Genomic DNA, 121896 nt, shown 5'->3' on the forward strand with positions numbered 1-121896 from the left:
GCCCGTCTTGGCCTAGGTCAAACGGAGAAGACCCCGCTGTGACATAGTTTTCTTGTAGGGATTTCTACACGCCACGTCTTGCGCTGCCTTAATCCAGCGGCTATACCTGCGATTTGCTTAATGGCGTTCGTCCACCTCGTGGGGGGTCTTCCAATGCTGCACTTTCCGATGCGAGTTCACCTTTCTAGCACCTTGGGACCTTAATGAAATTTTAGGTAGGTATCCCAAAGAACTTTAGGTTCATTTTACTCTGACCTTGTTTCGAAGCTCGAATTCTATCAACGTTGACGAGATGTTAAATCTCTTACTAACCACCTACTATGAATAACTAGATATATAATATTATGTCACTATAATATAAGTATTGTATAATATATCACTATCACGTTACATTCGCTAGCACTATCACTGACACTAAACATCATGCAGCATAGCACCTGGACTAGTGTCAGCACATTCTTAACACCTTAGCATCACCTTGGATACAAGTTTTTGATGTTTCAATCACTGATTGTATACGTCGCCCATGTGCTCGCCCGTGGCACCGACGTGCGCGTTCCCCCGCGTCCACGAAATATTTTCATGGAATAGGTACTGTGTATTCCTGGAGCTTCATTCCGAATCGCAACTGTGTCTGCGGTGCGACCGCGCTGGTTTTATTTTTGGGCACGAGCATTTTCTTTCTAACGTTTGCGTAAAATATATGAGCATCGGGCATTGTAATATTCTTATACAGCACATGTATTTGTGTTAGGAAAACTATAAATCAAATAATCCACACAAATATCACATTTACAAAAATTAAAACTAAAACTCGTCGAGCTAATTTCCATGTCCTACCCAAAACAAGAACAAATTACGGCAGAAAAACCCAAATCTATGAAGGAGCTAAACTATATAACAAAATACCTGCACACAAAAAAAAATGTACCTACTCATTCGATGCATTCAAAACCGAATTAGCTGCTCACATTATGAGCAATACGAATCACTTCGACCAATGCATTGAATGAGTACTTAATTAAATGGCGAAGATTGTAAATAATTTCATTGTTAAAATTAAATTCTCATGTGAGTGTTTTTTTTCTTTTATGAGAAATGAAAAAAAAAATGTCTTTAAACCTAAATTGATACCCAACTGAAACTACAGCTACATGTGAATATTTTTTGTTGCGGTTTGTAAACAAAAGTGAAGTACGGAACCCTCGGTGTATGAGTCTGACTCGCACTTGGCTGTTTTTTTTACTTTACGAGGTATTTAACACATGTCGGGTACAGCTAGTAAAATATAAAAAGGAAAACTGACTGACTGACTGACTGAATAACTGACTGAAATCTTTCATAGACAATAAAAGTAAACAAATTGTCTTTGATCAGTAGGTAGGCATAACAATAAAACAGTGGTGTCATTCTACAGTATTTTACCTTATATTAGGGCAAAATTAATCTATCAGGGTAAATTTAGTGTGATTCACTTAAAATTATGCAGTAATTTTTTTTAAATAATTTATTTATTTTATGAAGATTTGGTGTAAAATAAAGCGATTTCTTAAAAAGGTTTAAAACTTACTGCCACAAATAAAAAGATTACTTAAAAACACAAAGAAGACTATTATGATTACACATATTTAAAAAAAACCTACACTTTTATTGTAAAAGTAGCTTATGCCCGCGACTTCGTTCGCGTGGACTACACAATTTTCAAACCCCTATTTTACCCCCTTAGGGATTTAATTTTCAAAAATCCTTCCTTAGCGGATGTCTACGTCATAATAGCCATCTGCATGCCAAATTTCAGCGCGATCCGTCAAGTCGTTTGGGCTGTACGTTGATAGATCAGTCAGTCATTCAATCAGTCAGTCAGTCAGTCAGGTTTTCCTTATATGTACACGCTGAAATTGTAATAGTTGTTTTCCCGAAGCGAACAATTTCGTTCGCTACGCTCAGGATTCTATTTTTAGAACACTCGCTTCGCTCGTGGGCGAATCCTTAGAATCCTTTGCTGGATCGGAAATCAATACAAACTATCGCGACAAAATAACAACTTTGCAGCCTTGCATGACAAATAACTATTTCGTAATATGTATTACAATCGATTTATATATATAAAAAAAATATTAGAGTCAAAAATGACAAATTTACAATCGATAAAAACAAAAATCAAATGATATCTCGAACCAATAGTACTACCGTGTCCGTGCAGGCTAGTTTATGCCGTAGCACTACGCGCGAGAGCTTATTTTGCTGTAAACTTTTTCACTTTAATAGCAGCGCGGTTCGAGTGGATGTACCTACCATATGTACCTACGTACTATTCACGTTACTTTTAGTGAGTTACTATTGTTTCTCACACTTTTGAATTGTTGTTTTTAGGGTTCCGTACCTCAAAAGGAAAAACGGAACCCTTATAGGATCACATTGTTGTCTGTCTGTCTGTCTGTCGGTCTGTCAAGAAACCTACAGGGTACTTCCCGTTGACCTAGAATCATGAAATTTGGACGGTAGGTAGGTCTTATAGTAGACATTCAGGGAAAAATCTGAAAACCGTGAATTTGTGGTTACATCACACAAAAAAATTTAAATTGTCGTCATGAACTAATAATTAGCATTTTCAATTTTCGAAGTAAGATAACCATATCAAGTGGGGTATCATATGAAAGGTCTTCACCTGTGCATTCTAAAACAGATTTTTATTTATTTTTATGTATCATAGTTTTTGAATTATCGTGCAAAATGTCGAAAAAATACGACTGTAGTACGGAACCCTCGTTGCGCGAGCCTGACTCGTACTTGGCCGGTTTTTTTTTAATTATTTCAAAATAAACATTTTTACTTTTTAGGTTTAACTCAAAATTTTGATAGTACCTACTACTGAAGGAAAATCGTTTTGTCGCGGTAAGACTACCATTAAAATTTCAGCGTGTATAAATAGGTATCTTCTTCTTCGCTGTATGTGTTGCTGATCGCAAATCTCGAGACCAGCTGAACCGATTTCGCTAATTCTTTTTTTACAATATTCCTTGAAGTACGGGGATGGTTCTTACGGAGAGAAAAATTTTAAGTATTAAAAAAAATTAAAGAATCAACTGTTAGGCGGTACGAAGTTCGCCGGGCAGCTAGTATATAGATAGATATATTGTAATGCAAAAGTCAATAATAATAATTCATAAATTGTAAAAATATTAGGGAATTATTTTGAAACCAAGCAAGGGGTAAAGTGAAATGAAGACCTGGTAACACTGCAATGGAAACATCTCGAAAACGTGAAAAGTTGTAAGCTTAGCCGCGTGAGACGCGTGTTCTTTTATTTCGCGTTTTTAGCTGTGGTTGAAGTTAAAACCGTGTTATTTAATTTAAAATACTACTGTTGTATAAGTGAACCATGGCTGCACACAAAACAACTCAATTAGCCACCAAGCTGGGACTTGGTGAAGAAATATTGGTTATAAAGTAAGTTTGATTTGCCTATTAGTGCTTCAAATTCTAGTCTTCGTGATAAGTTAAATATAAAAAACTGTAGTGGATATTGTGATTTTTGTGTAACTAACGCTTGATTACACATAAAGTCATGCATTGCAATCAATCTGCTTGTTTGCGACCACTGCTGATTGGAACAAGGGCCATTTTCATTTTAAGAAACACGTGTTTTCAATTTGATCGAATTTAAAAAATCGTTATTACTGTCGCCAAAACTGTATAAATGGATTTTAAATTCAATTAATTTTATGTTTTTTATAAAAGTTTACCGAATGAATGGATTTTTTCTCTTAAAAATTGATATTTTTGTGGGTAGGGTAGGTACAAAAATTATTCGTTTTGTAACTTCTAATATTAATTATAATTTTAATATTAATTAATCATCAACATCCATTAAGACGGCGAAGCCGTGTTAGCCTAATGGTTACGACATCCGCCTCTTTTTTGCGAGGCCGGGGGTGCGATCCCGGGCACCTCTAAGTTTTCGGAATTATGTGAGTTTTAAGAAATTAAACATCACGCGCTCTAACGATGAAGGAAAACATCGTGAGGAAACCTGCATGCCTGAGAGTTCTTCATAATGTTCTCAAAGGTTTGTGAAGTCCGTCAATCCGCACTTGGCCAGCGTGGTGGACTATAGCCAAACCATTCCCATACTGAGAGGAGACCCGTGATGATGATGATGATTTTTTAACTCATTTTTAATTGTAATCATTATTTACTTTTAATTCTGATATTCATTTATTAAAAAAAAGTATTTAATATTAATTTATTTTTAATTTTAATAATTCGTGTTATTGATTTTAATTTGTGGCAGTTTCTGAACTGCCTAAACATCACAAAGTTGTGCCCAAAAAGGGAAGCTCTTTAAAGACCATCTTTAATTTTCTGATGCATTTTGAGGGTTCCGTAGTAAACAAGGAACCCTTATAGTTTCGCCATGCCGTCTGTCTGTCCGTCCGTCCGTCTTCGGTTAATCTCAGAGACTATTAGTGCTAGAAATCTGTAATTTGGCATGGGTATAAATATTAATCACGCCGACAAAGTGGTGAAATAAAATTTTGATAAATATTTTTTTTAGGGTAGTAGTTGAATTTTTTTTTCTCGTCTACCCCATGGTGTGAGGTATCGTTGAATAGGTCTTTTAAAAATACTGTGGGTGTGGGAACATCATTTTTAGATTTCTAGATCCGTTTGTAAAATATGATGTTTTAAAGTGCTAATTTTTATTAGAGTCAAGTGTCGTCGTCGTCGTCGTCGTCGCCGCCCCCCCCCCCCCCTCTATCAGTCAAATGGTAGTATATAGGAACGTGAAAAAATTCATAGCAGTAGTATATAATATAATCAATTTTAAAGGAAAACTATCACGGCTTAGTAGGGTTCACAGGTTAAGGAGTTATATCTGTTTTTCGAGGATTGTGACTACGGAACCCTACACTGCGCGTGGCCCGCCACGCACTTGGCCGGTTTTTCTCATGTTAACAAGCTGGCAGGTGTTGAGATGCCCCCATGAACATTGAAGCACCAGAAAAACCAATTTGCTGCCGGTTTTTGACACATTTTTGTGTTGTTTTCATTGTAGACAGCGTATCTATGAAAATATAGTACATATTATGTTTAAAATGGAGGAAAACAATCTGAACTACAGTTATGTTTGCAATAAAAAAAAGATTTTGTCATAGAATAATTTATTTTAGGAGGTTTAAACTATAGTATAAGTACTTAAATATGCTTTATTATAGGTAATCTAAATATTTGTTTTTACAGTAAAGCAGCAGAATATGGGCGTTTATTTCAGGCAAACTCCATTTTTCACGGTAAAATAACAGAGACCTGCAAAACTGTCATATGTTTAGATCTTGCTGCATCTACTTTTGGTGCTCATTTGGATGATGTAAGTTTCCCTACTTTATATTTATGATAGCCTACTTTAGCCTTCTATTTGGCGTAAAAAAAAATTCACGATTTTTGATGGCCCCATGCATTATAATATGCATTATGCAATGCCTGTTTAAAAATCTACTGATTACTAAGCTATTACACTGATCGCGAGCAATTTACTCTTATCCGCTGAGGAGTTCCATTATCTATCTTCGAAGATATTCATCAGATCTTCACTAAATTTATATGGGACCACCTTGGAAGTTTAACCTTTCAAACAAAAAAAGAATTTTCAAAATCAGTCCATGCGTCTTCGAGTAATCGGGGAATATACATAGAAAACAGAAAAATAGAGATTCCGACGAATTGGGTACCTATTTGACTCTAATTTTTTTATTACTGTATTATAAACTAGGATAAAAATGATGACGTAAACTGAAAAAACTAATTAAATCGATCAAATAACAAAAAGTTATAAGCATTTAAATATTTCTGATTAGACAGAGATAGCGATATAGCATTTTAATGTCACACCTTACTAATGCCATAGTAGCTTCGTGCGGTTTCATACAAATTTTCGCTTTACGAGAAAGAAGGATAGAAGACCCTCCCACTCCAAAATTAAAATGCCTGCAACTTTTTATAAATCTTTGTTGGATTTCAATATTTTTTTCAGCGTACGTCATTATTTTTATCCTACATTATAATAAAGTAATAAATATTTATCAAATTTAAAAGTAGGAAAATACCCAATTGTGAACCTCCTTCTTTTTGAAGTCTGTTAAAAATAATGGCTGACAAATAAGTGTAATAAAGTGTGTACTTGACTATTTATTTATACAGCAGTGTATATAGTATTCTACCAAAAAATTGTAATCAAAATTACGCCATTACTTCTAATTCTATTTCAGAAAATAGCAATCCAGTACTCCGGCTTGAAAGGTCACACATACGCGAACTGCAAAAAGACGGTTGAGAGTCTTCTTCAAACATTGCAGAGCAATACACTAACTGTGTCATCCCTGTGCCTCTCAATGGAATGCACTGAAGTACGAACTTTGGCTGAGAACATGTTGGAGGAGTACCAGAAGCGAAAGGGAGTAGGTATTTTTTTAACTCTTCAGCGCTTATTACACTATCAATATTCACGCGAAACTGTCTCGTTGGTCTAGTGGTCAGGATGTTCGACTGGGGATGACGAGGTCCTGGTTTCGATTCCCGGGTTGGGCCAAAAATAGTTAGGTATTGGGTTTTTCTGTTAAGACATTCTCTGTAGTAGCCCAGAGCAGAGATAATAATATATTAACAAGTAAGCCGTCGGTCTTTTGTCTGATCTTACTCCTATCCCATGGGGTAGTGCGAGATAATAGAGAATGCACCTGTGTTTGCTGTGTTGGATGCACAAGTGTGCATTGTTATATTCTTCGCGCAGTTGGCTAATCTGTACGGAGATTGGCAAAATTCGGTCTGGATGATATAACAATTATTAATTGTGGTCCTGTATCGAGGAAATATTGGTGGTATTGATATTAGCACAGTTTAACGAAATATTACCAGTTGTTCGACGCCTTTGAAGTCGAGCAATGCCGCCACTCGTGTAGGTATATACGTGTTCCTACGCAAATATGCAAGGGTTGTCACAAAATTGGGATTAAAATCGCGGGGAAATCAGTGAAATTTTAAACCCTTGTTCTGTTTAGAATTCGTATAGCATCCGCAGACAGAAGAGTAATGCACCATTTTATGATAGAACTTACTAAACGACACTTAAAATATTTCAAACCACGCTCACGTAAACCCTCGTCCATCAATCACACAGACTACGCGAATCTGTGTGCAGCGGGCCGCGCCGCCCGCCCTCCGCAACCCACCCCACCGTTGCTCTGTACAAGTACATTCGTAATTGGACTGTATATTTCAAGGCTGTGATATTAGTCTGTTTTATTAGTATATTGGTATTATACATATTATTTAATACATGTATTATTGGTTTATGTATTAGTACCTATGTATCAGTTATTTGAATGTATGTTTATTAGTATATTACACACCACCTGCAGTCAGTGGCGTGCACAGGTTTGAAGCCAGGGTAGGCATTAGGTAGCTAGGAACCTGTTTATTGGCAGTTCATATTGAAAAATATGCATTGAGCTATTACAACTGGGGTAAGCAGTGCATTTATTCCTCTATGACCTGCACGCCCCTGCCTGCAGTCTAATTTTCCTTATACTTTCCAATCTTTAAGGTTGCCTGGTAGAGATCGCTAATTAGCGATAAGGCCGCCTTTTGTATCTTCCTTCTGTCTGTGTTTTTTATTCTTTAATGTAATCCTTCTTGTGGTTGTGCAAATAAAGTGTATTTATTATATTATTATTATTATTATTATTATTGATATGATATTAGAATCGCAATACAGTATTTGTAAGAGTAAAACCGCATCACCTCACCTCTAACTCGGAGAGTTTTCGAATGACGATGATGAAGTGCACTTTATACTTGCGTAAAGTGACCCCTTGAGCAGAGGCTGCACGTGTAAAAGAAAAAAGCAATAAGTTCTTAATATTTTCTTTCTGCGTTGTTGCAGGAAATCAATTTGAGTTTGCCACGATATGTTTGCATGGCTGTGTACCAAGCTTGCAGGTACGTCAACTCATTTATTTTCTGAAAGATGCCCGGACTTCGTCCACAAGGTTTTATACACCCAGTAACCTACAGTGCGACAAGGCTATCTTGGCGCGTGGCGAAAATCGGAAATAACGTTGCCGTCAAGTGTCCCCTTTGTTCTTTTTTGAATATTCTAAGCCTTTGTTCTCCAACAGCGCTCCCTGTCAATGTCATTCAAGTGCCAAGAGAGCTTTGTCGCACCGTATTTCCGTCCCCGGAATGCAAGCGTCTCAGCCGAATTTCGTCAAAGTCAAAGTCAAGTCAAAGTCAAATGATTTATTCAAAATAGGTAATAAATTACTCTTTTCGATAGTCAATTGTTGGATTTGTAAGATATAGTGGTGATCATTATTACGCAAACTTAAAACTAAAGCTACGAGGGTTCCAAACGCGCCCAGGTCTGAGAAGAGCACACAACAAACTCAGCCGGGTATTCTTTTTATTATCATTACTTTACAATATCATAAATTAAACTTAAGTATTAGAACTATCACAAAGCCGTTAAGCAACTCATTCCCAAGCTTGCTTATCATTTAAATAATCCTTTACATTGTGATAGGATTTTTCAATTAGTTCTTTCAAAATATTTTTTCAATTAGTTCTTTCTTTTCTAACCTAGGTTAGATCGTCCAAGTTTCAAAAAGACAGACAGACATATTCGCATTTATAATATTATTAATGTAGATTAAAAATCATTGTCTGGTTTTTTATGAAAACTAGCAGTATCGGCAAGCGATTCATTTTATTTAATACTGAATTGTATTTTTAATCGACTAAAAAAAAGTGGAAGTTCTAAATTCAAATAGGTACCTATGTATTGATTTAGATAATTCATTTTTTTAGGTTAATCAAAATTGAGATATCAAAAAGTAAACTCCTTGAGATGTCTCACCTGACGCCAGCAGAATGGACAATGTTATATGCTGACTGGGCAATACTAGTATGTGCGAAATTTGCTACTGCTCAAAATAGAGGTAGATCACCAAGGAACGCAGAAAATGAAATTGATGTGCCGAGCCGTAATGAAAATAAAGAAGAACCTGCTAGAGAAACTTACGAAGATTGGCAAAGGCGCATGCTGGAAGGTGCTTACAAAGAACTGAAAGAGTTACACGAAAAACAAAAAAAAGAAGAGGAGGAGAGAAAAATAAAAGAGAAACAGTAAATGGAGAAAGAGGCAGAAAAAAAGAAGAGGACGGGAGAAAAATAAAAGAAAAACAGTTAATGGAGAAAGAGGGACAAATCGATGAAAAGAACGAGAGAAAAATAAAAGAAAACAGTTAATGGAGAAAGAGGAACCGTAACGAAAAATCGCCCAAAAAAAAATGAAAACGCCGCAAAAGTTTTCGCCATACAATAGTCATAGTATAATATTAATATAGTATAGGTATAGGGTTTTGTTTTGACCCTTGTTGCATTTAATAGAGAAAGAGGTACCGTAACGAAAATCGCCTTGGCGGTACAAAATTTTTTAAAAAAAAATAAAAATAAAAATAAATAAAAAAACGAGCAAAACGTCTTAAAAGTTTTCGCCACAGAATAGTCAATAAGTCAATAACTTATAAGAAATAAAAACCCTGGAGTTAAACAAAACTGTCCTTGCATTTAAATAACAAGAAGTTAAACTAAACTGTTCTTGCATTGAAATAAATTTTTTTTTTCTGTTTTCATGTTTTATTTTATTTTATCACTAAAATTTCACAACACTTAAATTGAATGACAAATTAAAACAGTCGTCTCAAAGAATTTGTATGTACTAGTCTATATGATCATGTCATGCTTTATCACTCATGGACATAAACACAATTTTAACCTACTTCAAAAATAGGAGGAGGTTCTCAATTTGACTATATTTTTAGGGTTCCAGACCCCAAAAGGAAAAAAAGGTACCCTTATACGAGTAGGATCACTTCGTTGTCGGTCTGTATGTCGTGTCTGTCAAGAAACCTACAGGTATCCCGTTGACCTAGAATCATGAAATTCGGTAGGTCTTATAGCAGACATAAGGGGAAAAATCAAGGCTCTTTAGGTCCATTTTACTTTGATGTTACTGTGTTTCGATTCTCGAATTCTAGCAACATTGGTGAGACGTAAAATCTTATACTACGGGTACAGAACGCCCTACAGCATATAAATGATGTTCAAAATTTTTTAGTAAAGGAAAGAAATAAATGCAACATTCAAATAAATACTGGAACTTTTATTCACTTTTTATTTTAAAGGATTAGCTAAAGAGTAGCTAATCTTAAATAGTACAAAATCGATATAAATATAAATAAATAAAAAATACCATTATGTATCTAAAGAAATTCTTAGTTTAGATAATAATAATAACAAGGCACTTTCCCACCGCCCGACGAGGAAGCGACTAGCTATCGACTATTTTTTCGCTCAAGAAACAAAATACAATACAATACAAAATATATGATTCCGCGTCAAAGACATAACTATGTTAATAGGTAGATGATCACTGTCGGCGAAAGGTCGGCGAGAACTTTCTCACCACTAGTTTGTCACAGCGACAAAAAAAAGATAAAAAAAACTCGCTTAGCGACGCCATCTTGGCGGTCAAAACGCTCGCGCAGTTTTTGCAGCAATTAATTGTAGGTACAGTACCCGGCAGGAAATATTATACATAGACCTTTAGAAAGAGATAGCGGTTTCGTAGAGCGTTGTCTCTGTCGTTGAGACTGACAAAACGTCACACAGGTGTGGGTGACCGAGACAACGCTCTACGAAGCCAAAATCTCTTTCTAAAGGTTGATGTGCAATATTTCCCGCTGACTAGTGTAGGTATGTCTCGCCGACCGGAGCGAGTAAACGCCCATCAACACAAAACTATCCCAACTACTCGCTTCTCGTTGCTCGCGAACTCATTTCTAGTTTTGAACTGTATTAGACTCTCGCTAATCGTCGGCGGGCGGAGCAGTGCCGAAAATCGGGTAGAGCTTGTCATGTACAAAATAAATTCTTTTTTAGGGTTCCGTAACCGAAGGGTGCCAACGCGACCCTATTACTAAGACTCCGCTGTCCGTCCGTTCGTCCGTCTGTCAGCGGGCTGTATCTTGTGAACCTGAACAGTAATAGGCAGAGAGCTAAAATTTTCAATTTTCTGTTGCCGCTATAACAACAAAATATAATACACATTTTAAGATGGCCACCATAATAATTTAAAAACATTAAAAAGTGTTAGATCTTGTACGATGGTACGGAACCTTTCGTGTGCAAGCTTCTCTTAGACCCAACGCAGACGATGGTTTTTTAGCAGACCGATTGAGAAAAAGTCTTTTCGAGTTTGCCTCTGATTTTGTTTTTTATTCTGATACAAGTTAGCCCTTGGCACTTGGCAGCGATCTCACCTGATGGTAAGTATGATGATGTAGTCTAGATGAAAGCGGGCTCACTCGGAAGGGGTATTGTAGTTTCATTAAACCCGTACCCATAATCGGTCCTAAACGGCTTAGATGCAATAAGTAAATAGATTTGAAGTACCTTGCCGATGGTCTTCGCAATTGGGTATTTTCCTACTTTTGAATTTGATAAATATTATTACTTTATTATAACGTAGGATAAAAATATTGACGTACGCTGAAAAAAATATTAAAATCCAACAAAGTTACAGGCATTTTAATTTTGGAGTGGGAGAGTCTTCTATCTCTTTCTCGCAAAACGAAAATTTGTATGAAACCGCACGAAGCTACTATGGCAGTTAGGTGTGACGTCAAAATGTTATATCGCTATCTCTGTCTAATCAGAAATATTTAAAGGCTTATAACTTTTTTGTTATTTGATCGATTTAATTAGTTTTTTCAGTTTACGTCATTATTTTTATCCTAGTTTATAATAAAGTAATGAAAAAATTGGAGTCAAATACCCAATTGAAATGCATATAAAATGCAATTTTAAGTAGATATTAAGATTTAAATGCTAAGAACATTACACATACACATGAATAAAGCAAACATCGAAGAGACAAATATGCTGCTTTACGCCAGAGTAACATATTGCAACATTGAGGCATGCCGCAGGTCTGTATGCTATATATATTATTATTTTTATTCATTATAGGCGCACGCATGACCACGATCACACCTGATGGGAAGTGATGATGTGGCCTAAGATGGGACGCGTTTGTTTAGAAGGTGCCTATTCACTCTTGTTTTAAAGATACCCGGATTATAATTGGCAGGAAACACTGTAGCAAGAATCTTTTTTTATTACAAGTGGCATTAACACTGCAATCACACCTGGTGGTAAGTGATAATGCAGTCTAAGATGGAAGCGGGCTAACTTGAAAGGGGTATGGCAGTTCTATTAAACCTATACCCATTACAGTTTCTACACGGCATCGTACCAATCGCTTGGCGGCACGGCTCTTGCAATAGGGTGGTAACTAGTCACGGCCGAAGCCTCCCACCAGACAATGTCGACCATAAATTGTTGCTTTGGCGTATATCAGCTCTTACATTTACAAGCGTTAACATTCGACATATTTAATGCAAACAACATAAAAATAATACGTTTTAAAATGCTTATGTAACATAAATTAATTATTACCTAATAATACGATTCTTATAATTATTTATTTAACTAGCGCATGTCCAGCGTGTGCTATTACGCTGAAAAAGGAACATGTCCATTTTTGAAAATCTAAAACCACATTTGCATTATTGCCTTTCTAATGAAACCGGTGTTGGAGCACATCGGTTGTATGGTTTCAAAGTCTATAACGGACACAGGTAGGAATTTTTTTTGTGTTTTATATAATAAAGATTACGAATTTTATGAAATACAAAATGAAGTATATGGTATAGTCCGTAAAAAATGACTTTTCATGCACCATTTTACCTCTACGGGTCAACTGTCATGTCAAAAGTACGGTTCACCTTAAAAATAAGGACCAAAATCGTACTATTGACATGAAATATGACGCAAAAGTTAAAATGGCGCGCGAGGAGTCATTGTTATTTAACTGCTCAAACTGTCTCATGTATGACAGTGAAAATATTAGTCCAAGATCAACATTTTGTTTCTCAGAAAATAAGTAACTGGGACCTTCGAGCAGCGAATACGCTAACTAGTGTCCACTGAATGTAACATAGCCACCGAGCGCATTTGACATTTATTTTTAATCCATTGAAGGTTTTCTACTAAAAATTATTTTGATGTCACTCAACGAAGCAGCAATGTAGAACCAACCAATGTAAAATGAACTTTGTGGCTATCATTCAGTATTAGACACTGAGTTAGCGAATTACCCCGCTGAAACGAAGATTACAGTGTGTATAGTATAATAGTACGCGACAAGTCGAGAACGCGATCGGGGTGGGGACCCAGTGTGGCCGAGTGCGGGCGCTATGCGGGTATGCAGGGCATCCCCTCGCCTCATACCCCGATTGCGACCTCGACCTGTCGCGAACTATACTTCCAGCTGACTTAGAACTTGATGCCGACTTGCACTTGGGCCATGAGATGTGCGGACTTGCGGAGCTGGTCGAGTTCCTTGTCGGTGAGGGGCTGGCGGATGACGTCAGAGACGCCGTTGGTGCCCAACACGCACGGAAGGGACAGGAATACGTCTTCTTCTATGCCGTGCTCTCCCTGCAACGAACAAATGTTTGTTGACACGAACCATAGACATTAGAAGTATTCGTCTTGGGGCAATTATACACGAGCCACCGCACGGGGCGATTAGCGTTGCAGCAAGTTAATACAGCCGCTATATCGTAACATAGCGGAACCGACGACATGGCCAAATAGTCCTCTGCAAAACCTGAGTCTTGTTGTGCGGTGTCGTTGAATGAGTAAACGACCCACAGAGATATGTGGCGGTCGAAGTATCATCGCATTGTATCGCGCCATGGCGTGGCTCGTGCAAAAACGTCCTCACTGATGTAACCAACAGACTATGAGATAGTGCACAAATGGTGCAGAGCGAAACAAACAACTTCGCTTCCATTAAATACCTCACGCCTTTCTTCTCATTAGGAAGGGCGTTCCGAACCAGTGGTAGATTCATATGACGATTCTGAGCCTCAATAGCTCAACCGGTAAAGGAGTGGACTGAAAACCGAAAGGTCGACGGTTCAAACCCCGCCTGTTGCACTATTGTCGTACCTACTCCTAGCACAAGCCTGACGCTTAGTTGGAGAGGAAAGGGTCAAATTAGTCATTTAACATGGCTAATATTCTTTTTAAAAAAAACACTTGTAGAAGTTTAATTGAATAAAAATGTTTGTATTTCTATAGTCCGCAACAGGTGCAGATGGCAATCGAGGTGTGAGGCGGGGGGACGCCCCACACACCCGCACGTCACCCGCGGCCACCCGCACCGTGTTAGCGCGGGGGCTATACGGGATTTTGAAGCAATGATGCAGTCAGTCTATGATCAGTTTATTTTAATAAATAAAAATTAAAAAATGATGGAAACGGGTCAAACTACAACTGTAGATTTGTTGAACCGATATTATACCACGCACGCACTGAAGCCTCCTACCAGCCTGGTTAATAATAACCTCATAGGGTCTTTACCAGGTTGTCCTGGAGTCGCTGCCAGTTCTTACCTTCAAATAAGTGGAGACATAAGGAGGAGGATGGCGAGTATGGCTATCACAAGCTGTGCGAGCGAGAAGCCAATAACCTATCAACTTTATGACTACCTACGCACTCTTCACCACATTGTTGTGAAGTTCCTGCCAGTTCTTACCTTCAAGTAAGTGGAGACAGCATGCACGCTGTTAGCGTTGGTCAGGATAGCCCTTGCAAGCTGTGACAGCGAGAGGCCAATAGCCCATGAAGTATAGCCCTTCAGCTTGATGACTTCGTAGGCACTCTTCACCACATTTTCATGTAGTTCCTGCCAGTTCTCTGGATCGGTGTCCGTACCTATCTTCTGGTTGAGATCGCTCAAGCGGACGCCGGCTACGTTCACGCCTGACCACACGGGTACTGAAGAGAAAACTTTCATTAACATATGCGTAAAATTGATGAGTACAGAATTTCAACTCCTGCAGAATTGATAAGTGGCAAAATGAAGGTTAATTATGAAATCCACATGTAATTATTACACTTGGATTTCATTAAAATAACGTAGAAGAAAGGATTATACAGAAATCACTGGAAAATAGGCTGCAAGTAAGCTGCATAAGAATCGATCCGTAAATAGCGAGCAAAAAGAAAAAGTCGGCACATCGCGAAAAACAAGGGCCGACTGATCAACGAATCGTGTGCTAGAAGAAGGTGAGGTAGAAACCTCTTCACGCCTCCTTTGTCAATTTTTAGGTAAATTGAGTGCTGCACAATTTTCAAGGCATACCCATACTGCAAGTCACTCTCACTACACAAATATACATAACCCTAAATTGAGAACCTTCTGTTTGAAGAAACCCTAAGTCCACAATAATCATGCTACAAAGTAAGGTAGGGTTCTATACCCGAAGGGTGCCAACAGGACTCCATTACTAAGTCTCTGCTGTCCATCTGTCCGTCCGTCCGTCTGTCAGTCAGCGGGCGATATTTCATGATCTGTTTTGAAATTTTTAGAGTTGCCACTATAACAACAAAAAATAAAAATTGCAAAATTGCTGCAATAAAAAATAAAATAAAAAAAGTGTTATTTTTTGTGCGATGGTACGGAACCCTTCATGTGCGAGTCCGACTCCCACTTGACGGGTTTTTCTACTTACCACTACTGTCTCCATGCTCCCCGATGATGTAACCATGGCAGGATGTAGCAGCTACACACAGCTTCTCTGACAGCAGGTATCTGAATCTAGCAGAGTCTAGGTTAGTCCCGGAGCCAATCACGCGGTGTTTAGGCAGACCGCTGATCTTCCATGTCACGTACGTGAGGATGTCTACTGGATTACTCGCAATTATGAAGACCGCTTCTGGACTGTATTTAACCAGCTGAAACATTAGACAGAACCACCATTATTTCAACCCATTGCTGGCCCAGAGCTGAGTACGAGTTTTCTATCAGAATGACAAGGGCCACAAGGGACTTAGGCCACAATCACTGTGCTTTTCAATGCAGATTAGCAGGTGAACACCTTAACACTATGGGGAAACCTCAGGCGTGTAGTTTTCACAATGTTTTCCTTCACAAAGCAAGTAAAGAAACTATAACTCTGATATAATGTAGCTATGTATCTATTAGCTACATTATATCCGAGTGTCCGATATAGTATTTATAGTCCGATATGTAAGTGTGAGAATTTTCAAAACTGAATCATTAGTTATCTATAGTACGCAATAGGTCGAGATGGCAATGGAGGTATAAGGCGGGGGGACGCCCCGCACACCCGCGCCATCCCGCACTGGCTTAGTGCGGGGCCTATGCGGGGCTTCCCCATCCAGATTGCTATCTCAACCTGTCGCATACATTAAATACAAAATCACAAACAAACAAATTTACCTCTCTATAATAGAAGTATAGATTAAAAAGCAAGATATACCTGGGGGATAATATTCTTCAATACATCAGTGTTCCTCTGCACGAGGTCCAGCCGCGATTCACCTTCACGCTGCCGCACGCCCGCTGTCACCACACAGATCTTGGAGCCAGCAGAGATTGCGTAATCTGAAACATGAGAGCATTATAAAATGAGCATTATAAAAGCAATACTATAAACAATGTCAAAATAGGCTCTAATTTATCGTTAAAAAGACGAAAAAGCTTTGTTTGCTTTTTACAATATCCTTTTGCACTATTCTTTTTACAATATCCTTTTGAAGTATTCTTTCAATTAAAGTGATTTTTCTCAGAAAAGAGTAGGTACGACAATAGTGCAACGGGTGGGATTTGAACCGGCGACCTTTCGGTTTTCAGTCCACTCCTTTAACCGTTGAGCTATCGAGGCTTTTCTTCTTGTGTTTGACTTTCTTTGGGATGTGTACTGAACTAAGATATTTATGCAACAAAATAATAAAGTACCTATCAAAAGCTATTTACATCATAGGTAGGTGAGGAAGGTTTACATTTTTCAAAATATTTTAAAGATCGGCTAGCGATACAACGGTCAGCTCAATAAAAATTAATTCGCCTTCCGTCGGTTGGTCGGCTAGACACTTCCAATGTTTTAACAATGAAATACTTAAATGAATCAATAAAGTTTATTCATTTCTGGAGCAACACTACGGTTAAATATAAATATGTAACGAGAATAAGAGGCTGCTTACTTATCAGACTTATAGCCTCTGTAATCCTAAAAACGGTTTTATTTAGTAGTTTTATGCCGGCTTGATATTCAGCCAAAAAACGCCTAAAACATTGTAAATCACTTCGCAAACACTGCTAAGAATTGTCTTTATTTTTGATGTGGCTGTGTTTTGTCATCTAAATAAACAAGAAATTCCTAAAAATCAATTCAATTCAATTCCCAATTATTGACCCTAAAAATCAATAAAAAAAATATTTTTAATTGTTTATAACCTTAAAATTTTGACAATGACAGGAACATGACATTTACTCACAGATCACAGAGTACTTATCATTTTTGTTCAACTGACTTTACGGCTCTGGGTTCTAGTCTTTTTTGAGCATGAATATGTCATGAATGTAGGAAATAAGGAATCATTCATTCATCCATATCTGGTCCATTTTCGTAGAAAACCATAAGAAAACCTTCAATGGATTAAAAATAAATGTCAAATGATCTCAGTGGCTATCATTTAGTGTTGAGCACTGAGTTAAGGAATCACCCCGCCGCGGCCGGCCGCGCAGGTAGAAAAATGTTACTTGTAAGGACAAGCCCAGGGAAGTACCTAGCCTCAAGGCCCGTTTAGTTTTTCCTCTATCACATCTGAAGATGATATTATAGTGAACGGTAGTGATATCTCATATCTCCGTACCTGTGCTAGCCTGGATCCTCGCGTTCTTCATGAAAGCGGACCCGTGCTGCAGGTCCATCATCTCTCCTTTCAGTTTATCCTCCATCACGTCCACAAGAGCGATATTGTTGGTCACACCCTGAGGAATTTAGAGTCAATAGAATCTAGAATAGAACTGAAAGTGCTTTCGAATTGAAGTGGTTCGAAATGCCCTTTCTGTTTTTAATTCCATGACAATTATCCCTAATCGATTTCTACACGTCAGCGTACTGGAACGCTGAATCGCTTAGATACACGGTTTTGTCAGTTGGTAGGTAACTAGCCACGGCCGAAGTCTCCCACCAGACCGGCAAAGCCGTGCCGCCAAGCGATTTAGCGTTCCGAAACGATGCCATGTAGAAACCAAAGGTGTATGGGTTTAATAAAAACTGCCATACTCCTTCCAGGTTAGCCCGCTCCCACCTTAGGCTGCATCATCACTTACCATCAGCTGAGATTGCAGTCAAGGGCTAACTTGTATCTGAATTTTTAAAAAAAAGGGTGTTACTGATATTTAGGTTGATGATGATAGTTACCTGTGTGAGCATGGAGAACACGGCGGCCATGCCGACTTGGCCGGTGCCCACCACGGTCACCTTGTTGCCCGTGTCATCGGCCTTCGGCTGCACCGGCTGGAAGAGCTGCTCTAACGTCGCCATTTTAGCTGGAAACAAGAAAACAAACCGGTCAAGTGCGAGTCAGACTCGTTTTTTTCATTCCGTATTTCAAAAGGAATAAGGAACCCTTATAGGATCACTTCGTTCTGTCTGTCTGTCTCTCTGTCTGTCCATCAAAACCTATAGGGTATTTCCTGTTGACCTAGAACCATGTGTGTACCTTATAGCACTAGTAAAGGAAAAAACCCGAACACCATGTAGTTTGTATTTATGGTTGCATCATTAAAATTTATTGTTTTCTAAATTTTATTATTTTACATGGCGGTCATTTTGAAAAGGTACACAATATGTATATACACCGTGGCGTGTGGAAGTCCCTACAAGACCTATGTCCAGCAGTGGACGTCTATTGGTTGATGATGATGACACAATATGTTGTTATAGCGGCAATAGAAATACACAGCCTGTGTAACTTCCAACTCACTACCTATTACGGTTTATGAGATACAGACAGGGCTCGGAGCGTACAGGTGCCAGGCCGGCACCACGGAGGAGCAGCAGCGGGGATCTTAGCTGTCCTAGTGACGTCAAACCCCTGAGGGGGGAGAGTGAGCATAAGGGACAAGGAAGAGACAAAAGTAGTAGTAGGGAGTCATGAAGGCGCCCCGGGAAAACGTCAAGAGCAAGTAACGAACGGGGCACGGGCGCCCTACCGCGATTCGGCCCATATAACCGAGAGGTTGGTTGGGCCATGGGAGGTGGAGGGTTGTCGCAGGTTCATGAGACGCTGATGGATATAGGGACAGACGGACGGATAGCGGAGGCTTAGCAATAGGGTCCCGTTTGCGCTCTTTCGGTACGGTTTTGTTTTGTAACTTTTTGGTTAATCAAAAAGTTATTGGAAAGTCCACTGGAAAAGTTGGAAATTTGGATGGTGTTTTTGTATGAAAAGCTCAATACACATTTCATTTTTCTAACACACTAACTCATAATCGCTTAGCGGCACGGCTTTGCCGGTAAGGTGGTAAATTAGCCACGGCAGAAGCTTTCCAACAGACCAAGTCAGAGACAGTTTAGTAACAAAAAGTTCTCAAATTGCCCCTACATCGAACCCGGGACCTCCCACTTATAAGACCACAATGCTCACTACTGCGCCAGGGACTTAACTGTAGTAATAAAAAATTACCCTTAAATTGATATTGTCTATAAAACAATATTCTAACATGCTGCTGACGTAATATATTTAACATTCTCGTTGGTTTTTTTAAAGTATCAAAATCATTATAAAGGCGCGATATCAAAACAGGGAATCAGCTTCAGTGTAATCATAATGAAATTGCATTGCGATAGAAAAAAACAGCCTAGTGCGAGTCAGACTCGCGCACCGAGGGTTCCGTATTACAGTCGTATTTTTCCGGCATTTTGCATGATAAATCAAAAACTATTATGCATAAAAATAAATATAAATATTTTTTAGAATGTCGGTACAAGTAAACCCCTTTCATATTATACCCCATTTGGTTTATAGTTATCTAACTTTTAAAATTGAAAATACTAATATTTTTTCATAGACACATTTAAATGTGATGATGTGATAATGTGTGATGCAACCACAAATTCACTTTCCTTCCTTGTGCTATAAGACCTACCTATTTACCAAATTTCATGATTCTAGGTCAACGGGAAGTACCCTATAGGTTTTCTTGATTATAGACACGACGGACAGACAGACAGACTACAAAGTAATCCTATAAGGATTCCTTTCTTCCTTTTGAGGTACGGAACCCTAAAAATGTTTTCGGTGTTTAGTAGCAAATTATTATAAAGACGCGATCACAGAACAGATAATCAGTTTAGCGTATAATCATTATAAAATTGCATTATGACAAGAAAAAATCCCTCATACTCATTTAGTGTTTAGTAGCAAATTATAATATTATAAAGGCGCGATCACAGAATAGCGAATCACTTCGTAGGTAGAATTTCGACTACGTACGGGTGCGTTGCGGTACGATAGAAGTAAGTTGCAGAAGGAACCAGGTCAAAAAGTTCTTGGGCACATTCTCCAAAATAACGTAGAATAGGTAGGTAGATAGATAGGCAGGCAACTTTGCGTCGATGCAATATTCCAAACTTTAAAGCCTAGACTAGAATTGACTAGCGCCAGCGCTTCGTCACCAATGAGTCTCCACAAAACTGACATGCAATCATGGAGTCCACTTTAAAAATATATTTTTTTCTTTTTTTTTTAATAGAGATAGCGAGCAAACGGTTAAGTGATTACCGCCGCCCATGAACATTTGCAGCACCAGAGAAACTGCAGATGCGTTGCCGGCCTTTTAGGAATTTGTTGGTCCGCCCCTTGAATAACCCCATGTTGTAATCTAGAAATATTTCACCGATACATTGTTTACAATTGAGTCTTCTCGATGTAGACATTACGTATACCTACATAATTATATTTAGGTACCTATAGGGTATTAAATAACTACAGCATATCAATAAAAACAAGGACATCGGCCATAAAATGGATTATTAAAATAAATGTGCATATAGTTATAGGTACGTATATGTAATTTATGATTACTATATTACATATACATGTTATATCGTTATAATATCTCGAAAAGACTTAAATAGCCATAGATAGCATTCTATTTAACGCACCATAATAAAATACGTTCGTACTTCGCTCGTATCCTGAAAAATTTTAAGTTATGATGAAGCAGGCGTTATTTTGCGGAAGTCTATGATAGAGGTACACAAGGAACAACAAATCTGCCAAAAACACAAATCTGCACAATACACAATCGCAGGTGAATTGTGAATTGTGTAGCCCTGAGGATGCTCCAGTGTTGGAGAGATTTGTGTGGTGTTGTATTGTGCTGATGCGTATTGCACTCTTCTTCATGTACTATCTACCTACATGATATAATATTATTATGTTCACATTGCATGTTGCACGTTATACCGTATTATCTATATCAATTCCGTTTTGGCGGATTGAAACGGATTAAACGTCTTGTTTCTGCTGAATTAAAACGTTTCCTCGATATTTAAAAAACCTAACGTGAATAGAATCGAGGGTAACAATTATTTTAGTTGCGTAAAGAGAAAAAATCACCAAAAAACCAAACCAAAAACAATAAAATATTATAGGATGCACTACAAATAAATAATCATTTAGGTTACGAAGAAACTAAATAAATGCATAATTATTTATTTTCTCAATCCAAATAAAAACTGCAAGTCGGACTCGCACACAAAAGGTTCCGTACCACAGTACGGAGTACGGACAGCAGGTATTTGTATAGCGCGAACTCGCCATCCTCACATAAACTACAACAGTTTCTAGAGGATGGCGAACTGTGTATTTTAAATGTAAGTATTATTGAATTTTCCGTCAACAATAAATTTAAAAAAAAAAGTAGGTAGGTACAAGAAAATTAACTTTCATGACTGTCATTTTCATAGTTATATGTTGTTATAGCGGCAATAAATATACACATTCTGTGAAAATTAGCATAGCTCTTTACATACCACGGCTTACTAGATATAGCCCGCTGACAGACACACATACGGACGAACTTAGTACCTAGGTTCTATAGGGTCCCGTTGGCACCCATCGAGTACGAAAGCCTCAAAAACTAACTTCAACTTTTAGTAACTTCAACTATTAATAAATACTCACTTCTATCCCTATATGAGCCAGGAAAACCATTGCAATTGTTTAAACCGTTCGCAGGCATTTTCAGTTATTTATTTTATACCTATTTTTATTTAAATTTTAAAAATCCCCAAAATTATTTTCAAAATATTTATAACACTAAAAATTAAATTTTAAAAATCCCCAAAATTGTTGTACCAAATATTTATAACACTAAAAATTAAATTCACAGCACACGATTTGATGTCACCCGAGAGTCGAGACTAATGCAAAATTCTGAACTGAAGTAATTCAAAGCAGTGTTGTACACTGAATGAGTGTTGAAAGTATAGAGCAGTTGGATTAAATACAGGGGTTGACTGCGTAGTCGTGAACTGTGGTACAGTGTAGTTTTGTTTGATGCAGCTTTCGTTCAGTGGTGGGGATCGTGAAGATTATATTCTAAGAGCTGGCAGCTACTTCGACTAGGGCCCGGTATCCACTTAAGTGGATAAGAGTGGAGCTGAACGGAGCTGAGACTTGTTCGGCCGGCCAATCTAATTATTGATAGATGACGTGAAAAAATTATCACATCATCTATCGAGAATCTGAAAAACATATCTCCGCTTTGGCGGACACCGAGCCTTACGTGTTACTAAGACTTCAATTTTGTGAATTGTGCAACAGTTTCATAGTAATGAAGAGATTATTTATCATGACCCGGCAATGTTAGCGCGGTTGCAACATAATCCCTAAAAAAAACTTAATTTGCTTTTACAAAGACGTTTGAATTATTATTTAACTTTGTTGATCTTTAACATATTGACATAAAATATAAGAAATAGTGCGTATATAAATAATCTGTATGCGCCGTTAAAGTAAAACTAAACACGTATTTTTGAAAATGAACCGGCAAAAGGTTTTCGTCATAATATCATATACTAAACTTAGTAGGTAAGTAAAAAATAGAGCTTGTAATCTATGACACTAATAACTCAGTATACCAACTAGACAAAAGACGGAGGAACGGACTGTTTGACGCGGAAATGTCGTATGAACGTTACTCCGACCGAAAAAAAGATCTGAGTTACTCGCAAGTCGCGGGAAAATTCTCCTAAATACCTTAACAATATATAATGACTGTCGTATCAGGCAGTTTCGGTAGTAGTTAATAGCCCCCAGGTCAGTGTATAGTTCATGAATCATGATATTCAATGGGAGTAGATAGATACCTAACACGTAACAGGTTAGTCAATATAGCTACCAGCTCTTGGAATATTAGTTCAACATACGAGTGATCCAAATTTAACAGGGCACGTCGGGTTTCGATTGTTGCACATGCTGCGAAGCACGTTTGCAATTTGGCATCATCTGGTTTAGAATAGGTCAAAACCGCCACCTATAGACGCCTAATAGCCGGATACCCCCGATCGCCAAGCTTAGGCAGTTGCTTAGCATAAAAGTCGGACCACTCCCGTTTGATACCCTCATTCCGCACATTTTTTTTATTTTTATTTATTTATTTATAAGTATAAAGTCTTGATTACGTGACTTTTGAGTCCTCCATACACAACAAAGCATTCTCCCCTGTCCCCCGCCAACATTTTTTTGTTTTCACGCAAAACCTTGAATATGCGTACCTACCTACTCTTGGGGTTGAATTCTCTGTGGAATAGGTACAGCGATTTACGCGATAGGCAAATTAGAAATCTTTATATCCTAACTAGATGATGCCCGCGACTTCGTCCGCGTGGATTTAGGTTTTTGAAATTCCCGTGGGAACTCTTTGATTTTCCGGGATAAAAAGTAGCATATGTCCTTCCCCGGGATGCAAGCTATATCTGTACCGAATTTCGTCAAAATCGGTTGAACGGATGGGCCGTGAAAGACTAGCAGACAGACAGACAGAAAGACAGACACACTTTCGCATTTATAATATTAGTATCCTAATGTGTGTGTAGTGGGAATGACTATGATCCAACTGAATGACTGATAAGAGATCCATTCTCAGTAGTGAGTGATGGGCTGATGATAATGATTTGCTGTCGTACCATCTAAATCGCTCAGCTCTTGCCGCTTTTATTAGTTAATTTCATAGCCGAAAAACAGAGATTTTTTGCTCTCTGAATGAGCTCACAAAAATGTCGCATTTAGAACTCACTATAAGGACAGTGTTCACTGTACCCTGTACACTACTACTACTGTACTGTACTGTGTACACTGTACTGTAGCCGGCAAGAAATATTATTCGTCTATCTTTAGAATGAGATTTCGGCTTTGTAGAGCGTGGTCTCTGTCACTCTTACCTATGTGAGGTTTTGTCGGTCTCAACAACAGATACAGCGCTATCTCTTTCTAAAGTTCGATGTACAATATTTCCTGCCGGGTACTGTATAAGTTTTAAAATAAATGGTAATGTAGGATAACAAAAACAAGATCGTGAGCTAAAAATATAATTCCTAAATGGAAATCGACTCGAGGCCAAGGAAATCAGCACAACATATTTTCCAGAAGTTATATTTAGTTTGACCAGAATGAATTGGGACACATGCGAATTTTTAATCCGTAAATATCAAAATCATTACTCAGTAGGATTATAAATGCGAAAATGTGTTTGTTTGTTGGTTTATTGGTTTTTTTGTTTGTCCTTCAATCACGTCGCAACGGTGCAACGGATTGACGTGATTTTTTGCATGGGCATAGATAAAAAGTAGCCTATGTCACTCTCCAGGTCATTACCTGGAGAGTGACATAGGCTACTTTTTATCCCGGAAAATCAAACAGTTCCCACGGGATTTCTAAAAAACCTAATTCTACGCGCACAAAGTCGCAGGCAGCAGCTAGTTATAAATAACTTTGAAGTTTGAATGCCGCTGTGGAAATAAATTTTAGGCAAAGACAACAGAGATTATTTTGCTTTTTAATTGGACGGTCTATAACAGTGATCGCGAAAATAGGAGCTTAAGAGTGCTCTCCATGGTCCCTCCAAGTCGAGCGTGAGCGTATGATGTTCCAATCAACATTTACGGGGGAAAGGGAGAAGGGCGATGTTTTAAAAAAATAATTCAATGTATTATTTGTTTTTACATGGTATATTTGAATATTTCCGCACGAATTTGCCTCATTTGGCCTAAAATAGGGTCAATTTGTTAAAATAATTTAAAGGGTAAATTTTTAAAATAAGTGTAAGTAATATTGATAGGCCAATCCGCACTTGGCCAGCGTGGTGGACTACGGGCAAATCCTTCTCATACTGAGAGGATACCCGTGCTCTGTAGTGAGCCGGCGATGGGTTGATCATGATGAATAATAATAGGTATTAATTATTGTCGGGGATAAATAATTTTTTTTTTCATTGTACCTATGCGACATTAAATTATTGGATATTATTACATATTAAATTACATATAAAATACAGATAAAAAACAAGTAATAATTAAGTAGACCTAGGTCTAGTAGACGTATGAATGATATATATATATATCATTCATACGTCTACTCTCTATGTCTCGATAAATGGCTTAGTTTTAGATCTAAAATATATATTAATACGTAAAAGCGCGTATGAAGTGTAACCTTAAAGCTTTCTCGCGTTTCGCTAGAGGTCATTGTCAAGGGCGCAATAGTAGGTGTGGTCATGTACGATCAAACAGGGGTCATGCCAACTCTTCATCCACATGCGAGTAGATACGATTCGAGTAGTACATTCGCCGAGTTTCTTGCTGGTTCTTCTCGGTAGGAACGGCATTCCGAACCAGTGGTAAATTAAAACTACCCGACTATTCAAAAGCACTTGTAAAAAGTTTACTTTAATTAAACATATTATATTCTATTCTATTCTATTCTATTGTAATGTTGGATCCGTCTACGTTGGTAGCAAATTTTTCGTAACCTTTTTTAATTTTTTTATTTAATTTTTCGGAACATGTTATTTGGTGAAGGTGATCGATCCCTTCCATTTAACACATCATCATTATCAACTCATCGCCGCCGGTCAAAAGTCAAAGTCAAAGTCAAATGATTTATTCAAAATAGGTAATAAATTACTCTTATTGATTGTCTGGTATAGTGTTAGATTTGTAAGATAATATAGTGGTGATAATTATAACGCAAACTTAAAACTAAAGCTACGAGGGTTCCAAACGCGCCCAGGTCTGAGAAGAGCCCACAACAAACTCAGCCGGGTATTCTTTTTATTATCACCACTTTACAAATTTATTGAAACTTATTAGAACTATCACAAAGTCGTTAAGCAACTCATTCCCAAGCTTGCTTATCATTTAAATAATCCTTTACATTGTAATAGGATTTTTCAATTAGTTTACGTTTTATGAAAACTTTGAACTTGTTGAGAGACATCTCCAATATGTCTTCTGGAAGCTTATTATAGAAACGTATGGAATTACGAGCAAATGAATTGCTAACTTTACTGAGCCTAGAGGCGGGAATTACAAGTTTATTTTTATTTCTAGTATTTATATTATGACAGTCACTTTTTTTTTTAAATTTATTTATGTTTTTATGTACGTACAGTAAATTTTCAAAAATATATTGATTATGCACTGTCATAATTTTAACTTCCCTAAATTTAGTTCTCAGCGACTCTCGTGGCCCCATACTGTATATGGCTCGAACAGCCCTTTTCTGCAGCACAAAAATAGAATTAATATCAGCAGCATTACCCCATAATAATATACCATATGACATAATGCTGTGAAAGTAACTAAAATATACTAGTCTCGCAGTTTCTATGTCTGTCAACTGGCGAATCTTTTTTACCGCATATGCGGCAGAACTAAGTCTGTTCGATAAGTTATTTATATGAGAGCCCCATTGAAGTTTTGCATCTAACGTTATTCCAAGAAAAATAGCGGTATCCACTAAATCTAATTCCTCATTATTAAGTTGCACAGTGGTTTTCACCTGCTTAACATTTGGTAAAGTGAATTTAATACACTTTGTCTTTTTCCCGTTGAGAAGCAGGTTATTAGCTTCGAACCACTGTACTAACTTGGTGAGAGAATTGTTTACTTCATCAAAAGTTGTTAAGTATCGATTGATTTTAAATAAAAGTGATGTATCATCAGCAAACAAGACTATCCCGTAATTGTCCTTAGCGAGGTAAGGAAGGTCATTGATGTAAATAAGGAACAGAAAAGGTCCTAAGATGGAACCTTGTGGCACCCCCATTTTTACAACGGATCCGGGAGATCGCTTTCCATTCACGTCTACCCTTTGTATTCTATCATTTAGGTAAGAACTCATCAATTCCAATGCTGCACCCCTAATTCCATACCCTATAATTTCCCTAGGTCCACTACTGAGAACTCCTTTTGGAATGAGAACGCTATTAGGTCCATTACGATGGCCAAGTGCGGATTGGCAGACTTCACATACCACATATAACTATATGTATACACATGTATATGGACAACTCTCAATCATGCAGGTTTCCTCACAATGTTTTCTTTGACCTCCGAAAAGTTAGAAGCGTGTACCCAGGACCGAACCCTGGACCCCTCGAATAGGAGGCCGATGTATTAAACTTTAAGGCTATCACTGATCTTATGACTTACCTTGCCTTTTAGAATAATGCGGGGGACTCCTATGAGTTTATCTATTTTTCCTTATAAACAAACAAACATTTGGGTAGGTATTTAGTACATGTAGATTTCTATACAATACCTATGACTAATACCTATTCATGCTTATTTCGTTTTATACGCTGGATAACAATATTTATTCATATAAAATCTTTGAATTATAAAAATATTATCATCCATTGTTTGATGTATGTTAACGGAATACAGGTAACAAGTAAAGCTTATCAGTACCCTTATTATAAATGCGAAAGTGTGTTTGTTTGTTGGTTTGTCCTTCAATCACGTCGCAACGGTCCAACGGATTGACGTGATTTTTGCATGGGTATAGATAAAGACCTGGAGAGTGACATAGGCTACTACTATCCCGGAAAATCAAAGAGTTCCTACGGGTTTTTTGAAAACCTAATTCCACCAGGACGAAGTCGCGGGCATCAGTTAGTTTCAAATATATTTTCATTGGTCAAAACGGACCGAAGTTAAAACAATATTTTATTAATTTTTAGCTAGTAAGTATCTCAAATTGATTTTCTTAGGGATAAATCCCTGTACTTTTCGGCTTCGGCCGAAAGTGGTGACGATGGCTGCGGCCGAAAATTGATCTACAGGCGGACACTAGTAGTAACATACCAAAAGAACTTCCATAAACAACGACCTCAATGACCTCAACAGACAAGGTCAAACACATTGACCCTAAACGATAGATGTAGAAAATTTAAGTAATGCTAAGTAGATGTAATATGATGTAGGTACGTCATTGAATTATTATGATCTGCGTAAATTTCTCAAAGGATGTACCTAGGTACTTAATAAGTGTAAGTAACAAGACTAATAAATATTAATTAATGGGTAACTAATTTAACACTTACATTTTACGTTAGAAATGTTAGTTTAGGTACCCTTAGTAACTTTTTATAATAATACTAGCTGCCCTGGCGAACTTCGTTCCGCCTAGCAGTCGATTCAATTTTTTTTAATTATTCTCTCCGTAAGAACCATCCTCGTACTTCAAGGAATATTATAAAAAAAGAATTAGCGAAATCGGTTCAGCTGTTCTCGAGATTTGCGATGAGCAACACATTTAGTGATTCATTTTTATATCATAGAGACTAACTAATATGAATATTTAAAACAATGTGAATTAGGTATTAATATTTTCAAAACTATTTCTTGCACAGTTGTATACATATTATATTGAGTGCTAAAATTGATTTGCGTAATATAATAGTTAAAATAAAACTAACAGCACGTAAATAAAACCTGTGTAAATTGTTTTTATTTTCAACCCCTTCTTGCAAAATTTAATTTTAATGAGTGGATTTAATATAAATTGTAATTATTTTTTTCGTGAGTTATTAAACATTTAATTAATTTATAAAGAATGAGTTCAATAAAAGTAAAAAAAGATTCCGACGAATTAAGAACCTCTTTTTTTTGAAGTCGGTTAAAAATGAAAACTGTTTTGTAACAAATATTAGTAAAACTTTTCAAAAGTATCTATCTACTTAACAAAAAAATTAAACTAAATTGTGTTTTAATTTTAAACCCGTTGCATCTATTGCACATTTTTATATTTAGTGTAATTTTAACACTAAATTATGTAGAGTAGGTGCCTATCTAAAGAGTTTAAATAAAAGTTTAAATGAAAATTATTTTGAAACAGCCATAATCGAAACTTTTCAAAAATAAGGTAGGTACATAGTACTTAAGTATCTATAAAGAGTTTTCATTTTCATCACTCAATGAAATAAAATTAAAATTAAAATAAAATTGTGCAATAAAGGCATTGCACAATTTAATTTCAATATTGAGTGTCGATGTCGAATGTATTTCGCCGGTGCGTGTAAATATTACGTGGGAACTTACAGTTGTATGGATGAGTGTATGGTCACTCGTGCCACAGGTCACGTAGAGGCGACGATTGGTGGTTGTATGGATGGCGGGCCGGCGGCGCTCAGTCAAGGTGACCTTCAACAAATTCGTTTTAGAAGCCACGCCATCGCGCATGCCTGTAGAACCAGCCATGCAGAAATCCACTCTAGCATGTATGGTAAACAGTCGAATTTAGATTAACCAGACAATTTTGATACAGGATAATTGAACCGGCGCGTTAATTCATAGTCAGTAATGTATGAAATCGAAAGTGTTTCATATTATGGTATCGTCAGCTTTCATAGACGTGCTGACTTGCAACGTAGGTCAGAAGACTTCCAGCATCTATAGTAAGTAAATGTCCTTCCGACCGAATTTCGATCACGGCGTGGGCCCAATCTCAGAAGGGGCTAGCCATCCGCGGAAGATATTATTAAATGGTAGGTAGGTATAGATCGACTTCGTCCGCGTGGGCTACAGAAATTTCAAACCCCTGTTTTACCCCTTTAGTGGTTGAATTTTCAAAAAATATTTCTTAGCGGATGTCTACGTCATAATAGCAATTTAGTTTGAACTGTGCGTTGATAGATCAGTCAGTCAGTCACCTTTTCCTTTTATATATATAGATATAGATTTATATATATAGATTTTTTACAAGTCCGAATGTATTTGTTGGAAAGTTGTTGGCTCATGTGTAGATGCTTTATTAAGAGTGGCATTGGACCGTTGCAGTTTTATCTGATAGGAAATACCTACTCCTGATAAGGATTTATCAATCATGGTAGGTACGACTCCCCTATCGGATTCAGCATAATATGATCCGTGATATCGTGAATAAAGAATATGCGTGTGGTTGAAAATTAAAAAAATAAAATTTAGCCGCACGAACCGTCTATCTACTCTTCATAGTGTTTTGCGACTCCACCGACTCCAAAAAATATTACTATAGAACTACAATAACTCTTGTATACGTAATATATTGGGTAATAAATTAAATTATTTTTTACTTTTTAGTGTTGGTGGTTATTGAAGTCGGTTTTTATTATTTTTTGAATTTTTTTTATTTCACAATTTTTAGTGGCCCCATCGTACTAAAATATGATATGCCTGGTTAAAAACCTACTGTTTCAAAGGATCATTATAAATCGGTTCATATTTGGCGAAGAAATCGCGTAACAAACATACAAAAAGACATACATTCGAATTGAAAACCTCCTCCTTTTTTCAAGTCGGTTAAAAATATGCTATGCCTGGTTAAAACCCTACTGTTTACAAAGCAATTACACTGATCGCGAGCAATTTACTCTTATTAATTGAGGAGTTCCGTTCTCCATCTCCGAAGATACCTAATTAAAATCTTTACCTAATTAAAATGGGACCACTTCGGAAGTATGTCCTACAAAACAAAAAAAGAATCATCAAAATCGGTTCATAATTGACGGAGTAATCGCGTAACGTTTGAAGTCGGTTAAAAAATGCCCGAGCTCGAACCATTTGCCGAATACCGATAGTGGAGCTGTACCACTATATAGATATTTAAGGTTTTATCACAATTTAGGATTATGGTCCATATTTTCATAGACATAAGATTAAAATTGCACCCAAACGATTTTGTTATATCAAATGCATCGACATAATAAGGGCCCGAGGTCGATTCCTGATTAGGTTTGTATCCTATTACAAAAACATAGGTAGATAAAGACACACACACGGTTATAGTAGGTACGTGACAGGTCGAAATGGCAATCGGGGTGGGGATGCCCCGCACAGCACTCGCGCGAACCGTGCGGGTAACGCGGGTGACGTGTAGGTGTGCGAGGCCTACCCCCGCATCATACCCCGATTGCCATAAGGACCTGTCACGTACTATTATATTAAAGAGGCAAGTAAATAAATAAACTAAACGATCTACACCAAAAGACATTTTAGTAGGTAATGTTATAAATTTGTAGCTGTAAGCCTAGTGGTTAGGACGTCTGTCTCCTAATCGGAGGTCGGGGATTCGATTCCGGGCACGCACCTCAAACTTTTCGGAGTTATGTGCGTTTTAAATAATTAAATATCACTTTCTTTGTCGGTGAAGGAAAACATCGTAAGGAAACCGGCATGCCTAAGAGTTCTCCATTAAAAAAAAATTAATCCAAATTTTCCAGCCAAGTGACAATATCAGAAGGAGGGTCAAAAAAGTCTTGCGACGGTCCTCTGTAAGAGTGTGTGGGGCAACCCTGGATTATATGTTCCACTGTTTGATCCTCTTCGCCACAGCCACAGAGAGCGGAAGGTTTCCACCCACACTTGTGCAGAAGACAGTTGCAGCGGCCATGCCCTGTTCTTAGTGGGTTTAGACGCCACCACAACTTACGAGGCAGGTGGAACCCATTCGTTTTTACTTAGATCAGAGAATATATTATGCTTTTACAACGCGGAAACAAGCTGAATACATGAAGTTAACTTACCACGTGTCCTTGTGAAGTACACTCAGTAGGTACTTATGCAATACTAGCTGATGCCCGCGACTTCGTCCGCGTGGATTTACGTTTTTCAAAATCCCGCGGGAACTATACTATAGCCTATGTGTTAATCCAGGGTATAATCTATCTCCATTCAAAAAAATTATCCAAATCCGTTGAGACGTTTTTGCGTGATTGAGTAACAAACACACAAACATCCACACTTTCACATTTATAATTATTAGTAGGATTTACTACTGCAAGCGTGCATGTAGTCAACTGAATGAATCACTGACCTATGTCATGACCTACTGAGGAATGAATAGACAACAAACTGGTTACTCCGGTACTCACCTACGTATTCGAACGCACGTACGCTCGTACTCCTGTATGTATGAATACACTTAGGCACTGGTACTATACTATACTATACTACACTATACTATACTATACTATACTATACTATACTATACTATACTATACTATACTATACTATACTATACTATACTATACTATACTATACTATACTATACTATACTATACTATACTATACTATATTATACTATACTATACTATACACTAGGTATGTATGTATACACTTGAACACTGAAGTTCAAGGACAAAATATGATTTTATATAAGTAGAGCCCATCGACATAGGAATCAATTTCTTTGGGTTCACCTTTGAAATAAAGACTAAATTACTTTTGACATAAAGTTTGAAACATAAAGTTAAAATGGCGCGTGATAAGTTAAATTCAACGACATAGGAGGTAATAACGTAATAATCCTTATGTTGTACTACGAAGTAGTACATTAAAATTCTTTGGTTAAATTTTACGCTGTTTATGAAAAAAATGACATTTGACACTTTTGAGTTTCAGTCACGTTCAGTACCTATTCTCTTTGTCATTATCAGAGTGGCGAATTTAAAGATTTACAGGATAAATATTAATTATTTTTTGCGTTGATTAATTGTTGGATTACTGAAAACGAGACTATAATATTAAAAAATACTACCTACCTACCTACCTAAATAGGTATATTTTTTTGCCTAAGTAGTTGGATTGTACCCATAAATCTACAAAAAATGAGCACATGGCGAATGGCAGGGCTAAAGTAAGTTTTCTCTAGGTGCATATTTTTAAAATGTATTTAAATACAATACACGGATAGTATGGCAAATTATTGTAAATCAAATATTTGAAAAGAGCAACCGCCGAGTTTATTTTTGGTTCTTCTCGGTAGGAAAGGCATTTCGAATCAGTGGTAGATGCATTTGACGATTCAAAAGAACTTGTAAAATTTCAATTAAAATATTTTTATTTATTTATTTATACCTAATACTTAATAATAAAAACGCGATCAAGTGCGACTTAAAGGCTCCCCACACAGGCGCGTTATTATAGGTCGATAATATCGCATGCGTTATTGCGATATCTGTTTTCAGTACATTTTGTATTAGGATGATCATGTAGTTACACACTGCTGCGATAATAACGCCGCAATGGAAGTAGGACGTATTATCGCAGCAGTGTGTAACTACAGAAACGGAACGCAACCGTCAAGCTGTCATGTTGCAAAATCAGCTGTTCCTTAAATTTAAATTGAAATATATTAAAATTAACTAGAAATAAGTGAAAAAACAGTGTGAAATTATTATTATGCGGTTGTAAATACTGTAAATAACTGTGACATGCGACTATACATAAGCGACATAACCAGAAGAAGGATTTAAACGGAGGGTGGCTGCCGAGTGTTTGAAAATAAACGGCTTAAACTTGGGGAGTATTGCTTCTATTACCTAACTTATTCTTATATTTTATGTATTTCAATGTTATTTTACATAATTAGGTTAGGTACTATACTCACTACTCTTTCTTTTCTCGAGAACATCGAGACACGTCCCTCCTCACACTAGGCAAAAACCTTTTTCCACTTACTTGACAAATAGTGGAAGTATAGTTGGAGAATAACGAATATTGCCTCAGACAATACTAACATTACACAATACATAATAAATACTAAGTCTAATGCAAAACAATAACTTTATAAATTAATAAGTACTTAATAGTAATAAGTGATGAACTTTGCATTTCATATTGACACCTAATTTTTTACAAATTAAGTACATTATTGTGTTGTAATATTTTGGTCCAGTTAGTGTAGGTGTAGATATACCAAATAACTATAAGTATCTCACTAAGTCTTTAATCTTTTGTTCTTTCTTTTCTGTTTTCAAAGATCATTCCATCTTCATATCTGTAATACCTACTTTAAACTTTATTTTATTTAATTTTATTTTCCTTCACCCACATATATTATTTGGTGTGTTTCAGAGTAGTACACATACACAATGGCACCAACAACCAGGAGGGCAGTAGCTATGGAGGAGCAAGTGAAACTAAAAAATGCCCTCCGGGAACTAAAATCACTGAAACAGCTAAATGAGCAGTTGTTGAAGGAACAAGACGACAGTGAAGCTGAGTTAAGAGCCATTATTACAAAGAACACTCAATTGAAGGCTGAACTGGCTGACCTAAGCAATGTTCATACTATAGTACTGGAAGAACGGGACCAACTTCAGGAGGCGGTCGGCTCATTCAATCAGTGCATCCAAACATATGATGAGGCTCTTAGCAGGATTTCTATGTTGGAGAATGAATTGAGTAGAGCTCAGAAAACAATTGACGACCTTCAGTCTCAATTGCAAAGCCATGAAACAAAGGCAATAAATAATTTGTACGACGAGCTGCTCACTTCATCCCCAGACGCGCCAGGAGTGATCATAGATCTGACTTGTGACAGTCCGTGTGCTAGTAATACCAAGTCATTGCCGGAACATAACTTGGTATATTTGAATAGCCACAACAAAATAAAAAAATATATAAAACTTAGTAAAGTAATTAGAAAAACCAAAAGTTTGATAAAATCTCAAAAAACTCATACAAAAAATATTGCATTACGAAAGGAACGTTCTCAATTATTAAATAAGCTCGATGCTTATTGCTTATCTATTACAGAACTCCGGGATAAGTATGATTTGGATGTTCAAACCTTAAATGATGAAATTTCCAAATTGACTTATTCGCTACATAATGTCACAAACCAATACGAGCTGTCACAAAAACAGATTGATGAGCAAATACTGGCAGCAGATGAATTGTTAGCATTAAGTAACTATAACATGGCTCGCTTTGAGTCATTAACCAATAAGCATGAATGTTCTCCAAATGTACCTATTGTTCACCAAGATAGTCCTGCACCGCTCCCTGTGAAAACAGATACTTGTCCAGAGCAGTGTAGTATTGATGTTACAGAGGTTCCGTGTAGTATTGATGTTACAGAGGTTCCGTGTAGTATTGATGTTACAGAGGTTCCTTCATCTGTCAATATTAATCCCTCAGCTAAGCCAATAAAACAAACTATAATTATTTCTGACAGCTTAGGTAGAGGTCTGGGCTCCATAATGAGCTGTTGTTTAAAGCATTCAGTGATTAATAGATGTTCTCCTGGAGCTAGTTTTAACTATTTAATTAATAACTTAAATGAAAAATCATTGGATAGTAATACAAATGTTATATTATTGTTTGGGGACAGTTTACAAGTCAAAAAACAACAGATTGTAAAATGCATTCAAAAATTATTGCTCCTACATGAGAAAACAAAATGTAAATTTGTTTTGTGTGCTTTTCCTTATTCTGGTACATTAAACAAACAACAAAATGATAAAATACATACTTTAAATTTGAAAATGTATAATCTCACTAAACATTATAGTGAAGCTATTTTTTATTTTGACATTAATAGTATTAAATTGACTAATAAGTTTAAATTGACCGGAGACAGTATGTATCTGCCGAAGAGATGTAAGATGCATATTGCCTCACTATTAGCACATAATTTAAATGATTCAGTTACAAGTGTTGTAACAAACTCTTTTGACTCTTATACAAACTGTACTTCTAGTACAAATATTTATAATATTGACTCAAGTACTTCTAGTACAAATATTTATAATATTGACTCGAGTACTTCTAGTACTAATTTTTCTATTATTGACTCGAGCAATAGTGTAAGTACTATTAGGAACCCTATTGCTTGTTTAAACTAGACAGTAAGACAACGGAGGAGCCCTGTCACATGAAAAATGTACATCAAAGTATACAGAGCTTCACCGGCAAAGAATTAGAAATTGCAAGTTGTTGCAAAAAATCTAATGTTATCAATCTGGTGCACCAAAATATTCAATGTATCAGAGGGAAAGATCTGGAAATAGAACTTTTTTTGAATAATTTCAATATTGATATTTTATGTATAACTGAGCATTGGTTAAAAAATAATGAGTATACATTCAATTTTGGTAATCACCAGGTTGGTAGTTCGTTCACCAGAACCAATGCGATTCATGGCGGCTCGTTAATTTTGCTTAGCAAACAATTAAAATTCAAGAATCGAAATGACATAGAGAGCCTGTCTGTTGAGCGAACAATAGAACTATCCTCAGTTGAACTTGAGCAATTCATTGTTGTGTCTGTATATAGACCACCCTTGTCTAACTTTGATCTTTTTGAAAAGGTAATGGATGAAGTCTTATTCAAAATCTCAAAATCAAATAAAAAGCTGATTGTGTGCGGAGACTTTAATGTAAATATTTTGGAAAGTAGCCCTTTAAATGGCAAATTATTAAATCTTTTCAAATCCTACAACCTATCCAACATGTTTATGGAGCCTACAAGAATAACTGTAACTAGCGCCACATGTATAGACAATATTTTTACAAATATAAATCCAATTACTAAAACCATAATTAGCAAATTGGATTCGGATCATTGTGGACAGTTGATCCAGTTTGAAAATTTGAAGAAAAAAAATTCTAAACGTAGAATAACCTTTGTACCAGTAACGTCTGACCGAATTGAGAATATGAGACTAAGCCTTATAAAACACCTTCCATTTTTGTCAAATGGGTTTAGTCCTGATGAAATGTATAATACATTTTTTAATATATTCAATACTATATTTAACTCAATATTCACCAGTAAATCGGTCTTGACTACTGATGCAAAAGTTTTTAGTGAATGGGCAACAGTAGAACTACATAAAAGTAGACAAAAACTATATGAATTGTATGCGGAGCGACAATATGATACTGGTGACGAATTCAAGCAGTACGTTCAACTGTTTTCCAAAAAGTTTAAGAGAGATTGCATTGCAGCCAAGTCAAAATATATCCAGGCAAAAATTAAAAACAGCTCCAATGTAGTAAAAACTACCTGGAAAATAGTTAACGAAGAAACAGGAAGAGTGACACATAAAACTTGTAATTTTGAACTAAAATATCATGACAAGTTGATTACGTCAGACCCCGAGGTTGCAACCGTTTTCGAGACCTTCTTTACAGATATTCCTGTTTCTACTACAAAATCATTGAACTCTTCAGCAGCCGCCGCTCTCTCACTATTGGAGGATAACGTGCCTGAATGTAATAAAATGTTTGAATTCAGTCACGTTAGTTGCTCTGACGTTATCAAAGCTTTTAAATTAATTAATAATAAGAAAACAAATGATCTGTGGGGCATTTCCGTTAACGTTGTGAAATCATTAATTGATATTGTTGCACCCGAGTTAGCATTAATATTCAATAATTGTGTTGACTGTGGTGAGTTTCCAGACTTAATGAAACATAGTAAAATAATTCCATTATTTAAATCAGGTAGTACTAGTGACCCCACTAACTTCAGACCGATATCTGTACTACCCACTTTTAGTAAAATCTTTGAAAAAATAATTTTAACTCAACTGCTTAATTTTTTCAACATTAATGATTTATTTCACACCAAACAGTTTGGTTTTACACGGGGTCGCTCAACAACCGATGCTGGTGTTGAGTTAATACTAAATATATTTGAAGCCTGGGAGGAATCACGTGATGCGCTTGGCGTTTTATGTGATTTATCCAAGGCTTTCGACTGCGTTGATCATGAAACATTGGTCGCGAAATTGCACCATTATGGAATTAGGGGTGCAGCATTGGAATTGATGAGTTCTTACCTAAATGATAGAATACAAAGGGTAGACGTGAATGGAAAGCGATCTCCCGGATCCGTTGTAAAAATGGGGGTGCCACAAGGTTCCATCTTAGGACCTTTTCTGTTCCTTATTTACATCAATGACCTTCCTTACCTCGCTAAGGACAATTACGGGATAGTCTTGTTTGCTGATGATACATCACTTTTATTTAAAATCAATCGATACTTAACAACTTTTGATGAAGTAAACAATTCTCTCACCAAGTTAGTACAGTGGTTCGAAGCTAATAACCTGCTTCTCAACGGGAAAAAGACAAAGTGTATTAAATTCACTTTACCAAATGTTAAGCAGGTGAAAACCACTGTGCAACTTAATAATGAGGAATTAGATTTAGTGGATACCGCTATTTTTCTTGGAATAACGTTAGATGCAAACTTCAATGGGGCTCTCATATAAATAACTTATCGAACAGACTTAGTTCTGCCGCATATGCGGTAAAAAAGATTCGCCAGTTGACAGACATAGAAACTGCGAGACTAGTATATTTTAGTTACTTTCACAGCATTATGTCATATGGTATATTATTATGGGGTAATGCTGCTGATATTAATTCTATTTTTGTGCTGCAGAAAAGGGCTGTTCGAGCCATATACAGTATGGGGCCACGAGAGTCGCTGAGAACTAAATTTAGGGAAGTTAAAATTATGACAGTGCATAATCAATATATTTTTGAAAATTTACTGTACGTACATAAAAACATAAATAAATTTAAAAAAAAAAGTGACTGTCATAATATAAATACTAGAAATAAAAATAAACTTGTAATTCCCGCCTCTAGGCTCAGTAAAGTTAGCAATTCATTTGCTCGTAATTCCATACGTTTCTATAATAAGCTTCCAGAAGACATATTGGAGATGTCTCTCAACAAGTTCAAAGTTTTCATAAAACGTAAACTAATTGAAAAATCCTATTACAATGTAAAGGATTATTTAAATGATAAGCAAGCTTGGGAATGAGTTGCTTAACGACTTTGTGATAGTTCTAATAAGTTTCAATAAATTTGTAAAGTGGTGATAATAAAAAGAATACCTGGCTGAGTTTGTTGTGGGCTCTTCTCAGACCTGGGCGCGTTTGGAACCCTCGTAGCTTTAGTTTTAAGTTTGCGTTATAATTATCACCACTATATTATCTTACAAATCTAACACTATACCAGACAATCAATAAGAGTAATTTATTACCTATTTTGAATAAATCATTTGACTTTGACTTTGACTTTGACTACATGACCATCCTAATACAAAATGTACTGAAAACAGATATCGCAATAACGCATGCGATATTATCGACCTATAATAACGCGCCTGTGTGGGGGAGCCTTTAAGTTTTTGAACAAGGCAGGAAGGAAAAAACAATGTACAAAATATATAATTGAGGAAACGTATCAAATACAAGCTGTTGTCCGCGACTTCGTCCACAGTACATATACAAACCGATATTATGAAATTTGTACAGCGATAGCTTGCATCCCGAGGGAGGCATAGGCTACTTTTTATCCCGGAAAATCAAACTGTTCCCACGGGATTTTTAAAACCTAAATCCACGCGGACGAAGTCACGGGCATCATCTATTTATTATATAATTTACTAATTTGTTTTTAGGGCGGTAGATTAATCTAACCAAAAATAAATAGGTACTTATATTATGGTTCCTTCCAACATAATTATTGCGAGTCTGACTGGTTTTATTTTCTAGTTACGTAAACTATTCGAACATAGCGGCGAAAACGTTACGAAAATCCCTAAAACCCGATTTGAAGATCGAAGCGTTGAGACGGGACCAATCGCTTATCAAATACTTCTATTGGGTCAATGGAAACCAACTGCGTAAGTAGGCCTTGGTTTTATAGAAATTATCTACCTTTTTAGGGTACTATACCTCAAAAGGAAAAAAGGAACCGCTATGGGAAACTGTTATAGCATAGTGGTTAGGACTTAGGACGTCCGCTTTCTAGTCGTAGGTCAGGGTTCGATCCCGGGCACGCACTTCTTTTCCGAGTTATGTGGGTTTTAAGAAATTAAATATCACTTGCCTTAGCGGTAAAGGAAAACATTGTGAGGAAACCTGTATGCCTGAGAGTTCTCCATAATGTTCAAAGGTGTGTGAAGTCTACCAATCCGCACATGGCCAGCGTGATAGACTATAGCCCTGTACGGGAGCGGTGTGCAGGCTCGACCGTACCAAAGGGGAGATCTCCCACCGAGCGGTTGGTTGTGCTCGGTAGCGCCAGCTGGGCCGACGGTTGTGTCTTGAAACTTCTATATATAGTCCAGATTGCAGAAAACTCCGTTAGTGCGATTACTATCGGCGGTACATTTGTTCGGGACTGCGTCATCGATTGAACAGCGCCATCTAGTTTCTATTGTGGTAACCGCCACAGCCCAAAGCTTTTCTCACTTTTGAGAGGAGACGCGTACTCTGTAGTGAGCCGGCGATGGGTTGATCGTGATTATGATGGTGAAATTATGTATATGTACCGTGGAAGAAAGTCGCGGGCAACAGCTGGTATTTTATAAGTACGTTTCCTCAATTATATGATTTGTTTGTTAGGATCTCATTCAATGAGCCGCAGAAGAAGTAGGTTCCGTTCCTGACCATAGGGAGTTTATAAATTAGCTGGAGGTCGATCCGCATAACGCGCACGCCACAGTCTACCACGCTGGCGCTGGCCAGGTGCGAATTAGCCAGCGTGGAAGATTGGACGTCAATAATACGTACTACAATATACTAGATAATGATTTTTATATTTTTAAATTTACTTTCAGCTCACGGTGAAAAACCAAAAATGATTGAAAAAGAGAAGACTAATTAGTAATTTTATTTTAAAATTAGTATGTAACACTAATAAAGTATCTCAGACCTCCATTTCAAATACATATTATTTCAATTTTATATAAAACTAGCTTATCCCCGCGACTGCGTCCGCGTGGACTACACAAATTTAAAATCCTTATTTTACCCCCTTAGGGGTTGAATTTTCAAAAATCCTTTCTTAGCGGATGTGTACCTACGTCACAACAGCTAGCTGCATGCCAAATTTCAGCCCGATCCGTCCAGTAGTTTGGGCTGTGTTGAGAGATCAGTCAGCTTTTCCTTTTACAAACCAAAAAACCAATAAACCAACAAACACACTTTCGCATTTATAATAAGGGTACTGAGGGGGTGAACTCAGGGTGGCCGGTGAGGTCCTGGAAAACTGATGAAATATCTTCCAAATTTTTTTTTATTTTTTTATTTTGTTTATTTGAAAGTAATCAACAGCGTAAATACATAATTATTATTTAAATTTAAATCTAGGTATAACAGAAGGCCAAAAGAGATTACTTAAAATTATAATTAAACTATTTTAACAGAATAGAGTTAGAATAAATGTAGGTATATACAATAATAAAATAAAATTACAACAGTGTGTGTATGATTGTATGTGTGTGTGTATGCGTGTGTGAGTGTGTGCTTATGAGTATGTGTGAGCGTGTGTGCATGTGTGTGTGTGTGTAAATGGGAGTGTATGATTGCATGCATATTTAGATGTTAGCTACTTTTTTTTAAATTGTTTATTATTGTATTGAAAATTATTGAAATAATTTTAATTTTTTTTAAATAATTGTAGATACTAGATGATGCCCACGACATCGTCGGTTCGTCCGGCTGGATGAGTTATTCAGAAATCCCGTGAAAACTCTTTGATTTTCCGGGATAAAAAGTATCCTACTTTTATATCTGTCTCCGGGATGCAAGCTATCTTTGTACCAAATAAATCAAGACCGCGATGAAATGTAATCAGTTTTTAGGGTTCCGTAAGAGTATCTTCAAGGAAAAAAGTAACCCTTAGCGATCACGCACTCATCCGATCCGAATCCGTGAAAATACGGATATAAAAAATATTAACGTCATATGTTATAATCTACCATACAAATAGTTATATGACAACTTCGGAACGTATTGTACGGACTCGGATCGGATGAGTGCTTAACCACCGCCCGATGGACATCACAAAAAAATTGGTGTTATTTCTTTTACGATGGTACGGAAACCTTCGTGTGCCAGTCTGACTCGCACTTGACCGGCTTTTCATGATTTGACTTGTTTTGGAATGTTTCTCAGAAAGTACCTACATCCAATTAAAAGCGAATTAAATTAAAACTCCAATTTTGGTTCATTTATTTATTAAAATAATATTCTTTGTTTCTCAATTATTATAACGTCCTTTAATTAAATTTAACATTCTACTTAAAAATATCTGATTTATAAAAATATTATTTCCGTACATCTACATATCTACTGATTTTTAAAGTATTACTTACATAATAGAAATTCAGATTTATCACAATAATTCGTATTCACTTATGATAACAATATAAAGCTACAAACTCAAAACGACTTAGTAACTACTTACGTGAGTAAAACTCATGTATCTGCAGCCTAAGATTGGCTAAATAAATGAAACAATATAAAAGAAATGTAATAGTGTGGTTAATTAATTAATGGTTATATGCATGCGAAAACAAAATCATATCAATTAAAAAAATATATGTAATAGTATGGTTAATTAATTAATGGCTATACACATGCGAAAACAAAATCATATCAATTTAAAAAAAAATTATAAAATCTACACGTAAGGCACCGGTTGGTTAACATTGCCAGTATTAAAATACTTAATTAATATAAATTTCAGGGATCTATTAGTCTACCTGACCTTGTCTAGCCTAGACGCCTTTATCGCCGAACTTATACTCTAAAACTATCTAAAACTCAATCTATTGTAGAGTCTGGCGGACGAAAGAAGACTGAAAAAGCGAGGCAAATTAAGAAAATATCAGTATGGCAGCTCTGAAATTAATATGTCCTGGAAAAACCGAATTGATAGAACATAAATAAAAATAAGTGATTCTAAACTATTAAATTAGGTTATTCTAGGTCTTCTATAATAATTTTTCCAATCTCTTCTTTCGTTAGCCAGATTGTCTGTCCGTCTTTTGCTAAGCAACATTGTTGTTTGTCAAAAAAGACTATAGTGCATAGTTATAAGTGAAGCGAAAGAACAGGTGAACAACGTGTATCTATCAAGAAAGACTACAGTCGACGCATTTTAAAGTGAGTCGTCAAGTTATCTGTCTGTTTCGCTCGCACTTACTGGTCGTAGGTAAGTGCGAGCGAGGTAACAGATAACTCAACGACTTAGTTTAAAATGCGTCGACTATATATGATATGTCAATGGACAATTGGTGCTAGTAAAATTTAGAGTGTGCACTTAAAATAGTCTATAAATGTAAAATTCGTGTTCCGTCCTTTTTTAGCAATATTACAAAGAAAAAGATGCAGATACTTTAAAAGTTTAGAGAAAGACAACAAAATCGGCGTCAATATTTTAGTAGGTATAAGATAAAGCTTAGGTTAAAGTATAATGCGTAAAAAATACTTTTCACGCGCAATTTTAACTTTTTAAAATTTCATATCAAAAGTACGAGTTTAGTCCTTATTTTAAAGGTGGCGTACATGACAGATGACCCATAGAGTTAAAATGGTGCATGAGAAGTCATTTTGTAAGGACTATAAAACTACTTAAAATTACTATACTACTAAAATTAGGCTAGATCGTAGTTCAATTGAGTAACTCATTGGCACTCAGTAATAAGAAAAACAAAAAAAAAGACCATACAAATAAGAACATCGCTAAGTAACTTATCGACAGATTAAAGATACATTAATTATTAATTTCGGAAGTAAAGGTGCATTTACACATTCGTATAAGAGGAGCGACCAGTGGCGAACAGGTACGCGTACTGTTCATGTTCTGGAAATGTCATTAACATGTTATCACCACTATATCATATCATCTTGCAAATAAAAATTTATGACAATCAGGAAGCGTAAAATTATACCAATTCTGAATAAATGATTGGAGTTTTAAGTTTTGTGATTTGAATGATATTTCCAGCAAGTGGAGCGCCGCGATGCGAACATGTAGATGCACGGTAAGAACGCTCAAAGAAGTCAGAACCGCCCGAGTAGTTGACGACTGCTCGAACGGTTGGTTGGTTATTTTTTTGATTTCCAAATTCATTGTACCCAGTGGCGTGCAGGTCATAAAGGCATAAATGCACTGCATACCCCAGTTGTAATGGCTCAATGCATATTTTTCATTATGACCAACCAGTAAACATGTTCTTACCTAACTAATGCCTACCCTGGCTCCTGTGCACGCCACTGATTGTACCTAGTATAATAAAATTAAAATTTCATAATTTTTAAATCGAAACCATTAAAATAGTTTAGTTTTGATATCTATCGACAATAACCCTCATCTTTAGGGTGACCAATCAACGTTGAGCTATGCTGCGCTGTGCTGTGTTCTAGATTACAATGAAGAAACAAACAAACCCTGCTGCGCTCCGGTTTTTTATTATTCAGATACAAGTTAGCCCTTGACTGCAATCTCGCCTGGTGGTAAGTGATGATGCAGTCTAAGATGGAAGCGGGCCAATTTGGAAGGGGTATGGCAGTTTTTAATAAACCCTTGGGTTTCTACACGGCATCGTACCGTTAACTAGCCACGGCCGAAGCCTTCCACCAGACCACACCAGAAATTTAGAAATTATAAAATTCCAACCCCTGCCGGGAATCGAACCCGGGACATCCCACTAATAAGACAATAACGCTTACCACTGCATCAGGGAGGTCGTCGAGGTGAGGTGAGCCGTACAAAGATCGCTTTGTACGGCTGTGCTGTTAAAAACATAGCAAGGAGTACGCGATACGTGCTGGCTCGCTCGGCATCGCACTGCCCATCTCGCTTGCACTTGTGCGCATACATAATCACGCTGTCGCAGTCTCACAGCACACTGCGCACCTTAACATTGTTTGAAGGAAAAGTATAGCACCAGAAAGTTAGTTTAGCTGAGCACAGCACAGCACAGCACAGCTTAAGAGCATCGTCTAGTTGTAAATTTTCATACAAAAAGCGATAACGCTTTTTCGTTCTGGAGTTCGCGCGTTAACTGAACAAGGCGTCCCTAGTATCTCGACTCGCGCGCATTACGCGCGAATCATGCGCGAGTCGAGAGTCAGGCGTAGTGCACGCGATTTACGCGCGTATTTTGAATTCGCACGATGCTTGTGGGCGCGATCAGCGATGTATTGGCGGCTAGTATCTCGGTAACGCGCGAATGAATTCGCGCGAAACGTTTCGCGGCGAATTCGCTCCTTCTGGACAAGGTCTTAATGTTGATCTGTCACCTTTACCCTACAACATTACTTAGGATCCTGTGTAAGGTACTACTCTACTGCTACTGACGTGGCGTCCTCATATATCACCGATTCATTAGTAACGATCCGTTCCTCGTCCTCGTCGGGTTCCGTGCTACAGCAGATCATTTTCGGAAGCAGACCGTTGTATCCGCAAAGCCCTAATATCAGCACCGCGAAACCCACCAGATGTTGCCAATGGAAGGCTTGCCATGCCACCGCGATCGACACTGACCAGATTACTATCGTCCTGAAATTAAAAAAAAAACTGGTCATCTGCGAATCGGAGGGTTCTGTATCATCGTACAAGAACTAATAACACTTACTAATTTTATTTTTATGACGGCCATTTTTTTTAGTTGTGCAGCAATAGATTCTGTATTACGGTTCACGAGATACATCCCGCTGACAGACAGACGGATGGACGGACAGTGGGGGCTTAGTAACAGGGTCCCGTTGGCACTTTTCGGGTACCTACGTAGCCCTAAAAACTACCAATAGACCCCTGGATTTTTTGTATTCGTACCTGACAGAATCCAGAACCATCCTAGTGGTGGCGGACATTTCTTTAGTGACGCTGATCCCCGCGAAGTTGAAGAACGCGATCGACACTATCGTCCCCAGGATGGCTAGCAACAACAGCAGGTTGTTACCTGAAACACATACCATAGTCAGAAACTACGAATAACATAGGTCAGTAAGAACTTCCAGTTTGATCCTGACTCAATGTGTCAAATATTAAGTATTTAAGCACTAGGGTTTGATCCTGAATCGACATCTGTCAAGTATTAGCACTAGTGGTGACGTGAAATCAAAGATTTGTCAGAAGAGGTGTCACAAGTTAGTACATTTGACGCGACGATGTTGTCAAATTTTTCCACCGCCTGCAGCGCCGGGATGTTCAGTCCTGGACACAAACTCACCGATCTGCACCAGGCCGTCGATGAAGTCCTCCACAGTGCCGCGGGGGTTCTGGTCGAAGTGCGCAGGCGCGGGCACCCAGTAGAACACCACTAGCAGCATCGACAGCACGCTGAACCCAAACACGCCCTCCCATCCCACCGCCTGCAGCGCCGGGATGTTCAGCCCTGGACACAAACAAGAGTATCAAGTAAGGCTGGTCGTCGATCATTGCTACAATCTCCATTGAAAGAAAGATAAACGTGTATATCTTAAATGGTGCCACACATCACATGTTACAACTAAGAGTTGGTTATCCCGGCGCTTCCTCCACTTGCGCATTAAAGCCAACATGCCTCAAACGGGCCAAGTGCGAGTCAGGCTCGCGCACCGAGAGTTCCGTACTACAGTCGTAATTTTTCAACATTTTGCACGATAATTCAAAAACTATGATGAATAAAAATTCATAAAAAGCTGTTTTAGAATGCACAGGTGAAGCTCTTTCACATGATACCCCACTTGATATAGTTATCTTACTTCGAAAACTGAAAATATTAATAAATATTATTTTTTGTGTGATGTAACCACAAATTTACGGTTTTTCCCCTAATGTCTGCTATAAGACCTACCTACTTGCCAAATTTCATGATTCTAGGTCAACGGGAAGTACCCTGTAGGTTACTTGACAGACCGACAGATAGACAGACAACAAAGTGATCCTTTAACGGTTCCGTTTTTCCTTTTGCGGTACGGAACCCTAAAAACGTCGGAATAAATTGTGTCATATGTGGCACAACCCGAAAAACGTTCCAGCTCAGTATTGATTTTCGTAATTGCTGCTATTGACTGAATTTATAGTATTCTTGCTCCATCAATGCATTTCAGCCAATAGAGAGTGTAGGCCAATCAGATGTGGTTGTCTGCAGCGCTGGAATCTTCTGCCCACATATGACACAAACAAGAATATCAAGTATATCGATTGCGAAAAAGCTACATCAATCATTGCTACAATCTCCACTGCTGTGATTGGCTGAATTTGTACTGTTGCCTACCTGAGACATATTTCTCTTCGTAGACCATCTGGCACGCCGTGATAACCTGAGCGAGTATGATGAGCAGGTCCCCCGTGATCAGACTGTTTCTGCCTTTTCCCTCATCAGACTGATAGACGGCATCCGTGATGCCAACTATAGCGAGTCCAAGTATCACGTACACTGGAAATATATTTATAAGATTATAATAAAGCCTCTTAGTTATTTTCCTTAATCTAATTAAAAAAAATGTCAATCTCGCTCCATTTTGACTCTTTTTACAATATTTATTTGAGTAAGCAATATGCATTAGTTTTTTAGCGTTTAAACTATCGTGAGTGATTTCCATTATATATAATATCTGTCCCGGCTTTACGACGTTAGCATTAGTTTTACTATTCCTATGATAATAATTCATCATCATGATCATCACCGGCCCTACACAGCACGAGTTTCCTTTGAGACTGACTGACTGATCTATCAACGCACAGCTGAAACAGCTGTGCGTTGATAGATCCTCAAATCCGTTTCTTAGCTGACACCTACGTTCTAGAAAGAACCTACCTACTAAATTTCAAGTTTTTAGGCTTTTTTTTATTGGTTTGTCCTTCAATCACGTCGCAACGGAGCAACTGCTTGACGTGATTTTTTGCATGGGTATAGTTAAAGACCTGGAGAGTGACATAGGCTATGTTTTATCCCGGAAATTCAGACAGTTTCTACGGTATTTTTAAAAACCTAAATCCACGCGGACGAAGTTGCGAGCATCAGCTATTATATTTAAATATAGATTACTGAGAATTGATATGTTTACACGACACTTCCCAAATATGTAAAACACACTCCCATGACTCATAATAATTATGCTCTTGGAACTTGTTATCATAACATGCATGCAGGGCCAACTATATGTACGTATCTACTTCTACATCGACTAGCAGTTATGCTGTGACTCCGTTTGTTTTTGTTTTAATTTATCAGGGTACTAGCTGATGCCCGAGACTTCGTACGCGTGGATTTAAGTTTTTAAAAATCCCGTAGGAACGCCAAGCGATTTAGCGTTCCGGTACGATGCCGTGTAGAAACCGCTAAGCCTCTTCCAAATTAGCCCGCTACCATAGACAGCAGCATCACTTACCACTAGGTAAGATCACAGTCAAAGGGTAACAGCCGTATTCACAATCATTACCATAAGGTAAGGTCTCACAGTGTGCTCGAACGCACAGTGTGGATTCCACCAATTAGATTATTGATAACTAGCGACCCGCCCCGGCTTCGCACGGGTAGCCTATTATAATTTTCGTAAAGATCTAATTAAAAAAAATATATAGCCTATATCACTCAGGAATAATGTAGCTTTCTACTGGTGAAAGAATTTTTAAAATCGGTTCAGTAGTTCCAAAGATTACCCCTTACAAACAAACTTAACGACATTACCTCTTTATATAATAGTATAGAATATATAGATATAGAAGATAGATAATTGACGTGACACTATTATCTGATTGGTTGCACCTATACTGTGCGTTCGAGCCCTCTGTGAGACCTCATAGTAATGTTTGTGAATATGGGGGTTAGTTTTGTTGATATAAAAATCGCATATGGAATGAGTGCAAAGAATTTTCGACCCTACTGCTTGTAAGTTATGAGCCATAGTTATAAAAAACTTACCAATCCCAGTCACTTGCTTCTTGGTGATTATTCTGCCTAGGACGACTGAAGACAGCAACGCTACGAAGATTATGACAGAGCCACGGAACATTTGGAAGCTGCTCGCATATGTCAAATTAAGCCCTATGTACATTGTCGACGTGGCCACCTGGGGACAAAGTGATTTTAGTTTATTTTTAGGGTTTCGTATCTTGCGATTTAAAAAACCGGTCAAGTGTGAGTCAGTCGCACATGATAGGTATTATCATGTGCCATATTATCGTACAAGAAATAACACTTATTAATTTTTTTGTGATGCAACCAATAATTCACGGTTTTCGGAGTTTTCAATTAATAAATAAAATAAAATAAAGTTTTCCCTTAGCTTGTGCTATTATTGCTACCTGCCAAATTTTATGATTCTAGGTCAACAGTAAGTACCCTATAGATTTCGAGTCCTTGACGGGTCATGACAGACACTACAGACAGACAGACAACGAAGTATAAATAGGATTCCTATATAAGGATTCCTTTTTTTCCTTTTGAGGTACAGAACCCTAAAAAAAGAATGCTTACCAAATCAAACATAGCTGCTGGCATCAATATAAAAGGGTTGAAGTTCTGGTTTCCTTGGATCAGAGTATTCTGTGGGTGGTCCTGATTTCGGTTCAACCAGTATACTATTTTGAATGTAAGTAGACATAACATCTCACCAAAGAACATTGCAGATGCCTGAAAAATATAACAGGTTTTGATGAGTTTTCAATGGATTGGAGACGGTCGGAGTGATAGAGGGACTCAAAGACACAGCATTAAAGAAGAAATGAAATGAATTTATATATTTCATGTAATATGTCATAGTGTTCCCTGAGTGTTAAAGCAATATAAAGAAATATATGGAGAACCCTGGAGGAGGTGTATGCCCAAGAGTTCATATAAGCAGATTCTGCTAAGTAGAGTTGGCAATAAACTCAGCAGTTGCTCTTTTTTAAAACAATAATATTACAATATGTAAATATGCAATACATAAGCTATGCAACTATTACACCATCCTGTGGGCTGTTGAGCTCAAAGCCTATCGTTTTTGAAGAAGGAAGGCCGGTACTATCTTACCTGTAGGAAAGGATGTGTAAATGTTCTCATTTCGCCCGCTGAATTTTTCGATTCCATCTTGTCAGCCCACTTTGTACTGAGGGTGTTGATGGAACCGGTAAAAACCATCATCACGGCCAGGAACTTTTGATACTTTGTCCACGCCATTCTAAATGTAAAACAAAGTACATGCCATCAAGTTATCTACCGTTAACACACCTGCCCCCTGGCTGTGTAAGAAAAACGTATTCATCGTTATCATAATCATCAACAAATTCTGCCCTTGGTTGATTCGCAGTTTACATTTTTTCACATCCAATCAAAGAGTAGAATTTGTTGACAATTACGATGATGAATATGTTTTTCTTACACAATTGGGGGTCTGAACAGAATAAACATACTTGTCCATAACCTTAAGAAGGTAGTGGGAAGTGGGTGGATGAGGAAAGCGGAGGACAGTGTGTGGTGGCGCGCTCTTGGAAAGGCCTATGTCCAGCAGTAACTCTAACAGGCTGATTCTTTGCGCAAAAATTGAGACAATTCTTCTGTGGATGTCAGAACATGAAGTACATGAAGCAATTAATTGAGGTGAAATGTCTTGTAACTGTGACAGCTGGTGACAGCAGTGTTGCGGCAGCGCTGCTGCGTGCAGCGTGGTTCGGAATCATACCTTTAGGCACCTTCTAGGTAGGCGCACTCTACACTAGGCTGCATCAATACCTACTATTTGGTGTGACTGCAATCAAGCACAGGTCTATATAGTTTAAAAAAGTTTCTCTATGTGATCAGATCATAAATGAGATTAGCAGAAAAATAAAAGTAACTAACAAAGGTCTATGAATAACAAGGCTGAAGTGGCAATGGCCATACATGGTTCGTAAAACTGATATATAAAAGCAGCTTTGACAGACACCCTACAAACCACATCAGACGAGTCACGTAGAGGTTCATCCAAGAGACCTATGTGGCAGCAGTGAACATTGACAAATTGCATCTTCTAATCAGTAGGTACCCTTATTATTAATGCGAAAGTGTTTGTTTGTTGGTTTGTCCTTCAATCACGTCGCAACGGTGCAACAGATTGACGTGATTTTTTTCATGGGTATAGATAAAGTCCTGGAGAGTGATATAGGCTACTTTTCCTACTATCCTACTATCCCAGAAAATCAATGAGTTCCCACGGGATTTTTAAGAAACCTAATTCCACGTGGACGAAGTCGCGGGCATCAGTATTCTTCACACCAGTCCATATAGGCATGACTTCTAATGTCTACAATAATTAGATTAGGCTAACTAACTACCCACCCCACGTATTCAAGTTTTATTCTTCTATTTCTCAAGTTACCTATGGGCTATGTACTTACTCATTTTAACAAAAAAACTTTAATATTTTAGTTGTTTTTGAACTATTAAATAGTTAATTACTTACGTGTTTACTTTATGGACAACACTTTCGGTGATTCTTAATTTTTATACAGTAATGTAATCTCTTTGTTTTATATTCAAAGTAGGTACCAACTTTTAACTATATTCAATGTACTCTGTGCTTTTAACTCTGTGTTTAATGTCACAGAGTACTTTGTAACATATGAAATTAATGTTTTAGTTCAGTCAGTTGTTCATTGTTGTTCGAGGGTTGTTCACAACAAAGAGTATATATCTCTATGATATAATCACTATAAACGTTTTCGGTTTTACCACGGGTTTTACTGGTTCACACAAGGTTCACGCTTGCTTGGATGAATGTATGATGATGATGTATCTGAGCTCAGGGAGCTCAGACTAAGGGCGAGATCTATAGAGCGCACTCTGCCTTAGCTTAGTTTTAAGACAGAGTTAAAACGAGACAGAGCTATATCTCTCACATAAATCTGTCTCGTTTTAACTCAATCTTAAGTCTGAGCAAAGTGAAAGTGCGCTCTATAAATCTCAGTCTAAGTATCAAGAGACTTGGCATTAAAATAATAATACCTTGTTAGAGCAAGGTAGGTGTATAGAAAAGCTCTGAAGAGCGATAAAGACATAAACACAGTTTTTTGTCTTTGTCATAGTTTAGCTTTTTTTTGTTGGGCACGTTGTAGTTTGTGCCCAACAAACCTCTGTGTAATAGTAATTTATTGCGAATATTACGAGTTTTTATTTAGTTTTCTATTTTAAATTTAGTATTGAAGGTGTGTAGAAGCCATTTATGTTGCATTGCTGTGTAAAAGTTGTAGCGAACGCAAATTATGAAACTCCTTTCATACGTAAGTATTATTTCTTTTGTTGTTTTGTCTCTTTCGGGTATACGCGTTTGACAAGTCTCCTTATTCTTAGGTCTGAGCCTTGTTCTGAGCTTGTAACCAATACCGTACCACAGATTCCTTTACTCTTTACTCTATGCCCATCCAGCAAAGAGTATAATCGTAGTAATTATATACTCTTTGGTATAATAAGGCATGAGCTCAGGGCATGAGACAAGGCTATCTTGGCGCGTGGCGAATATCGGAACTAACGTTGCCATCAAGTGTCCCCTTTGTTCTTGTTCTTTTTTTTCTGGTCGGTGTTCTTGTTTGAATATTGGTAAATTGTAAATCCGTGGTAAATCCTTAGATGAATGATTGATTACCAGAGTTCTATAAATCTTTGATTCAAAATTGAAAAAGTGCAATGTTATTGGTCCGTGAAGTGCATGACGTGCAGGAGCAAGGAGAAGACGTTAATTAAAGCCCATTAAAGCGTTAGGCGTTAGTCGTTTAATTACCTCTTACGAAGCCAATCATAATTATGGCAGAAATAATAGATTTAACAAAATCTCCACCGCCTGTAATGGTAGATGTAGTTGAAATAAACATATTGGAAGAAGGCGAAGCCGAACCAGGCGTAGTGCAGCAATCAGCAAACGTAAGTGTATTGGAAATCAACGGTGACTCAATCTTAGATGTCTCAGCTGATCAGAGCGCTATGATAGTAGGATATCTTGACGCGGATAGCGCCAGATCAGAGACTACATGTTTCTACAAGTTTGACTAAGAATGTTTAGTAGACAACTTTGTTAGCAAACATTCTTTATCTATTTTGGCTCAATTACTTAAGTATAGATGTAGCTATAAGTTTTGTTTCAGTATTTTAATATAATAGGAAGATAAATCTTCATGGAAATTTTGTATCCTAATCGAATAGAACCAAATTCCTGCCAGCTAAAAGTCCTCTTTTCGCGAAGCAACACGACACATCTTGTCTTTTTGGCCTACTATGTTAAATGTAGGTATTCAAAAATTTCGAAAGTGCGGGCAAAGTAAACGCAAAATTTTGTTGACCATGGAAGCACATATTTGTCTCCTTTTGGGCACCAACTCCTCAACCCTGATGATGCCAGGGTACAGCACTCCTACACCATAGGGTTTCAGGAACTTTTGATGGCGCAGTAATATTGTAGATGCTGAGCATTAAGTTCAGCATGAACGGGGAGTCTTAACTCTAACAGATGCTGTGCAGTAGAATAGCAAGCTATAAGATCTGAGGATATGCTGATTGTAAATTTATTTATGTGCTTACTTATTAGTCGTAGGTTCTTCTGAGAACCTTATGTAAATTGTATACCTACAATATTTACTCTGAGGATAGTTCAATTATGTAAACATTGTGTTTTGCTCTATGTAATTTTGTAATTGTAGGCCTTAAAGGACTGACATCCACTGCCAACCCGCATTGGGCCAGCATGGCAGACTATGGCCTAAATCCTTATCAGATCACTGAGAAGAGACCAGTCCTCAGTAGTGCGCCAGCGATGAGTTGATCATGATGATGATGAAAAAATTATTTACTCAAAAATAATAAACATTTATTTCATTTTCAGCAAAGAAGATTTAGGTGCCCTATTTGTCGGGAAGATTTGGGAACAAACACTTCGAGTTCGACCCACTGTGGGCATGTATTTTGCACAAAATGCCTAGAAGTGTATTTAAAACATACTAAAAGTTGTCCCACTTGCACAGCTCCTGTTGGCCCGGATGATTATCATCGAATCTATTTGAATAATTTTGCTGATAACCTGTAGGCATTTATAATATACTTACAGCCGTACTCAGAGTCGCTAATCGTTACTCAAGATTGAGTTAAAACGAGACAGATTTATGTGAGAGATATAGGTCTGTCTCGTTTTAACTAAACTTAAGTAACGGTTAAGAGACTCTGGGTACGGCTATAAGTTTATTAATATACTAGCTTATGCTCGACTTCGTCCATATGAACTACATCAAACCCCTATTTCACCCCCTTAGGGGTTGAATTTTCAAAAATCCTTTCTTAGTGGATGCCTACATCATATTAGCTATCTGCATGCCAAATTTCAGCCCGATCCGTCCAGTAGTTTGAGCTGTACGTTGATAGATCACTCGGTCAATCACCTTTTCCTTTTTTATATTTAGATTAAGATAATATTGTATAGAAGCAGGCGTTACTTTGCGGAAGTCCATGATATACAATGAACCCATGGGGCCAAGCATATCCCCAGAAACAAGCCAAGCCAAACACCCCGTTCACGCGCTTGTGTTTGTGGGCACTTGTCGAGACTTGCCAAGCGTGTAAACGTAGCATCATTAGCATAGAGTTAGATTTATGGTTTCGTAACAGTTCTACCCATAGCATAGAGTTATAGGCTTAGAATTTTTTCGCTACGCTCAGTTCTACCAATATAAAAACGTTGATAAAAACCTATAAACCTGAGTGCCTGCTATAAACTTCTATAGTTTCCATACAAACGAGTATTGTATTGTATTTTATTATCAGTTCATAGTAACCTTGGATAAATTAGTCTGGCTAACGAAAGATGAGACTGGAAAAGCACGGCAAATTTAAAAAATATTAGTATGGCAACTCTAAAATTAGTATGACAGACCTGGAAAAACATAATTTGATGAAACAGAAATAAAAATAAACAAGGATACTATTTGAAGTCTGACCCAAGGCGTTTACTACGCCTTGGGTACAGTTAGACTTTGGAAATTAAAAGTTTACTCTTACCATAAACAGCGAAAAATACGTTCTATTTCACGAAGGCTTGCATAATAATTATGGTTTAAAGTTGATTATTAAAAAGTTATTTTATTAATAAACTACAAAAAGTAATTTTAAAATTTTGAATTCTTTATATAGATTCCTATTCGATAAAGGGTTAACGCTAACACTGCGCCGACTTTTATCGGAGATTTTTTGTAGGACGTGTGCGTTTCAATATTACAATCTGTAGGTACCTGTTCTATTTTTTGCCGCTAAAAAATCAGTCGCCGATTGTCGGACGAGGGCGGAGCGCCTTATGAAAATAAGGTAATGAAACAATAAGTACTCGAAACACTTTATTATAATAAAAATAAACTAGACAAAAATATTATTAAATCAACAAAACAAATTCATAACATGACTATATTTTTCACGAAAAATTAGTATGAACGTCTACATTAGCTTATAGCATATTGCTTCCGCATTAAATAGCTCTTTCAAATAAAGCCCATAAATTTTTGGATTTAAAATATATACAAATTTAACAATACGTACATAATATAACAAAATATTTACAAACTTAAATAGTTACCAGATAATATTTCACCCACCATCTTTATGATTCTATGATTTAAATAATTTTTTGTTGAATGTATTCATTATTTCTAAGGGTTTTTTTTAATATAAGTAATCCTTTTCTTTACAATTTTAACAAACACCATTTTTGTTTTATTTTAAAGTGGTCCCAACAAATTTCAAATAATAATTATTACGTAAGGTGGGGGTCTTGCCGCCGTACTCAGAGTCGCTAATCGTTACTTAAGATTGAGTAAAAACGAGACAGATTTATGTGAGAGATATAGCTCTATCTCGTTTTAACTAAACTTAAGTAACGTTTAAGCGACACTGAGTACGGCGGAGTGTGCCGTAGTGAAACAATATATTACGCAACAGGTTGAGATGGCAATCGGGGTGGGGACGCCCCCCAAACCCGCACAGCCTCCGCGAAAACCCGGTGCGGAATACCACGGGTGGCGTCCCCCCACCTTCATACCCCGGCATCTCGACCTGTCGCGAAGGTAGGGATCTTTTGTGTCTCGATCTTAATTTTCTTCTTCGCGCACTTGTTATATAAATAAATAATAACTTAAATTTCTGTATGGGAAGCACCTTTATAAAAGGTATCTTTGAGCGGAAAATTGATTCCAAAAATAGTGTATTGCTATTATTTGATTAAAAAATGCTTATCTGAAAGAGGCGATACGGGTTTTCACCAAAATCTAAGGGATCATTGTCCACGGAGACTTATTGTAGTGATATAGCCGGCATAATATCTTGGACGCAATTATGAATCGCGGCAGTAGCGATACAGAATCGTGGACAAAGGCACCTTTGTCCACGATGGGCCAGCGACGCATCGCTAATGTATCGCGATAGTTTAGTGACTGTATCGACTATTGTTACAAAAAGCCGCGATGGGCGAGGAGAGACTAAGGGTCTAAAGGCTTTTTGAAACGCATAGTCCTTCTCCACTTTAGGTATGAAAATGACCTTAACTTTGGTGTACAGCTCTGGTATATAACCCCAGGCGTAACTCCAGTGAAAATCTTTACCAGAAGTGGGATTAATAGTTTTTCATTCTTTGTAAAAGGAGAGGTCTAACGCTATCAATCCCATTCGATTTATTGATGTTCAAAGAATTTATATGGTTTACTTAAAGCCGGGTGCAGACTGTGGGCGCAGCGTGCGCACGATCTGAGCACGTACGTACTCGCGCCCCATTGTGTTCAGCGAAAAACCGACAAATGGCGGTTCGCGGCGCGCACGAGTTGAAATGCTCTGTTCGTGCGCGCAGTGTGCAAGGTTCATGCGCGCAAGGCGTCCACACTATGGGAATTTTGTTACATTGCATGATATATTGCGACAATGTGGACGGTAAATTCTTTCATTGCGTGTTACATTGCATGTTAAGAGCTTAAGAGCTAAACAAGTAGCGTCTCGCTGAAATGCGTATAAGAGGCGCACTATACGCGGCCCATACGGGCTTGTTACCACAAACTGACAATATCTTGATACGAACCTAACTCCAGAAGGTCTAAAGTATCCTGCAAACCGCGTCGCTTACGCGAACTAACTTAAGCAAACTAAGGAACAAAAGCAGACTAGCCCACCTCACGGCCCCAGATCTGAAGACAATGGCAGCTCTCCTGCAGTCCAGTTTACACCGCACTTAAACTAAGTATTATATTACATTAAAAAAACCTACGACGCTCACACTTTGTCGTCGCAAGAAACCGAAAGAACTAAAACTTTATTTTATTCCATGTAGAGAACACGTTGAATAAAATAAAGTTTTATTTGAGTGTATTTCAATTCACATTACACACAGACACCAGCTAGGCAAGACAAAAACTTTACACACGGTAAAAAGCAAATGCCCGCAATGTTGTTGCCAGTTAAAACAGATGAAGACAATGATACTAAATCCTAATATAATATACTAAATCCTAATACAGTTGCATACAAAACTTTACCCTACTACTCTACACCTATTATGAATCCATTCTAATATTAAAATGCGAAAGTGTGTCTGTCTGTAATAAGCATCACACCAAACGAAGTAGCGGGCATCATCTAGGTATCTATAAAATATTCTGAAACGGAACTATTAATAATCTATAAAATACAAAAAGATTTATTTTGGTGGATAAATTAGATTTTTTAATGGCTAAAACCGTTGAAAATCCGCTAGATCTAGCCACGAAGTGGCTGCCCTTAATCTGCCCACCTTAATTATATTTGGAGAGAATAGTGCCCATACACTAATATAGACGAGTTTTCATCTATATTAGTGTATGGACACTATTCTCTTTAATTAGTTCAGCGACGGCAACGCCAAATAAACAAAATGACACAAGTAGTGGGTGAATAATAGTATCACATGAGTGTTTGAATGCGAAAGTCTGTCTGTCTGTCTGCTAGCCTTGCTCTTAAAGGAAAGGCTTGAAGCGTCTAAAATTCAACGCTTACACCCAGAGAATTCGAATAATATTGTATTATATTAAATGTATAATGACATTTTGAACACAGATTTTGAACTTATTTAACTCTAGTTTCTTCGAGTAGAAAAGAAAGCAGTAATAAATTCACCGATCGTGGGGCCAAAATTTTGTTCATGAAAGTTTTGCGATTTGCCGGCACGAATATGCACGTGGTTTTGGTTTTACGTTTGAGACGATTCGTTGTCGACAGCCAGTTCTACTACTACAACTAAACAACTACAACTAAATTATATCTTATTTAATTAAAAAAATATTTTACTAAATGCCAACAAGTTTTGAAAGAAATTTTAACGGAGGTACTATTAAAATATACTACTCCTGTTAAAATTCCTCTCAAAACTTGGGGGTATAAGTCCCGCAAATTGCTATTGCGCTGGAACCATGTCTGATTAATCTGACGTCACTAAAATGGCGGCCACGCGCTTCAGAAATTTGCGGAGCTTATGCCATAAATTTTATAAATCTGTGATTACAATCATGCTTTATCCTGCAAAATTAGCATAGACACAAGGTGTTGCCAATTTGTACTGTATTTGAGATTTTTTTGTTGCTACCTACATTTTTTTCTCATCATTCATATTTTTTTTGTTGCTGTCATGGTATCACTACCTTCATTACACATTTAGTGCTACGCCAGTACAAATTAAGCGCAGTACAACAGACGCGTGCGTCTGTTGTACTGTATGTCTGTCTGTATGTCTGTTGTACTGTATTTGTTTTTCCGTAACCAAAACACATGCCGCTATGAATCTATATTTCCTACTTCCTATTTTTAGGTATTATGAATGTTGTTACAATTTATCGCAAGCATAAAACTTAAAGCTGCTATATCTAATTAGTAATTACTATACAAATCATGCCCGCGTGGGCTGATCCGTTGCGCAGAAAATGAGCCAGCCGTTCTGTCACCAGATGAGGATTTTAAGTATTAGTCAAATAAATAAAAATAAAGATTTATAAGAATCGCATAATACTTTTAAACTAAATGAAGGTTACAGGTTGTAATACCAGTATCATGAAACATTTACAAAAAAATCTCAAATACTGCACAAATCGGCAACACCTTGTATCTACTACAATATGCAAATTTTCTTACGCAATAATTTTATCAAGTTATTCTATAACCTAATTATTTGAAAAAACACGTCTCCGCTCAGCTCAGCTTCAGTGGAAATGCACGTTAAATGATGACAAGGCTGATGACAACCCATGATGGAACAGGCAAGCCAAACTGACCATTTCAAATGGCTTTTATCTAACATCAATTAAATATTTATTGTTATATTTCTAATCCTGAAGCCAAATTCACTTAAGTATTTGAGGTGATCTCAAATGTTTAATACGGTATGCATCAGAAAATAATGTACATCGACCTTTAGAAGGAGATAGCGAATTTGTAGAGCATTGTTTCTGTCGACCAAAACGTCATATAGGTATGAGTGACAGACACAACGCTCTACATTATTTTCTGCCGCGTACACGTTTCACGTTGAAGGCAAACTGATTGTGTGAACAGTTTTGTAGCTAATTTCATTTAAATATTTGAAGTGTCGCATACTGAAACCAAACTGAGCGTGTTTACAATAACTGCACTTAAATGTTTAAGGTATCCTCAAATATTTGTATATTATATCAAACCGACCTCAGGGTAGGGGCCACGGTAAACCCGAGAAGCTGATTGGTCCTCCTAAGCCGGCGTCCGCTTCCAAGAGGCTCATGATAACTGCCATAGCCGCTTCCCCATTGCCATCGAGGCCTAAGGAAGGGAGCGGGGGTGAGGTGGGCGGCGGGCTCGCGGATGGGAGGTCGTTGATCACCGGAGGAGGGGACCCCTCGGCGCCCGCTGCGCTGAGTGGCACGTTGTTGCGGACTTGGCTGTCATAGTTGACCATATCTCCGCCGAGAAGGTTGTCAACTAGGGGTGGCTGTAAAAAATAAAATTTCTGCTAAATCCATCAGAATATTTAAGTGAGCCGTGAAAGTCTAATAGTAAAAGACGCCAAACTTCTACTGGGCAAGTACCCTCTAATTTTTCGGAGTTATGTACGTTTTAAGAAATTGTTTTAACTGTGAAGGAAAACATGAGGAAACTTGCATGCTTGAGAGTCCTTGAATGATCTCAAAGGTAAGCGGAATCTGCCAATCTACACTTGGCCTGCGTGGCGGACTATAGGTAGTAGGCCGGTGATGGGTTGATGATCATGACGGCGTACCTAAGTTTCATCTGCAAGACCTGTTGTAGTCTATTTATCCAGTAAGAGATCCTCACCTGTTGATTGAACACGGCATCCTGGAGCAAGTCTGCCGGGAGCTCAGGCGAGAACTCCGTGGACGACCTCCTTAAGGCTTCCTCTGCGATCGTAGAACCGATCTTGTGCGACTCGATCTGGGAGTCGATCAGGCGTTGCATCTCCACATCGGCCTCTGAAAGCCGACTATCAAAGTCATCGCAGAACGGCTCGTCTGCGAACAAACGGACGCATGGCGTGCGATGCCGACACATACATACCGTTGGGTGGTTTGGACATAATGGTAAGGTTGGTTAAAGTTGATGGCGAACAAAACCCAAAAAAAAAAAGTGGACCAAAAAACATTTTCTTCAGAATAATATTAGAGATAACATGTTATGCATTGCCAGACAATTAGTATCATAGCAGCCCCCTGCCATACACCTTTAGATACTCTGTTTTGTCTTTTTCCTTCAAATGTCAAATTACTGATGACATAGAAAGACAAAACAGAGTATAACTATTCCACCGCTATTCCAGGTTTATTTGTTAGAGGGTAAACGTTTAAGGGTGTCTGGCAAGGGGTTGAAACTACACTAAGTAGACACTTAAGAGTCGTGGCAATCAATGCATAACGTGATTTCTAATACTATTCCGAGAATATATAATTTAGACATTATACTTTGACGTAAGATTTTTTGCACCTTTATTACCTGTTATCTCCAAAAGTTATTCAAAAAAATTATGATTCAAACAAACTTCCTCCCAGTGTGGGAGACATTACGCAGAGAAACTTTCAGCTTTTATAAAATAACGAAGTACTAGTACGCGCGCGCTGGCTCTCTATATAAAGACAATAGCTGCCCCGGCGAACTTCGTACCGCCTAATAGTCGATCCAAATTGTTCCGTAAGAACCATCCTCGTACTTCAAGGAATATTATAAAAAAAGAATTAGCGAAATCGGTTCAGCTGTTCTCAAGATTTGCGATGAGCAACACATTTAGTGATTCATTTTTAGATTATAGAGATGTACACACACACTGCGCAGACTTGGCATATCCAACAACCATCTTGTTAAAAGGTATTGTACGTACTTTGGTTGTACATGTCATAGTGTTGGCAGTCGTCCAACGCAGGCTCCGCCCACTCATGCGTGACAACGGTGTTGTTAGCGACGAGGCATTCTACATCTTTCGTCCACGGATTCCTGGAATCCAGAAATCCATACTTAGCAATCGTTATCAACTCCTAACTATGAGAAGGGTTGAGGCCCTAAACCCTTCTGCCTAAACGTTAGGGCATAGTCTTAACACTGCCCAAATGTGTATTGGTAGACTTCACACATCTCTGAGAACATTATGGAGAACTCCTTAGCCTTAGACTACTGTATCCTGGGTTATCGTAAGTGGACAGGTTTAAATGATGATTAATTTCAAGCTTAAAGACTTCAATAGCTCAACGGTTAAGGAGTGGACTGATTTCCAAAAGGTAGACGGTTCAAATCCCGCCCGTTGCACTATTGTCATACCTACTCCTAGCACAAGCTATACGCTTAACTGGAGGGGACAGGGAATATTAGTAATAATAACATGGCTAATATTCTTTAAAATAAAAAGCTTTAATCATCACCATTATCATTCGTTAGAAGTCCTTAGCTGGTCTCTTGTAGGGAATTGCACACAACACTCACTGCGACTTGTATGACGCTGTCTGTCCACCTATCTGCTTCTTAAAGTCGATGTACATTACTTTCTGCCACGTACTGTACATACTCGATGACTCTGGTTCTCCTATTGCTCTCTTAATTTCTGACTTGATATTAAGTTTTAGGGAAAGGTGGGTGCTTACTTGAAAGGCTTGAAATGCGTCTGTATCCGCGCGTAGGTGCCGTCCTTCCTCTTGAAGCAGTAGGGCGGCGTGCGCAGCGCGTCTTTTCGCAGAAGCGCCGCCTTGTGCGTGCGCGCCACTGCGCCTAGCTCCAACGTGCTCACGTGCTCGTATAGACTTGTGCCCAGGAGCTCTTGGGGGAGGAAACCCAGGGCTAGTGTCACCCTGAAATTTAAAAAAAAAACAACATGATGTGTGCAGTTGACACGCGGTAGAACTGAAGAACCTTCAGGAAACTAAACGAAAATGAGATTATCAGGAGTAGGATATTTCGTAAAGTTTATGTTGCTGCTATTGTCTCGCTCTAAAGGTACGCTTACATGGACAATTGAATTCCACAATCCAGGCAATTTAGTCAACTATGACGTCACGACTATATGAAGCAATTTGCGGCAATACCAAAAAAATAAGCCAATGTTATCCTAATCCTATGTAATATAATATAAATGTAAAAGTGTGGATGTATGGATGTTTGTTACTCAATCACGCAAAAACGGCTAAACGGATTTGGATGAAAATTGGAATGGAGATAGATTATACCCTGGATTAACACATAGACTACTTTTTATCCCGGAAAATCAAAGAGTTCCCGCGGAATTTCGAAAAATGTAAATCCAAGCGGACAAAGTCGCGGGCATCAGCTAGTGCGAATTAATTGCTCCGGATTGCTCCACTTATTGCTCCAGACTGATCGCCAGGTCGCTAAGCGCGCGCCCCACGGCACGAGGCAGGACAGGGTGCAATCTGACTCACCTCTGATCCACGAACAGGAACTTGCCGTCCGTGGCGTGGCGGGAGATGTACTGGAGGAACCGCGCGTGCGGCGCGGGTGTGCTCTGCGGCGCCAGGTCGCTGAGCGCGCGCCCCATGGCACGAGGCAGGACAGGGTGCAATCTGACTCACCTCTGATCCACGAACAGGAACTTGCCGTCCGTGGCGTGGCGGGAGATGTACTGGAGGAACCGCGCGTGCGGCGCGGGTGTGCTCTGCGGCGCCAGGTCGCTGAGCGCGCGCCCCATGGCACGAGGCAGGACAGGGTGCAATCTGACTCACCTCTGATCCACGAACAGGAACTTGCCGTCCGTGGCGTGGCGGGAGATGTACTGGAGGAACCGCGCGTGCGGCGCGGGTGTGCTCTGCGGCGCCAGGTCGCTGAGCGCGCGCCCCATGGCACGAGGCAGGACAGGGTGCAATCTGACTCACCTCTGATCCACGAACAGGAACTTGCCGTCCGTGGCGTGGCGGGAGATGTACTGGAGGAACCGCGCGTGCGGCGCGGGTGTGCTCTGCGGCGCCAGGTCGCTGAGCGCGCGCCCCATGGCACGAGGCAGGACAGGGTGCAATCTGACTCACCTCTGATCCACGAACAGGAACTTGCCGTCCGTGGCGTGGCGGGAGATGTACTGGAGGAACCGCGCGTGCGGCGCGGGTGTGCTCTGCGGCGCCAGGTCGCTGAGCGCGCGCCCCATGGCACGAGGCAGGACAGGGTGCAATCTGACTCACCTCTGATCCACGAACAGGAACTTGCCGTCCGTGGCGTGGCGGGAGATGTACTGGAGGAACCGCGCGTGCGGCGCGGGTGTGCTCTGCGGCGCCAGGTCGCTGAGCGCGCGCCCCATGGCACGAGGCAGGACAGGGTGCAATCTGACTCACCTCTGATCCACGAACAGGAACTTGCCGTCCGTGGCGTGGCGGGAGATGTACTGGAGGAACCGCGCGTGCGGCGCGGGTGTGCTCTGCGGCGCCAGGTCGCTGAGCGCGCGCCCCATGGCACGAGGCAGGACAGGGTGCAATCTGACTCACCTCTGATCCACGAACAGGAACTTGCCGTCCGTGGCGTGGCGGGAGATGTACTGGAGGAACCGCGCGTGCGGCGCGGGTGTGCTCTGCGGCGCCAGGTCGCTGAGCGCGCGCCCCATGGCACGAGGCAGGACAGGGTGCAATCTGACTCACCTCTGATCCACGAACAGGAACTTGCCGTCCGTGGCGTGGCGGGAGATGTACTGGAGGAACCGCGCGTGCGGCGCGGGTGTGCTCTGCGGCGCCAGGTCGCTGAGCGCGCGCCCCATGGCACGAGGCAGGACAGGGTGCAATCTGACTCACCTCTGATCCACGAACAGGAACTTGCCGTCCGTGGCGTGGCGGGAGATGTACTGGAGGAACCGCGCGTGCGGCGCGGGTGTGCTCTGCGGCGCCAGGTCGCTGAGCGCGCGCCCCATGGCACGAGGCAGGACAGGGTGCAATCTGACTCACCTCTGATCCACGAACAGGAACTTGCCGTCCGTGGCGTGGCGGGAGATGTACTGGAGGAACCGCGCGTGCGGCGCGGGTGTGCTCTGCGGCGCCAGGTCGCTGAGCGCGCGCCCCATGGCACGAGGCAGGACAGGGTGCAATCTGACTCACCTCTGATCCACGAACAGGAACTTGCCGTCCGTGGCGTGGCGGGAGATGTACTGGAGGAACCGCGCGTGCGGCGCGGGTGTGCTCTGCGGCGCCAGGTCGCTGAGCGCGCGCCCCATGGCACGAGGCAGGACAGGGTGCAATCTGACTCACCTCTGATCCACGAACAGGAACTTGCCGTCCGTGGCGTGGCGGGAGATGTACTGGAGGAACCGCGCGTGCGGCGCGGGTGTGCTCTGCGGCGCCAGGTCGCTGAGCGCGCGCCCCACGGCCACAAGGCAGGATAAGTTGCACGTCTCTCCGTCATCTGGCATGCTGTCTGAACTATTCCCCGCGTCGCACATCTCTGCTGGCGCCCACGACTTCAGGTACCCTGAAATAAAAACTCTGTTCATGCGAGTTCTATATCCGGCTACTACACAAGGGTTATTATAATGCACCAGATGCGCAAACATGTATCGAATATGGGAGTGAGATCATGGGTGCTGGAGGTTGCCGACATCTGTCACATACCTGTGCATTGTACTACGCAGTACTTCTTCTCGGCCTGCTTTTTCCTCGGCTTGGCGTTAGGCTCGGCTTCCTCCTTAACTTGGCTGAGAGTGGTAGAGGTAACCGTGCTAGTCGCGGCTGGCTCGGCACTCGCTCGGCACTTGATGCGGCAGAAGAAGGAGCGCCGCGCTCCGGGGCAGAGCCGAGACGCTCCAGCTATTACGTCTGCTTTTACTGGTAACATCGCTGCAAAGAAATATACAACTTTATTGTAGCTTGTGGTAAACTTTAAGGATGACTTCTATGATGATGTGTCTATAGTTCTCGACGGGTCGAGATGGCAATCGGGGTATAAGGCGGGGCGTCCCCCACCCGATTGCCTTCTAGACCTGTCGGGTATTATAGTTATAGGATGTCGTGCCATTTTAGGAGTATTTAATAATAATAAAACACTAGGTGAGATTGCAGTCAAGGGCTAACTTGTATCTGAATCCATACTAATATTATAAATGCGAAAGTGTGTCTGTCCGTCTGTCTGCTAGCTTTTCACGCCCCATACGTTTAACCGATTCCAATGCAATTTGGTACAGGGATAGCTTGCATTCCGGGAAAGGACATAGACTACTTTTGATCCCGAAAAATTAAAGAGATCCCACGGGATTTAAAAAAGCCAAAATCTACGCGGACGAACTCGCGGGCATCATCTAGTAAAAAATAATAATATCTGCCAGGTGTAGTTGTGTACTCACTCTTAGCATCAATGAGTCGCTCTCGAGGGCTAAGGTCGGACGACGACAGCTGTTCTTTCACCTTGGCCACATCCTTAGGGTGCAGGATGTCGAATAAACTCTGCCCTAGTAGCTCCGACTGCAAAGAACACACAGTATCAGACAATGAAAATGTTACATGCACACTAGGTAACCCTTTTTAAGGGTTCCGTATCTCAAAAGGAAAAAAGGAACCCTTGGTTTTTTTTCATCAGGTTGCTCGTGCAACAATCACAATCACAATTATTATAATTAGTTAAGAAAACAGAACTGTAGTAGATGTAGGTAGTAAATTAATTGAACACTGAAGGTACGAAGGTAGTTTACAAAACTACCTAATTACATCACAATTATAATTAGGTAAGAAAACAGAACTGTAGTAGATGTAGGTAGTAAATTAATTTAACACTGAAGGTACGAAGGTAGTTTACAAAACTACCTAATTACATCACAATTATAATTAGTTAAGAAAACAGAACTATAGTAGATGTAGGTAGTAAATTAATTTAACACTGAAGGTACGAAGGTAGTTTACAAAACTACCTAATTACATCACAATTATAATTAGTTAAGAAAACAGAACTGTAGTAGATGTAGGTAGTAAATTAATTTAACACTGAAGGTACGAAGGTAGTTTACAAAACTACCTAATTACATCACAATTATAATTAGTTAAGAAAACAGAACTGTAGTAGATGTAGGTAGTAAATTAATTTAACACTGAAGGTACGAAGGTAGTTTACAAAACTACCTAATTACATCACAATTATAATTAGTTAAGAAAACAGAACTGTAGTAGATGTAGGTAGTAAATTAATTTAACACTGAAGGTACGAAGGTAGTTTACAAAACTACCTAATTACATCACAATTATAATTAGTTAAGAAAACAGAACTATAGTAGATGTAGGTAGTAAATTAATTTAACACTGAAGGTACGAAGGTAGTTTACAAAACTACCTAATTACATCACAATTATAATTAGTTAAGAAAACAGAACTGTAGTAGATGTAGGTAGTAAATTAATTTAACACTGAAGGTACGAAGGTAGTTTACAAAACTACCTAATTACATCACAATTATAATTAGTTAAGAAAACAGAACTGTAGTAGATGTAGGTAGTAAATTAATTTAACACTGAAGGTACGAAGGTAGTTTACAAAACTACCTAATTACATCACAATTATAATTAGTTAAGAAAACAGAACTGTAGTAGATGTAGGTAGTAAATTAATTTAACACTGAAGGTACGAAGGTAGTTTACAAAACTACCTAATTACATCACAATTATAATTAGTTAAGAAAACCGAACTGTAGGTAGTAAATTAATTTAACACTGAAGGTAATTTACAAGCCATTGCGATTATAAATACTCAAGAAGACCTAACACCGGACTAAGATCGTAGTTGTGATATTTTAATTAATCATGAAAACGAAAAATTTGATTTAAATTTTGCTTCATTATTAGAGTTTTACCTACCAATCCGGAACCATGGATGCCGGATTTCGACTACGGAACAATTTTTTTTTTATAAAGACCATGCCATGTTAAATGACTAATATTACCCTTTCCTCTCTAACTAAGCGTCAGGCTTGTGCTAGGAGTAGGTGCGACAATAGTGCAACGGGCGGGGTTTGAACCGTCGACCTTTCGGTTTTCAATCCACTCCTATACCCGTTGAAACTAAGCTCAAAACGAATTTAAACAGCTTCTAAAATTACCCAGCAATTCAATCCAGCAATTTGAATAGCAAAACATATACACAAAAATAAATAGGAAACTAAACGAGTACTTACTTCAAAGAATACAAAGATTCGTTTAGAAACAACTTTTACAAAAGTTTTACAATAATTGGGTACCTACCTATTTGACTACATCAAAAATGAATTATTTCTCAATGATTATTAAATAAAGGGATTATAGATGTAAGATTAAACGGCCACTGTGCCACGGCAAACAATTAGCTCCGTAAAAATTATTTAAAAAACGAAATACAAGTGCCTTTTGTTCAAAATAGAATGATTAAACAAAGTATATAAGTGATTAGAAAACTGGTGTTATTAAAAAACAGTGAAAAACTAACTTTAAAATAAGTAAAACTGGAGATAAACAAAGTGCAAATCACCTTCCAACTTTACGATCTGGTGATCTTATTCATGCCTTAAAGACGTAAAAATTCAAGCAGGATTGCTCTTCCAGGTGTAATGAAGTGAAAACATACACAACAAAGCGGAATTTAAAACGCCATGTAAGTTCGGAATAAACATAACCTCTTGTGAATGACCAGCATAAACACTATCTATTATTTACGAACTGGTGTACCCTTTCATGCACTCAGAACGTAAAATTCGAACAAAACTGCTCATTCAGGTATGTAGAAGTGAAAACATTTACCACAATAAAGTTTAAAATACGAAAAGTCGAGTAAACATACCTACCTATTTACCTTTTGTGAATGACTTACAAAACTACTGTTATTTACAAATCGATGGACTTCTTCATGCTTTCAACACATAAAATTCAAGCTTATTTGCTCGTTTAGATGCGAAGAATTTAAATCATAGTATTATAGTCTAAGATCCGCCCGCTTAAATCTGCATATTAATATGTACTCAACATAGTGACACTTGAAATACTGTGAAAAATAAAACCTTTTGGTGAATGACCTGCATAAATATACTGATAAAATACTACTACTATTTACAAAACGGAATATCACATGCAGAAACATCTGTCGTAGCAAGGGCGCTCTGCAAAGTACCAGTATCAGAGACGGCACAGACGAGTTATCTAAATTAAAACACTACAAGAGACTAAATATCAAATACAAACACGAACCACTTGAGGGCACCATCTATACCAAAATAAACTGGTAGGATCAAACAAAAATGGAAGAAATTCTAAACGCACTTAAAACAATAAAAATAGAACTAGATGAGCAAAGATTAGAAATCAGGGAAACCGGAAAAAATGTTACGGAACAAGTCACAATAAATGTAAATAGGATGCTCGAAGAAAAATTCTTAGCCTGGGATGAAAAACACGAAAAACTAAAGGAAATAGTGGAAAACCAGCAGAAAAGGATTTACTTTTTGGAAAAACAGTCAAGGAATAGAAATATAGTGTTTTTCGGTATTGAGGAAACTGAAACATCATACGAAAAATTGGAAAGTAATATTATCAAATGGGTGGAACAATATTTTTCTATCGAGCTAACCTACAGAGACGTACAAGAAGTCAAAAGAGTGGGGAAGAAAGGAGAAAGACCACGCCTATTAGTAGTCACTTTTTCAACTTTAGGCACAAAAATCAAAATATGGAAACAAAGAAATACACTGAAAGACACCCATTACTATGTGAAAGAAGACTACCCAAAATACATACTGGAAAAACGGAAGGAACTACAAGAACAACTACAATTGGAGAGAGAGAAAGGAAACATAGCCGTAATTAAGTATGATAAACTGATTATAACATCTAAAAACAATACTAAGAGAAAATTACCTATTTCACCTAAGAATGTCACAGCACGAAAAATAGACGAGCCCATACACACAAATAAAAAGAACAAAATACAAATTACTGATACATCAATCAGAAGGTCAAACAGTATCTCCGAGGGAGTTGTAAAACCGGGCATATTAAATTTCTTAGTCAGTAAAAATACTACTAATACCACTAGCTCTAGCAGTAATCAAGACAAAAAAAACATAGCAACCAAGCCCCTCCTCCAACACAGATCCGAAAAACATACAAACTAAAGCAAAAAACATACAACATCTTCCAACCCGGCTGGTCACCGTGGAAGATTATGACCATAACCCTCTGAAGAATATCATTTTGGCACAGAACAAAAATAACAAAAAAACTCATAAACTACATATTGCAACATACAACGTCAGGACCTTGTCTACATATGAACGCTTATTAGAATTACACGAATCATTAAAAAAAGTTAAATACGATATAATTGGAATCTCAGAAATGAGACGGCTCGGTACAAAAATAGAAGAATACGAGAACTTCGTACTATGCCACGTAGGACACACACCAGGCATGTACAGCGTAGGCTTCATAGTAAAAAAGTCACACAAACACGATATAGAGAGCTTCACTGGTATGACAGAACGGGTTGCAGTACTGAACATGAATATTCAAGGCTTTACGGTCACCATCATACAAGCCTATGCTCCAACTGAAACAGCAAGTGAGTTTGAAATAGAGGAATTCTACAAAACGATTGAAAAAGCACTAGAAGCCACCCACAAGAACATTATAGTAATGGGAGACTTTAATGCGAAAATCGGTTTACCCAAGAAGGAAGAATACTTAGTTATGAAACAACATGGACTCGGTAAAAGAAACGAACGAGGACAGAGACTTATAGATTTCGCACGAGAACACAAGTTAACAATAATAAATACATATTTCAAAAAGAAACAAAATAGAAGATGGACATGGAGATCTCCAAATGGTGAAACTAAAAATGAGATCGACTATATACTATCAAACCAACCAAAAATATTTCAAGACGTAGATATTATGAATCTAAATTACCCCTCAGATCACAGATTAATTAGAGCAACAATAAAACTAAATGGTCAAAAAAGAAGTAGAACAACTTTCACAAACACACAAATTAGCCAACTAAAGAGTGAAGAAGAAATATCGAACTATAAAGAAAACTTATCAACAATACTATCTGATCCGTCTCTTTGCCAGAAAAACACCTCAGTACAAACCAATTATGACAATATAATAAACGCTATCATAAATAGTTTGGAAAAGGCTCGAGTAAAAACAGATATACATAAACGCCACAAAATACTAGCGCCTCGAACAATAACCTTGTTACAAAGAAGACAAGAACTACAAAAAACAAAATACAAATCGCGTTCTATGAAAAATGAGCTAAGCGCACTTTATAAATTAGTAAATAAATATATACGAAATGACTATGCAAAATACAGACGAGACACCATAGAAAGACATCTACATCTAACTGGAAGCACAAAGAAGGCCTACAAGGAACTTAGAACAAATAAAACTTGGATTGAAGGATTGAAGAAACTAGACAAAAACCTGAACAAAAGAACTGATATTATTACCACAGCAACTGACTTTTATACAAAATTATATAGTGACAAGACAAAAACAGATACTACACAAAACAACAGCTTAAGACAACATAACGAAGTGAACATCAATCCAATAGAAGAAACCGAAATCATAGAAGCAATCAAGAGAACAAAACTAGAAAAATCCCCCGGATCGGATAACATCACAAACGAAGCTTTAAAGATAGCATATAACATTCTGGCCACACCACTAGCCAATTTGTTCAACCTGATACTACAAAAGTCTGAAACACCATCACAATGGTCAGAATCCAATATCATTCTAATATATAAGAAAGGAGACCCAAAAGAGATAGGCAACTATAGGCCAATAAGTCTGCTACCGACACTCTACAAGCTGTTTTCTACTATTATAAACACAAGAATTAGTCCTGAAATAGAAGCCAGACAACCCGTAGAACAAGCTGGTTTCAGAAAAGGGTTTTCCACAGTCGACCACATACACACCCTGGAACTAATTATAGAAAAGTACCAAGAGCATCAAAGACCCCTGTACCTAGCTTTTATCGATTACCAAAAAGCCTTCGACACAGTAACACACGCAAGTATATGGGACAGCTTGAAGGAACAAAAAGTCAGCGAAGTGTATATAGAAACCATCAGAAGCATATATAACAATAATATGGGCAGAATAAAGATGGAAACTCTAGGCCCAAGCTTCCCCATACAGAGAGGGGTAAGGCAAGGCGATCCTCTATCACCAAAAATATTCATAGCCATTCTTGAAGCCATTATCAGCAAACTACATTGGGAAAAAATGGGTCTATATATACAAGGCGCCTTCTTAAGCCATTTAAGATTCGCGGATGATATAGTCATACTATCAGAGACAAGTTCACAGCTGCAGATCATGATCGAATCCTTACAGCAAGCTAGTACAAAAGTAGGACTGGAAATAAATCTATCAAAGACTATGACAATGACAAATAGGAGTAAAATACCAATCAGAGTAAATGGAAATCCACTGGAATACACAGAAAACTACATATATTTGGGGAAGACAATTAGCTTAGGCAGGAAAAACAACGAAATAGAAGTAGAAAGGAGAATACAGCAAACATGGAACAAATATTGGAGCCTAAAAGAAATCTTCAAAAGTAACATGCCAACACATGTAAAAACTAGGATTATGAACTCTTGCCTTCTACCGGTATTAACATACGGATGCCAGACTTGGAAATACACAACCAAAATTAAACACAAAATCACCACCTGCCAACGAGGACTTGAACGCAGCATGCTAAAGATAAAGAAATTAGACAAAATAAGACACACGAGAATAAGATCAATAACAAAAGCCACTGACGCCTTAAATTATGCACTAAAACTAAAGTGGAAATGGGCAGGCCACGTGGCTAGACTTAAAGACCAGAGGTGGACAACAAAAGTAACTCTGTGGAGAGGCCCTCGTGGCAAAAGGAGCAGGGGGAGACCACTGACAAGATGGGAAGATGAGATCTTAAGAACAGCTGGCCCGAAATGGGATCGTATAGCGCAGGACAGAGATAAATGGACATCTTTGGAGGAGGCCTTTACCCAACCTGGGGTCCTTACATGAATAGTAATAATAATCCTAACAATACTAACAACTAAATTATAAGTTCAACTAACCAACTAACAAAACATAGATAATTTAAACTATTGTAAAAATGTAAGGAATAAAAGGCTTTTTATTTTATTTATTTATTTATTATTTATTAAATAAATCCAAAATACGTAAAATCTACAGTTCCACAGTTTTAAGTGTAATAACCATTTTAAATTTTCGATTAAACTAAAAAATGGACGTCAAATGATTGTGACGTCACACACCGGTATTTCATAGAATGTCGCATACTAAGAAGCGCGCGTTTTGACGTTTGATAAAAAGTTACTGATTTGACTATTTATTGTCAAATACCGTATTGTATGATAGCTAAAATTGCACAATTTGATTAGGAATTAGGATTAGCTTAGTTTCATAATGGATTTATAATAAAGATAGTTGATTGAAAGCCAGCGAAGCATCCGCGGCGACATATCATTATCTTACAAATTCCACAACAAACAATCTAACAAAAAAAAAATCGTTTCTCATCTGGTGACAAAAGGGCTAGCTCATTTTTTGCGCAACGGATCAGCCTGGCTGTCCAGCGCGGAAATGGAACCAGTATTCTTGGCGCCATTTCACGCGGGCATGATTTGTATAGTAATTAGATAATCCTAGCTTAAGGTTTTATTGTAATAATATATAACAGTGTATGTGCCCTTGAGAAATCCCTGAGAATTTGTTGACAGTTAACCTCAGAATAATTAACCCAATTGGAGAGGAAAGGGGAATATTAGTCATTTAACATGGCTAATATTCTTTTTAAAAAAACCTGTTTCAAAAAGTTAATAACTGTTTCAATAAATCTATTAAAAGTATGCTCCTGAAAAAAGCATATCACACAATTGAAGATTATCTAAATGATAAAAAAGCGTGGATTTGATCGTTCCAAGCAACGCGCAGGACTGCAAGTACTTTTTTTGTACATGGCATGATAATGTATATCAAATCTTTGAAAAGAGCAACCGCCGACTTTCTTGCTGGTTCTTCTCGGTAGGAAAGGCATTCTGAACCAGTGGTCTCTCCAGATGCCTCTGACGATTCAAAAATACTTGTAAAAGTTTAATTGAATAAAAAATATTTTTATTTTATTTTTCACTTACCTGATCATAGTGCAGCAGCTTCGTCACCGAAGCGGAGACATAAAGCAGTCTTCCCCGGTCGCAGCCAACCACCATCAGGAAACAGTCTTTAGCAGCTTGCAGCACCAGCGCGTTCAGCTCGCGTTCGGACAGGAACGCGGGCCGCGGTCTGCCGGTCAGCGGTCCCGCGGAGAGGGCGCCACCGACCGAGCGGAGATGCTGCACTGCCATTCGCAATACTGTGAGCTTGTCCAACTTGCGAGCCATGGCACCGCACATCGGCACCATAGAGCTCAGCTCTGATATGTAGGTGTTCATCTTATCGCGCCTTCGCTTCTCAATCTCGCTGTGGTTTTGTCTGTCAAAATAACGTTTGCTTTTTAGGGTTCCGTACCTCAAAAGGAAACCCCTTTTAGGATCACTTTGTTGTCTGTCTGTATGTCTGTCGGTCTGTCAAGAAACCTACAGGGTACTTCCCGTTGACCTAGAATCATGAAATTTGGCAGGTAGGTAGTTCTTATAGCTGACATTAGGGGAAAAATCTGAAAACCGTGAACTTGTGGTTACATCACACAAAAAACTTAAATTGTGGTCATGAACTAATAATTAGTATTCTCAATTTTTGGAGTAAGATAATTATATCAAGTGGGGTACCTGTACATTCTAAAACAGATTTTTATGCATCATAGTTTTTGAGTTATCGTGCAAAATGTCGAAAATATACGACTGTAGTACGGAACACTCGTTGCGTGAGCCTGACTCGCACTTGGCCGGTTTTTTAATCTGTTAAATAGCGAACTATATTTTTAATCTGTTAAAAATAATTAGACTTTGACTGCGTGGAACTATGGCAGTATTTTTGGTAACGTCACCACCGCCAACTATGATTGTTTGTTTTTACGTAAAACCTCACTATGCCGCAGTGATGTCGTTACCAAAATATAATTGGGATAATGATGGCCCATGTCAAAAATAAATTATGTCTTCGTAATATTCGTAAAATCCACGTCCGTTGTTAGTTTTAAGTTTGCTAGATCAAGTCAAAAGTTTACGACTTCACATCTATGTATTTCATTGAATACAAGCTCCCTTACTAAGCCAGCGTTTTGACGTTTTATATAAAGTCGGTGATTTGACTAGTAGTCATCATCACTATTGTAAACGACACCCGAGAGGTGTCGTCCTGTGGTGTCGCTGACAAAGCATGGTTGGGACTCACCACGACACAGTGTGTTTACAGTTGCATCGATATAAATGACAAGTTATGCCCAAGCGAACAAAATTCTTCACGGTTTTGGAACCAAATAAATCAGCGCCAGCTCTTAGATACTAATGAACGACCCGTTTGAAATCCAGACGTCACTGAGGTTGCATTGGTGCTAAAGCACCACTGAATCGGTGCCATTTTGTTTGTTCAATAGCCTGTGACACTTTGATTGTTACTTACTTTTTATCTGACACGCTTCGGATAGATCGTGTATCATCATTGCCATCATCGTCGTATGTACTGCTCGCACAACTGTAAAAGAAAAAAAAAGTTAACGTCCCACAGCTAGGCAAAACATCCATTAACTAAGCGCAAACTAGGCATAACGCATAACTGAGTAGGTTCTTGCGGTAGTGGAGCGATGCGGGAGGGGTGTGATGACGTGACGCGAGAGCTCAGTGATTCGTCAACTAGTGACAACTGTCACCCTCCCGCACCGCTCCACTACCGCAGGAGCCTACTCAGTTATGCACTAGTGGTACCAAATACCTATATTTATTCATCTAAGTATATCTTATCTAAATATATAAAAGCGAAATACCACTCACTCACTGACTAATCACGAAATCTTAGGAACTATAAAGCCTACAAACTTGGAATTTGGAATGTAGGTTCCTTCTTGGACGTAGGTGTCAGCTAAGAAACGCTTTTGAGAACATCCCCCCCTAAGGGGGTGAAATGGGAGGTGGAAGGTTATATGAAAGTCCTATGTTTTTGAAGTTAGAGACGTAAAAATCGTCATTTAGGTTAATAGGTTTAAATAATAAAAATCTGTATAAGTCAGTTTGGGAAAATAGGGGGACAAGTTTTTTTATAGAAAAGTTTTAAATATTGTTATTTTGACTTCGAATTTGAAACGTAGGTTCTTTCTAGGGGGTAGGTATCAGAAAAGAAAGGATCTAACTAAATTCCCCCCTAAGGTGGTGAAAGGGGGGGGGGGGGTCGAATATTGTAAGGTGAGACTGAGTGAGTAGGTAAGTGAGGCTTTTTGCGGCGGGAAAATTTCTTATCTCATGAGAAACCAGAAATTTTACGCGGACGAAGTCGCGGGCAACTGCTAGTATAATATAACTAGCTTATGCTTGCGATTTCGTCCGCGTGGACTACACAATTTTTTAAACCCCTATTTCACCACCTTAGGGGTTGGATTTTCAAAATTCCTTTCTTAGCAGATGCTTACGTTATAATAGCTATTTGCATGCCAAATTTCAGCCCGATCTATCCAGTAGTTTGAGCTGTGCGTTGATAGATCAGTCACTCAAGTCAGTCAGCTTTCCCTTTTATATATTTAAGATTCGGTTGGTAAACTTTAGTTCATTATACACCCAATAAGTAATCATATAGCAAGCGTCCCAGGTTTACTCTGCCGTTCTTATATGATTTTGGGATTTATTGATTAAACCAAGAACGCCCATAACAAAAAGCCTTTTCGTCAACCATCTTACAATCAGTTTTGAATTCTCTTGGGTGATTATGGTTCACAAAATATATAAGGCTTAAGCATCGATATAAATGACAAGATATGCCCAAGCGAGCAAAATTTTTCACGGTTTTGGAACCAAATAAATCAGGGCTACCTCTTAGATACTAATAGACTACCCGTTTGAAATCCAGACGTCACTGAGGTTGCATTGGTGCTAAATAAACATTTTAGGACCAATGAGTCGGTGCCATTTTGCTTGTTCAATGGCCCTGTCTTTACGAAGTAATATATAAGTCAATGGGTTTAAGTTTAATTTAAGTTCTATACCCCTCAAGGGTTAACAGTTTTGTATCTTTAAGAAGTTTAGGAGTAATTATAAAGTGTGAGAGATATTATTGACCACTAGTTTTTGACCTCGACTTTGTCGTCAATTCAACTACGGAAGGGTAAACTAAGCCTTCAGTTCGCGACAGGTCGAAATGGCAATTGGGTTGGGGACGCCCCGCACACTTCACAGCGCCTCGCGCTAGCCCGGTGCGGGATAGTGCGGACGCTGAGCTGGTGTGCCCCTTCCACGACTCGCCACACACCCCGATTGCCATGTCGACCTGTCGCAAACTATACATTATCATATCATAGACGGCGTCATCACTCAACTACAAGAGAGAGCCAGCACGACCCAGACCTTCGTTATTTTATAAAAGCTGAAAGTTTCTCTCTGTATTGTCACCAACACAGGGAGAAACGTTTGTTTGGATGTTTGTTTGGATCACGGTGGCTATGGGAAATAACGGGTATTAAATTTGTACAAATCTTACATCAAAGTATCAAGTATTTTTGAGAATCGTATTAGAAATCACGCCATGCATGGCCACACACTTAGTATCATGGTAACCTCCTACCAAACATCATGAAAGTTTTAAAGGGTGTCTGGTAGGGGGTTGCCAGGCTCAAGAAAATATATAAAAAAAATTGACGTAAGATTTTTTACACCTTTATTATCGGTTATCTCCCAAAGCCACCATGTATACAAACAAACATCCAAACAAACGTTCCTGCCAGTGTTGGGAACAACACGCAGACAAACTTTCAGCTTTTATAAATAACGAAGGTCTGGAATGCGCTGGCTCTTAGTCCATATCAGGTGTGTACTGTGTAGGTGAGATTCAAGGTGCAGTCAAGTGCTGTTTACTTGTTTATTTTACGTGTACTTAAATGGCGCGTGAGAAGTGTTTTTGTACGCATAATCATCATCATCATGATCAACCCATCGCCGGCTCACAACAGAGCACGGGCCTCCTCTCAGAGTGAGAAGGTTTTGGCCGTAGTCTACCGCGCTGGTCATGTGCATAGTATCTATACCTAATAAGGTTTAGGTTCAGTGTTGCAATAAATACCAAATATCACAGAATAAAAATATTTTTTATGCGATTTCCTTATTGCATGCAACTATTAACGCGATCGTTTCTTAGTTTAAGGAAAATCGTGCAAATTACTGTGACTAGGTACTATAACTGGTTACATCCAACCAATTAAAGATAATATTATATCTTCTAGTTTCCTAGAATCATCACTATTATCTATTCGAATTTTGCAAAAAAAAAAGAAGTGAAAACATACTTACCAGCTAAATATCTAAACTAAGTTGAATAGCTAAAACCCAACTATCAGGTACTTTATTGCAGTCAAAGTTTTAGTGGAATAAAAAACCGGCCAAGTGCGAGTCAGGCTTGCGCAACGAGGGTTCCGTACGACAGTCGTATTTTTTCGACATTTTGCACGATAATTCAAAAACTATGATGCATAAAAATAAATAAAAATCTGTTTTAGAATGTACATGTGACGACCTTTTCATATAATACCCCACTTGATAAAATAATCTTACTTCAAAAATTGAAAATACTAATTCATGACCACAATTTAATTATTTTTGTGTTCTGTGATGTAACCAGAAATTCACGGTTTTCTGATTTTTTCCAGAATGTCAGCTATAAGAACTACCTACCTGCCAAATTTCATGATTCTAAGTCAACGGGAAGTACCCTGCAGGTTCAGGTTAAAGAATTATTTATTTCTCTCAAAGGATTACAAAATTCACTTACAGAGAAAACATATTTACAATAGGCACTTATTTGTTTTTTCGGCAATCATTATAATTTACTTTATCTACAACTCACATAACATATTTTAGTTTAACAATTAGTTATTTTAATTTAATAGTTAACATAATTTTTAAATTAACAGGTTTCTTGACAGACACGACATACAGACAACGAAATGATCTTATAAGGGTTCCTTTTTTCCTTTTGAGGTACGGGCCCCTTAAAAAAGCTATTAAGTCACCTCGCGCGAATCCACGGCATAAAACGCATCATACCTACTAACCTAAACTAACCCTTCCGTGGTCACCTATAAAAGCCTAAAAAAACCCTTCCGTAGTCGGGAAAACGAGCAGGTGGGTTTTCCTTTAGTGGCAGCAGTTGCCGGGCAACGTGTAGCCTTTGGAAATAATTGGTGACATTGTTACTCGCCGGCTCGTCCGTCGACAGACGCCAACTTGGGGTAGCTTTTGAACGCGTAGGGTTGCGCAATCGTAGCATTCATTGTTCTCGAAAACTTGTGAGTTTGTTATTTAATTTTGTTAATTAGTGACCTAACCCTTTTTCCATTCGCAATTAGTCCAGCAAAGTTTATTTCGATTAAAAATAACTAAATGAACTAAGTAAATGAGTATTTTTAACCAAAGTTTTTACGGAAAAACATGTAGATGCATAAATGGTATGCCCGCAAAACTCATTACCATAAGCCTTTGATGTATGATTTAGTTTACTAGTTTCGAAAAACTAACTAAAATTTGAATTTTCGCGGCTGGAGTGCGGAAACCAGCCCAGAGTGAAGAAAGAAGAGTGTTCCGGTTGTAGTTGATGAAGATGAACTCCAACTTTCTAAATAGGAGACATAAGTCAGTACTTCCTGTCAAACAAACAAAATTCTGCTCAAGGGGTACAGTTATTTACTTATCTATTGTACATTTGTATAAGTTCCCGGCAATAAAAGTTTAGAACTCGCTTGACTTGAAGAGTACCTAAGTATGAAGAAGGCAAACAACTTGCGAGAAAATCCAATATTCAATGTTGCATCGACACAGATGGACGACATTTTGCAAAGTAAATATTAAACTAAGAGCCATCGCGTGCCAGATCATGGTTATTTTATAAAAGCAAAGTATCTCTGCGTATTGTCCCCAACAGGGAGCAACGATCATCGACTATGAAGTTTGGCTCATGGTGGTGGCTTTGGGAGAGAGCAAAGCGAATGAGATCCTGGGTTCGAATCCCGGGTCAGGCAAAAACGTTATTGGTTTTTCTGCTAAGAAATTCTCAGTAGCAGGAAGGAGTGGAGTAGAGCTAAATCTTTTTTATAACAACTTAAACTCAGCTTTTTGTACATTGACATACAGTTGAAATTGGTATTCTAAAAACACAGAGGACGCGCGACGCATCGCCGCAGTAAGGGTCAGCGCAAACAGACAGAGTAAAGCGGAGTAAAGTCTTCTTGGTAATTATTACCTAAACAGTTTTATACAAAGGACGCGCGCTTGGGCGTGTCTGGGCTTGTCACGTGCCTCTGACGCTATGCTAAAGTCTACGAATAATTTTCGTAGGCTAAAGTATATAATAACCCCTATATTCAGCATCATTATTATGAAGTTTCACAGTACATCCGCACGCAGTGTAGGTTCTATTACTTAGATCAAATGAATAACGGAATCGAGTCGAGTTTCAATAAACTGATTTGTGGAACCTACACTGCGTCCGGATGTACTCTGAGTCTTCAGTTATGATATTACTTACCTATGCACGCGACTTCATCCTGCCATGCATGGACTTCACAAATTTCAAATCCCTTATTTGTTCTACTTAGGGGCAATTTTTTTTCAAAAACTATGATACACGTTTTCTGTTTATAACAATTAGCGTAAATACACAATTTCACGATTCTAACTTCAAAACTGATAGACTTTCATACAAATTTCAAACCCCTATTTTACGCCTTTAGGGGTTGAATTTTGAAAAATCCGTTTGAGTTGTCGCTTGTAGTTACATTGTAGCTACTGTTTGCAGGCAGACAGACAGATAGAGGGTGTTTGCGATGTGGTCAATATCTGCACCAACATGGTTGAATTTGGCGACAAAAGTTGGTTCGTGTGAATAAAACGTTTAATATAATACAAACTAGCTGACCCGCCCCGGCTTCGCGCGGGTGGAATTTAGAAAATCGAAGTGGGGGTTGAATTTCCAATAATCCTGAAATACATATTTCTTCATTTGTTGCCGTTCAAAAATGACGGACTTTCATACAAACTTCCATCCCCCATTTAACCCACTTAGGGGTGGAATTTCAAAAAATCCTTTCTTAGTGGATACCTGCTCTTTACAAAGAACACACCCTCCAAATTTCATGTCATGTCTCTGGGACCAGCGGTTTAGGCTGTGCGTTGATATATATGTCAGTCAGTCAGGACTTTGAATTTTATATATACAGATTAGTGCCCTCCCACTTGTTGTGGTTGTGGTACGTGTGAATTCTCCGAGACGCGGCGCGTTGCACGTCGCATGGTGCGTTGCGTCGCACGTCGTCCTACGCCATATAACAAGTGTACGCGGCCAAAAGTGATGAACATCGATCTTTAGAAGGAGATAGTAGATTTGTAGAGCACTGTCTCGGTCGTTGAGACCGACAAAACGTCATATGGTATGAGCGGCAGAGACAACGCTCTACAAAGCTGTAATGTCATTCTAAAGGCCGATGTTCATCACTTTCGGCCGCGTATTGTAAACGCTTCTGTATAAACGCTCTCATACTTGGCCATATATTTGAGTCAACAGCACGACGCGTAATGCGCCGCATCTCCAGAAGAGCCCTTAGTACACTAGTACTTACTAGGGTGAAGTTTTTCTTTTCCTGGCAGCGGTGGCGGTGGAGGCTGAAGACATGGAGAGAACATCGCAGGTTGCCAAGTCGTATCCCTCCGAGGCCGAGCTGAAACGAACAGGTCTGACTACACTACACAGATGAGCTAGTTAATGGAGTATGAACTGAACGAGCAGTGGCGGCCCGAGACTACTTTTAAAATGGAGCGAGATCGACTCTTGAAAGTGTAGAGGCCAGAGGGCATAATTATACTAAACTAGCTTATGCTCGAGACTTCGTCCGCGTGGAATACAAAAAATTCAAACCACTATTTCACTCCCTTAGGGGTTGAGATTTCAAAAATCCTTTCTTAGCGGATGCCTACGTCATAATAGCTATCTGCACGCCAAATTTCAGCCCGATCCGTCCAGTAGTTTGAGCTGTGCGTTGATAGATCAGTCAGTCAGTCAGTCAGTCACACTACGGAAAACAGAAGGCGGGGTATTATCTTTTGGTAACGATCTCTGTTCGCAAAAAATTATTTTAAAATAAATAAAATTCATAAAATTACGCATTAGGAATTCAAAAGTACGCAAATATCAACGAATTGTTTTTAAACTGACTGAGGTAGATATAAAATAAACTTTTATTTATTTATTCAGATACAAGTTAGCCCAAGACTGCAATCTCACCTGGTGGTAAGTGATGATGCAATCTAAGATACAAGCGAGCTAGCCTGGAAGGGGTATGGCAGTTTTTTATACCAACATAAACATAACATTAAACCCACACTCCTTTTGTTTTCTACACGAAATCTTACCCGAAACGCTAAACCGCCTTGCGGCACAGCTTTGCCGCTACGGGTGGTGACTAGCCATGGCCGAAGCCAAAGTGGTAAAATGTGTGTGTGTGTCCCCCCCCCCCCCCCCCCCCCCCTCCTTCCTGTAACTTCTAAAATAAGAGAATGATAAAATGTATGATGTACATTGAACGAGATCTAGTAGGTAAGTAGTTTTTGATTTATCGTGCTAAATACGATTGTAGTACGGAACCCTCAGTGCGCGAGTCCAACTCGCACTTGGCCGGTTTTATATTAATTAGAATGAAAATGAACTCTATGAATGAAAGGAGAACTCACATCGGAAAGCGCAGCGTTGGCCTCCACTAGGTGGATAGATGACAGTCACAGGGAGCCGCTGCATCCAGGCGGCACGAGACCACAGCGGAATTCCCCTCCTTGACCTTGACTTGAATTGACCTTGCGCAGCAGAAGTTAGCTCTCAGCTAGAGCTTGTACTAAAACTTACCATTGTAAGTTGTTCCGTTTGCGCATACCCTGGGAGGATTGCTGTTGGCAGGCGTAAGGGTGCTCCGGGTGCTCCGTGGGGTAGCACCCCTCGCTATCCGCGTCCGAAAATGCGCCACGCCTATGCGTTCAGACAACACGCTGTGGGCTTTTTCATATGTGGTAAGCGCATATCCGCGCCCAGCCTCGCAGAGCTGGCTATTCTATATTCTATTTTATATTCTATTCTACAGATCTAGATATATAGAATACTAGCTGACCCGGCGAACTTCGTACCGCTTAACAGTGGATTCTTTATTTTTAGGGTTCCGTACCTCAAAAGGAAAAACGGAACCTTATAGGATCACTTTGTTATCTGTCTGTCTCTGTCGGTCTGTCAAGAAACCTACAGGGTACTTCCCGTTGACCTAGAATCATGAAATTTGGCAGGTCTTATAGCAGACATTAGGGGAAAAATCTGAAAACCGTGAATTTGTGGTTACATCACACAAAAACAATAATTTTGGTCGCAAACAAAAAATTTTGTATTTCGCACTTGGCCGGTTTTGTTTAATACATTTTTTTTAAATTTCCCTACGTAAGAACCATCCTCGTACTTCAAGGAATTTTATAAAAAAAGAATTAGCGAATTCGGCTCAGCTGTTCTCGAAATTTGCTATCAGATTCATTTTTATATATAGAGAAGATATATCTAGATCTGTACCAGGTCGGTCACGTGACGATGATGATGGTACTCACATGTGCGAGTTCCTCCGTTTGCGCGGGTCGTGCGGCGGCTGTGCCGGGTGGTCCGGGAGCGGCGGGTGCGCGGTCCCGCCGGCGCTCTCCGCGCATCCTGCAGCGCTCTCGTCCGCGACGCCCGCGCCCAGGGTCAGCTCGTACGCAGGCCCCCCGTTTGCGTGCGGCCTGCGAAAGATACGCAAGGTAAGCAATACTGATATAGAACACTTAGAACTACGCTATCAACATCATATATTGAATAAAATAGAATATAGACCCGTATTCAGTAGAGGGCCGGTAATAGGTTGATCATGAAGATGATGAATCTAAAACATTGTGTTACAAATTAGGGGACAAAGTGTAGAAAACCTTATAGATTGAAATCTGTCAATTATTTTTCTTTTCTTTTTATTTCTTTAAAAAAAATAAGAATATTAGCCATGTTAAATGACTAATATTTCCATTATTCCCCTTTCCTCTCCAACTAAGCGTGAAGCTTGTGCTAGGTGTAGGTACGACAATAGTGCTACGCGCGGGGTTTGAACCGTCGACCTTTCGGTTTTCAGTCCACTCCTTTACCAGTTGAGCTATTGAGGCTCTAATTTCAAATCAAAATTCAATTTATAGTCCGAACAAAATGAGAACTCACTCGCCATTTTAGCTCTATGTGTAAACTGTCATGTCTTAAGTACGATTTACCTTTATATTGGGGCCGATTCTCTTGTGCACAATCACTAAACTAAACTAAATAACCAGGTCTTAATCTAGTGCTATCCTTTTCCGCAAGCAATATTATAACAGGGATAGCAATTGATTTAGACGTGTCATTTTAGTTTAGTTTAGAGATTGTGTACAAGAGAATCGGCCCCAATAACGACTCAAATCGTACTTTTGACATGACAATTGACACATAAAGTTAAAATGGCGCACGAGAACTTAAAATGTATGCAGTAGGCATATAGTTTAGAGATTATATTATATACCTATAGTTTAGAGATTAGATATGTATGACAAAATCAGCTACACTGTATTGTTATAGTGTATTGTTATAGTAGGCATTATGTAATACATTTAGTTGTGTTACGGTGTTCTGTGAGTGTATTTATTAATTATAGCTATTATACTGCAGGTGCACCCACATTGAATCGGTCGCTTATTATGATAAAATCACCTGATGTTCTATAGTCACATCATGTATCTATATAATGCCTACAAAATGAGTTCCCACGCGTCATTTTAAAGTTATGTGTCAACTGTCATGTCAAAAGTACGATCTGTGTGGAGGATATGGATCGCCTAAAAGACGATGTGTGGAGTGTGGACCCAACCTAAGGTAAAGTAGATGATGCCCGAGACTTCATCCGCGTGAATTTAGATTTTTAAAAATCCCGTGGGAACTCTTTGATTTTCGGGATAAAAGTAGCCTATATCACTCTCCAGGTTTTTGTCTATATATAACCCATGCAAAAAATCACGTCAATCCGTTGCACCGTTGCGACGTGATTGAAGGACAAACCAACAAACCAACAAACAAACACACTTTCGCTTTTATGATAAGTGATAACATGAAATTTTCACAATAAACGTCATATCGTCTTTAAATAAAAACGAGAAAATTTATACGTTCCGGTTGAAACGGCGCGGTCGTGAGTCACAACCTTGACACTGACAAAGCAACTGTTATATACATATTTATTACGTTACTAATTGATACCTGATGCAATGCATCTATCTGCTAAGGTCCTAGACATATGTACTGCAAAATTGCAGTTGGAATGCAGTTGTCACAATTGCATTGCAACTGTCGATCGAGCAGCCTGCGTGCAGCCGTACGGACATACAGTGCCTAAATCTTATACTATACCAATGTAGAGTACATTGGTTGGTTGGTTTGTCCTACAATCACGTCGCAACGGAACAACGGATCGACGTAATTTTTTGCATGGGTATAGTTTAAGTGTCACCTGGAGAGTGACACTGATTACTTTTTATCCCGGAAAGTCAGAGTTCCCACGGGATTTGAAAAACCTAAATCCACGTGGATGAAGTCGTGGGGATCAGCAAGTAAATAATAGTTTCTAGAACGTGTCTACAAAATTACATCAAGTTTGATTGGTTCCGTTAAGTGTTTTCATTCATGGTTACTCTACAGTCTACACCTAGCTTAGGAACTCTCAGTTGAATAATAACGTAATAACAGCGATATAAAATATTTTCCACTAGATGCGACGCTTCATAGTACAGTACGAAGCATAAAGTAATGTACTCGATCTTTTTTTTTTTTAAGAATATTAGCCAAGTTGCAGACTAAAACTTTAAAAAAATAATTGATTTGTTTTGTTGTTTTTTGTTTTTGATGTTATTGTGCAATGGTGGGTTGCAGTATACTAGGCTACAATAGCCGAAGCGAACATAAAATAGAAGGAATAACATTTCACAAGTAAGTACCTCTGCTTGAGCGAGAGGGACTGAGGGGGCCACGCTAGTTGCATATATCTGTGGTACATATAATATCTGCCCCGGCTTTACTCACGTGTTTAGTCGACGTTAGCCTGACTAGTTTCGAATCCATCCGGGGTCCTTTTTCAAGGGAGTCAGTTCGCGCACGCGTCACGATTGTGACTGCGAGCTGCGCGTGCCTGCCCGTAGAGCCCGTGAGGGTGGCTGGGGGCTGCGTCTCCCGACAGTTCTTGCTGATCTTCATCGCTGGAACCGTAACCGTAATCCAGGCAAGCGGAGCTAATAGTGTCCTGTCCCACGACTGTCGACTAAACACGTGAGTAAAGCCGAGACAGATATTATATATAATGGAAATCACTCACGATAGTTTAAACTTTAAACGCTAAAATATGTCTGTGGTTTTATAAGTGGTAGTACTGCACTATGAAGCGCCACATCTAGTAGAAACATATTTTACTTATGTCGCCGAGTAATAACTAATCCTTGTACTTGAACCAGCGCAATGCCACGCAGGCATGCATAATATTACAAACTATTGCAACATCGGCGCATGCTTTTTATTGCGGTTACATTATATTATGCAGCCTAGGTACTCAGGTACTTAGAGCTACCGTGAAGCTATTATTATAATCATAATATTTACATACTCGTATATATATGTTTATTTATCTATATAAAAATACTAGCAGTTGCCCGTGACTTCGTCCGCGTAAAATTTCTGGTTTCTCATGAGATCTGAAATTTCCCCGCTGCAAAAGGCCTCACTTACCTACTCACTCAGTCTCACCTTAGGCACGGAACCAAGAATACCTAAATGCCAATTTTCATATCTCTAACTTCAAAAACATAGAATTTTCATATAACATTTCATCCCCCATTTCACCCCCTTAGGGGGAGAATTTAGTTAGAACCTTTCTTATCTGATACCTACCCCCTAGAAAGAACCTACGTTTCAAATTAAAAGTAAAAATAACAATAGTTAAAAAAATCTATAAAAACTTTTCCCCCCTATTTTACCACCCTTAAGGGGGGAATTTCCCAAATTCAACTATACAGATTTTTATTATTTAAAGCAAATAACCTAAATGTCGATTTTCATGTCTCTAACTTCAAAAACATAGGACTTTCATACAAACTTCAACCCCCCCCGTTTCTTAACTGACACCTACGTCCTAGAAAGAACAAAAGAAGAAAAGTAATAAAATAAAAAAATAAGAAAACGAGAAAGATAGATAGATTGGTTAATAATTTCAGTCGCTAAAGTAACATGAAGTTACATTTTCTACTTACTAGGAGTGCATAAACTAAGTAAGTAGTACCTATGTGAATATTATCACAGTGTATCACCTTACTTTACCACGATGCATTATGAATCGAGGTCCAGACAGTATGTTCGTGCACGTGACTATAGGCATGAGAATAGTATTACAATAAACTATTCTGCTGAAACTTATTTATCTATTCTTTATCTGAGTCTTTTTTATCTATACTTACATCCCTATACCCCTATTCTAAATACCCCCAACCTCCGATTAGAAGGCGGACGTCCTAACCACTAGGCTATCACAGCTTCGCTACTGTATCGCGACCTTTTTGCGCCTGTATAGAATAGAATAGAATAGAATAGAATGTTTTATTAAACTTTTTAAAAGTACTTATGAATAGTCAGGTAGTTTTAATTTACCACTGGTTCGGAATGCCGTTCCTACCGAGAAGAACCAGCAAGAAACTCGGCGGTGGCTCTTTTTAATTTTTCAATTTACAATGTCATTATACCGTACTATACAAGCCATTGCAGCCCCGTGCATTGCTGGAGCGAGTCAAATCCAAGCTTTTTTATCGTTTACATAGTCTGCGACTGTATAATATGCTTTTGTTAGGAGCATACTTTTAACACATTTTTTAAACTTGTGTATCGATGCAACTAGTCGCGATGGGCGATCTCCCTAAGATGATTCAGATAGATGATCCTAAGATGATGCGTTCAAGATACGCGCAGCTGTATCGCTACAAAAAGTCGCTGTGGGCGATATCTTAATAGCGTAGCTTAATGGTAAGCTCACAATAAAAGTCCAATCCACTGTGAAGTGTGAGCGATTGGGCGGCGCGGTGGGGCGGGGCGGGAGGTGAGCCCGCCTACTTTGCGGTCGAGATAAGACACCACGAAACGTGGCCCTGAAAGCACGTAGCAAGTAGCTACAGTACCCTAGAATACTTCGCTTAGCAACTCAATCGGACAGTTGAAAGTAGCGGAAAAATCAGTTACCAATTTTGACGGAATAACAACATACCTACCTTTCTACTATACGAAACGATACCTTTCTACTATCGTACCGCAAGGCATCACCAAGGTCTACACCCGTACGTAGTCGAAATTCCACGGATACGTAGGTACGAAGCGATTTGCCTCCTCATTTCGAATTCGAACCGCTGAGATTTGGAACACCCTTCCAGCATCAGTTTTCCCCTCCAATTATAATATGGGTACCTTTAAGACAAGAGTGAATAGACATCTTCTAGGCAAGCGCGCTCCATCATCTCAATCACGTTGATCCCTTGCTCCATTGCGACGTGATTGAAGGACAAACCAACAAACAAACACAGTTTTGCATTTATAATGTGGGTATTGATCCGAATGGAGAATATAACCTTGGTTTCATTGATGCAGGTTTCGTCACGATGTTTTCCTTCATCGTTAAAGCGTACCGAGAAGTCATATACATAGATCCTTGACATGGTCGAATCATAAAGATCCAGCTAATTGAAACACCCTTCCAGGCTCCAGCATCAGTTTTCCCCTCCAATTATAATATGGGTAACTTCAAGTCAAGAGTGAATAGGCATCTTCTAGACAAGCGCGCTCCATCTTGGGCTGCATCATCACTTGCCACCAGGTCTGATTGCAGCCAAGGGCTAGTCTATAAATAAATAAAATAAATAAAGTTGGATATAGATAAGTATTTAGAGAATGTTTACTTTCCAAGTTTACTCGTACAACTCTTGAGAACATTTTACACAAAAATAAAACTCGAAAGTCGCTGAACAAAGATACGCCCAGGTAAATAATTGTTATATAATGTTTTGATGTCGAAATGATTATTATTATAGTACGCGACAGGTCGAGATGGCAATCGGGGAATGAGGCGGGGGGACGCCCCGCACACCCGCAAGTCACCCGCGCTATCTCGCACCGGGTTAGCGCGGGGTCTGTGCGGGAGTGCGGGGCTTCCTCACCCCGATTGCCATGTCTACCTGTCGCGTACTATATAAAAATAATTGTCATTGTAAAGATTAGTATGAACCATTAATTTTTTGCTAGTGGATTAGAGATCAACTGCTGTGCGTTCACAAGCGAATCCTGATAGTTTTTCGCAGACAATCCATCTTGTACATGGAGAGTGACTGTATTTTCAGAAAGTAAACGATACTTTACTCAATTTTAAGGGTTCCGTACTTCAAAAGGAAAAACGAAACCCTTATCACTTTGTTGTCTGTCTGTCTGTCCGTCTGTCTGTGAAGAAACCTACAGGGTACGTCCCGTTGAATCATGAAATTTGGCAGGTAGGTAGGTCTTATAGCTGAAATTGGGAGAAAATCTGAAAACCGTGAATTTGTGGTTACATCACACAAAACAAATTAAAATGTGGTCATAAACTAAATAGTTAGTATTTTCCATTTTCGAAGTAAGATAACTATATCAAGTAGGGTACCATATGAAAGGTCTTCACCTGTACATTCTAAAACAGATTTTTATTTATTTTTATGCATCATAGTAAGTATTTGAATTATCGTGCAAAATGACGAAAAAATACGACTGTATTATGGAACCCTCTTTGCGCGAGCCTGACTCGCACTTGGCCGGTTTTATTTCTATAGCCTAGCGCTTAGGCTTCGATCAGACCTGGTGGCAAGTGATGATGCAGCCTAAGATGGAGCGCGCTTGCCTAGAAGATGCCTATTCACTCTTGGCTTGAAGGTACCCATATTATAATTGGAGGGGAAAACTGATGCTGGAGCCTGGAAGGGTGTTTCAATTAGCTGGATCTTTATGATTAGACCATGTCAAGGATCTATGTATATGACTTCTCGGTACGCTTTAACGATGAAGGAAAACATCGTGACGAAACCTGCATCAATGAAACCAAGGTTATATTCTCCATTCGGATCAATACCCACATTATAAATGCAAAACTGTGTTTGTTTGTTGGTTTGTCCTTCAATCACGTCGCAATGGAGCAAGGGATCAACGTGAATTTTTGCATGGCTGGTATAGTTAAAGACCTGGAGAGTGATATAGGCTTCTTTTTATCCCAGAAAATCGAAGAGTTCCCACGGGATTTTTTTTGATGATTTTTTTGAAACATAAATCCATAAGAATAAGCGGGCATCAGCTAGTCGAATATAAAACACATATGGCAAAACTACACCGAGGTAAGCATAACCTCATCAGAGGTAGATGCCCGTTAGTACTGTTATTAAATTAATTAGTTTTATTGTATTAGCCCCGCAACTTCAGCTATAGGCTATCGATCGTGCGAAGCCCTAGCCCGTCTCTAGATCTGCGTACTTCAAAGTCATCGTTTCGTAGTTGTACCTTGATGTAAATTTACTACCGAATATAAATTATTTATGTACGCAATTAAATATTGGTCTATTTTAAAGTGAGCTATTTATTACCATTACATGAAGCTGTGATAGCCTAGTGGTTAGGACGTCCGCCTTCTAATCGGAGGTCGGAGGTTCGATCCCGGGCACGCACCTCTAACTTTTCAGAGTTATGTGCGTTTTAATTAATTAAATATCACTTGCTTTAACGTGAAGGAAAACATCGTGAGGAAACCTGCATGCCTGAGAGTTCTCCATAATGTTCTCAAAGGTGTGTGAAGTCTACCAATCCGCACATGGCCAGCGTGGTAAGACTATGGGCAAAACCCTTCTCACTCTGAGAGGAGACCCGTGCTCTGTAGTGAGCCGGTGATGGGTTAATCATGATGATGATGATGATGATGATGATGGCAGAAACCTTCCCGCCAAACAAAGTTCCATCGCAATTGGATGAATGGTATAGGAACGCAAAAGTTATGAACAAACATTTATGTAGGTACATAAAGAAGACATACATAAGCGTCCAACTCCCGCTCAACTTGAGAAAATGAATGTCTTGCGTCACATACTTTTTACAACTTTTTGTTGACTTTTCAAAGCACGTGTTCATCAAGCTAAGGCTTCACCAGAAACTAAAAGTGCCTACCATGTCCGCTCAAACCACCTGGAGACCCCATTATGCGTTAGAGTGAATGCATGAAGAAAAATTTCTGCAAAAAAGTTATCAAGGTTGCTTACGATATCATAGTTCACGAAGTTATGTACGCGGTAGAAAGTAATGTACATTGACCTTTATCTCCTGAAGGTCGGTGTACATTACTCTCTACCGCGTAGCAGATTTGTAGAGCATTTTCTCTGTCGTTGAGACCGACAAAACGTCATATAGGTATGAGTGACAGAGACAACGCTCTACAAAGCCGAAATGTCATTCTAAAAGCCGATGTACACTGCTTTCTGGCAGGCGGCTATGAAACGACTAGGTTTATCTAAAGCTCTGTCTAACTTTTTAAAATAACTTAACAGAACTATGCATTCATCATCATCATCATGAGCAACCCATCGCCGGCTCATTACAGAGCACGGGTCTCCTCTCAGAGTGAGAAGGGTTTTGGCCATAGCCACGCTGGCCACAGTGGCCATGTGCGGCAACTCTCAGGCATGCAGAGGTTACCTCACGATGTTTTTCTTCACTGTGATATTTAATTTATTAAAACGCACATAATTACGATAGGTACGTGCCCGGGATCGAACTCTCGACCTCCGATTAGAAGGCGGACGTCCTAACTACTAGGCTATGACTGCCTAAGAAACTATGCATTAAGGTCCAACAACTAAAACAAACTTTCACTCTAGAGGCTTGAGCCTGTGCTCAAGGCTCTATACCTAGTGTTTCTCTAGAATTAACTAGGTATGTTGTTAGTAGTGGTAACTAGTAACAATTAAGTGCAACTAATAAAAATACAAGTAGTTAATAACTTGTTTCCATGGAACTAGGAATCAGCTTAGCGTAATAAGCATCATTTGTTGCGTGGTCGTTTCCCTAAAGTATGTCCCACATAATATACTCTTACTCATATTATATGACTTCCAAGCACGAGTTCAATTTTTTCACATTTGGTATTCATCATCATCATCATGATCAACCCATCGCCGGCTCACGACAGAGCACGGGTCTCCTCTCAGAGTGAGAAGAGTTTTGGCTATAGTCTACCACGCTGGCCATGTGCGGATTGGTAGACTTCACACACCTTTGAGAACATTATGGAGAACTCTCAGGCATGCAGGTTTCCTCACGATGTTTTCCTTCACCGTTAACGCAAGTGATATTTTAATTACTTAAAAACGCACATAACTCCGAAAAGTTAGAGGTGCGTGCCCGGGGAGTCTCCGACCTCCGATTGGAAGGCGGACGTCCTAACCACTAGGCTACCACAGCTTCTTATCTGGTATTATTAATATTTAAATGTAACTAATAGATTCTTTGTGTCTACCTGACGAACCTTGCCACATAGTTTGTATTTAATTTACCTAAGGGGCATGATACCTGAGGGGCATCAGCGGGCAATGGAGAGAGCTATGCTTGGAGTTTCTCTACGTGATCAAATCAGAAATGAGGAAATCCGTAGAACAAGAGTAACCGACATAGCTCAACGGGTTGCAAAGCTGAAGTGGCAATGGGCAGGGCACATAGTTCGTAAAACCGATAGGCGTTGGGGGTCTCAAGGTGTTGGAATGGCGACCTAGCACCGGAAGACGCAGCGTTGGAAGACCCCCCACTAGGTGGACGGACGATATCAGACGAGTCACAGGGAGCCGTTAGATTCAGGCGGCGCAAGGCCGTGGCGTGTGGAAGTCGTTACAAGAGACCTATGTCCAGCAGTGGACGTCTATCGGTTGATGATGATGAGGATTTTTCAATAAGTTTACACATGAAAACTTTGAACAGACACAGATATTATTAGTATCTAGAACGTTTCTACATAATTTCATCGAGTCTGATTAGTTAATATTGAAATGGGGACCAAACTAAGTACTGTAAAGTAATGTACATCGACAATTAGAAGTCAGATTTGTAGAGCGTTGTTCCTGTCATTGAGACCGACAAAACGTCACATAGGTATGAATGATAGAGACAACGCTCTACAAAGCCGAAATACAATTCTAAAGGCCGATGTACAATACTTTCGGCGGCGTACTGTACGTTTGTATAGAGACCGCTGGAGAGCGCGCTAGGGTAATTATACTTGCTATGAAATAACGTTTTAAACTTAGCAATGCTAAACAAAACGCCACTATTTCATAAAGAAAAAGATCGAATGTTATAAAAGTTTACTTAAAAGACCGTCTTGAAGACAAGTTTTCGTTCTTAGAAAAATGATGCGCTTCTAGGAAATTAGGTGACGGCCCATCTTTATTACAATAACGTTAAGTCTATATAAGCGATGTATGAGGTATCTGGGTAGGCCCAAAAATCCTTCCTTCTGTTTTGTTAACACTCTATTTTGTGTCGGGGGTAAAAATGACAATTATTTCACGTAAAAATGACCATTCTAGAAACGAATGTAGAGGAGTAAAAATATGACTTTACATTCTTTACAAGGACAACGTTGAGCATGGCTAATTGAATTGCAAAATCACGTGATTTAAAAACAACAGCGAAGATTGTGTATCCATACTTGTTCAACTAAAATGAATACAAAAGATAATGGTAGAACCATATTTTCCGATTATAGTAGGTACTAAATCGAAGTAACATTTTTCTCAAGAGAAAGATTTTCACTCAAAGGCGGCAAAATAGCATAATTCCTCCAAGCCACTCTGTTCCTAGTACATCTTCAGTGTCTTCAGTACCAATTTCGATGAAAAACAGCGTTGCGAGTACGAAACATACGATATGTTTCGTACCATATAGTCGCAAGTTGCGACTATGGTACGAAACATACTAAATTCACACTTTTTGGATCATGTTAATATCTTCGGTCTTATATTTTCGTACCTTTTTCAGAAAGACTTAATTAGGATTGTTAAGCTTATTTCACACTACGGGATATACTACATTATACGATAGTCCGGTCCATATTGGCGTTCCCAACATCCGTGCCAATTATTAGAGCTAAAAAAATTGGTACGAATGTTGGGTACACCAATATTAACCGGACCGGATATAAAGGATAAAGCTTTTCGTACCTTTTCAGGGATTTTGTTAGTAGGATTCGCCACATAATATCATCTGGCATTTGGCGACGAGTTAGCTTTCAAAAAATATTTATCTTTCAATTCATATAATATGCGTACGTTTGTGTATATTTCTGTTATCAACTCAAAAACTAGTCCTATGGATCGCCAGGAAACGCTGACGTCGCGTGTTTTCAATAAGTAAATATTTTTTTATTTGTTAATGATCAGTCACAGATTAATATTAATTACTGAGCCAATTAAAACTTCAAACTTTTCTTTTTCCACACCGTTTGTAACGATGAACTTTAAGTTTAACTGACAAAGTTTGCCTGTTAAGGTATAATAATATAATAAATAAATAATAAAATCTTTTTTTGATTCGATTACGGGAGAGTCACAAGATAACAGCAGTCCATATTGTGTGTGCTTATAAATGCAAAACCAATCATTAGATTTTAATAAATAAGGTTACTTTGGCATTCTGTAAGTTGAAACCCACCCAAGAATAGCTAATTTCGTATATTACTAACTGTTAAAAAACTCACTCTTAGAGGAGACCCGTGCTCTGTAGTGAGCCGGTGACGTGTTGATCATGATGATGATGATGATGATGAAAAGTCTTATATACCTACGTAATAAACAATACTTGTACTTATCTAGAACCTCCTAAAATGTTTCTTTGTGTAAATGTATTCTGTGTATGACATGCATCAGTAAAAAATAGGGCGGTTATGTCGAAAGATAAACAAAAATGTATTAGAATCAAAACCTAAATATTCATGTCCAGCAGTGGACGCAGACGCGCTGATTTGATTGATAGAAAAAATCACTTGTTTTTGCAAAAAAAGTTTGTTTTAGAAACTTATCAAAACTAATTTTTATATATCTATATATATAAAATTCAAAGTCCTGACTGACTGACTGACATAATATATATCAACGCACAGCCTAAACCGCTGGTCCTTAAGACATGAAATTTGGAGGGTCTATTCTTTGTAAAGAGTAGGTATCCACTAAGAAAGGCTTTTTCGAAATTCCACCCCTAAGTGGGTTAAATGGGGGATGGAAGTTTGTATGAAAGTCGGTAATTTTTCAAGTTATTTGCATGAAAATTGGTGTTTGGGTATTCGATCACAAATGAAGAAATACGTGTTTCAGAATTTTTGGAAAATTTGCTCATACGGGTGGTAAAATAGGGGATGAAAGTTTGTATGTGAAATCAACGCACAGCCTAAAACGCTGGTCCAAAAGACATGAAATTTGGAGGGTCTATTTTTTGTAAAGAGTAGGTATCCATTAAGAAAGGATTTTTCGAAGTTCCACCCCTAAGTGGGTTAAATGGGGGATGGAAGTTTGTATGAACGTCCGTCATTTTTCGCGTTATTTGCATGAAAATTGGTATTTGAGTTTTCGGTCACAAATGAAGAAATACGTGTTTCAGGATTTTTGGAAAATTTGCCCATAAGGATGGTAAAGTAGGGGATGAAAGTTTGTATGTGAAAGATTTAATTATTGATATTATAATTAACTTGAAATTTGGAAAGTAGGTTTTTTCTTGAGGTTAGGTGTCAGCTAAGAAACGACTATGAGAAAATCTCCCCCTAAAGGGGTGAAATGGGGGTTGGAAGGTTATGTGTTATTCGGTGCTGTTCAGAGTGCGCATCATTTGTTTCCTGTAGGCCACGCGGGCGAAGCCGCGGGCAGAAGCTAGTTTATATATAAAAGGCAAAGGCGACTGACTGACTGATCTATCAACGCACAGCTTAAACTACTGGACGTATCAGGCTGAAATTTGGCATGCAGATAGCTATTATTACGTACCTATAGGCATCCGCTAAGAAAGGATTTTTGAGGGGTTCGAAATTTGTGTTGACCACGCGGACGAAGTCGCGAGCATAAGCTAATTAGAAATTAGGCAGAGCTCTTCATAGTTGAAAGGTATAGTAGGTACTGGAAACCCCGAGCTGATGAAATCGGATGCCTACCGAATAATGTGGTGACGCTCCTTAGCAAGCCCTTACCCTCATTGGTGTAATTATAGACTGATGCAAACAATTATTACGTATTAGCTGATGCCCGCGACTTCGTCTTTGAATTTCCGGGATAAAAGTAAAGTAGCCTATGTGTTAATCCAGGGTATAATCTATCTCCATTCCAAATTTCACCCAAATACGTGCAGCCGTTTTTTGCGTGATTGAATAACGAACATCCAAACATCCACACTTTTAAATAATATTATTAGGATTAGGATTAATGGAAAACCAACTCGACCGAGCAGCGTTCGGGAAGCTTCGAGTTGTCTTCTCGCCCAAAATTCATGAAAACCACCATGAACCCGTTTAATGCGAGGTTGCGGTCGCAGCTAGTTAAAAGTATTGAAATTTTTACAAAAGTTATAAAATATATTAGTAAAATAACAAAAATGTAAATCAAAATTCATATATCTTAGTTCCTAAAAATAATTCAACCAATATGGTGATAGACAGTAGTAATAAAATGATATGATTTTTTGGTATAGCAGTAGTTTATGGGGCTAGAATAATCATGATTCAAATCATGATTATTTATTTGTTTTTAACAATCAATTAATTATTAACGTCACTACGGAAAGCGATTAATGACATCACAAGGCGACAAATATTTTTCAATTTTTTAACATAAAAAAGGTTAAAATTTTTAAATTTATTTTGCTTAATTAATTTATAAGACATATCTACCTGCCAAATTTCTAGGTCAACGGGAAGTACCCTCTAGGTTTCTTGACAGACCGATAGATAACAAAGTGATTCTATTAGGGTTCCGTTTTTCCTTTTGAACAGAAGCAAGCAGGTACAGAAGTCTAAAAATCCTCGATTATTATTTGAAACTGAGAGTCAAATGACTCAACGTTTGAGAAACGATGGAATAATAGGTAGTATTGGGTGCAGGACGGCTTATCGCCACGCCAAACATAACAACACCGATTTCCACAATATCGCCGACTCGACACGGATTATACTAGAACCACAGAAATCTTAATAACAAGGCTTGTTATTGAGATTTCTGTGACTACAACCTATTATTACGAAACAGTTAGAGTCATTCGGGGTAAGAGGACGCATTGGGTAAAAGTACGCGGTGCTGAAGTGTGTGCGAGCGAAGGAAAAAAACCCTCAAATTGTAAACATGGATACCTCTAGGTTTTTAAACATTCCGTCTGATTTTCTGGGACTAAAATCAGCCTACGTCTGTCCCCGGGATGTAACCTATCTAGTATCTCTATACTCGATTTCGTCAAAAGCGGTTAATCAGATGGGTCGTGAAAAGCTAGCAAACAGACAGACAGACACACTTTTGCATTTGTAATATTAGTATGGATTCAAAAGTGTGTCAAACATAATATTATACCGACTTCAATAAAGATATTTGATTTTCAAAACAACAACAAACGGCACGAGGACAATCCGTAGGCTCTACGGCGTAGGGCGTACTGCGTAGGGCGTACGGCGTAGGGCGTAGTGCGTAGGCAAAACAAAAGTGTGATATAAGTGCCAAAAACCCTTAGGAATCTATAAGACGTTAGGTTTTGCTTCCAGTATGCTTAGTATAAGATTTTACGTCTCACCAAACGTTGCTAGAATTCGAGAGTCGAAACACAATACCGTCAAAGTAAAATGGACCTTCAATGGAAATGGAAATTCAATGCCACTGATTTTAATTTAGTAACGTTTCCGCTTGGAGCGCGGGCTGTAGATGTGTAGACAAACTTGAGCTGTAAAACAAGTTGGTTGGCTAGTTTACTAAAATGCGGAAGGTTTTCGACACTCGAATACAATCAACGTTAGTGAGACATAAAATCTCGTACTAAGCGTAGTTTTGCCACGGTTACTATAACTGACGGAAGTAGCGTACCGTCTAAAGCTACGGCCAAATCTGCGCGTCATGAACGCGGGCTGCAGGTGCGTACAGTACGCGAATCTATACGTGCACACCTACGTGACTGTTGTTGTCGCGTAATTGTGCATGGCGCCATTAAATATCGTAGAAGCGATCGCCGCGCGGCTGACTTTCCCGCTTCGTAGCCTTTCCCGCTTTGGTTGCGCAGGTCTGGATGATGCTTTATGTGCCGACAAATATCTGGATAGTTCTCTGCCCCATCTACATCTTTTCATTACAACTGCATTTTAGAATTCATCAGCTGAATTCTCAATTTTGTTATCAAGTAAAAATAAAAAAAGGTTAGTTTTCATTTTCCGTAGGCCGCTCTGCTCTTTAGGTAAATCTCTTTGCTCCATAACGCCCAAACTGATTCCCCTACCTGTTGCGTTAACGTATTGTTTCTATGCTATATTATGGAATTTTCCACAGTTTACAAAAATAAATCAGATGCGATTTATTCCAAACATCGCTAGTCGAGTCGCAATGCTAAGCAAACACCTCGACTTACACGCACTAACAGAAGAATGTAGTGTTTGGTACCTAATTACGTGTTCATCAGTTCTCTTACAATTACCAACCCTTTTTTAATTCATTATAGACACACGCTTGACCACAATCACACCTGATGGAAAGTGATGATGCATCACTCTTGTTTTATTTAAATTGGTAGAAAACACAGATCAATCAATCAATCAGCCTGTTCTCAGTCATCTGCGCGAGCTTGCACTTGCATCGTAGGTCAGTATGACCTGTCAGTGCAAGCTAGCACAGGTATTGTTCCGCGCGCTCGTGTAATGTGTACGAATGTAACACTCACACTAATGCAGATGGCAAACACAGTGTGTTGCGCTGCCTCGCGCTCCACTGACGCCCGAAAATGCTATTGCGACGCGTCTTGCGGTTAACTTAAAGAGCGACTATTTAATTGGCGCAGACTATACCTTACACATAGATGGAATGTCGACGACATAAGGATGGAAACTCGTCCGACGACATCTTGTGGTGCTCTTCTTCTTGTGGAAATACTTAGTTGAAGGGGGGCTACTCATTTTAATAAATGATGTGTCCTTAGCTTTGTCTTGGCATCTCGAATGTCATGGGCTTTAGGATGTCATGACAAATCCAATATGGCGCATATAAGAAATAAAAATACGAAACTTCGGATGCGATTGTATAACACCAGTTAAGGTACCCTTATTATAAATGTGAAAGTGTGTTTGTTTGTCCTTCAATCACGTCGCAACGGTGCAATGGATTGACGTGTTTTTTGGTATGGGTATAGATAAAGACCTGGAGAGTGTACTTTTTATCCCGGAAAATCAAAGACTTCCCACGGGATTTTTAAAAACCTAATTCCACGCGGACGAAGTCGCGGACATCAGCTAGTATTCTTATAAATGAGACTTTGATCGACTTTTTAGAATTATGTATTTCAAGTCCCAAATTGATTGTGAAATATGGAGGATGCACTCGTTTACATAAACAATCTTAGAACTTTCTTGGAGCGTACCGCAGGGGCTCTGAGTATATTTCATGTCATTGATGTCTTGTCGTTTCAACGTCAAATACATCGTTATGGATGGTTATAATATCCTCGTAACATATCAGTCTCAACAGCAAATTCCTCGAATCGATTTGAATCAGTTACCCACTTGTTTTCTAATGTCCTTTCATATAAATTCTATTAACTAGCTCAGACTAGCCTTCATCGGTATACGATAGAGACAACTTCGAACGCATTCAGCGACTGTCATTTACACCAACAGACGAGGCTCGTCAAGAGCATACAATCCAGTCCTGCGTAAACAAATACAGACTTATTATATAACCTACTAGCTTATGCTCGCGACTTTGCCCGCGTGGACTACATAAATTTCAAAGCCCTATTTCACCCCCTTAGGGGTTGAATTTTCAATAATCCTTTCTTAGCGGATGCCTACGTCATGATAGCTATCTGCATGCCAAATTTCAGCCCGATCCGCCCCGTAGTTTAGGCTGTGCGTTGATAGATCAGTCAGTCAGTCAGTCAATCAGTCCCCTTATCTTTTTATATATTTAGATGTAACATGAGGTTTTAGATTTAATTTAAGTTATTTTAGTTTTAATTTAATGTTGTTTTATTTTACTTTTAATTTAGATTTAAGTTTTTTAGTATACACTATTAATAATATCTGTACCTGTGTTGTTTCTGCCTCGTTGGTTTAGTGGATAGCATGTCCGTCAGATGACGAGGCCTGGGTTCGATTCTCGAGTCGGGCCAAAAAATTGTTAACTCAACGTAAAATTTAAAATGTTTTTGTAATTACGCACATCTAAATATATATAAGGAAAAGGTGACTGACTGATCTATCAACGCACAGCTCAAACTACTGGACGGATCGGGCCGAAATTTGGCATGCAGATAGCTATTAGGACGTAGGCATCCGCTCCGAAAGGATTTTTGAAAATTCAACCCCTAAGGGGATGCAATAGAGGTTTGAAATTTATGTAGTCCACGCGGACGACGTCGCGAGCATGAGCTAGTTATTTATATAACTAGCTACGGCTCTAGATAATAGATGTTTTGAGCCTGTGACTACGATACGCTTATACGTACTTGTATATTCTGCCTTATGCATCATACGTAACTCGTAAGACAGAGTAGAGATAATACCTATATCATATGTTGTAATTAAAAAAAAAATAGCATAAAAAGAGCATCAAATATAGCCTTTACGATTTTTATGGTTCCGCACCTCAAAAGGAAAAACGGAACCCTTATAGGATGACTTTTTTTTTTTTTTTTTTAAAGAATATTAGCCATGTTAAATGACTAATTATCCCCTTTCCCCTCGAACTAAGCGTAAAGCTTGTGCTAGGAGTAGGTACGACAATAGTGCAACTGGCGGGGTTTGAACCGTCGACCTTTCGGTTTTCAGTCCACTCCTTTTGAGCTATTGAGGCTCGTGAAAAAGGAAAAACGGAACCCTTATAGGATGACTTTATTGTCTGTCTGACTGTCGGTCTGTCAAGAAACCTACAGGGTACTTCCCGTTGACCTAGAATCATGAAATTTGGCAGGTAGGAAGGTCTTATAGCTGACTTTCGGGGAAAAATCTGACAACTGTAAATTTGTGGTTGCATCACACGAAAAAAAAATTGTGGTCATGAACTAATAATTAGTATTTTCAATTTTCGAAGTAAGATAACTATATCACGTGGGGTATCATATGAAAGGGCTTCACTTGTACATTCTAAAACAGATTTTTATTTATTTTTAGGTATATATAATAGTCTTTGATTTATCATGCAAAATGTCTATAAAATACGATTGTTATACGGAACGCTCAGTGCTCGAGTCTGACTCGCACTTGGCCGGTTTTTTTTAAATTAAATTACAGAATTGGTTCAGGGATTAATCATTTAAAAAGTTTCACTTGGGGAATGTACTCACTGCAGGTCATATTGGTAAGCGTAATGCGACGGTGGCGGCTGCAGCTCATGCAATTGGAGGTAAAACTCGTGCACTCGCGCATAATCGCGCGCCATAACGGCGTGCGGCCGAGCTGCGTTGCACAACCTCACTGACCGCCACTAAGCTCACTAGGCGACTAGTCTACTCGAACCGAGACCGCCGCGCCGTCCGCCCAACAAACTGCTAAACCGAATCGGACCGCCCTCCGCAACGGAACCCTCAACACTGAAGGATATGGATGGGTGTTATACCTATCCCCCACGACCGGTGGTTCCCGTGATACAAGAGTTAAATCTCTATGGTACACCCACAGAAGTCTAAATATGGGTAAGTACTTTCAAAATTCAAATCATTTATACAAATTGGGTACTGCTGTGCTCTTTTTGTTTGTCAGTTTTGAATTTGTAATATAATTATGCAGTGGTGATAATTAATTACGTAAACTTAAAACTACTAAAGTGATACCATTTTTACCTCAAGATGTTTTCCTTCATTGTTAAAGCAAGTGATATTTATAAAGTTCCGAAAAGTAAGAGATGCGCCCCCGGGGTCAAACCTGCGGTTAGAAGGCGGAAGTACGAAGTAGTAAAGGAAACAAAAAACTATTTTTTCATTCTTACACATATTCTAACACCGGCAATACCTCTAGATTACAACATGGGGTTATTCAAGGGGCGTACCAACAAATTCCTGAAAGGCCGGCAACGCATCGGGCGTTCCTCTGGTGCTACAAATGTTCATGGGCGGCGGTAATCACATAGCATCAGGTGACCCGCCTGCCCGTTATCTCTATTTAAAAAAACCCTTATCGTGGAGCAGGAGGAACCTTAGAGAGCTTGCTCCTGGGTTTTTAGGGTTCCGTGCCTCAAAAGGAAAATCGGAACCCATACAGGATCACTTGGTTGTCTGTCTGTCTGTCAAGAAACCTACAGGGTACTTCCCGTTGTCCTAAAATGATGAAATTCGGCAGGTAGGTAGGTCTTATAGCTGACATTAGGGGAAAAATCTGAAAACCGTGAATTTGTAGTTACATCACACAAAAAAAATTAAATTATGGTCATTAACTAAAAATTAGTATTTTCAATTTTGGCAGTAAAATAACCATATCAAGTGGGGTATCATATGAAAGGGCTTCAACTGTGCATTCCAAAACATATTTTTATGACTCATAGTTTTTGAATGTAAATGTAATGTAAAATGACGAAAAAATACAACTATTGTACGGAACGCTCGTTGCGCGAGCCTGACTCGCACTTGGCCGGTTTATTTTATCATGTTTCTATTGCAAGTAATGGCTTCACCGTCGCGTCGATGCGTCGATATGTGATTGATAACAGAGAATAGAAGACCTACAATACGATGTAGCAATATGTCGCACATAACTATATTAGGATACGTTATTATCGGACCACCTGGTAGCTACCTTCTCGACTGAGTCACAGGGATAATAATAATTTTAACACTTGCCTGCACTGAAACAATGACTAGTTTACGACCCGGCTTCATCATCATCATCATCATCAACAGCAGCCAATATTTTATTTATTTCCAACAAAAAAATGATAACAATATTGGTGTCTTCGTGTTCGCAGAGCTTGCCGGCTTGTTTGAGCACTGCATATTGCTCTATCATTAGCTCATTGTAGGTACAAAGTATGCGATTAATAAAACTGTAGTACAGTACGCGGCAGAAAGTAATGTAGATCGACCTTTAGAAGGAGATAGCGGATTTGTAGAGCATTGTCTCTGTCGTTGAGACCGACAAACTGTCATATAGGTATGAGTGACAGAGACAACGCTCTACAAAGTCGAAATGTCAATCTAAAGGCCGATGTACATTACTTTCTGGCGCGTACTGTATGTAGTCTAAATATATAAAAGGAAGAGGTGACTGACTGACTGATCTATCAACGCACAGCTCAAACTACTAGACGGATCGGGCTGAAATTTGGCATACAGATAGCTATTATGGCGTAGGCATCCGCTAAGAAAGGATTTTTGAAAATTCAACCCCTAAGGGGGTGAAATAGGGGTTTGAAATTAGTGTAGTCCACGCGGACGAAGTCGCGAGCATAAGCTAGTTAACAAAAAAATAAAAAAAAAACAACCCTGTCCAGACACCCTTAAACTTTAACAATTTAGTAAACTTTAATGGTGTCTGGCAGGGGGTTGCGACACTAAGTGTCTGGCAATGCATGACGTGCTTTCTAATACTAATCCAAGGAAAATATATAAAAAAATAGAATTCAAAAGAAAATAGTTTGACGCAAGGTTTTTTACACATATATTACCTGTTATCATCTCCCACAGCCACCCTGATCCAAACTTCATAGTCGCTAATCGTTCCTTCAGTGAATCTTTCAGCTTTTATAAAATAACGAAGGTCTAGCACGCGCTGGCTCTCTATCTATAATTATTGTGAACTGTCTATACTCTGTCCAGGCCTTAGAGGGTGTGAAATGGGCGGACCTAGTGGGCGGAACTCTCATTGTTTCGACTGAGGTTTTACAAAGACATCTTAACTATTCTCCTACTTTGTACAGTACGCGGCAGAAAGTAATGTACATCGACCTTTAGAATGAGATAGCAGATTTGTAGAGCATTGTCTCTGTTGTTAAGACCGACCTAACGTCACATGAGTAACAGAGACAACGCTCCACAAAGCCGAAATGTCATTCTAAAGGCCGATGCACATTACTTTCTGCCGCGTACTGTAATTAGTGCTTCCTACTGATTCCCGGAAACGTTTAAGTGCGAAAACCAGCCCAGAGTGAAGAAGAAGAAGACCTACTGATTCTGAGCGCAACTAAATTTTAGAGCATTTGCATCTTTTTCTTGATGTAATAAGAAAAGGATTAGAAAATGAAAAATTAATATAGTAATCATAATCGCGATTTAGAAAATTAATCATTAATCGTTAATTTGATTAATATTTTTGACTGATTAACGTAAGATTTTAAAACAAGAAAATAAATTACGAGGCTGAGAGTTGAACGATGTAGTAGGTATATGCTTGGCACTTACAATACCAATTCACAATCGAAGTTTCCAAAATGTCTACAATTTGGGTGGACAGCACCGCCTGTAGCGTTACGGTTGAAGAGTTGGAACCAGAATTTTTATGGGACCATCTCGCAAACTTCTCTGATACAGCTTTCTTAGGTAGTTACTTACGACTTTCATACATAACAATGTTCCATCCCCATTGACGTATATCCCCCATTTCACTCTCTAAGGAGTGGATTTTCGCAAAATCTTTTCTTAGCTAATACTAACTCCTTAAGAAAACCTACCTTCCAAATTTCTAGTTGACAATATAATAAAACAAAATAAAAATAAAAAAGTCTTTTATTTATCCTTAATAAATAATTAGTACATACATATCATTATAAATTCTGTGCATGCATTTAATATTGACATTATGCAAAAAAATTAATAATAATTAATACTGCATCTTTGACAATCTAGTTAACAATAATTATAACAACCTTCCCATTTCCCAAGGTGCTGGAATGGCGACCTCGCATCGGAAGACGCAGTGTTGGTAGACCCCCCCCCCCACTAGGTCACTAGGACATCAGATGAGTCGCAGGGAGCCGCTGGATTTAGGCGGCGCAAGACCGTGGCGTGTGAAAGTCCCTATAAGAGACCTATGTCCAGCAGTGGACGTCTCTCAAATGGTGACGATGACAACCTTCCCATACAAACTTTCATCTCCTATTTTACCACTCTCAAGAGTCAAGAGAGGATTTTTCAAAAATAACTTAAACCGATTTTTGTTATTTAAAGCTAATGTATGTGTTAAGTCGGTTTTCACGTCTGTAACTTCGTTGTGTTTGTTGTTGTTTGTGTATTAGGGTGGAATTCCGAAATATCATTGCTTATTGGATACCTACTCTGTACAAAGAACATACCCTCTAAAATTTCATGTCTCTAGGATCAGCTGTTTAGGCTGTGCGTTGATACAGTTATAAGTCAATCACTTAGTACGCAGCATGCATGTTTCCTCGCGATGTTTTTTAGCGTTAAAGCAAGTGATATTTAAGTGCTTAAAACGAATAGGTACCTACTTATTTTTGTTGAATAATTATTTTAAAAAAATTCGCATCAGAAACGACGGAAAAAAAGGGCCACCCAACTTCAAACAAATTGCTTGAACTAGGTCGGAACGTATGTTGGAGTCCGGAGTCGGTGGGTGTGTAGACGGCATAAAACACAATTATGGACACTATTTGCTTGCTGGTGTCAACTGTCCGATTGGGAGGTATCCGGTTACCTAGCAATTGGCAATCGGGGGATTTATTTATTTACAACAAGCTTTGCAGGCAGGCAGCAGGCCCCGGCTTTCAGGGGTGAGCTTAGCTTTATACACCACCGCTGCTTAACTCATCATCAATCCATCCGCCGTCTTCTCTCAGAATTAGAAGGCTTTTGACCATATCACCATAGCCTCAATAGCTCAACGGGTAAAGGAGTGGACTGAAAACCGAAAGGTCGACGGTTCAAACCCCGCCCGTCGCACTTTTGTCATACCTACTCTCAGCACAAGCTTTACGCTTAGTTGGAGAGGAAAGGGGAATATTAGAAAAAAATAGCCCACCACCAAGTGCAGATTCAAAATTGAGGAGTTGGAATCCAATTTTTTATGGAACAATGTTACAAAGTTTCTCTATCAATTAAAAAATAAAACTATGGAAATTTGTTCAGTAATCTCGAAGATTTTGGCGTACATAGGTAGAAAAACACAACTCCTCCTCTTTTGAAAGTCGGTTAAAAAAGTAGCCTATGTTACTCCTTGGTCAATACTCTACTTGTCTGTGAAAGTCCCGTCAAATTAGATTAAGCCGTTCTGGAGATTTGCCTGTTCAAACAGACAGACAAAATTTCAAAAACGTGTAATTCAGTTATGGCACAGTTCAAATAACCATATGAGTTTAATATGAGGCAATTATTTCGAAATTACAAACATACACTTCAATATTAGAAGTATAGATGTGTAATCACATATTTTTACAATAATTTACAAGGAACCACAAGCCTTATTCGCTATAATCCGCTAAACAGACAAATCGGTGTGTTGCAAGTGTACAACGTGCAGCATGCGATATGCACCGACCGCCACCCCACAACTAGATAAACAGGAAAAGCAAGCAATACCTACACACCACCAACACAGCACCACACCAATCTTCTAGACCCACTCAACGTACGTTTCACTTTTAACCTTCAGAGGGATGGAATTTTTGAAAATTCTTTTATAGTGGGCATCTACATTATAAAAGAAACCTTACTGTAAAAATTTCAAGTATTATATTGCTTCATTGAAAGTTTTATATTCGCATACTTACATAATTCAAGATTACCTAGTCCAAAGCCAAATCGGTAAAATGGAGTTTCAGCTTTGGACTTAAACACCTCTAGGTTGGCCTGAAGACTCGTTAAGCAGAAGTCGAAGTTTTGTCTTCGAACTAAGCGCTCTGGGCATTTCTGAGGGATAGCCTAGGCCGATCGCAATGTGCCGGCATTTCGGCTTTGGACTATAACATAATATACTTAGATAACCTTACGTCGAACTGAACAAACACAACTAAGATGTTGGTCTTGAATAGTTAGGGCTGTGGTTTCCGGTCTTTTGTAAACAGCTCTCTAAGTTGATTGGGGATGGTAAGTTCCGACCAGGGTTTGAAAGATAAGTAGACCTCGTGTTTGATAAATCATATAACGTGACAAATGAAGAACCTGCAATGATAGTACTTGGGTTCAACTGTTTAGTCCCAGTAGTTCAATTGCATCTCCCTTTAAGAGTTGAACTAATGGGGAAAAAGTCTCACTAGTTCAAAGGTTGAGTTAATCAGTTGAACTCTGTTGAACTAATGAAAAGGAGCGGTACATATCGAATGCAGTACGACAAGGCTCTTTTGCCACTTGAATGACATTGACAGGGGGCATAGTTGTAGAACAAAGGCTGCCAGCAAGTAAAATCTCCCCAAGTTTACGGAGTATATTTTTATATGATTTTAACTAAATGAGAAATTGGGAAAGCGGTCCCTGTTTACAAATCGAGAAAGAACAATAAAAACCATTTATATGCACTTACAACTAATCATGTTTACCTGTTCATATAAATACCTACTATATATACCTAGTGTTAAATATAGCTATAAGATGCAGACATATTTATGTTGTATCTATTATTAGGATATTATATCGTGATATTATGTACCTATATGGAATGGAATGGATGGAATCATATTATGGAATGGAATATGTAACACCCGCGTAGCACAGTATACAATATTATGTTTGCTTGTATATAACATTGAAGCTGGTTAATAAATATTAGAGCCCAAAAACCAAAGGAGATTGCCCATTTTTTTTGGTAGGAGCTTTGATCCAATATAATTGTTATGTCACCATGGTTTTAATTTTATATTGTAGACAAATAAGTACCTTTTTATATTCTGCAAACGATTTCCATTTGTTCACCCTGGTTACAAAGAAATCTAATTTTTATGTTGCTGATATTGAGATTATATTTAATTAACAGATACTTCATCAAAATAAATAGATGTTTACGATTCTGACTGTAATTATGAATATTTTCAATGATAGGGTGAAGGAAAGTCGAAAAGTCGTAATAAAATATATAATCGTAAAAAATAACACATTTTTTCAAAATTAATTTAAGTTTTGACACGACACCACAAAAGAGTGAGAAAGAGTTCACGGGCAATCTCCTTTACTTACACTTCAAAGAAACCTTGAAATGTGAACATAAAAAGCTTGTTCATAAGAATAAGATTCCTCAACAGTATGAGTTAGTTGTTCTTCTGTCAGGAGTTTCTTATCTTCTATAGTGTGACGAGACTTCCACGCAATGGCGAAAAGCCGTACACTTGGAAGCTATAACAGTTGCAGGTATATGGTTTTCCGCCGGTGCGAGTTAACGTTCTTCTGTTAGGAGCTTCTTGTCTTCCATAGTGCGATAAGGCTCCCACGCAATGGGGAGAAACCATATTCTTGGAAGCTATAACAGTTGAAGGAATATGGTTTCCCGCCAGTGCAAGGTAGCTGTTCTTCTCTCAGAAGTTTCTTGTCTTCCATGGTGCGATTTGGCTCCCACGCAATAGTGAAAAACCATATGCCTGGGAAGCTATAAAAGTTGCAGGTAAATGGTTTTCCGCCAGCGCGAGTTAGCAGTTCCTCTATCCATGAGATTTTTTAATGCTAAAAATGTAATTCCTTTCCTCACACTCTACCTTAATCTTTAAAGCATTTGTAGTTTCTAGTTTCTTCCGTCTGGAATTTCTTGTCTTCCTCAAAGTAAGGCCTCCTGTTAGGAGAGGATTCCCTCGCACGAGAGGAGAACCATTTTCTTGTAAGCAATATAGACACATGTTTGCAAGAAAATTGCTTCCCTCCAGTGGGAGTTATTGCAATAACTTTCTTCTACTCTTGTTGTTTTTGAATGTTTCAAAGAAACAAGTTAGCATTTAGAGAGACCTGTGTTTAAGAATATAAATATATTGTTGTATAATGATAACTACAGTGTTAATAATATATTTTAATGTATGTAGACAACGGGTATATAGCACGATTAAATTAGGGTTTTTATTTGTCGATATTTTAACCCAATTGCACGGGTCGTGGTCACGATGGGACTGCGGTGCTGCGAGAAATGAAGTTCGGGCTGTCAACTACCCTTTTTCTTGTTCTTATAGCCGGAACTTCACGAGCTGTCCGGCAAAATACACTCACAACGTCCTGACGTTGCAATTGGGTTGAAATATCGAGAAATAAAACGCCAAATTAATCGTGGTATGTACATTAAAATGTATGTAAAAACCTCGAAATAAGCTTAAAATCACTAGATAATAATATATGTATAATAAGACGAAGATCATGTCTAATGCTTATGTCCGCCCCCACCTAGTAGTCGTTGGGAGCTCTGCACTCGAAATTGTAGACGAGTATGTATACCTAGGACACACGATCCAGTTATGAGTTAGGTAGGTCCAACTCGGCTGGGCAGCGTTCACGAGATGTCTTCTTGTCCAAAAATCCTCAGTGCTTGAAGACCAAAGTCTTGATATGGTGGTATGGAGGACATGGATCCGAGACATAGTCGCTAATTATGGGCCTCATAAGAAAGCTCAGAGTCACTCAGCGGGCGACGGGGAGAGCTGCTTGGAGTTTCTCTACGTAATCAAATCAGAAATGAGGAGATCAGTAGGAAAACTAGAATAACCGACATAGCTCTTCATAGGATGTGAAGCTGAAGTGGCAATGGGTAGGTACATAGGTCGGAAAAGTGATAGACGTTGGGGTCTTAGTTTACAATTAGTAGTTAGTAATTGCAGTGGAATTCCCAACATTTCAAAATTCTTAAAATTCCACCGTAAGGAACAGGGGATAAAGCTCACATTTCCATGCTTACTGTGAGTCGAGTGGGAGTGGATTCGGCGTGGAGTCTATGTAATGTGCGAAGGCCTTTATTGAGCCTTCAGTCACTCTAGCAGCGGGGCGCAAGTCTGTCGCCGACAGTTAAATGAGACGGGAATCGAAACTGAGAACGATCCTATCACTTGCATTATAATTATTCCCTGTGACCTGCTTTGCAAACCATATATTATAAAATATAGGACTTTTCCTACCTTTAGTAACTGTTATTGATGCAGAACTGAACAATTCATTTTTAGTTGACTTTTTATTATTATTATTATTTTATTATTCAACTTACAAATTACATATTATTCCTGCTACATTCAGTGCCACAAAAACCGCAGTCGGTTTTACTGAGCACTGTATTAACTTAATATAGTAAGTATATTATAATATAACTATAAAACTAATACATAATATAATCACAAATAGGCAGGCACAGTCAGCAACAAAGCCAGGCCCGCACCCGTCCATAGTTGCTTGTACTGATGGCGGGTGCAAATCTAGCCCTGCTGCTGACTGTACATATTCAACTTAAGCTAGTTGGTAAGTAAGAAATATTTTGCCGCTCAACGTGTAACATCGTGACATCGCTACATCGTGACATTATGAAATGGATTAAAGTTTAGATAAGACAAGTTGTTCAATCCCCATCGTTTAGGTTAGTGGTTTAGTTTTAGTTTAGCTTAGTTTATATGTACATAGATTCGTAATTTAGCGGCAGATCGACAATAAATCTGTATCGTTAGAACTTTAAAAGGTTTCGGGTAGATTGAAAAATATATAACCAGTGCGGGTAGATGCCTGCCGCTCACTGGCAGAGTCGCTCGCAAGCCTCGAGAGACGCCGCACGTTATCTGCGCGTCTACGCCCCAAACCCACCACCCTGGGGCCACCATATAGTGCTGCAGTGCTAGTGTCGGCCGACCCAAGAGGAGACCACGACGAAGCCTGGTGAGTCGGTTTGTTATTTTCTCCTCACTGGTGTCGCGACATACTTTCTAGAAATCATACAGTCCAGCTCTTTAAATCAAGAAGCGATTCGAACCCCCTATCCAACCGAGCTGGCCGGAGTGAACACAAGTGTTTTCCGACCACATTGGGTATGTGTGAATGATGGCTCATAGTCGACCAAGATAATATGTAGGTGGCCTGATAGGTAAATTTGGAACTGATATAATAATAAAAATTCAAAAAAAAATTAAAACCGACTTCAATAACTACCAACACAAAAAAATAATTTAATTTATTACCCAATATATTATGTATACAAGAGTAACTGACAACTGTAGTTCTATAGTAATATTTTTTGGAGCCGGTGCCAATTAGCCGCACAAACCGTCTATCTACTCTTCATAGTGTTTTGCGACTCCACATTGGCGCAGACTCCAAAAAATATTACTATAGAAATACAATAACTCTTGTATGCATAATACTAGCTTCTGCTCGCGGCTTCGCCCGCGTGGCCTACAGGAAACAAATGGCTTTTTTTTTCAGAAACAAACATTATAACATCATGACGCGCACCCTGAACAGCACCGAATAACACATAACTAACCCCCATATCATCCCTTAAGGGGGGATTTTCTCATAGTAAACTCTTAGCTGACACCTAACCTCAAGAAAAAACCAGCTTTCCAAATTTCAAGTGAATAATATCAATAATTAAAACTTTCCCATACAAACTTTCATCCCCTATTTTACCACCCTTATGGGCAAATTTTCCGAAAATCCTGAAACACGTATTTCTTCATTTTTGACCGAGAACCCAAATACCAATTTTCATGCAAATAACTTGAAAAATAACGCACTTGCATACAAACTTCCATCCCCCATTTAACCCACTTAGGGGTGAAATTTCGAAAAATCCTTTCTTAGTGGATACCTACTCTTTACAAAGAATAGACAAATGTCTTTAGGACCAGCGGTTTAGGCTGTGCGTTGATATATATGTCAGTCAGTCAGTCAGTCAGGACTTTGAATTTTATATCTATAGATATTGAGTAATAAATTTAATTATTCTTTACTTTTTAGTGTTGGTGGTTATTGAAGTCGGTTTTTTTTTTTGTTTTTTTTTCACTATTTTTTGTGGCCCCATCGTACTAAAATATGATACGCCTGCCTCAGATCTTCACCAAAGTATATTTTACAGGACCACCTCTCAAGTACGAACTACCAAACAAAAAAAGAATCATTAAAATCGGTTCATATTTGGCGAAGAAATCGCGTAACAAACATACAAAAAGACATACATTCGAATTGAGAACCTCCTCCTTTTTTCAAGTCGATTAAAAATATGCTATGCCTGGTTAAAACCCTACTGTTTACAAAGCTATTACACTAATCGCGAGCAATTTACTCTTATTAATTGAGGAGTTCCGTTCTCCATCTCCGAAGATATTACCAAATTAAAATGGGACCACCTCTGAAGTATGTCCTACAGAACCTAAAAAGAATTATCAAAATCGGTTCATAATTGACGGAGTAATCGCGTAACAAACATACAAAAACATACAGTCGAATTGAGAACCTCCTCCTTTTTTTGAAGTCGGTTAAAAATAGAAGAATATCAAAAGAAAAACACTGCGGCGTAGTCAAGGTCCATGCCGTAGATTATCTGTGAAAATGTGGTGATAAAATCATAACAAGTGTTTCATATGTAAGTGTTTCATATGTAAGTGTATTCATATGTAATTTAATTAAACTTTCATTTATTTATTTTTCTCATTTTATCGTATTTAAAAAAAACAACAACAAATTAACAACAAAAATTAATTAATTAAATTAATGTTATTAACAACAAAAATTAATTAATTAAATTAATGTTATTAATCTGTCAAAATTGGTTAAACAATAGGCCGTAAAAGCACAGTTCACGACAGTTAAGGGAACTTGTAACAAAACGTCGAAGCTTCGACGACGACGATATTTCTTACTTCTCCGTTGCAATGAAGAACTTTCACTGACGAAAAACCTTTTGTTTGTAAGCATTTATAGACACATGGTTGCAAGCAAAAGGTTTCTCTCCAGTACGAGTTAGCGCATTTTCTTCTTTGCCATTCCCACTGAGTAATGCCTGCTACGATGATATACCTACTCACAATGGAAAGAATCCTTATTCAAGCAGGCATTTAAAAAAATGTTCTCCTTTTGCTTTTTTTATATAATTTTTTTTAAATTCGAAATAACCTGTTGGTATTAATTTTCCAACCACCTTAAAACTATTAAATACTTTAACTATCAACTACTATATAGAATTCTACAGTAAATTACCAACTAAATGTCCCAATTACTTATACCTACTACTATTAAAATTCTAATCAATTTCAAATTATACTAATATATTGTATCTAATTATATAGGATCTCGTGCCATTTTATGAGTTAGTAACATATTAGAAGTGAAGACGAACCCAAGATAAAAATAAAGAGAGTACAAGAGTTAATTTTTATCTAATTTCGTTTTAAAGACATTTGTATCTGAATAAAGAACACAACAGTTTACTTTTATGTATATCGAGAATTACAGTTGTTTACTTTTACAGCTTAGAAAAGCTAATAGTGACTGGCAACACGGAGGGCAAAAGAGCGAGAGGCCGCTCACCAACTAGGTGGTCAGACCAGTTAATGGGAGCCAGCAGGTGTGGATTTTATCACATAGTGAAAATGGCCACCAACAGAAGCCGGTGGAAACAGATAATCCATTCGAGGGAAGTTTGCCAGGACCACGATCTTCAGCAATGAAAAGGAACGACCGGAGAGAGAGACTTTTACAATGGTATGTACCCACGTACATGGTGTTTAAGTGTCACAATTTAGTACCTAACTAGCTTATGCTCGCGACTTCGTCCGCGTGGACTACAAAATTTCAAAACCCTATTTCACCCCCTTAGGAGTTGAATTTTCAAAAATGCTTTCTTAGCGGATGCCTACGTCATAATAGCTATCTGCATGCCAAATTTCAGCCCGATCCGTCCAGTAGTTTGAGCTGTGCGTTGATAGATCAGTCAGTCAGTCAGTCAGTCAGTCACCTTTTCCTTTTATATATTTAGAAGATATCCACATTAATGTAACAACAATAATGTATATAGGTAGTAAAAAAAATAGTAGGCCAGTAGAACATTCATACGGATAAAAATTCTAGTTTTTAGGGAAAAGGTCACATTAACATATATACATTAAGGTTTTACGAAAATGTTCGATCAGTTGTTTAAAAAATAAATTGGAAAACCTTTATAAAACAATTATTTTTGCCATACCTTTATATACAAATAAATATGGCACCACTAAGAAAGTGTGGTTGACTAACTTACACAAATATTAATGATTTTGTTCTGATAGCATAAGGAATGTGCAGCGGATAAACTTTCAAAAAACGGAAACTCCTTGATATTGTTCTCTGCAAGTATTGTTTTTTTTTAATTCAGATACAAGTTAGCCCTTGACTGCAATCTCACCTGGTGGTAAGTAACGATGCAGTCTAAGATGGAAGCGGGCTAACCTGGAAGGGGTATGGCAGTTTTTAATAAACCCATGCCCCTTTGGTTTCTACACGGCATCGTACCGGAACGCTAAATCGCTTGGCGGCACGGCTTTGCCGGTAGGGTGGTAACTATCCATGGCCGAAGCCTCCCACCAGACCGGACCAGAAATTTAGAAATTATAAAATTCCAAATCCCTGCCAGGAATCGAACCTGGGACCTCCCACTAATAAGACAACAGCACTTACCACTGCGCCAGGGAGGTCGTCAAAAGGTTGTTAGCCATGAAGTTACGTTATTAAATTCACTGTTGTGTGGGTGTATCGAAACAAGATTTGGTCAAAGTGACTCTTTGATAATGCGGTAGTTAACATTGTTGACAATCACTTATTGACATTATCATAAGAGGCACAAGCTATTCTACATACAATAAATGAATTCATTTCGTTTCAGTTTCTCACCCATTGCATTCCGAATGGCAAAAAAACGGAACTTTTATAGATTTCTCATGTCTGTCTGTCCGTCCGTATGTCACAGACACTTTTTTCCGAAACTGTAATAACTGTACTGTTGAAACTTGGTAAGTAGATGTAGACCTAGTGGCAGCCTACGTCAATCTCAGGGGGTGGGAAGGGCGCAGAATTATTGTCTGCTCGGCCTATCTACCCGGTGAGATTGATAATCCCGCAGTTGACCTGTTTCCGGTGGTCGATTACGCCCGGAAACACGACGCGGAACTACTGGTGGGATGCGATGCTAACGCCCATCACGAAGCCTGGGGAAGCAGCGACACCAACGACAGAGGTGAGTACCTCTACGATTTTCTTCTCGCAAATGGATTCCAGCTCTTGAACAGGGGCTGCACTCCTACCTTTGTTACGAGAGTCAGACAGGAGGTACTAGACATCACCTTTGCTACTGTTTACGCCATTTATTATATTTTCAAGTAATCTATTATAAATACACACACACGCACATTCAAACTCACACATAAGCATGTACGCAATGACATTTCCTTTCAAATTCCCCCTTCAGTCCGATTCCGCATTCTGGCGCTTACGCACGCTGAAAACCGCTCCTGTTTTGCACAACGAATGTGCCACGCAATTAAAAACACCCGCTCCGCTCCAAAAAGTGTGTAAACTCGCGAAATCAAGTGAAAACCGCAACTAATAAATAAACGCTAATTAATCCGCTAAAATAAGTGATCTGAACAAACTGTCAAGCAAAATAGGTACCTATATAAAGAGCAAAATTAACCTATGACGTGTACATATCATCGCTAATTAATCTTGCTATCGAAACTCCCTTTAATAAAATCAGTGCAGTTAAGTGCAACGGAAGGTCATCCCAAAGATCATCATCAGCAAGGAGCAGATCCCCACTCACCAGTGACCGCCTGAAGCTCAGGTAATCCCACAATCCCCTTGTGGTTCCATCGACCGGATTTAATCCTTTTGTTCCATCGACCGGGATCCGATCCTTTTGTTCCCATCGTCCTGGATCCAATCTGTTCCCTAACTATCCCGTTTGACCTTTAAACCTTCCATGTTCCCTCAAAAAACACTTACAACAAAACACTGAAAACGCTATTTATATATTCCAATACTTATTTCATAGGTAAGAATCGAATCACGCTTCATACATCGAGTACCGAATTTATTAAAAAATATACAAAAATTTTGTATATTTACGCATATTTGTGTTCAGATCATCGCATTATATTATATTAACGCATTGTATATAATTATTTACATGTATTTCTCAGTATTTTAGGTTTTAAGTTTTTTTTTAATTCTACCTGCATTCCGTTCGATAAATTATTCTTTGATCCATAATTATAATCGACCTTATTCGCTTGAAATAACGCTTACTATCGTATATCAAAAGTCAAAATGGCTAAGACAAAGGAATCGACTAATGTAGAAATCGTTAAATTGGAAGCAAAAAAGGAATTTTTATTTCAATCAGTTCAGCAAATTTATGATTTGTCACTTAAGGTGAGTGACCACGCACACAGAACGACTTTCATGTCCCGCATTCAATCTTTGGAGAAATTACGTCTAGATTTTACTACGAATTTAGATGAATTAATTTCAGCCTATTTAAACTCTGACCCTAAGTATGTTCCGAACTACTCCGCTCTTGGCGCGTTTGATACTTTATACTGTCAAATACAATATACGTTTAATGAGATTAAGACTGAGTCCACCACTTTGTCTCAGTATGATAATCAATACAGTTTGTTAAACAAAAAGTTACCTCCGCTAGATTTAAAAACCTTTGATGGCAATCCTGCAAAATGGACTATTTTTTATGAAAATTTTGTGAATCTTATTCATAATAACAACAGACTCTCTGACATACAGAAGGTTCAATACTTGATTAGTTGTTTAACTGATAAGGCGCTCTTAGTCTGTTCAGGAATCCCGCCTACATCTGAAAACTATCTTATTATATGGAACGCATTATTAGAAAAATATCAAGACACGAGGGTACAGGCAGCTCAATATATTGATACAATATTAAATTGTAAACAAAATCAACCGCTCGAATCCTTTGTTGATCAATTCTGCTCTGCGCAAGCAGCTTTGACACGTTTACCTATTAAGAATTTGTCAGATTTTATGATAACGCATATCGCACTCTCGAAATTAAGTAAGGAAACTGTTTCATTGTTTGAACAGACGCATAAACACATTGAAATTCCTACTTTTTCTGATTTAAATACATTTTTAAAAGAACAACTAAAGATTCAAACTTTGCGAAGCACTCAAGTTCATCAAACTCCCAATAAAAAACCTATTTCTTACAAACCTAAATCGCAAACTCAAACGTATACAAGTACAGTCGGCAACAATAATTATAATTTAAATTCGCAAAATACTCAACGCACTTGCATTATATGCAAAAATCAAAACGCTCATCCGCTCTATAAGTGTGAGGTTTTTAAAAGCCAAGACGCAAAAACTAGACTAGATATAGTGAGGAAAAATAGATTTTGTGAATTCTGCCTAGGTTTTCACTTAAAATTCCGCTGTAAAAGCCAGGGAAGGTGTGGAAATTGTGCATCTAGCTCACATCACAGCCTTTTATGTAACTCTTTTTCTAGACCTAGGTACGAACCTGGGACCTCACAGTCGCAAGCCCCCTCTTACTCACAGAACCGCTATGGTGCGAATAATAGCAGCGCTCCGATGCCGCCGCTACCGCAGAACGAGAGATCTAGTGATTTAACAAAAATTACAGCACCGCCCCCCGCGTCTCACACTCAAACAGCTACTACTAACTTAACCAGATACATAACAAATTGGGAGGTAAGTACAGAAGTTTCCATGTCAGATCACAGGCACATAAGCTTCGCTTTGACAACTGTGTCTGAGATGGAAACGCTAACTTTTAGGGATCCAAAGTGCACCTCTTGGGCCAAATATCTTGAGAACCTAGAGGAAAATCTGAGGTTAACCCCTAAGAGTATCAAAACGCTGGAATGTCTTGAGTTTGCGGTGGAGGCTGTCACCGAGGGTATGATCAAAGCCTTCGAGGACAGCTGCCCCCTCAAGGTCAGGACCTCGAAGCGGAAAACACCGTGGTGGTATTCGAAGTTAAAAAGACTCCGTGATAAAACACGGAAACTATTCAACAGGGCTAAAAGGACCAATGAATGAAATATATATAGGAAAGCCCTGACGGAATATAGTAAAGAGATCAGGAGAGCCAAGAGAGCATCGTGGAGGAGGTTCTGTGAGGAAATCGATTGTCTGCCTCAAAGCGCGAGACTCCACAAATTGCTCTCCAAAGCCTCTCCGAGCCAACTGGGGCTTTTAAAGGGACCAGACGGCTCATTCACTTCAAATGAGAAGGAAACCCTTGAACTGCTGGCTAGAACTCACTTCCCGGGAGCGGTCTCCCTGAACGCTAGTCGCACTCTGGCGCGCGCTCCACACCGGCCCCGCTCAGAGGACTGGAGGAGAGCTGCCATTGTCTTTAGACCCGGGGCCGTGAGGTGGGCCATCAATTCTTTCAGCGCTAACAAATCGAGCGGGATCGATGGCATTACGCCCCTGCTATTGCAGAGAGGCGTGGAACTATTGATCCCAATCCTGGTAAAGATTTTTAGGGCGAGCTATGCCTGGGGTTACATACCAGAGGCTTGGACCACAGTGAAGGTCATTTTTATACCTAAAGCAGGGAAGAAGGACTATGGGTTACCAAAGTCCTTCAGACCCATTAGCCTCTCCTCGTTCCTACTGAAAACGATGGAGAAGGTGCTTGACAGGTACATAAGGGATACGCTTCTCATTGAGAAGCCTATACACTACACCCAGCATGCCTACTGCAGGGGACGATCTACGGAAACGGCCCTGCTGAACCTTGTCGACAAGGTTGAAAAGGCTCTGGAGGACAAAGAAATCGCCCTCGCGGCGTTTCTAGACATCGAGGGGGCATTTGACAACACTCCAACCCGCACACTGGTGGATGGGCTGGCCGATAAACTGGCCGATACGACCACCACCAGATGGGTGGAGGCAATGCTCTCGAATCGCATAGCCAAATTTGAGCTAAATAACATCTCGATTGAAGTGCTCACAACAAGAGGATGCCCGCAAGGAGGCGTCTTATCGCCCCTGCTGTGGACTCTTGCTGTAGACAAACTACTGTATGAGATGGCTGAACTCCGTATCGACACGCAGGGATATGCTGATGACCTGGTGGTAATGGTACGTGGGAACTGCCAGAGCACGATCTCGTATCTCATGCAGGGAGCACTTAACACCATTGAAAAATGGTGCAGAGAAAACCAACTAGCTGTCAACGCGGAGAAGACAGTGATAGTACCATTCACTAGAAGGCGTAACCTTGATAAACTCGAGTCGCCGAAGCTGAACAATAGGAGCATACCATTCTCATGCGAGGTCAAATATCTGGGCATCACTTTAGACCAGAAATTGACCTGGAATTTGCATGTCGATGGAGTGCTCAAAAAGGCTAAATCAGCTTTAGGCATATGTAGTCGATTTGCGGGAGCAAGATGGGGACTTAAACCAAAAGTGACCTTCTGGCTCTATACAGCCATTGTGAGGCCGATGATATCGTACGCCTCCGTGGTTTGGTGTAGCAAATTGACGCAGGTTACAACCCAGTATAAACTTGGCAGTATCCAAAGAACTGCTTGCCTACTTATCACTGGAGCTATGAGCACCTCTCCGGGGGCAGCCTTAGAAGCTCTTCTCAACTTACCTCCTCTCTTCCTGTATTTGATGGAGGAGGCGAGAATGGGCATGTATAGGCTGATTAGCCAAGGAAAGGTGAATTGGCTATCTAAAACACTGAGGGACTTGCAGAACTCAGTACTCGAGATTCCAGTTTTGGGAATGCCGTCAGACACGATGATCCCAAAATACAACTTCCAGAGATCCTTTTCTGTGGAAATCCCAGATAGGGAGGATTGGACAAACAACAAAATCACATGGCCATCGGGCTGTTTAAAATGGTTCACCGATGGCTCAAAGTCAGGCAAAGACGTAGGATGTGGAATCTATGGAGAGAAACCCAGGATCAAACTGTACCGTAACCTGGGGGCCTATACATCTATTTTCCAGGCGGAGGTATACGCCATAATAATATGTGTGGAAACCATCCTGCAACACAACCACGTCAATAAAACGATTTACATTCACTCGGATAGCCAAGCAGCTCTTTCAGCTCTGTCTTCAGAGGTTGTTAACTCGAGACTGGTTGAAAACTGCAGAGTAAACTTAAACACCCTGGCCCAACACAACAGGGTGGTTCTAAGATGGGTGCCAGGGCACGCCGGAATAGTAGGCAACGAAAATGCGGACATTCTGGCGAAATCAGGCGCAAAGGCACGTCAGATAGGCCCAGAGCCTGTCTGCGGTATACCTAAAAGCCTGGTTCAACTCACCCTCCTAACCTATTGCTACTATGACACACTCAACCGCTGGAGAAACTTGCCAGGGTTAAACCACTCGAAAGCGCTGGTTAAATCCTTCAGCAAGAAGGTAGCATCTGAGGTGCTGTCGCTTAACAGAAGTAACATGTGCATCCTGGTGCGAGCTTTAACGGGTCACTGTGGCCTGAAAAGGCACATGTATAACCTTAAGCTCCAGGGCTCGGACATCTGCAGGCTGTGCCACGAGTCTCCCGAGACTCCGATGCACATTATCTGCTTCTGTCCTGCTCTGATGCACAAACGTAGCGTCCACCTAGGGAGACACATCATTTATCCGGAGGATGTTACTTCAATTCCAGTCAAGAAGGTGCTGCTGTATCTGGCGGCCACTGGATTTGACAAGGAAATGTGAAGTGGAGGCAAACACAATAGATCGGAGACAGTCGCAGTGATTCAGGGATAGTAAGGACCTGTATAGCCCCAAAGAAGAAAGAAGAAGAAGTAGATGTATTCTGTGAACCGCATTACGATTTTTACACAAAAATAGAAAAAAACAATAAATTTTGGGGTTCCCCATACTTAGAACTGAAACTCAATTTTTTTTTTCATCAAACCCATACGTGTATAGGTATAGGTCTTCAAAAATGGAGTTGAGGTTTCTAATATCATTTTTTTCTAAATAGTTTGCGCGAGAGACACTTCCAAAGTGGTAAAATGTGTGTGCCCTCCCCCCCCCCTGTAACTTCTAAAATAAGAGAATGATAAAACTAAAAAAAATATATGATGTACAGTAACCACGTAAACTTCCACCGAAAATTGGTTTGAACGAGATCTAGTAAGTAGTTTTTGATTTATCGTGCAAAATGTCGACAAAATACTATTGTACTACGGAACCCTCAGTGCGCGAGTCTGATTCGCACTTGGCCGGTTTATTCTAAGAACTGATACACAGAAACCTTGCAAGCATCATAGAAACATGTTTGCACGAGTAAATACAATTCCCTCTATTCTACTCGAATAAGGCTCCATCCCTCTTCGATGCAGGTTCATTGCTTCTCCGCTGCGATGATGAACTCATACTGGTGAAAAGCCATGAAAGATTAAGGATTTTCACCAGTGTGAGTTCATAATCGACGGATAGAAAACATACTCCCAAAAATTGCTGAAATTTTATAATATACACGATGGTTAAATAGGTGGGCCGTGAAAATCTAGCTGGCAAGACAGACAGACAGATAGACACACTTTCGCAATTATAATATCTAGTATGGATAATGGTTATGCTAGACTTTAATCTACAGGAAGATTTTTTTGGTTTTGCAAATTTTTAGGGTTCCGTACCTCAAAAGGAAAAACGGAACTCTTATACTATAAGGCATAGTGCTGAATCTTATTATTTTATGCTCTTATATGGTCATATATATATATATATACGTCACCTGGTGGTTCATATGACCCATCCATTTTTTTGACACGGGCCTGTAGTCTATTAGGGTCACCCTAGAAACGTAATCTTCAGCTGTTCATTGTATTGTACACGCACTCACACGCGATGACGCGCGGGCGGCCGTAGTACCTTTTTATTATTTTTTAAATAAAGGAG

The 121896-nt window shown here is 38.8% G+C and overlaps 6 protein-coding genes across 7 annotated transcripts; 3 read left to right on the forward strand and 3 right to left on the reverse strand.

Moving 5' to 3' along the window:
- Positions 1–3230: 3230 nt before the first annotated feature.
- Positions 3231–9690, forward strand: LOC117995570 (origin recognition complex subunit 6-like). The gene is made up of 5 exons (XM_069508986.1): positions 3231–3450; positions 5245–5371; positions 6270–6458; positions 7943–7998; positions 8866–9690. The coding sequence occupies exons 1-5, from the start codon at positions 3383–3385 to the stop codon at positions 9185–9187; spliced, it is 762 nt and encodes a 253-aa protein (XP_069365087.1). The 5' UTR covers positions 3231–3382; the 3' UTR covers positions 9188–9690.
- A 504-nt stretch (positions 9691–10194) lies between these two features.
- Positions 10195–29900, reverse strand: Ldh (Lactate dehydrogenase). 2 transcript variants are annotated; one of them, XM_034983557.2, is made up of 7 exons: positions 29622–29900; positions 18429–18556; positions 17875–17992; positions 16479–16603; positions 15708–15930; positions 14729–14970; positions 10195–13623 (listed from the first exon to the last, which is right to left on the reverse strand). In XM_034983557.2, the coding sequence occupies exons 2-7, from the start codon at positions 18549–18551 to the stop codon at positions 13459–13461; spliced, it is 996 nt and encodes a 331-aa protein (XP_034839448.1). In that variant the 5' UTR covers positions 18552–18556; positions 29622–29900; the 3' UTR covers positions 10195–13458. The 2 variants fall into 2 exon arrangements, with proteins under 2 accessions (XP_034839448.1, XP_034839447.1); XM_034983556.2 differs by lacking the exon at positions 29622–29900 and adding an exon at positions 22201–22518.
- Positions 29901–42321: 12421 nt separating this feature from the next.
- LOC117995552 (solute carrier family 35 member F6-like) lies at positions 42322–51633 on the reverse strand. Its single transcript, XM_034983548.2, has 8 exons — positions 51517–51633; positions 50109–50256; positions 49572–49727; positions 49017–49164; positions 47367–47528; positions 46338–46502; positions 45941–46067; positions 42322–45664 (listed from the first exon to the last, which is right to left on the reverse strand). The coding sequence occupies exons 2-8, from the start codon at positions 50253–50255 to the stop codon at positions 45445–45447; spliced, it is 1125 nt and encodes a 374-aa protein (XP_034839439.1). The 5' UTR covers position 50256; positions 51517–51633; the 3' UTR covers positions 42322–45444.
- An 8132-nt stretch (positions 51634–59765) lies between these two features.
- cyc (basic helix-loop-helix ARNT-like protein cyc) lies at positions 59766–101650 on the reverse strand. The gene is made up of 13 exons (XM_034983544.2): positions 101437–101650; positions 83361–83528; positions 82624–82743; positions 81347–81445; positions 75160–75231; positions 73734–74070; positions 65887–66004; positions 65159–65383; positions 64799–65018; positions 62207–62410; positions 61453–61565; positions 60399–60592; positions 59766–60054 (listed from the first exon to the last, which is right to left on the reverse strand). The coding sequence occupies exons 1-13, from the start codon at positions 101529–101531 to the stop codon at positions 59773–59775; spliced, it is 2247 nt and encodes a 748-aa protein (XP_034839435.1). The 5' UTR covers positions 101532–101650; the 3' UTR covers positions 59766–59772.
- LOC138404486 (chromosome partition protein Smc-like) lies at positions 68623–69673 on the forward strand. Its single transcript, XM_069508596.1, has one exon. The coding sequence runs from the start codon at positions 68793–68795 to the stop codon at positions 69663–69665; it is 873 nt and encodes a 290-aa protein (XP_069364697.1). The 5' UTR covers positions 68623–68792; the 3' UTR covers positions 69666–69673.
- An 8737-nt stretch (positions 101651–110387) lies between the features above and the next one.
- Positions 110388–121362, forward strand: LOC138404542 (uncharacterized). The gene is made up of 6 exons (XM_069508802.1): positions 110388–110445; positions 110691–110853; positions 113560–113676; positions 117498–117974; positions 118059–120557; positions 121338–121362. The coding sequence occupies exons 1-6, from the start codon at positions 110388–110390 to the stop codon at positions 121360–121362; spliced, it is 3339 nt and encodes a 1112-aa protein (XP_069364903.1).
- Positions 121363–121896: the final 534 nt, after the last annotated feature.

This window comes from Maniola hyperantus, chromosome Z (assembly GCF_902806685.2).
Source record: "Maniola hyperantus chromosome Z, iAphHyp1.2, whole genome shotgun sequence".
Taxonomy (NCBI): Eukaryota; Metazoa; Arthropoda; class Insecta; order Lepidoptera; family Nymphalidae; genus Maniola; species Maniola hyperantus.

What these genes read in the sequence shown, in the direction of transcription:
- LOC117995570 (XM_069508986.1), top strand. Translation starts at nt 3,383, where the DNA reads ATGGCTGCACACAAAACAACTCAATTAGCCACCAAGCTGGGACTTGGT. An exon ending in GAAGAAATATTGGTTATAAA is followed by an intron (nt 3,451 to 5,244) that starts GTAAGTTTGATT and finishes TTGTTTTTACAG; the next exon opens with TAAAGCAGCAGAATATGGGC. An exon ending in TTGGTGCTCATTTGGATGAT is followed by an intron (nt 5,372 to 6,269) that starts GTAAGTTTCCCT and finishes ATTCTATTTCAG; the next exon opens with AAAATAGCAATCCAGTACTC.
- Ldh (XM_034983556.2), bottom strand. Translation starts at nt 22,258, where the DNA reads ATGCCTGCGAACGGTTTAAACAATTGCAATGGTTTTCCTGGCTCATAT. An exon ending in TGAAGAATATTATCCCCCAG is followed by an intron (nt 15,931 to 16,478) that starts GTATATCTTGCT and finishes CTAATGTTTCAG; the next exon opens with CTGGTTAAATACAGTCCAGA. An exon ending in CTGTCTCCACTTACTTGAAG is followed by an intron (nt 13,624 to 14,728) that starts GTAAGAACTGGC and finishes TGTTCGTTGCAG; the next exon opens with GGAGAGCACGGCATAGAAGA.
- LOC117995552 (XM_034983548.2), bottom strand. Translation starts at nt 50,255, where the DNA reads ATGGCGTGGACAAAGTATCAAAAGTTCCTGGCCGTGATGATGGTTTTT. An exon ending in CAGCAGCTATGTTTGATTTG is followed by an intron (nt 49,165 to 49,571) that starts GTAAGCATTCTT and finishes CTTTGTCCCCAG; the next exon opens with GTGGCCACGTCGACAATGTA. An exon ending in CGACGGCCTGGTGCAGATCG is followed by an intron (nt 46,068 to 46,337) that starts GTGAGTTTGTGT and finishes TATGTGTTTCAG; the next exon opens with GTAACAACCTGCTGTTGTTG.
- LOC138404486 (XM_069508596.1), top strand. Translation starts at nt 68,793, where the DNA reads ATGGAAGAAATTCTAAACGCACTTAAAACAATAAAAATAGAACTAGAT.
- cyc (XM_034983544.2), bottom strand. Translation starts at nt 101,531, where the DNA reads ATGGCGCGCGATTATGCGCGAGTGCACGAGTTTTACCTCCAATTGCAT. An exon ending in GCTTACCAATATGACCTGCA is followed by an intron (nt 83,529 to 101,436) that starts GTGAGTACATTC and finishes TATCTTTCGCAG; the next exon opens with GCCGCACGCAAACGGGGGGC. An exon ending in ACGCATTTCAAGCCTTTCAA is followed by an intron (nt 61,566 to 62,206) that starts GTAAGCACCCAC and finishes TCTGGATTCCAG; the next exon opens with GAATCCGTGGACGAAAGATG.
- LOC138404542 (XM_069508802.1), top strand. Translation starts at nt 110,388, where the DNA reads ATGGCGGGTGCAAATCTAGCCCTGCTGCTGACTGTACATATTCAACTT. An exon ending in TATTCAACTTAAGCTAGTTG is followed by an intron (nt 110,446 to 110,690) that starts GTAAGTAAGAAA and finishes ATATATAACCAG; the next exon opens with TGCGGGTAGATGCCTGCCGC. An exon ending in AAGCGGAAAACACCGTGGTG is followed by an intron (nt 117,975 to 118,058) that starts GTATTCGAAGTT and finishes AAATATATATAG; the next exon opens with GAAAGCCCTGACGGAATATA.